The sequence below is a fragment of the Rhinoderma darwinii genome, chromosome 1, assembly GCF_050947455.1.
Source record: "Rhinoderma darwinii isolate aRhiDar2 chromosome 1, aRhiDar2.hap1, whole genome shotgun sequence".
NCBI classification, from domain to species: domain Eukaryota; kingdom Metazoa; phylum Chordata; class Amphibia; order Anura; family Rhinodermatidae; genus Rhinoderma; species Rhinoderma darwinii.
In genome coordinates, this window is record NC_134687.1 from 491785386 (window position 1) to 491929564 (window position 144179).

The window sequence follows — 144179 nt, forward strand, 5'->3', positions numbered from 1 at the left end:
TATGTGTGTTTGTGTATATGTGTGTATATGGGTGTGTGTTTGTGTGTTTATGTGTGTGTGTTTGTGTATATATGGGTGTGTTTGTGTATATGTGTTTGTGTATATGTTTGTGTGTGTGTGTTTGTGTGTATATGTGTGTGTGTTTGTGTATATATGGGTCTGTTTGTGTACATGTGTTTGTGTATATGTGTGTGTTTGTGTATATGTGTGTGTGTTTGTGTATATGTGTGTGTTTGTGTATATGTGTGTGTTTGGGTATGTGTGTTTTTGTTTGTATTTGTGTTTGTGTTTATGTGTTAGTTTGTGTATATGTGTGTGTATATGTGTGTGTGTTTGTCTCTTTATGTGTGTGTGTGTTTGTGTATATCTTGTTGTGTTTGTGTATAACTGTGTATATGTGTTTGTGTATATGTGTGTGTGTGTGTGTGTGTGTGTGTGTTTGTGTATATGTGTGTGTTCATGTGTGTTTTTGTTTGTATATGTGTGAGTTCATGTATATGTGTGTGTGTTTGTCTGTTTATGTGTGTGTGTGTGTGTGTGTATATCTTGTTGTGTTTGTGTATATATGTGTGTGTTTGTGTATGGTTGTTTGTTTGTGTGTGCGTGTATATATGTGTGTAGGTGAGTAGAAGTATTGGTATTGTTCACATTGAGAACTGTTTTTTTATGTTGTTGCAGATTTTGATGTACCGATTGGACTACATCTTCGATTCGTTGGACTACTGCGTAGATCTAAGTTTTTTCAAATTTTAATAAAATGGTTAACGAAATTTTGCTACACGGAAGCGCCCAAAGAAAGGAGATTTTTTGCCGTGACTCGTATAACCATTGAAAAGACCACGTCGAGGAGACTCCAGGCTTGGAGGTATCCACCGTGGGTCGGCTCCTGAGGCTAGCACAGTGTACCGGAAAGTCTTCCAGACGAGCATTTAAGTCAAGTTGTGCTGATGACCCTGCACAACGGAACCAGGTGAGTGGAAAATCCATTCACTATTCAAAGATATTCCAAAGATCCAATACAGTATCACCCGAGAGGAGCGCCTTTTTTTCTTCTTTTTTGTGTACCCTTCTCCAAGCAATAAAAAAGAATTGTCTTTGTGTTTTTTTTTAAACTTTATTAGTGCCTAGATAATGGCAGTTGGCTGATTGACAGCGTCCATTATTAAGGCGGTACTTAGTGTTAGCCGGTGCAGAGGCTAGCACTAACCACCCGTTATTACCCCGGTACCCACCACCACCAGGGGTGCCGGGAAGAGCTTGGTATGATCCAGTGCCCGACCATCTGTTGTGATGGTCGGGTACTGGGGTGGCAGTAGGCTGGTATTATGAGGCTGGGGAGGGCCAAAAACAGTGGACTTTCCCACCCTTGTAATGCTAGGCTGCTGCTGCTGTGTTGTATCGGGCTGGTTATAAAAATGTGGGGGACCCCCACGTCGTTTTTTTTTTAATTTAACAAATTTAACAATAGACGGGTCCCCCACATTTTTAATAACCAGCCATATACAAGGCCGCAGCAGTCTGGCATTACATGGGTGGGAAGGGCCACTGGTTTTGTCCATTCCAAGGCTAATAACACTGTGTTGTATGTGGCTGGTTATGATAAATTGGGTGGAACCCCATGTCTTTTTAAAAAAAATAAAAAAATTGTATAAATAATTTTAAAAAATTACGTGGGGTCCCCCCCACTTTTATAACCAGCCAGATACAACACAGCAGCAGCAGCCTAGCATTACAAGGGTGGGAAGGTCCACTGTTTTTGGCCCTTCCCAGCCTCATAATACCAGCCTGCGGCCGCCCCAGAGCCGACCATCACAACAGATGGTCGGGTACTGGATCGTACCTGGCTCTTCCCGGCACCCCTGGTGGTGGTGGGTACTGGGGTAATAATGGTGGTTAGTGTTAGCCTCTGCACCGGCTAACACTAAGCCTTGCCTTAGTAATGGATGTTGTCACTCAGACAGCGGCCATTACTAAAGTGGTAGTAATAAAATTTGAAAAGAAAAGACAAAGATATAGATAAAATATTTTATTGAAATAAAGCACCCCCAACACAACCCTCATTAACCATTTTATTGTAGAAAAAAAACACTGACTGTTATACCATGTATAGAAGCCTGCCGCGAAGTTGACTTAGATACAGGGCGCCAGCAGACAGTATCATACATGGCCATACAGACATATATACAAACATACATGCAAACATACATACATATATACAAACATACATACATATATACAAGCATGCACATATATACATGCAAATATACATACATGCAAACATACACACATATATACATACATACATGCAAACTATCATACATACATACATGCATACACACACACATGAAAACATACATACATACAAACAAACATGCAAAGATACATGCATACATATATACAAGCATGCACAAATATACATTCAAACATAAATACATGCAAACATAATTACATACATGCACATACATATAAACATACATGCAAACATACATGCAATAATAAATACATGCAAACATACATACATGCACATATATACATACATGCCAACATACATGCAAACGTACATGCACATATATACATGACAACATACATACATACAATACATGCCAACATACATACATGCAAACATACATACATACATGCAAACATACATGCACATATACACATACATACATGACAACATACATACATGACAACATACATACATACATACATGCAAACATACATACATACATACATAAACTCACCTAAGACGTTCCCACAAAGATTTGAACGGTCCCGTCACTTTTCTTCTTACTGCTCCCATTCACAATAACAGAGCGGTGGGCGCAGATGACGTAATCAGAGGCGGTCACGTGGGATGAAGCGTCATCCCTGGAGGCCGGCCTTCTGACGTCATCCTGACGTGCGTGACCGCCACTACAGCCTGTGATTGGCTGCAGCGGCGACATGGATGAAACGTCATCGCTGGAGGCCGCACAGGAGGAAAGTAAGTATGAACGTATTATTATTATTATTTTTTTATTACATTAAAATTGTATTTTCCTCGCGCCGAGCATGGTACTGTCAAGGTTGCTAAAAAGAGTTAGTGCAGCCCATTAACTCTTTCAGCACCCTGGACAGTACCATGCTCGGCGCACGGAAATTACAGGTTCGGTCAGCACTAGTTCGGTCCGAATCAAACTTTTTCGTGAAATTCGGCAAACTAGCCTAACCGAACTTTTCATAAGTTCGCTCATCTCTACACTTGAATGTTCCAGATCATTAAACACTTTTAATATTAGACAAAGATGACCCAACTAAACATAATTAATGTTTTAAAATTATTTTATTTATTGATGGAAAATGCAGATCTACTGTACCTGGCCCTATGTGAAAAAGTAATTGCCCCCTTAGCTACAAAATAAACCAGTTAATCAAATTCAATTGACAATTGGGATCAGTTTTAATAACCAGGAAGCATGAATACTGCCAGACCTGTGGAATCTAAACATCACTTAAATAGAACCTGTCTGGCAATGTGAAGCAGGCTCGAAGGTCTCAAAAAGCAGCCCATTATGCCGCAATGTAAAGAAATACAGATGCCAAACAAAGTCATTGAAATCTTGCAGGCTCTGGGACTCCAGCGAACCACAGTGAGAGCCATTATCTTCAAATGGAAAAAACTTGTAACAGTGGTGAACCTTTACAGGAGTGGCCAGCCCGTCAGTTTGTGACATAAAGCTCAAGTGCAGTTGAATTATGTAGCATGACAATGTTCTGAAGTAAGTTCACCTCAGAATGGCTCAAAAGAAGTAAAATTTAGGTTTTGGAGAAGCCAAGTCAAAGTCCTGACTTGAATCCCATTGAGATGCTGTGGCAATATCTTAAACGGGCAGTTCATGTTCGAAAACCCTCCAATGTAGCTGAATTAAAACAATTCTGCAAAAAGCAGTGGGCCAAAATTCCTCCACAGCTACGAAAAAACTCATCGGAAGTTATTGCCAATGTTTCAATGCAGTTGTTACTGTCAAGTGTGGCACGACCATTTATTAGGTTTAGGGGGGCAATTACTTTTACACATGAGTGATGTAGGTTTTTCACATGGGTGATGTAGGTTTTTAATAAATCTGGATACTCAACAAATGGATTGATCATGTAAAAGCTGTATTTTGTGCTTACTAATGTTGTCTTTATCTTATATTAAAATTAGTTGGATGATCTGAAACATTTAAATGTGACAAATTATCAAAAATAGAAGAAAGGGCAAATACTTTTTCACAGCACTATATTTAGGTAAAATAAAGAAATTAAGTAGGTACACTTTAGGTTATTTCCCACTATATGTCTAACACATAAGATGTAGTGTCAGAAATATACACTTCAGTCTCTCACTTTACATGCAAATTAATATAAGTTGTGTACTCACCTACTAAATACCATATGCTTATTTGCATTCCCATGAATATCAATGACATATAACGGCATTTAAAGGAAAACACTATTTGCTAAAAATAAATAAATCTCAGCCGAGATAATAAAATTCATTTGCAACTAAAAACCTCTCTCAAAACTTGTCCATGATGGCTAATAATTGAACTTCCCAGAAGAAACGTAGGCCTTGATGCAAAATCTGTAATAGGGCCCCCCAACTGTGATAAGTCTTTCATAGTACTACTAGTTTCCTCATAAGGGTCAAGGGAACTTTTTGGGCCTCTTCTGGCATGTAGCACCAAGTACGACTTTTACCTTTGCACCCCCTATAGTTGTGCCCCTGGACATCTGCTTTAAGCACGAGTGGATACAGTATAGCAAACAAATTGTGTAGGTGCTATACAATTTAACACATGACTAATAAATGCATCATTCCTGGAACAACAAAAGAATTACAGACTGATATCCCGTTCACTTTATAGTTGTAGCCTACCATTTTTCTATTTGTAATACTAACACCAATCTACAATTTTCTCCCTAATGTCACTGACAAATCCCTCAAGCATGTCTTCTTGGTTTATTTGAACTTCTGAATTCTCCTGCCAGACTCTTGCTGGCATCCTCTGTCTCAGCTTAATTCTTTATAGTATAAAGTCAGTGATGCAGCTAGAATCTTCTACTTCTAACCAGGTCTTTTCCTGGAAGACTTTGCTCAGAACCATTGTAGGATTAACTATAAATCACTGTATAATCTGTAAGGTCATTATTGTCACTGTCAAAGCAACATATTCCCTTGTCTCTTAATCCTTAAAACCCTGCATATATTCTTCTTTATTCTAAAATTTGCCTTTTCATTTCATTGTTTTGGACCAAAATCACATGGTTGAATAATCCATTGCATGGGATAACTTGGAGGGAGGGGTGTCCCAGTACATGGAAACCCCCCTCTGATCAGAAAACATTGGGGCAGATTTACTTATACTGTCTAGATTTAGACAGTGTGAATTTAGACAAGGCAGTCAGAAAATGCGAAAAATGTATCAAAGCGGTGCACGCTGTATGATAAATTTGGTGCATCTAGCTAGACATGATAGACACTTTTCTCTCCCTTATACCACCTATTAGTTGGCTCAGTTTTTTGCACGCCTCCTTTACTGCTAAACCATGCCCCCTTGTCAAGCGTGTCGAAAAATGTGTCTAAAACATTTTGAAAAATAAATCTGTGCCATTGAGTTAGGTGAAAAAAGAAAGATTTCTGCTGCCACTAAGGGATCTGTTTTCAAACTGATTTATTAGTTTAAGGGGAAATGTATAGATTCCTATGAAGTAAGCTTCCTCTAGTGGCATCTGCAGGCAGATTCTTATCATTCAATTGGATGATTGAGTGAAGAAGACATGGCTAAAACCACTATCATAATTCTGAACATATTTGAATTAAATAAAATTAAAATCTAGGTACACTTTCCTGCTTTAGACCACCACCATTAACCACTTCACTATCTTAGATTATGTAATTATAAACCATATTGTCATAATATTAAATACCAATAAGTATTAAGATATTACGTTTCAACCCAATCTTAGATTACCATGGATAATGAATAACAATATTAATCCCTTACTACTTAGACCACCGGAGATACTAGGCATCTCATAAACCACTCTAGATTACATGAGTTTTTTTCCACTATCCCCTAAAACACCCTATGTAGAAAATGTGTGATATAGTGCATGTAGTAAATTGGCAAAGTGAGTACAATCAGGGTGGAGGATAGAAGAGGGGATTTTTGCTATGTCTGTCTTTTGTACCAAAACTGTAATGTCGGGGTAGGGAAACAGACAAGTGAGCCCTAATCTACTCGCCACTCAGTCCCTGCCTACTTGCAACGACCCGCCCTAGGCGACGGGGAACAACTGGGCGACGGTACCTACACTCAATAGGTGCACGACAGACAAACAGACAAGGGTACAAAGAAGCCAGGGAAATGAGGAAGTTGCCCACGGGAACACCGTGAGCAACAAGCAAGGTGAACGAGCCGAGTCAAACCAGGAGATGAGCGAGGTACAAAAACGCAGAGAAGAAGAGTGGTCAGAAAAGCCAAGGTCAATCACAAGAAGAGGATCAGTAGTTCAAGAAGCTGTAGCTGGGCCAGGAAACCACACGAGAAGAATCACAAGCAAAGGAGGAACAGGAAAGGCAGGTATAAATAGACAGAGGGCGGGAGCTAGCTCCGTCTGGCCAGGCTGTGATAGGCTCTCCCACTCCTAAGCCTGCCATCCTGGGTGGTGGAAGATGTAGTCAGTCTCACAGACATAGAAGCAGGTGCAGACTGATTACCTATGGGCGTCGACACAGAAGTTGTGTCTGGCAGATCCTTTACAGTACCCCCCTTTTATGAGGGGCCACCGGACCCTTTCTAGGTGGACCTGGTTTATTGGGGAAACGAAGGTGGAACCTCCTGAGCAATACCCCAGCATGAACATCCCGGGCAGGTACCCAAGTCCTCTTCTCAGGCCCGTATCCCCTCCAATGGACCAGGTACTGGAGGGAGCCTTGGACCATCCTGCTGTCCACAATCTTGGCCACCTCGAATTCTACCCCCTCAGGGGTGAGAACAGGGACCGGAGGTTTCCTCGAGGGAGCCAAGGACGGGGAGCAGCATTTAAGGAGGGAGGCATGAAACACGTCGTGTACTCGAAAAGACGGGGGCAAGTCGGAAGGAGACAGGGTTAAGGACTTCAATGACCTTGTATGGCCCAATAAACCAGGGAGCAAACTTCTTGGACGGGACTTTAAGGCGCAAATTCTTTGACGATAGCCACACCAGATCCCCGACAACAAACAAGGGGTTAGCAGAACGTCTTCTATCTGCCTGAGTTTTTTGTATGCTCTGGGACTCCTCTAGGTTCTTCTGAACCTGGGCCCAGACTGTGCACAGTTCCCGATGAACGACATCTACCTCGGGATTGTTGGAAATACCAGGTGAAACGGAGGAGAACCGTGGATTAAACCCAAAATTACAGAAAAAGGGGGAGACCCCTGACGAGTTACTGACCCGGTTATTAAGGGAAAATTCGGTGAAGGGAAATGAATGAGACCCAATCATATTGACAGTCAGAGATAAAACACCTTAAATATTGTTCTAGAGACTGATTAGTCCTCTCAGTTTGACCATTAGTTTCAGGATGGAAGGCAGAGCAGAAGGACAGATCAATCTCCAACTTTTTACAGAAGGCTCTCCAAAACAATGAAACAAATTGTACGCCTCTGTCAGAAACAATATTGACAGGGACCCCATGGAGACGCAGGATGTGTTTGACAAACAAGGTAGCTAACGTCTTAGCATTGGGTAGTTTCTTGAGGGGCACAAAGTGGCACATCTTACTGAAGCGGTCTACTACAACCCACACCACCGACTTGCCTTGAGATGGAGGCAAATCAGTGATGAAATCCATGGAGATATGGGTCCAAGGTCTCTGGGGAACGGGCAAAGAACATAGTAAGCCCGCTGGTCGGGACCTGGGAGTCTTGGACCTAGCACAAACTTCACAAGCGGCGACGTAGGCCTTAACGTCTTTGAGCAACCCAGGACACCAATAGTTTCTGGCAATGAGGTGCTTGGTACCCAGGATGCCTGGATGGCCAGATAGGGAAAATCATGACTCTGCACTAAGTACCCTTAGCCGGAATTGCAGGGGAACAAACAGCTTGTTCTCAGGAAGGTTCCCGGGAGCTGAACTTTGATCAGCCGCAATTTCAGAGACTAAATCAGAATCAATAGAGGAAATGAATATACCTGGAGGCAAAACACAAGCAGGATCTTCCTCAGAAGGAGGGCTGGCCATGAAGCTACGCGACAGTGCATCAGCCTTAATATTATTAGACCCAGCCCTATAGGTAACCAAAAAGTTGAATCTGGTAAAAAATAACGCCCATCGAGCTTGTCTCGGGTTTAGCCTCCGGGCAGATTCTAGGAAAACCAGATTCTTGTGGTCGGTAAGGACCGTAACCTGGTGCCTAGCCCCCTCCAGGAAGTGGCTCCACTCTTCAAATGCCCATTTAATGGCTAAGAGTTCGCAGTTGCCAATATCATAGTTACTCTCAGTGGGCGAAAACTTCCTGGAGAAGTAGGCACAGGGGCGGAGATGGGTGAGGGACCTGGTACCCTGGGACAAGACAGCCCCCACTCCCACCTCTGACGCGTCAACCTCCACGATAAATGGCTCCATTTGGTTGGGCTGAACCAGCACTGGGGCCGAGATAAAGCACTTCTTAAGGACCTCAAAAGCCTGGACAGCCTCAGGAGGCCAGTGGAGGAGATCAGCACCTTTGCGAGTGAGATCCGTAAGAGGCTTAGCGATGACCGAGAAGTTAGCAATAAATCTCCTGTAATAATTAGCGAACCCCAGGAAGCACTGTAACACCTTCAGGGAGGCAGGTTGGACCCATTCCGCCACAGCCTGGACCTTGGCGGGGCCCATGCGGAATTCATGAGGAGTGAGGATTTGACCCAAAAATGGTATCTCCTGCACCCCAAACACACATTTTTCGGTCTTAGCAAACAGTTTGTTTTCCCGAAGGGCCTGGAGCACCTTCCTGACATGCTCAATGTGGGAGGACCAGTCCTTGGAAAACACAAGTATGTCATCAAAGTACACTACAAGAAATACCCCCAGGTAGTCTCTTAAAACCTCATTTATGAAATCCTGGAAGACCGCGGGAACATTACACAACCCAAAGGGCATGACGAGGTATTCGAAATGACCTTCGGGCGTGTTAAACGCAGTCTTCCACTCATCCCCCTCTTTGATGCGGATAAGGTTATAAGTCCCCCGTAGATCAAACTTAGAGAACCATTGGGCCCCCTGAACCTGATTGAAGAGATCAGGAATCAAAGGAAGGGAATACTGGTTCCTTACAGTCATGGCCGGCCTTAGCTATGTGCGACACGTGCGGTCGCACAGGGCGCCGGCCGCCATGCTGTAAGGGGGGCGCCAGTGAGTACGAGCAGAAGAGAGGAGAAATGTTCCTCCCTCTGCACTGCTGCGTGAAGTGAGCGCTGATTGGAGGAGCAGCAGCAGGTGCTTCTGTCTGCTCCACCAATCGGCACAGCCTGTACTGCAGTGTCACACACACTCAGCACCTCACGCAGCTCCTTCCTGCTGTGCTGCTGCCCCAGTGAAGACTCCTCCACGGAGCTCCAGAGTCAGGTAAGAAGAGCAGCAGCTTTAGGTTAATCTATGGTTATTTATGTGCTGTGTGAGGGAGGGGGAGAGAGGGGGCTTTATGTGATGTGTAAAAGTATTTTTTTTTTTTTAAAAGATCGATTTTGTGGGGGAGGGGAGACTGGGTTAGAGGTACTTTGAGTGTGTATTTTTTACAGATCGATTTTGAAGGTGAGGGGACATTGCCCTAAATGCTATAGGAGTGTGGGGGGATTCTTTATAAATTTATTTTGTGGGGAGGGGGACTTCTGTATAGTTTATTTTGTGGTGTAGGAGCTTATTATGAATCATGGGGGAGGGGAACTGTATGGGGAGAAAGGATTCTTTAGGGTACGGCCACACGGAGCGGCCCTCACACTGTCGCAATGCGGGCAACAACCGCGCTGGCACTATGTAGGAGCGGCTGTCAAATACCTTGTTCAGGGCTATTCCGGTTACAATCGCGTGCGCACTGCCGCTCCCTTCATTCTCTATTGGGAGCGCCGGAGATAGCCGAGTGCAGTGTTCTTCTTTTTCCGTCGCTCCCATAGAGAATGAATAGGAGGTAAGTTGTTGTAATTTGCAAAATCGTGCAGCCATAAAGGGTATATTAATTCATGGTCGCACGTTAACGCGGGTAAACCGTCCCTTTATCTGCAAAATTGTGCGGCCATGAATTAATATACCCTTTATGCGCGTTACACGGACGTATATCCCGTTTGTCTAAATAAGCCCTTAGAGATAATATTTGTGGGGAGAGCAACTTGATTATGAGGGTAGGAACACACAGGGCGGATACGTAAAACGACACAGTGTATACATCCTGAGAACCGCAGGGAATTTCACCTGAAAAACAGCACCAAATTTTGGTGTCGTTTTTTGGGCGGAAAGACTGCAGAAATAAATTTAAAAAAAAGCTAATACTCCCGGCCGTAGTCCCTCTCTCTCTCTGAGCATAGCCCCGTCTCCTGCGATGACGCTGTAGTCCATGTGACCGCTGCAGCCTTTGATTGGCCTTTGATTGGCTGCAGCTGTCACATGCGATGAATCGTCATCCCTGGAGGCCGGGCTACGCTCAGAACAGAATACGCATCGCTATGACTACGGCCGGGTGTATTACCCTTTTTTTTCTCATTAGAGATTAACGATAAGCAAAGTTTTTATCATTGATCTTCTCCTTTGTTAACACTCACCAAATGTCATTATAATTGGTCAGAAACTAGCGAATCATGATGATAATTGGCTAAACTAAATAGGCATTTAATGGGGGTATATTCAGGCTTAGTGCCTAGGGCAGCGTGAGTTGTAAATACGGCCGTGCTAAAGACGCAGATACTATTGAACACTATAGCAGAGCAGGGAGGTATCTCCCTGCTCTGCGATCTACTAGGCTGGTGGTTCCCAACATGAGGTTCCCATGAGAACCCTCCAGGGGTGCCGCGACACTCCTCTGGACAACTGCCACGGACGTGCTTTCTCTCCTCCTCATAGCGCCAAGTGGATGTGAGGAGGAGATTTTTTTGCAGAACCCCTGTAGATGGCACCCCCCGACTAAATGGACAGAGACGTCAGGGGCTTCTCCTGGAGTGGAATCCCCGGTCAAAGCATCGGCAACGCTGAGGACAGGGATTCCGCTTCAGGAGTTAGTTGCCCCTGATGTCACTGTTCACATATGGACAGAGACATCAAGCGCTCCGTCAAGGAGCGGAATCCCCAGCCACAGGGAGCTACAGTGGCGCTATCTACAGGAAGGGGGTGCCACCTACACGGGGGCTGTGTGGCACTACCTACACGGGGGCTGTGTGGCACTACCTACAAGGGTGTGTGTGGCACTACAAGGGATCTGTGTGGCACTACCTACAAGGGGGCTGTGCGGCAAGGGGGGGGATTTGTGGCACTACTTACTAGGGATGCACAATGCATCGAATCTTCGATACTGTGCATCCCCAAATGGTTCGAGCCACACAGCTAAGTATAGTAATACATGATGAATGAGAGCGGGGCTGCGGCTGTGTAATACAGCCATTGCCCCGCTCCTGAGTCCTGACAAGAGCGCGCCGCGAGGATGATGCGATGCGGCCAGCGCTGCACTAATGAGCGGCGGCACTGAAAACAGAACATGGCGGCCGCACTGCAAAACACCCTCATGTTCTGTCTTCGGTGTCTGCGCCGCCGCTCATTAGTGCAGCGCCAGCCGCATTACCTCATGCTGACCGCGCACGCACTTCTATCAGGAGCGGGGCAATGACTGTATTACACAGCCGCAGCACCGCTCTATAACGGCAGAGATCAGAGAAACCGCTCATCTCCGCCGCTATTCTCCTGAATGCTGCGATCAAAGCTGACTGCAGCATTCAGGGGAAAGTGAGGAGGGGGGATTACCCTTGGATCGCGTCACAGGGAATTCCTGTGACGCGATTGAGGGCCATACCATATATGGGCAGACAGCCCAGGGTCCATTGAAGGACCCCAGGGCCGTCTTACCATATTTCCTGTTGTTAGGGCATACTTAGGTATGTCCTAACAACTGCCTGTGTACTATCAGTACACAGGCTAATGTACTGGCATATATCTGATATATGCCAGTATATTAAAGTTTAAAAATAAAGTAAAAACATAAAGTAATGTTAAATGTAAAAAAATACACATTTTAATGCATATTGTAAAAAAGGTGAATAAGTCTTAATACATAAAATATACACATTCGGTATTGGCGCGGCTGTAATAACCTGCACAACAATTTTTTTGCGTCATTTATGATGTGTACGCTGTAAAAAAAAACTAAAAAAAAACTTTTCCCTTATTAATGTGAGGTGCGAGGTGCGATGAATTTAACCTCCATGTGCCTCAAATTAATAGTAATTAACCCCATCATGTACCTCACACATTAACCCATTATGACTGAGAAACATGATGGGGTTAATTACTATTAATTTGAGGCACATGGAGGTTAAATTCAGCATCACACCTCGGGCCTCACATCAGAAAATGGAAGAACTTTTTTTTATTACTGTTGGCAAAGTATCGTTTTGGTATCGAAATTGCTACACGAAGTATCGGTATTGAAGTCCAAATTCAGGTATCGTGACATCCCTACTACCTACAAAGGGGCTGTGTTGCACGACCTACAGGGGGCTGTGTGGCACGAACTAAAAGAGGGCTGTGTGGCACGACCTACAAGGGGGCTGTGTGGCACGACCTACAAGGGGGCTGTGTGGCACGACCTACAAGGGGGCTGTGTGGCACGACCTACAAGGGGGCTGTGTGGCACTACCTACAATGTGCTGTGTGGTACTATCTACAGGGGGCATCTGTGAGTGGCGGGCTGATGGTCATTTTACTGTGAGTGGGGGCTGATGGTAGTTTTACTGTGAGTGGGGGGCTGATGGTAGTTTTACTGTGAGTGGGGGGCTGATGGTAGTTTTACTGTGAGTGGGGGGCTGATGGTCATTTTACTGTGAGTGGGGGCTGATGGTAGTTTTACTGTGAGTGGGGAGCTGATGGTCATTTTACTGTGAGTGGGGGCTGATGGTAGTTTTACTGTGAGTGGGGGGCTGATGGTAGTTTTACTGTGAGTGGGGGGCTGATGATAGTTTTACTGTGAGTGGGGGGCTGATGGTCATTTTACTGTGAGTGGGGGCTGATGGTAGTTTTACTGTGAGTGGGGGGCTGATGGTAGTTTTACTGTGAGTGGGGGGCTGATGGTCATTTTACTGTGAGTGGGGGCTGATGTTAGTTTTACTGTGAGTGGGGGGCTGATGGTCATTTTACTGTGAGTGGGGGCTGATGGTAGTTTTACTGTGAGTGGGGGGCTGATGGTCATTTTATTGTGAGTGGGGGCTGATGGTAGTTTTACTGTGAGTGGGGGGCTGATGGTAGTTTTACTGTGAGTGGGGGGCTGATGGTAGTTTTACTGTGAGTGGGGGGCTGATGGTCATTTTACTGTGAGTGGGGGCTGATGTTAGTTTTACTGTGAGTGGGGGGCTGATGGTCATTTTACTGTGAGTGGGGGCTGATGTTAGTTTTACTGTGAGTGGGGGGCTGATGGTAGTTTTACTGTGAGTGGGGGGCTGATGGTCATTTTATTGTGAGTGGGGGCTGATGGTAGTTTTACTGTGAGTGGGGGGCTGATGGTAGTTTTACTATGAGTGGGGGCTGATGGTCATTTTACTGTGAGTGGGGGGCTGATGGTAGTTTTACTGTGAGTGGGGGGCTAATTGTCGTTTTACTGTGAGTGGACGGGCTGATGGTCATTTTAGGGTATGTTCACACGGCAGCGTCCATTAGGGCTGAAATTACGGAGCTGTATTCAGGAGAAAACGGCTCCGGAATTTCAGACGTAATGGCATGTGCAGGCGCTTTTCGCTGCGCCCATTGCGGACGTAATTGGAGCTGTTTTTCCATGGAGTCAAGGGAAAACGGCTCCAATTACGTCTCAAGAAGTGACAGGCTTTTCTTTGACGCGGACGTCTCTTTTACGTAAAAAAAATGACCATCGGCACAGAATATCGTAAGACCCATTCAAATGAATGGGCAGATGTTTGCCGACGCTTTTGAGCCGCATTTTCGGACGTAATTCGGGGCTAAAACGCCCGAATTACGTCCGTAAATAGTGTGTGTGAACCCAGCCTTACTGTGTGTGGAGGGGTTGATGGTCATTTTACTGTGAGTCCCCCACAAGTGGTTTCCACCTCTGACCTGAAATTGAAATTAATAGTAGGAAGAAAATAGCTGTGGCGCTCGTTTGGAGCTTTTTTTGCTGCGTCTTTTGCATTCGCTTCAACGGCTTAAAAAAAAACCGCTAAAAAACCCCCATCAAATAACGCTGTCAATTCAAAAGCAGATTTTTTCTGCCTTACAAAAAACGCTCTGTGAACATACCCTAAGAATGTAGTGCTTATTTTTAGCTATTTTCTGTCTTTCTCTAAACAATTTTTGGTAGGGGGCCCTGAGGATTTTTTTTTTTCCAGGGGTGGCTCAAGTCCGAAAAGGTTGGGAAACTCTGTAGCAGGCTACAGCGGCGCCTGCAGCCTATGAGGCGCAGGGACAGGATCCCTGCGCAGTAGGCGTGATGACATCTCTGGATCAAGCCGGCCTACGCAAGGATCCTGTCAGGTGGACGTGGGGGGCAGTATGGCACTGTCTACAAGGGGGAGGTGGGGGGCACTGTGTACAAGAGGGAGGTGGGGCTGTATGACACTAAAAGGGGAAGATAGGGGCTGTATGACACTACAAGGGGCAGATGGGGGCTGTATGGCACTGTCTACAAGGAGGAGGTGGGGGATTATGGCACAATCTACAGGGGGCACTTTCTACTAGGGGGGCTGTGGGGGCATTATACTCTGTGGAGGACATCATACTGTGTAGGGGCACTACAGGGGGCAATATAATGTGTGTGGCACTTAGGGGGCATAACACTGTGTGGGCACAATTAGAGGACAAAATACTGTGTCCTTGAAGGCGTTATAATATATTAAATTATTAAATATTATTATTATACTGTGTGTGGGGCACTAAAGGGGCATTACACTGTGTGGGAGCACTATATAGGGCATTATACTGTGGGGAGGAATTATGCTTTTTTATGGGGCCTTTTTTATAATGGCTTGGGGCGCCGAAATATAATTTCGCACGGGGCGCCATCTACCCTAAGGCCGGCCCTGCTTACAGTGACCTTATTCAAGTTTCGGTAGTCAATGCATGGCCTAAGACCACCATCCTTCTTCCCTACGAAGAAGAAGCCAGCACCTACCGGAGAAGTAGAGGGGCGAATGTAACCCTTGGCCAGGCATTCCTGGATATACTCTCTCATGGCTTCACGTTCGGGACAAGAGAGATTAAATATCCTACCCTTAGGGGGTATTATAAATGCGATCGCAGAATCGCATATTATAGTCCCCTGATGGGACTAGTAAAAAAGTGAAAAAAAAGTTTAAAGGGGTTGTCCGAGATATATTTTTATTTAAAATTGAAACACACAATGCACACATTAAATATTCAATAATATACTTACCTGTGCAATCTTGCTTCTGTTCTCCGTTCTGGCAGCTCTTTTCTTCCGATCACCTGTCTTCTGACGTCACGTTTTCTTCCTCCTCCACTGTCGTGTCGTATCCCGATCACATGGTCTCGCCCCAGCGAGACCTCGGATGGGATACGACACGTCACTGGAGACGTGTCGTTTCTGCGGGTGCCCGCCCGCCCAGCCTATGCATCTTTTCACTGTGAGCGCGCCTATGCGTGTTCACAGTGAAAAAAGTGAAGAGGGACGGCACCTGCGGGAATGTCGGGTCTCCGGCTGTCAGTGACAGTTAGTGGCAAACTGATGCTGGGTCTAACCAGACCCAGCACAGCCCTATTAGTGACAATCGTCACTATGAGAGGGCTGATTTCCCCTGTAACTGGGGCTGCTGTGCAGCTCCAGTTACAGTGGAAAAGATGGTGTAAAAGAAAGAAAAAAAATATATAAAGTTCCCCAAAGGTCTTTTTTGACCTTTGAGGGACAGAACATAGTAATAAAAAAATAGTAAAGTACAAAAAAAAATTAAATAATAAATACACATAAAATACCCACCCCAAAAAAATACTGTTCCCCCCACCAATCATTGTCGGAACGCTAGCGATGACCCAATTACCCTAATATAGACATATAATATATTAAAATTTACGGTAGACAATGGCGATCACAAATAAAAGGTCTATTTTAGGGTAAAACAATGTTATTACCAAAAAAAAAATTGCTGAAACGTAAAAAAGCTTATTTTTTTACTATTATTTTCAAACTTTATGAATGAAAATTCTAAAATGGCAAAAAAGGTGTGTATAAAAACCATAAAAAAAGAAACCTGCATTGTCTACGGAAAAAACGTCGCAAAAATAACATCGTTAGCCCAACAAATAAAAAAAGTTATAGCCATTTAACGAACACGGGCTAAAAATGGCTAAACGGTGCCCCGTCCTGAACTAGATAAGATCTTCTGGGGTCCTGTATCTAAGCCTACATTGTTAGACTTAGATACAGGGTCTAACAAACAGTGTCAAACATGGAGCCTGTATCTAAGCCTAACACAATGTAGGCTTAGATACAGGACTCCAGATGACATTCTTTTTATTCCTGTATAAGGGTATGTTCACACAGCCTATTTACGGACCTAATTCGGGCGTATTAACCCCCGAATTACGTCGGAAATTACGGCTTGAAAGCGTTGCCAAACATCTGCCCATTGAAAGCAATGGGCTGACGTTTGTCTGTTCACACAAGGCGTATATTTACGCGTCGCTGTCAAAAGACGGCGTGTAAATAGACGCCCGCGCCAAAGAAGTGTCATGTCACTTCTTCAGACGTAAATGGAGCCGTTTTCCATGGACTCCATGGAAAACCAGCTAGAGTTACGTCCGTAATGGACGCGGCGTTCAAGCGCCTGCACATGCCGTTACGGCTGAAATGAGTCTATGGGGCAGGGCAGAAAGTCCGTGAATTTTACGCAGCGTGGGTCCGCTGCGTAAAACTCGCGACATGTTCTATATTTCTGCGTTTTTCGAGCATCACGCACCCATTGAAGTCAATAGGTGCGTGAAAATCAGGCGCACCCCATGGAAGCACTTCCGTGGGACGAGCGTGATTCGCGCAACTGGAGTAAAATAATGAATGTAAACAGAAAAGCACCACGTGTAAATCCGCCCTTATGCATCAGTGTGCTTTTCGATTGTCGTGTGTTATTCACGCACTCACAAAGCCAGCCCATTTTTTTCTTCTTTTTTACAACAAATTGCTGTGTAAATCACGCACCAAACACGCGTGTGCTGTTTGTGGTTTTCACGCATGCATTGACTTCAATGTGAGTGTAGGTGCATGATAACGCACCAATAGAGGACATGCAGTATGTTTCACGAAGCGGACTCTCGCTGCGTGAAAAGTCACGCATGTGTCAACGGCCCCATTGAAATAAATGGGTTGCGTGTGTTGTGCGTTTTTTCAAAGTAAAGCACACGGACGTGATTCACGCTTGTGTAAATCGTGCCTAAGGCCCCATTCTCACCAGGGTGAATCTCGCCCGTGTGCTGATCGTGAAAAACACGCACAGCACACGCAACCCATTATTTTAAATTGGGCTGTTTTCACGGAGCGAGAGTCCGCTGCGTGAAACATACTGCATGTCCTCTATTGGTGCGTTATCATGCACCTACACTCACATTAAAGTAGATGCATGCGTGAAAACCATGCACCAAACAAGCGTGTTTGGTGCGTGATTTATGCTGCAATTTGTTGTAACAAAAAAATGGCCTTTCTGAGTGCGTGAATAACGCATGCCACTTGCTAAGCACACTGATGCATAACGCACACAAACTGACCCGATTCATACGCGTTTCTCACGGGCGTCAATCTTACACGCAAGTGTGCATGAGGCATAAGACGGGGCTGGACGAACACTAACCATCACTATGACCCTGGTACCCTCCGCCACCATGGGCACTGGGAATAGCATACCTCGGTAACATAATGGGGGGGGGTAACATTTGCTCACCATCCTTCAAGAATGTCAGCAAGGAGACAAGTCCAGTGAAGGATGTCCAGCAAGGACAGCTCACATGAACTCTTGGAAGGTACGTGCACGCTCATTGCAGCCTGCAATGAGCGTGCATGGGAAAAAAGTTTCATCACAAGGAAAGATCAACAAACCAGAGCTGAACTGCATGTAAACAAGCTGTGCTAAATTCAAAGAAGAAATGTGCTAGGTAGAATTTTTTTTTAACCCCTTCCCTCTTTAGCCACTTTTGACCTTCCTGACCGAGCCTCATTTTTCAAATCTGACATGTGTCACTTTATGTGGTAATAACTCCGGAATGCTTTCACCTATCCAAGCGATTCTGAGATTGTTTTCTCGTGACACATTGGACTTTATGTTACTGGCAAAATTTGCTCGATATGTTCAGTATTTAATTGTGAAAAACACCAAAATTTAGCGAAAAATTGCAAAAATTTGCATTTTTCTCAATTTAAATGGATCTGCTTGTAAGACAGGCAGTTATACCACCCAAAATTGTTGCTAATTAACATCACCCATATGTCTACTTTAGATTGGCATCGTTTTTTGAACATCCTTTTATTTTTCTATGACCTCACAAGGCTTAGAACTTTAGCAGCAATTTCTCACATTTTCAAGAAAATTTCAAAAGGCCATTTTTACAGGGGCCAGTTCAGTTGTGAAGTGGCTTTGAGGGCCTTATATATTAGAAACCCCCAAAAAGTCACCCCATTTTAAAAACTTCACCCCTCAAAGTATTCAAAACAGCATTTAGAAAATGTCTTAACCCTTTACACATGTCACAGGAATTAAAGCAATGTAGAGGTGAATTTTACAAATTTCATATTTTTTTGCAGAAATAAATTTTTAGTACAATTTTTTTTATAACACAGAAGGTTTTACCAGAGAAATGCAACTCAATATTTGTTGCCCAGTTTCTGCAGTTTTAGGAAATATCCCACATGTGGCCGTAGCGTGCTACTGGACTGAAGCACCGGCCTCAGAAGCAAAGGAGCACCTGGTGGATTTTCGGGCCTTATTTTTGTTAGAATAAATTTTAGGCACCATGTCAGGTTTGAAGGGCTCTTGCGGTGCCAAAACAGTCAAAATCCCCCAAAAGTGACCCCATCTGGGAAACTACACACCTCAAGGAAATTATCTAGGGGTACAGTGAGCATTTTGACCGCACAGCTTTTTTACAGAAATTATTAGAAGTAGGCCGTGAAAATTAAAATCAAAATTTCTTCAAAGAAAATGTAGGTTTAGCGATTTTTTTTCTCATTTTCACAAAGACTAAAGGAGAAAAAGCACCGTAAAATTTGTAAAGCAATTTCTCCCGAGTAAAACAATACCCCACATGTGGTAATAAACGGTTGTTTGGAGATACGGCGAGGCTGAGAAGGGAAAGAGCGCTATTTGGCTTTTGGAGCTCAAGTTTAGCAGGAATGGTTTGTGGAGGCCATGTCACATTTACAAAGCCCCTGAGGGGACAAAACAGTGGAAACCCCCCACAGGTGACCCCATTTTGGAAACTACGCCCATTGAGGAAATTATCTAGGGGTATAGTGAGCGTTTTGACCCAACAGGTTTTTTGCATAAATTATTGGAAATAGGCCCTGAAAATGACAATCTAAATTTTTTCAAAGAAAATGTAGGTTTAGCTAATTTTTTCTCATTTCCACAAGGACTGAAGGAGAAAAAGCACCGTAAAATTTGTAAACCAATCTCTCCCGAGTAAAACAATGCCCCACATGTGGTAATAAACGGTTGTTTGGAGACACGGCAGGGCTGAGAAGGGAAAGAGCGCTATTTGGCTTTTGGAGCTCAAGTTTAGCAGGAATGGTTTGCGGAGGCCATGTCACATTTACGAAGTCCCTGAGGAGACAAAACAGTGGAAACCCCCCACAAGTGACCCCATTTTGGAGACTACACCCATTGAGGAAATTATCTAGGGGTATAGTGAGCTCTTTGACCCCACAGGTTTTTTGCAGAAATTATTGGAAGTAGGCCCTGAAAATAAAAATCAACATTTTTTCAAAGAAAATGTAGGTTTAGCTTATTTTTACTCATTTCCACAAGGACTGAAGGAGAAAAAGCACCACAAAATTTGTAAAGCAATTTCTCCCGAGTAAAACAATGCCCCACATGTGGTAATAAACGGCTGTTTGGAGACACGGCTTGGCTTAGAAGGGAAAGAGCGCTATTTGGCTTTTGGAGATCACATTGAGCAGGAATTGTTTGCGGCGGCCATGTCACATTTGCAAAGCCCCTGGGGGGAAAAAACAATGAAAACGCCCAAAAAGTGACACCATTTAGGAAACTACACCTCTTGAGGAATTCATCTAGGGGCGTAGTGAGCTTTTTGACCCCACAGATGTTTCATAGAATTTATTAGAATTGGGCAGTGAAAATAAAAACAATCCTTTTTCTTTAATAAGACGTAGCTTTAGCGCAAATTTTTTCATTTTCGCAACAAATAAAGGAAAAAAAGAACCCAACATTTGTAAAGCAATTTCTACCGAGTACGGCAATACCCCATATGTGGTCATAAACTGCTGTTTGGGCACACGGCAGGGCTCAGAAGGGAAGGACCGCCATTTGGAGTGCAGATGTTTCTGGATTGGTTTCTGGGCGCCTGTGGGCCCAAAACAGTGGAAACCCCCCAGAAGTGACCCCATTTTGGAAACTACACCCCTCAATGCATTTACCTACGGGTGTAGTGAGCATGTTAACCCTGCAGGTGTTTTGTAGAAATTAGTGTGAACTCGATGTTGCAGAGTGAAAATGGGATTTTTTCCACAGATATGTGGACAATATGTGGTGCCCGGCTTGTGCCACCATAACGAGACAGCTCTCTAATTATTATGCTGGGTTTCCTGGTTTTAGAAACACCCTACATGTGGCCCTAATCTCTTGCCTGGACAGTCGACCAGGCTCAGGAGTGAAAGGGTACCATGTAAAATTGAGGCCTAATTTGGCGATTTACAAAGTATTGGTTCACAACTGCAGAGGCTCAGATGTGAAATAATAAAAATAAACCCCTGGGAAGTGACCCCACTATGGAAACTGCACCCCTCAAGGCATTTATTAAGGGGTGTAGAGAGCATTTTCACCCCACAGGTCTTTTCCATTAATAAATGCGCTGTGGATGGTGCAAATTAAAAATTTATATTTTTCCCTAGATATGCCATTCAGTGGCAAATATGTCGTGCCCAGCTTATGCCACTGGAGACACACACCCCAAAAATTGCTAAAAGGGTTCTCCCGGGTATGACGGTGCCATATATGTGGAAGGAAACTGCTGTTTGGGCACGCTGTAGGGTTCAGATGGGAGGAAATGCCATTTGGCTTTTGGAGCGTGGATTTTGCTTGGTAGTAGTTTTGTTTGGAGTCTTACTGGTGTTTCCGTTTATAATGTAGGGCATATGTAAGCCGGGCGGAGTATATAAGGGGCATAGTCAGGTGGTATAATAACGGGGTAAAAAAAAACAATAAAATGATCCATAGATGTGTGTTACGCTGTGAAGCAATCCTTTCCGCACAGGCCGGTGTCGCACTGATAAATGGTGTCATTTCTTATCCCCCTTTTGGTCCACACTCCGCGCCTTTGTAGTTTGGGGAATTTTGCTGGGAAAGTGTTGTCCTGGTATAATACGGGCACCGTCGCTTCCAGCGGATATGTTTGGGCCCTCCCTTTCCCGGTTCCCTAATTTTAGGTCCTTGAAAAATCGCCTCTTCAAACAGAAGAAATGTTCCCCTCGGGCACAACTGCATATTTTTTTATTTCCTGACTTATTGGAGCCATAACTAATTTTATTTTTCATAGACGTAGCGGTATGAGGGCTGGTTTGTTGCGGGACGAGCTGTAGTTATTATTGGTACCATTTTGGGGTACATGTGACTTTTTGATCACCTTTTATCCTATTTTTTGGGATGCCAGGTAAACAAAAAAAACGCAATTCTGGCACAGCTTTTTTCGGTTTTTTTTTATACAGCGTTCACCATGCGTTATAAATTACATGTTAACTTTATTCTGTGGGTCAGTACGATTCCGGCGATACCTAATTTATAGCATTTTTTTATGTTTTACAACTTTTTGCACAATAAAATTACTTTTGTAAAAAGAATGTATTTTTTCTGTCGCCAAGTTGTGAGAACCATAACTTTTTAATTTTTTTGTCGACGGAGGTGTATGAGGGCTTGTTTTTTGCGGGACGAGCTATAGTTTTTATAGGTACCATTTTTGGATACGTGCGACTTTTTGATCACTTTTTATTGTAATATTTGTAGGGCAAAGTGACCAAAAAACAGAAACTCTGGTAACGTTTTTTACGGGTTTTTTTTACGCTGTTCACCGCGTGCAATAAATAATATAATATTTTGATACCTCCGGTCGTTACGGTCGTGGCGATACCAAATACATATGGTTTATTATTATTTTTCAATAATAAAGGACTTGATAAGAGTAAAAGGGGGATTGTGTTTTATTTGATTACTTGAAACTTTTATTGTTTTCAAACTTTTATTTTTTGCACTTTTTTTTACACTATTTTATACTTTTTTTACACTTTTCTTCAAGTCCCACTAGGGGACTTGAAGTTCCAACGGTCAGATTTATTTTTTTCTAATACATTGCACTACCTATGTAGTGCAATGTATTAGATCTGTCAGTCATTCACTGACAGCAAGCCGATTAGGCTTCGCCTCCCGGCGGGGCCTAAATCGGCTTCCGTAATGGCAGAGCAGGAGACCATTGTGTCTCCTGTTGCCATAACAGCAGTCGCCAGTCCCGATTGCCTGTCAGGGCTGGCGATCTGCTAGTAACCGCTTCGATGCAGCAATCGCTTTCGATTGCTGCATCGAAGGGGTTAATGGCAGGGATCGGAGCTAGCTCCGGTTCCTGCCGTTACAGGTGGATGTCAGCTGTACAGTACAGCTGACTTCCACCGCTGATGACGCCGGATCAGCTCCTAACCCGGCGCCATCTTGCCGGCAGCTACGGAAGCCGATCAGGCTCCGCCGCCGGGCGGATCTTGACCGGCTTCGGTGCTAGGCAGACCGGGAGGCCAGTATTAGGCCTCCGGTTGCCATTGCAGCCACCGGAACCCCGGCAATTTCATTACTGGGGTTCCGATGAGCTGCAAACACCTTAAGTGCAGCGATCGCGTTTGAGCGCTGCACTTAAGGGGTTAATGGCGGGGATCGAAGCTAATTTCGGTCCCCGCCGTTACAGCCGGATGTCAGCTGTAAGATACAGCTGAGATCCGGTGATGATGGCACCGGCTCAGCTTCTGAGCCGGTCCCAAACATTTGGCGTACATGTACGGCAAGATGCGGGAAGTCAATGCTTTCCATGACGTACATGTACGGCAAATGTCGGGAAGGGGTTAAAATAATGCTTTATTTAGGTTGTCTGTATAAGGGGTAATGTATGACACAGTTTTTGAAAACATTTTGGTATCTCGGACAACCCCTTTAATAAAGTTAATTTTAAAAAAAATGTGAAAAAAAAAATGAAAAACCCAGCTTTTCCCCTTACAAAATGCTTTACTATTAAAAAAACAAAATAAAGTTAAAAAGTTACACATATTTGGTATCGCCGCGTCCGTAACGACCCCGACTATAAATCTATTACATTATTTAACCCGCACGGTGAACTAAAAATGTAATAAAAAACTATGGAAAAATTGCTGTTTTCTGTGAATACTGACTTTAAAAAAATCTGATAAAACGTGATCAAAAAGTCGCATCTACTCCAAAATGGTACCAATAAAAACTACAAGTCGTCCCGCAAAAAAAAAGCCCTCATACAACCGCATCGGCGAAAAAATAAAAACTTTACGACTCTTCAAATATGGAGACACAAAAACAAATCATTTTGAAAAAAAAACGTTTTTACTGTGTAAAAGTAGTAAAACATACAAAAACTATACAAATTTGGTATCGTTGCAATCGTAACAACCCGCTGAATAAAGTTGTTGTGTTATTTATACCACACGGTAAACGGCGTAGATTTAGGACGCAAAAAAGAGTGGCGAAATTTCAGATTTTTTTCTATTCCCCCCCAAAAAAAAGTTTATAAAAGTTAATCAATAAATAATATGTACCTAAAAATTGTGCTATTAAAAAATACAACTTGTCCCGCAAAAAACAAGACCTTATACAGCTATGTCGACGCAAAAATAAAAAGGTTATAGCTCTTGGAATGCGACGATTGAAAAACGTGAGAGGGTTGTATCTTTACTGGAAATCAGCTGGACATCCGTGTTGATGTATGTATTGCAAGTTACACAGGCTACCTGCATGATTCCCTTTCCAATATATGGAAAACAGATTATCTTTTCTGATTTGTAGAGCATAATAATTCGCTTTACCCAAGCAAATGAATGGACATTCTCAATAGACTTAGAATTTATTTTCAACAGTTTGTGGGTTTAGAGTTCAATCTCTATTCTAATGAGTTAATAACATTGTTGCAACCTATATGACTTGTAACTGTTATAATTATGTCTGGTATATATTTAGTTGTTAACATCTATTCTAAATGGCAGCTTACCATTTTACTGAAACATTTTCCGTCACGTTCATATAGCTTTGTACTCCCTAAAAGATTACAACTGCATGGTGTGTTTGATCAAGCACTACGTGTGAAGTCTATCTTCCCATAAGAAGTACTTATATATTACTTGCCTATATTCCTTGGTTAAGGTAAATTAGCATTTAAGCATTTTAGTGTATTTTCTTTTGGAATCTTTCGTCTTTGTGTGTCGTAGGAAAAGCTGCAGTCTTCATCTGGGGTTGCGAGTGATATGATTAAACTAGTGTTGATGTTCAGTTGACATCACAAGGGCAGTATGAAGGTTAAAAGCAAATGTCTTTGGCACAGCCTGGTCTTCATATTGATAATCTATAATCAGTGGACGTACAACATGTCTGAACCTGCTTAGAGGTTGATGTCCAGGTGTTTCTGTTCTGATGATCAGAACTTCACAGCCAGAGTCTAATCTTCAGACAGTGTGCTGTTAATCTTAAGAGAGCAGCCTTTCCTGTATTCAGTGTCTCTTTTCACACTGTGCTCAGTCAATACAATGAGCTGAACTCGTGAGTGTAATGTTAATGTATACTCGCCATTGTTGATAAAACAACACTTACTTTTTAAAAAAAATACCTTCAAATATGACCGTTTGAAAGCATTATAGCGGAACTAACCCCTCTAAGAAAACATTTGGTCTTGAAGGAATATGTTGCCTAAATAACACTGTGCAGGGACTTCTACCATCCTCACCTTGTGCTTTAGTTGGAGCCATAAGATATAAAATATAAAAAAATCTACCACTTTTTAATGCCTATTTTGCCTTATTAGTCCTGTTTTACTCCTGAGTGCATTTTCTATTAGTGTACAGAATTCTATGGTTAACTAGTGGATTCTGACTACAAACAGTCTTTTCTGTAGTCAGGTTCACTAGAAGGCTCCTCAATACACAGACTGTTCTCTCTTAGTGATTGATCCTGTAGCTGCAACCTCTCTCAGAAGTCACACAGCAGGGGCGTAGCTAAAGGCTCATGGGCCCCGATGCAAAAATTCTTACTGGCCCCCCCCCCGCCCCCGCAAACTTCTCATGGCCGACGGTCCGCAACTTTCAGCTGCATCGCTGGGTCTCCTAAGTGACCCAACAATGCAGCACTAGCAGCCGGGGCGTCACTAAGGCTGGGTTCACACACCCTATTTACGGAAGTAATTCGAGTGTTTTAGCATTGAATTACGTCCGAAAATGCGGCTCAAAAGCGTTGGCAAACATCTGCCCATTCATTTGAATGGGTCTTACGATGTTCTGTGCCGACGGTCATTTTTTTTTACGTGCCGCTGTCAAAAGGCGGCGCGTAAAAAAAACGCCCGCGTCAAAGAAGTGCCCGTCACTTCTTCAGACGTAAATGGAGCCGTTTTCCATGGACTTCTCCTGAAAACAGCACCGTAATTTCAGCCGTAACAGACGCTGCCGTGTGAACATACCCTCAGGGCTTAAAATGGCAGGGAAATAGCCCCAATACATATGTGTCCACCCAAAAAAAAAGTGTGTATAGGAGAAAGCATAGCATATCTATAGCACTACGACCCTATAAACTATGTATAGGATTAGATACAGTGGCTCAGCAGACAGTATCACACATGATAGGATTAGATACAGTGGCTCAGCAGACAGTATCACACATGACAGGATTAGATACAGTGGCTCAGCAGACAGTATCACACATGATAGTATTAGATACACGGCTCAGCAGACAGTATCACACATGATAGGATTAGATACAGTGGCTCAGAAGGCAGTATCACACATGATAGGATTAGATACAGGGCCCAGCTCGCTGACATTGCGTCTCCAGCGCTGGACCCAGGGAAGTTAAGAATAATAATTTTGCTTCTTTGTGTTACTGATTATTTTTGTGTGTGTGTGTTTTTTTTTACAGGTTCGGTTGTTGGACTTCGGATTCGAGGACTTCAATGACGGCGTTTTTTTTATTCTCAATAAAATGGTTAATGAGGGTTGTGTTTTTTTATTTCAATAAAATATTTTTTCTATGTGCTTGTATCTTTTTAAACTTTATTATCACCGCCTTAGTAATGGCCGCCGGCTGATTGACAACCTCCATTACTAAGGCAAGGCTTAATGTTAGCCGGTGCAGAGGCTACACTAACCCCCATTATTACCCCGGTACCCACCGCCACCAGGGGTGCTGGAAAGAGCCGGGTACGAACCAGTACCCGACCATCTGTAGTGACGGGCAGGCACCGGGGTGGCCGCAGGCTGGTAGTATTAGGCTGGGGAAGGCCAAAACCAGTGGCCCTTCCCACTCTTGTAATGCTGCCTGCTGCTGCTGTGTTGTATCTGGCTGGTTATGAAAATTAGGGGGGACCCCACATCGTTCTTTCCAATAATTTTTTTTATTTTTTATTTTTAAATGACGTGGGGTCCCCCCATTTTTCATAACCAGCCAGATACAATAAAGTAGCAGCAGCCTAGCATCACCAGGGTAGGAAGGGCCACTGTTTTTGGCCTTTCCCCTCCTGATAATACCAGCCTGCGGCCACCCCAGAGGCCGACCGTCACTACAGATGGTCAGGTACTGGATCGTACCCGGCTCTTCCCAGCACCCCTGGTGGCGGTGGGTACCGGGGTAATAAAGGGGGTTAGTGTTAGCCTCTGCACCGGCTAACACTAAGCCCCGCCTTAGCAATGGACGCTGTCACTCAGCCGGCGGCCATTACTAAGGCGGTAGTAATATAGTTTAAAAAAAAAACACAAAGACATAGAAAAAATATTTTATTGAAATAAAAAAAAAACCCACACAACCCTCATTAACCATTTTATTGATAATAAAAAAAGCTGTCATCGAAGTAGTCCTGGAATCCGACGTAGTCCAATGGTCGAACCTGTAAGAAAACACACAAAAAATTAGTAACACATGTGTTAGGCTTAGATACAGGGCCCATGTGTGATACTGTCTGTGGGACCCTGTATCTAAGCCTACCACAACGTAGGCTTAGATACAGGGTCCAGCAGACAGTAATCTTATACAGTATAAGATTACTGTGTGCTGGGGCCCTGTATCTAAACCTACAGTGTGGTAGGCTTAGATACAGGGCCCAGCAGACAGGATCACACATGCGCCATGTATCTAAGACTACCATGTGATTGGCTTAGGTACAGGGCCCAGCAGACAGGATCACGCATGGGCCATGTATCTAAGCCTATATTGTGATTGGCTTAGATACAGGGCCCAGCAGACAGGATCACGCATGGGCCATGTATCTAAGCCTACCATGTGATTGGCTTAGATACAGGGCCCAGCAGACAGGATCACACAATCTGTGATCCTGTCTCATGGGCCCCCTAAGCCTGCTACATCGTAGGCTTAGGGGTTGTACAGTCCCTAAACATTGATGGCCTAGCCTCAGGATAGGCCATCAATAGCTGATGTGTCTCTCGGGACCCGCAAATCAGCTGTTTTGAAGGGGCCGCAGCACTCGTACGAGAGCTGCTTCCCCTTCATTTCACTACTCGCTCACACACTGTGAATCGCCGACACGGATTCACAGTGTGACCGGAATGAAGTGACAGGAATGAAGGGGAGCAGCTCTCGCACGAGTGCTGCGGCCCCTTCAAAACAGCTGATTGGCGGGTCCCGGGAGTTGGACCCCGCCAGTCAGGGCTAACCTTACCTTCCTCTTCGGCTGCGGCGGGAGTTCTGTCGTCTCGATGCTGTGCGTGGCGCATAGCGCTGTGTCGTCATGCGCTGCGCACAGCGCCTGACGTCAGGACCTCCGCTGCGATCCGGAACCAGGAAGGTAATAAAGTATGTTACTATAGTAACAGGGGCCCGCGGCCCGAGTTACTATAGTAACTTTTTATTGATCTGGTGCGGGGGGCCGTGGGTCCCCCTGGCTTCGGGGCCCGGTCGCAATTGCGACCTTTGTGACCCCTATAGCTACGCCAGTGTCACACGGCATGATGCAGTGACTCAGAAGATAAATAACAGCAGGGAGGGAGGACTGTGGAGACATTACATCCTAGAGAGTGCGAGAGAATAGGAAGAAGTGGACTGTCTCACTGTAGGAGAGTATGACACATAGTGGGAGGGTGTAGTAGTTTGCTTTAATAAGACAGTGGTTACAAAGCAGAATGGACAGCAGTGTTTGTGTCCCATATTACTGAAAAGGAATACCCACTGGGCTCTAATTTTTCATTTTTCTGAGTAGGTCCGGGTACTTTAAAACTTATCCAAAAATAAAATTTTCTTGTGTAAAACTGGTTCTTTAATAATATATAATTAATTTTTTAATTTTTTTTGTAGAAAACTATATTTTGTGACTTCCGGTGGGCGGGGCATCAAGGTGGCCGCATTTTAGCTGAGCTCCCGCAGGCTGTTAAGAACTCGCCCCGGCGGACGAGAAACCGGAGCTGCACAGCGTGGATTTCGGGCAGGAGCAGAGGAGCCCGGTCTGCTGAGTCGCGGGAGCGACATAAGGGCACTGGAAGTCGGCCCGGAGAGTGGGCACAGAGACGCCGCGCGCGGTGGTGAGGCTGGACCCCGCCATCTTGGAGAGCGGACCACGTGGCATTTCCACTGCAGGCGGGAGATCGCAGAGCACGGGCGGCCCGCGGACCTAAACGCCTGCTTCTTGGCCCATAGCAGGGCTTGGATGTGAGGACGCTGCCGCAGGAGGACACCGAGGAGAGAAAGGAGTCGGTGGGCAAGCCGATCCGGACCGGCACAGATAAGTTAAACGGGGGGGGGGGAGGAGGCACATATCTCCCTATCCCCTTGCTAGTAGACCCTGCTACACAGCGAATACACCCTGCAGGCTGCTGAGGACTTCATAACACCCCACATAACACAGGACTGCTCTATATCCCTGCACCCACTTCCCACTGAGAGGGGACAAAGTCTGCGTGGCAAATCATACCCTGAAACGCTGTATGGATGCCTAATTTACAACTTTCTGCTGACATAGCCACTATCTCACCTACTGCCTAGACATCCTGGGGTGAGACCTGTGAAGAGCGGTGGGAATAACCATAGAAAATCCCTCCTGGGACGTGTGTTTGGTCTTCTGGGGGACCCTCTCCTGCTTTTGATGATCTTCATGCCGCTGTATATGTGAGTTGAGCGGCCCTCCCCCACAGTGCACTTATCCCGTATATAAAAGCTCTCGGCCCGCCTGGCCTTTACCATCTGCTGGATGGACAAGTACTTGCATAAATCTGGGCAGGCTAGAGCCACCCGATCCTCCTCGACGGCGCTTCCTTCCACCGCGACAGCCTCCACGATGCAGTCTACACAGCGGAAAAATGGAAAGGGCTCATCAAAGGGCCTGGCCGTGGCAGCCGCACAATCACACCAGGAGACGCCTTCCGGCGAGTCAGTGTCTGGAGACATAACACAACCAAATCTTTCAGGGCCTCCGAGTCCGTCTTCCCAAGTATCGTTAATGCACATCCAGGCCACTGAAGTGGCACAAGAGGTATCCCGCCTCATCATCCCTATCTTTGACAAAAGATTGGACCTTCTACAATCCTCTATTAACACGGTGCTGGCTCAGGTGACCGCAAATTCCCAGAAGCTGGGGGACTTGGAGACCAGAACCATGTCCTGTGAGACGGAGGTGACTCGTCTGGAGGGTCTAACCACCCATCAAGATGCCCTTATTCACACACTGCAAGAAAAACTAGATGATTTGGAAAATCGAGAAAGGCGCAATAACCTGCGATTCGTTGGTATCCCGGAGGAGGTTACGGCAGAAACACTTGCCAAGTATTTGTCTACTGATCTGCCCAGGGCTCTTGGAGTTCAAACGCCGGAAGATCCCCTGTCCATTGAGCGGGCCCACCGCCTGGGACAGAAGAGAGACCAGGGTGGAGGGGGCAGGCCGAGGGCTGTCATAGCCCGCTACCATAACTGGACAGTTAAAGAAAGGATCCTCAGGGCGTACAGACAGGCCCCAGAGCTTCGGGTTCAAGGCCACAAAATCCTAATGTTTCAGGACTTTTCCATTCAAGTGTCCCAGAAGCGCAAAGCTTTCACACCAATCTGTAAACATCTCCATGACCACAATATCCGTTTTCAGCTGCTATATCCGGCAAAATTACGTGTGGTGGAGAATGGTCGGGCCCGGCTGTACGACTCCCCGGAGGAAGCTGCCAGAAGATATCCTCCAGTGGTGGCGGACTGATATATATTCATTATACTGTGGTGGAGTCTGTTCACTTTCTGGCCTATTGGCTTCTTGTTGGTTAAATGGGTCGTGAGATCCTTGGTTTGCTCTATGGAAGCTATCTGTGTTTTTTCGCCTGTAGATGGGGGAGGGTTTATAGTACCCACCTTACTCAATGTAATGTATTTACTGGTATGATGATGTTATTTTGTTTTTTTTTGGTTAGGTTTTCATGCTTGCCGCCTCTCTCTTGTAGGGTATGTTCACACGGCCAAATTTCAGACGTATACGAGGCGTATTATGCCTCGTTTTACGTCTGAAAATAGGGCTGCAATACGTCGGCAAACATCTGCCCATTCATTTGAATGGGTTTGCCGACGTACTGTGCAGACGACCTGTAATTTACGCGTCGTCGTTTGACAGCTGTCAAACGACGACGCGTAAATTTACTGCCTCGGCAAAGAAGTGCAGGGCACTTCTTTGCCACGTAATTTGAGCCGTTCTTCATTGAAATCAATGAAGCACGGCTCAAGGTTTACGAGCGTCTCAGACGCCTCGTAAATTACGAGGAGGAGCTTTTACGTGTGAAACGAGGCAGCTGTTAACAGTCTGTCTTTTCACACGTAACTGCCTCTCAGCGTGTGAACATACCCGTAGGTTACCTGTAGCCTCTTGTGACCGGAAACGGTCCCCCCGTTCTTGTATGCTGACTACACTTCGCGCTCGCTGGGATGGGAAGTGGCGTCGTAATAGCGTTTGGATCATATTGACAGAAGTCATACGTCTAGACACAGGATGAGTACCCTAATAAGCACATCACATGAGTCCCATACACCCCCCACCCTGCACATAGTGTCATGGAATGTGGCAGGTCTGAATACCCCTGAAAAACGGCGCAAAGTGCTCGCACATATAAAGCGCCAACGCGCAGATATCATCTGTTTGCAGGAAACTCACTGGAGAACGGACCACTATGTTCCTATCCGGGCATCCTGGTTAGATGCGCCAGTGGTCTCCACGTACTCCACCAAGACACGTGGGGTCGCTGTATATTTCAGGAAAGGCCTGCCATACTCCATCCAAGATAGGTATTCTGACCCCGATGGCCGTTTTGTGTACATCCGACTTATTGTAGCTGACAAATCGTACTCTCTTCTTAACATTTACGCCCCCAACCTGACGACTGACGGTTTTTATCCTAAACTACTGGAATTCTTGTTGCAAAGGGAATGCTCGGACCTGATTGTGGCTGGAGACTATAATTTAGCTTCTTACCCTCCCCTCGATAGATCGGGTGGAGACCATGCTGACTCCCCTCCCAGTTCGCAGATGGCCTTCTTCATGGAACATCTCTCCTTATGTGACCCCTGGAGACTCCATAATCCACAAGTGAGAGATTATACTTTTTACTCTGCAGTACACGACTCTTTTTCCAGAATCGATTATATAATGCTCACTACAGGCTTGTTTTCAAGAGTGACACGGACGGATATCCGACCCATCGCCATATCAGATCACGCCCTTGTATCCCTAACCTTAGAGGGGCTGCCCCCTATGCCCCGGACGAATCTGTGGAGATTCCCATCATACCTTTATGAGTCAGAGGACTTCAGAAGCTATCTAAAAACACACTGGAATAACTATATCCATGATCACATCCAGCAGCTAGATGATGTAGCCTTGATATGGTTGGCCTCTAAAGCAGTGATGAGGGGGCATATAATAAGTTATGTAAACTTAAAACGTAAGAAAACACAGACACAACTTCTCGATTTACAATCTAATCTCCTTAGAGCACAATCCATACACGCGGGCAACCCCACCCCTGACTCTAAAAAATAATTCTTAGATGCGCAGGGCCTACTGAACACTTTCTTACAGGGGCACGCAATGTGGCAGGTGAAGACCTCCCAAAACAAATTTTACAGGTGGGGCAACAGGGTAGGATCCCTATTGGCATATCTCACGCGACCCCCACGCAACACGGGACGTGTGCTTTTGGCAAGGGATACACGCTCAGGGGCACTACACTCTGAAACTGAGAAAATTGAAGCAATATTTGCGGAGTACTATGAAGACCTCTACAGGGCAGCTCCCACTGATATGTCAAAAGTGAAGGCCTTTTTGGAAACTCTTTCCATGCCTAGGGTCTCTGAGGAACAAAACACGCTTTTAGAGGCGGACATCTCGGAAGAGGAAGTCCGCCTAGCTATCTCCTCTTCACACAACCACAAATCCCCAGGGCCAGACGGTTTTCCGATTGAGTACTACAAGATGCTATCCCCAGACATAGTCCCACATCTAACTCGCTTACTCAACGACATTTACCGCAACAACCTGGTAGTAGACTCGTTTTTTGACTCTCGAACCATAATTATCCCTAAACCAAATAAGGACCCAGTCTTAACCCAGTCCTACAGACCTATCTCCCTGCTCAATCAGGACTATAAACTCCTGTCTAGAATTTTAGCTAATCGTATACAGACATTCCTTCCCGCAATCGCCCACCCTTCCCAGATGGGGTTCGTCTCTGGCAGATACTCCTCTAAAAGCATCCGGGCGGTGATTGCTGCGACAGTGCGGGCACAGGAGGCTGACCAACTTCCGACCATGCTACTCAGTCTAGATGCTGAAAAAGCTTTTGATAAGGTCTCTTGGCCCTTTTTAAACGAAACGCTGCGGGGTAGGAATTTTGGTCAGACCTTTCTGACGTACCTGCACGCCTTACAGACGCAGGCCACTACAAACCTATTTATTAACGGACACCTTTCTCAAACGATAGATTTATTCCGGGGCACAAAACAGGGTTGTCCCCTCTCCCCTATCCTATTCAACATGTCATTAGACCCCCTATTATACCACATTTCCATGTCATCCACGTTCAGGGGTGTACATCTGGGGAGATACGAATTGAAGATGACGGCATATGCGGATGATCTTCTTCTTGTGCTCAAGGACCCCAGACAAACTTTGTCCCGGGCCCTGGAGGAACTACAAACGCTGGGGAAACTTTCCGGCTACACCCTGAACGTGGATAAAAGTGAAGCCCTAATTCTAAAAGGCCCTTGCACGCCCCTATGGTCATCGCAGTTCTCCCTGAAATGGTGCATTTCTTCGATAAAATACCTGGGAGTTGAGATCACTAGAGCGCCTTCTACCCTTTATAACTGCAATATTTCTAAATATCTTGTAGCCTTAGAATCCACATTGAAATCTTGGCAACACTTCTCTCTCTCATTCATGGGCAGGGCAAATTTACTGAAAATGGTGGAATTCCCTAAACTTCTTTATCTTTTTCAATCCCTGCCTGTGTATTTGAGACCGAAGGATGAAAAGCTTATAAATAAACTCTACAGGGAATTTATCTGGGCGGGGGGCCGGCCGAGAATCCCGTTTCATGTTTTACAACAACACAGGTCTAACGGCGGTCTGAACTTCCCCAACATTAGGACTTATAATCTGGCGGCGTTGGCCAGGGTGATATCGGACTGGGCACAAGGCACCTCATACTACACTACCCCTCAGGTGGATCAGTCTTTTACCCCGGGGATATCCCTTATAAACCTTCTACATCTCCCATATGACATGTTGCCTACTGACTCTAGAGTCAACCCACTCATAATTACAATTTGGAGGACCTGGCATAAGATCCGCCACATGCTACACCTAAACACCCAATTCTCACCAGCACTGACCCTGGTCAGGAACCTGCGGTTTCAGCAGGGTACCTGACACCGTATTTTTACCTCTTGGCACGATAATGGTATTAATTCCTTGGGGGCCCTCTTGCATCCCACGCTCCATACAATGCTCTCCCTGCAGGACTTACAAATTAAATACCCACACATCTCTCTCCCCTTTTTTAACTATATACAGGCCCAGAGTTATGCGCAGGTGGTGCTGGGTCACATTTCACCTGAGGAATGGACTTCCCCTTTTAAATCACTGATACTAGAGCCAGGAACACATCTTGCGAGAATATCTAGATTGTACAAATTTCTCCATCCCTCCATAGAATATAGTACCCCTGACTCAGGCCTAGCGAAATGGGAGGCGGACGATGCGACTTTAACCCCTACAGTTATACTACAGGCCACAATCTTTGCGCACAAATTCTTGCCCTCAGCAAGATATGTGGAAATGTGGCTCAAGGTGGCCCATCGAGCATATATTACACCCCAAAGGGGCCACAGGATGGGACTGTATGAGACCTCGGACTGTTTTAAATGTGGTGAGACGGAGGCAAACTTGTACCACTGCCTATGGGCGTGCCCTCGTATCCGGGAGTTCTGGGAGAGGGTTGGAGACTTTGCAAAGACCAACATGACGGGGCAGTTTGCTTTGACCTCCCAATGGGCAATACTGGGGTATGTGGAAACAGGCACACAGGATCATACCCGACACGAACTTCGCATCCTACATTTATTGGCAGCAGCAGGCAGGAAGGCAATACTGCAAGTGTGGAACCACACCCAGGCCCCACAACTTCAGGTTTTCCTGGAAAAATTATCCTTCATGATGAAGATGGATTGGGTGGAGGCTTCACACCAGAAGGAAAAAAGGGTTAAGACTTTCTTTCAGATCTGGGAGGGCTTTATTTCTCTACTATCCCAACGAGTAAAAGATAAAATACATACCTGCTTCCAACCCACTACATGGTATCAGAGGAGGAGGCTGGCTGGGGATATTATGCAATAGGACTTCCATACATGCCTGAGATAGGGTGTAGAAGGGGGGAGTGTAGACAGCGAGGGACAGGAAATGGATGCAACAGACTTCTAAAAGGAGGACTGGGGGGGATGACACGTGGTAAACAGGAGAGGCGGCGGGCAATGAAGGTTTTATTTTCTGATAGTATGTTGGTTTTTATGTTTGGTTATGTGTCCGAGCAGTATGGCCCACGGTTGTGTGGCCGAGAAGGGGGCTAAAGTGCACGATTGTTCCCTCGCTGAGACGAGATAAGCACAATGGAGACGTGGTAATGACATGTATAAACTCTCGTTCTGTATAAAGGCACAGAGAATGTATTTACTTATCTGCCTGACTTGCAAGTCAGTATATGCTTTTCAAGTGCACTAAGTCGCCTGAGATTACTTTATGTTGTTATTGTGTTGTTTATACGGAAAATTAATAAAAACAAATTTAAAAAAAAACAAACTATATTTTGTTTGTAAAGGACATGGCTTGTTTGTTAGTACCATCTACTTACTTTATATGAAAGAACATTCTGTTGATTTTTAAAAACAGGGGGATCCCACTTTTAGTCTGTAACCTGGGATCCTCAGTGTTTTTCCAGAATGAGACCATGTACTTAATAAAATGCTTGCTCAGATGATTTAATGGAGATTGGTCAGTGCCATAGAAATCAACTGTGTTTTATGAAAAAGCTTTGCATCATATATTTGGCTCTACAGAAATCATAGACCAGCACCATTGTTTTAGGCCACAGCAGCTTTGTTCTAGAAAACATATGAAGCAATTAATGTTATCTTCTGATCTCTCAATGACATGTTAAAAGATAATATAAAGTTAATATCCTCCATTGAACACCAAATAAGTAAAAAATATGTGCTGATTAATTTCTTTATGTACATTTATAGAGGTTGCATTTCTATTTTTCTGAGACAAAGCTGTGAATCCCCTGATTGGACCTAAAATAAAAAACAATTCTGTCTGCCTGTAGCCACCAGTAGAGGGAGCTTAGGGGTTTACTGTATACTGAGTTATTATGGAGTTCAATATATAAACAGTAGGCGGTAAGCTCCTTAGTTCCATTTAGTGAGACAGATTGGTTTGTTCTAATTTCTATTAAGAAATTAATCAGCACATAACTTTGGACCTAAGGATGATATGGTACTAAAAGAAAGTGGACGTCTTATTTAAGAACTAAGACATCTAAACTGGTGTATTGAAACCATCTATGCAGAAGTTACATGCTATTTATCTGATAAAGCTAGATTTATGTCTTAATTATGATAAAATATAAGGTATATTTGTAAATATACCTAAAGGCTGGTATATGTCTTTACATTGTCGTTCCGTGATTCTTTAAAACTTGTCATGCAGTAGTGCTTTAAAGTTTGTGCACCCTTCAGAATTTTCTTTATTTCTGCTTACATTTTAATTAAAACGACATAATTTTTTCATACAAGTCCTAAAAGTAGATAAAGAGTACCAAATCAAACAAATGAGTAAAAAATATTAGACTTGGTTATATGTTTATTGAGGAAAATGATCCAATATCACATATCTGTGAGTGGCAAAATTCTGTGAACCTTTAGGATTTGCAGATCACTTGAAGGTGAAATTAGAGTCAGCTGTTTTTAATCAATGTGTGAGTGGGCGACCTGTTCTATTTAAAAAAAACAGGGATAGATGAAATTCTTATCTTCACAACACATGCTTGTGGAATTGTATCATGGCACGAACAATAGAGATTTCTGAGGACCTCATCAGGCTGGAAAAGGTTACAAAACCATCTCTAAAGAGTTTGGATTCGAGCAATCGACAGTCAGACAGATTGTGCACAAATGGAGGAAATTCAAGCCCATTATAGCCCTTCCCAAGAGTGGTGGACCAACAAAGATCACGCCAAGAGCAAGGCGTATAATAGCCACAAGGTCACAAAGGAACCCATGGTAACCTCTAAGCGACTAAAGGCCTTTCTTACATTAGCTAATGTTAAAGAGAACCTTTCGCCTCCCCTAACATGTGCAGCTGAGTGCAGCTTGTAATAAGGAGGGCTGCACAAACCCTGGGGCAATTAGCATTTTTTATCTACTTCCCTCTGTTTTTTTTAGATATCGGTGCCGTTATATTTGGCACCCGATATTTAAATAACCCCCTGAACTGTCAACGGGGCATGTACTGGCAAGGGGCCATGTTACTATGGCTGTGACACAGTCCAATCAAATATGAACAGTGCCACAGCAAGAGCAAGGAGAGAGAGTGTGCGCGTGCGCACGCTCTCTCACTCTTCAGCTTTGAAGATCAGTCTTTTCACCCGAGGGGGCAAGGGGGCGTGTCGCACGCTCTCACTCTCACTCTTCAGCTTTCAAGATTAGTCTTCTGCCGAACTGGCAAGGGGACATATCACTGCTACGGATAGTGTAAGAACTGGGGAGAGGAGAGCGCGCATGCGCATTCTCATCTCTTCAGCTCTTGTGAGAGATCAGTCTTGTACTTTGTCTGCCGAACTGGCAAGGGGGCGTGTCAGTGCTACGGACAGTGTAAGAGCTGGGGAGCGCTTACACTGTCCGTAGCAGAGACACGCCCCCTTGCCAGTTTGGTAGACAATACAAGACTGATGAGCTGAAGAGATGAGACCGCGCTCTCCTCTCCACAGCTCTTACACTGTCCATAGCAGTGACACGCCCCCTTGCCAGTTTGGCAGAAGACACTCTCTCTCCTTGCTCTTGCTGTGGCACTGTGCATATCTGATTGGACAGTGTCACAGCCATAGTAACACGCCCCACTTGCCAGTACACACCCCGTTGACAGTTCAGGGGGTTAAATATCAAATATAACGGCACCGATATTTAAATAACGGAGGGAGGTAGAATTTTTTTTAAAAGTGCCCCAGGGTTTGTGCATCCCTCCCCATTACATGCTGCACTCCGCTGCACATGTATGGGGAGGTGAAAGGTTCTCTTTAATGTTCATGAGTCCACCATCAGGAGGACACTGAACAACAATGGTGTGCATGGCAGGATTACAAGGAGAAAGCCACTGCTCTCCAAAAAGAACATTGCCGGCCATCTGCAGTTTTCTAAAGATCACCTGGACAAGCCAATAGGCTATTGGAACAATGTTTTGTGGACGGTGAGAGAAAAATAAAGCTTTTTCGTTTAAATGAGAAGCGTTATGTTTGGAGATAGGATAACACTGCATTCCAGCATAAAAACCTCATACCATCTGTGAAACACGGTGGTGGCAGTATCATGTTTTAGGCCTGTATTGCTGCATCTGGGCCAGGACGGCTTGCCATCATTGATGGAACAATGAATTCTGAATTATACCAGAAAATTCTAATGGAAAATGTCAGGACATCTGTCCATTAACTGAATCTCAAGAGAACATCGGTCATACTGCAAAACAACAACAACCCTGAGCACACAAGTCGTTCTATCAAAGAATGGAAGAATAAAGTTACAATTTTGGAATGGCCAAGTCAAAGTCCTGACCTTTATCCAATAGAAATGTTGTGGAAGGACCTGAAGCGAGCAGTTCATGGGATGAAACCCACCAACATAATATAGTTGAAGCTGTTTTGTATGGGGGGAATGGGCTAAAATTCCTCTAAGCCGATGTGCAGAACTAGTCAACAATTACCGGAAAAGTTATTGCTGCACAAGGGGGTCACACCAGATACTAAAAGCAAAGGGTTACATGCTTTTGCCACTCACAGATATAGAATAGTGAATCAATGTCCTCAATAAATAAATGAACACGTCTAATATTTTCTCTCATTTTTTTAATTTGGTTCTCTTTAGATATTTTTAGGACTTTTGTGAAAATATGATGTAGTTTTAGGTCAAATTTATGCAGAAATATAAAAAATGCTGAAGGATTCACAAACTTTCAAGCACCACTTTATATGACCCCCATCTCTTTTCCACAGGATAAATTATATATCTGTTAATTCATATTTCATGCTATATTTCCAGGTTCTTTTGCGGATCTTCACTATATTAGTATGATATATTTTATCTTAAATATTATTTTTTCCACAAAGAATATAAAATTACTGCCATTAAGATCTAATATTATATGATCAAAGATTGCCACCTTTATCAATCATACGCAATGCACACTGATATATATATTTTATTGTAAAGTAAATGCACAAACAACTTAAGGAAAATTGTAGATATTTGTAAGTATTATTTACTTTACATTAGACCTCATACAATGCAAAAAGTTTATTTAGGTAAAGCATGGAGAATATCACAAATGTATGATATCAGTAACATCTGACATTTCGGTCAAATCCTCTACTCTTCTCTAAATAATAGAATTGATTAAAAAATCAGTGCTGCAAATTAGTGACATCCGTCGCAATGGGAAAGGCAGCTTTGGACCGAAATGTCACATCTTACTAGAGTATTGCTTAAAAAATACTATTAACGAACAAGACTTGAGTGCCAAGTATCTCTATTATATAATCTGGAGTAGGATCATTATCAGGTACCTACACAAGAGAGTGCCATGTATTTCTTGTAATACAAATGTAAGGTAAATATAAGAAGCAAATACAGTGACTAAACTTTGCAATACTGCCAATTATTACTTCTGTTTTTTATTTGTATGGAAGTGTAACATATAAAGATATACAAATAACTTTTAAATGGACATACAACTTGGACATACAACTTGTGCTAATCTAAGGCTATGTCCACAAAGGGCGGATACGCTGCGTAAAAGCACACAGTGTATTTGCCCTGGGCGCCACAGGGAATTCCGGCCGAAAAACTGTACCAAATTGTGGTGCAGTTTTTCGGCCATAATGTCTGTCGCGGAAAACTGCACGTAAAAAAAAAGGTTTTATACTTACATGGAGATGAGGCCCTCTGCCATCCTGCAGGCCGGCCTTCTGGGATGATGTTTCATCTCATATGACCGCTGCAGTCTGTGATTGGCTGCAGTGGTCACATGGGATGAAAAGTCATCCCAGGAGGCCAGCCTGTACGAAGAAACACATACAGAATTCTGGGAAAGTATAAGATTTTTCTTTTTTCTGAGTTGCGATTTTTGCAGCAGAATCGCAATTGAATTCAATGGGGAAAACCTGCAACAAAAAAGTAGCAATTACGCAACTACAATTGACATGCTGCGGATTAAAAAACTGCACCACAGGTCAACTTCTGGGTGTTTTTTTCCGCTCATCAATTACGCATTTTGTGAATGAGATTTGTTCAAATCTCATCCCCTTTGCTACAACTGTATTTTGCTGTGGATTTTCGCAACAAAATCCAATGCGGAAAATCTGCAGTATTTACGCTTTGTTTGAACTTACCCTAATAGTATACCTGATATCTAGCAACTTTGCAATTTACTTTCTTCAAAAATGCTTCTGTTTTATCTTTGCAAAGTCTGTATGAAGTTACTGCCACTAGGGGTCTTCCTTCTTGTAATCTGCTATCCAACCCCTGTGGGGGTGTCTCTCAGCTAAAACTTCCTTTACTCATAGCCTGCCTGACTGCACACAGCCAGAGTCAGGGACATCGCTGCTGGGACATCTGTAAGTTCTCTTCTTAGTACTGCTCTCTTCTTAGTACTGCTCTCTCATGTAATCCTTGCAGTAGCTGCTTGTGCCTCTCTGTCTGAGTTGTCATAGATATTTGTTAAATTGGAACGAAATGACGCTGTTTTGACATGATTGTTTTGACATTTTTGACTGTTTTGACATTTTTAGCGTGATGTGAGACCCCATCATTAGCGCTTACATGCAGGCTATTAGTTATTATTTAGAGATACTTGCAGCAAACATTAGACAGCATGGAGCAAAGTGCAAAGTGAAATGCAGAGACATCATAGGTGTAAAGGATCTGCCAGGCACAGCTTCGGGGTTAACGCCAATAGATAATCAGTCTGCACCGGCTTCTATGTCTGTAAGACTGACTCCATCTTCCACCACTCAGGGTGGCAGGCTTAGGAGTGGGAGAACCTATCACAGCCTGGCCAGACGGAACTAGCTCCCGCCCTCTGTCTATTTATACCTGCCTTTCCTGTTCCTCCTTTGCTTGTGATTCTTCTCGTTTGCTTTCCTGGCCCTGCTGCAGCTCTTGTACTATTGTCCTTGCTTCATATTGACCCCGGCTTGCTGACTACTCTCCTGCTCTGCGTTTGGTACCTCGTACACTCCTGGTTTGACTCGGCTTGTTTACTACTCTTCTGCTCTGCGTTTGGCACCTCGTACTCTCCTGGTTTGACTCGGCTTGTTCACTTCTCTTGTTGCTCACGGTGTTGCCGTGGGCAACTGCCCTTTCTCCCCCTAGCTCTGTGTACCCTTGTCTGTTTGTCTGTCTTGCACTTATTGAGCGTAGGGACCGTCGCCCAGTTGTACCCCGTCGCCTAGGGCGGGTCGTTGCAAGTAGGCTGGGACTGAGTGGCGGGTAGATTAGGGCTCACTTGTCTGTCTCCCCACCCCCGTCATTACATAATCACAAGCCCATACCTAGTCCACCCTGGTCCCTGACACCACTATGGACCCCCTTGAGACCCTGGCTCAGCAAATGCAGGGTCTCTCCCTACAAGTCCAGGCCCTGGCTCTGAGGGTCAACCAGCCTGATGCTACCATGGTAGTCCCCCTCACCTCACCTCTTGAACCCCACCTCAAGTTCCCCGACCGGTTCTCAGGGGACCGGAAGACTTTTCTCTCCTTTCGGGAGAGTTGTAGGCTTTATTTTCGTTTGAAGCCCCACTCCTCAGGTTCTGAGAGCCAGCGGGTGGGTATAATTATGTCCCGGCTCCAGGAAGGGCCCCAAGAATGGGCCTTGGCTCCTTGGCTCCTGATGCCCCTGAACTTTCCTCCGTTGATCTATTCTTTTCTGCTCTCGGACTCATCTATGACGAGACTGACAAGACTGCTTTTGCCGAGAGTCAGCTGGTGACCTTACGTCAGGGTAAGAGACCTGTTGAGGAGGAGTATTGCTCTGACTTTAGGAAGTGGTGCGTAGCTTCTCGGTGGAATGACCCTGCCTTAAGGTGCCAGTTTAGGTTGGGTCTGTTGAACGCCCTGAAAGACCTGCTAGTTAGTTATCCCTCTTCTGACTCCCTAGACCAGGTTATGGCTTTAGCGGTACGACTTGACCGACGTCTCAGGGAACGACGACTTGAACGTCTTCATATTTTCTCCTCTGACTCCCCCGTGATGCCTCCCGAGGTTCCGTTGCTTCGTTCCTCCCCGGAAGACTCGGAGGTACCTATGCAACTCGGGGCCTCCGTGTCCCCCCAACAACGTAGAGATTTCCGCAGGAATAATGGTCTCTGCTTCTACTGTGGGGATGTCAAGCATCAAGTTAACAACTGTCCTAAGCATAAGAATGCAGCTGGAGAACTTCCGCGCCTAAGTGATCATCGGGGAGGTCACTTGGGCGCACAGGTATTTCCCGTAAATATGAAACGTAATAAAATCTTGCTTCCCTTTCAGGTCTCTTTTGGTGGTAGGTCTGCTACCGGCAGTGCCTTCGTGGATTCAGGGTCTTCTGCTAATATCATGTATGTGGAATTTGCTATGTCTCTAGCTATGCCTTTGATTGATTTGCCTAAACCTGTCCCGGTAGTGGGTATCGACTCCACTCCTCTTGCTAATGGTTATTTTACACAGCATACCCCTGTTTTTGAACTCCTTGTTGGCTCCATGCATTTGGAGCAGTGCTCTGTACTGTTAATGCAGGGATTATCGTCCGATTTGGTTTTAGGCCTTCCCTGGTTGCAGTTGCATAATCCCACGTTTTACTGGAATTCTGGGGACCTTACCCAGTGGGGTAATGAATGTTTGACGTCATGTTTTTCTGTTAATTCTATTTTTCCCCCTGAGGTGGTGAACATGCTACCTGAGTTTGTTCAGGACTTCGCCGATGTTTTCTCTAAGGAGGCCTCCGAAGTGTTACCTCCTCATAGAGAATATGATTGCGCAATCAATTTGGTACCAGGAGCTAAGCTCCCTAAGGGTAGGATATTTAATCTCTCTTGTCCCGAATGTGAAGCCATGAGAGAGTATATCCAGGAATGTCTGGCCAAGGGTTACATTCGCCCCTCTACTTCTCCTGTAGGTGCTGGCTTCTTCTTCGTAGGGAAGAAGGATGGTGGTCTTAGGCCATGCATTGACTACCGAAGTTGAATAAGGTCACTGTAAGGAACCAGTATCCCCTTCCTCTTATTCCTGATCTCTTTAATCAGGTTCAGGGGGCCCAATGGTACTCTAAGTTTGATCTACGGGGGGCGTATAACCTTATCCGCATCAAAGAGGGGGATGAGTGGAAGACTGCGTTTAACACGCCCGAAGGTCATTTTGAATACCTCTTCATGCCCTTTGGGTTATGTAATGCTCCCGCGGTCTTCCAGAATTTCATAAATGAGATTTTAAGAGACTACCTGGGGGTATTTCTTGTAGTGTACTTTGATGACATACTTGTGTTTTCCAAGGACTGGTCCTCCCACATTGAGCATGTCAGGAAGGTGCTCCAGGTCCTTCGAGAAAACAAACTGTTTGCGAAGACCGAAAAATGTGTGTTTGGGGTAAAGGAGATACCATTTTTGGGCCAAATCCTCACTCCTCATGAATTCCGCATGTACCCTGCCAAGGTCCAGGCTGTGGCGGAATGGGTCCAACCTGCCTCCCTGAAGGCGTTACAGTGCTTCCTGGGGTTCGCTAATTATTACAGGAAGTTTATTGCTAACTTCTCGGTCATCGCTAAGCCTCTTACGGATCTCACTCGCAAAGGTGCTGATCTCCTCCACTGGCCTCCTGAGGCTGTCCAGGCTTTTGAGGTCCTTAAGAAGTGCTTTATCTCGGCCCCAGTGCTGGTTCAGCCCAACCAAATGGAGCCATTTATCGTGGAGGTTGACGCGTCCGAGGTGGGAGTGGGGGCTGTCTTGTCCCAGGGTACCAGGTCCCTCACCCATCTCCGTCCTTGTGCCTACTTCTCCAGGAAGTTTTCACCCACTGAGAGTAACTATGATATTGGCAACCGCGAACTCTTAGCCATTAAATGGGCATTTGAAGAGTGGCGCCACTTCCTGGAGGGGGCTAGGCACCAGGTAACGGTCCTTACCGACCACAAGAATCTGGTTTTCCTAGAATCTGCCCGGAGGCTAAACCCGAGACAAGCTCGTTGGGCGTTATTTTTTTACCAGATTCAACTTTGTGGTTACCTATAGGGCTGGGTCTAAAAATGTTAAGGCTGATGCACTGTCACGTAGCTTCATGGCCAGCCCTCCTTCGGAGGAAGATCCTGCTTGTATTTTGCCTCCAGGTATAATCATTTCCGCTATTGATTCTGATTTAGTCTCTGAAATTGCGGCTGATCAAGGTTCAGCTCCCGGGAGCCTTCCTGAGAACAAGCTGTTTGTTCCCCTGCAATTCCGGCTAAGGGTACTTAGGGAAAATCATGACTCTGCACTATCTGGCCATCCAGGCATCCTGGGTACCAAGCACCTCATTGCCAGAAACTATTGGTGGCCTGGGTTGCCTAAAGACGTTAAGGCCTACGTCGCCGCTTGTGAAGTTTGTGCTAGGTCCAAGACTCCAAGGTCCCGACCAGCGGGCTTACTATGTTCTTTGCCCATTCCCCAGAGACCTTGGACCCATATCTCCATGGATTTTATCACCGATTTGCCTCCATCTCAAGGCAAGTCGGTGGTGTCGGTTGTAGTAGACCGCTTCAGTAAGATGTGCCATTTTGTGCCCCTCAAGAAACTACCCAATGCTAAGACGTTAGCTACCTTGTTTGTCAAACACATCCTGCGTCTCCATGGGGTCCCTGTCAATATTGTTTCTGATAGAGGGGTAGAATTTGTGTCATTGTTTTGGAGAGCCTTCTGTAAAAAGTTGGAGATTGATCTGTCCTTCTCCTCTGCCTTCCATCCTGAAACTAATGGCCAAACTGAGAGGACTAATCAGTCTCTAGAACAATATTTAAGGTGTTTTATCTCTGACTGTCAATATGATTGGGTCTCATTCATTCCCCTCGCCGAATTTTCCCTTAATAACCGGGTCAGTAATTCGTCAGGGGTCTCCCCCTTTTTCTGTAATTTTGGGTTTAATCCACGGTTCTCTTCCGTTTCACCTGGTAGTTCCAACAATCCCGAGATAGAGGTCATTCATCGAGAACTGTGCACAGTCTGGGCTCAGATTCAGCAGAACCTAGAGGCGTCCCAGAGCATACAAAAAACTCAGGCAGATAGAAAACGTTCTGCTAACACCTTGTTTATGGTCGGGGATCTGGTGTGGCTATCGTCTAAAAATTTGCGCCTTAAGGTCCCGTCCAAGAAGTTTGCTCCCCGGTTTATAGGGCCGTACAAGGTCATTGAAGTCCTCAATCCTGTCTCCTTCCGACTGGAGTTGTCCCCATCTTTTCGAGTACACGACGTGTTTCATGCCTCCCTCCTTAAACGCTGCTCCCCATCCTTGGCTCCCTCGGGGAAACCTCCGGTCCCTGTTCTCACCCCTGAGGGGGCAGAATTCGAGGTGGCCAAGATTGTGGACAGCAGGATGGTCCAAGGCTCCCTCCAGTACCTGGTCCATTGGAGAGGATACGGGCCTGAGGAGAGGACTTGGGTACCCGCTCGGGATGTTCACGCTGGGATATTGTTCAAGAGGTTTCACCTTCGTTTCCCCAGTAAACCAGGTCATCTTAGAAAGGGTCCGGTGGCCCCTCATAAAAGGGGGGGTACTGTAAAGGATCTGCCAGGCACAGCTTCGGGGTTAACGCCCATAGATAATGAGTCTGAACCTGCTTCTATGTCTGTGAGACTGACTCTATCTTCCACCACTCAGGGTGGCAGGCTTAGGAGTGGGAGAACCTATCACAGCCTGGCCAGACGGAGCTTGCTCCCGCCCTCTGTCTATTTATACCTGCCTTTCCTGTTCCTCCTTTGCTTGTGATTCTTCTCGTTTGGTTTCCTGGCCCTGCTGCAGCTCTTGTACTATTGTCCTTGCTTCATATTGACCCCGGCTTGCTGACTACTCTCCTGCTCTGCGTTTGGTACCTCGTACACTCCTGGTTTGACTCGGCTTGTTTACTACTCTTCTGCTCTGCGTTTGGCACCTCGTACTCTCCTGGTTTGACTCGGCTTGTTCACTTCTCTTGTTGCTCACGGTGTTGCCGTGGGTAACTGCCCTTTCTCCCCCTAGCTCTGTGTACCCTTGTCTGTTTGTCTGTCTTGCACTTATTGAGCGTAGGGACCTTCGCCCAGTTGTACCCCGTCGCCTAGGGCGGGTCGTTGCAAGTAGGCAGGGACTGAGTGGCGGGTAGATTAGGGCTCACTTGTCTGTCTCCCCACCCCCGTCATTACAATAGGCAATAGAGAAATGCTGATAAAGCAGATTATAAAAACGATACACTGGAGAGAAAGAGGAAAGCTTGCTAGAAACAGATAATAGCTATAACAAAGCAGACAGAGAGACACAAGCAGCTTCTGCAAGGATTACATTAAAGAACAGTACTAAGAAGAGAACTTACAAATCTATATTCCTGTAAGGCCAAGAACCATCTTGTGACCCTCCTATTTTTCTCTTTGTTTTCACACATCCACTTAAGGGGGGCATGATCTGTGATTAATTCAAAGTGACGACCAAGAAGGTAATAGCGGAGTGCCTCCAGTGCCCATTTAATAGCAAGGCACTCTTTCTCAACTATAGCATATTTTTTCTCATGGTCGTTCAGCTTCCTACTCAGATATAGTATGTGATGTTCTTCCCCATTTCGTACCTGTGACAGTACAGCCCCCAGACCCATATCAGATGCATCCGTTTGTAGAATAAATTCCCTTTTAAAATCTGGGGTAATCAATACCGGCTGAGCACACAAACATTTTTTAAGAGCCTGAAACGATTGTTCAGCCTCTGGTGTCCACTTGACACTTACGGAGTCTTTCCCTTTAGTCAGGTATTTCAAAGGGGCTGCCAGTGAAGCAAAGTTTGGTATAAATCTTATATAGTAGCCTATGATCCCCAGGAAAGCACGAACTTGCTTTTTGTTTACAGGGTGAGGCCAGCCTTGGATGGCTTCAATTTTATTTACTTGGGGCTTCACCAAACCACGGCCAATTTTATACCCCAGATACTTGGCTTCCTCCAATCCAATTATACATTTTTTTGGATTGGCAGTAAATCCCGCCTCGGCAAGGGAATCAACAACTGCCTGTACTCTAGGTAAATGGGATTCCCAATCTGGACTTTGGATGATGATGTCATCATCAAGGTATGCTGCTGCATACCGCATGTGGGGTCTTAAAATGTTATCCATAATTCTCTGAAAAGTTGCTGGTGCCCCATGTAAACCAAAGGGCAGGACAACATAATGAAACAACCCATCAGGCGTGGCAAAAGCTGTTTTTTCCTTAGCGTCTTCAGAAAGAGGTATTTGCCAGTACCCTTTAGTTAAGTCTAGGGTTGTTATATATCGTGCACTTCCTAGTCTATCAATGAGTTCGTCAACCCGCGGCATCTGGTAAGCATCAAATTTAGAAATATCATTGAGTTTACGGAAGCCATTGCAAAACCTCCAACTGCCATCTGGTTTTGGAATGAGGACTATTGGGCTAGACCATTGACTGTGGGATTCCTCAATTACTCCAAGGTCCAACATTTTTCTTACCTCCTCTGTAATAACCACTCTCCTTGCCTCTGGTATTCTGTAAGGTCTCAACTTAACCTTTTTACCTGGTTCAGTAATGATGTCATGTTTAATTAGACTGGTGCGACCTGGGATCTTAGAAAAAAAATTCTTATTTCTAATTAGGAAATTTGCACCTCTACCTTTTGGGTATTTGCCAGGGTTGTCCGGTACGGTTACCTCTGGTAGCAATGGCTTCTTCGAGCCTATATGCTCAGGTTGAGACAAAGTTCCTGCAGCAAGAGAGTGTCTGTCTTTCCATGGTTTTATTAAATTTATATGGTACACTTGCTCAGGCTTCCTTTTCCCTGGCTGACGAATTTTGTAATTCACCTCGTTTAATTTTTCCATTACCTCAAAGGGACCTTGCCACTTAGCCAGAAATTTACTTTCAATGGTTGGTATAAGAACAAGTACCCTGTCACCTGGTGCAAAAGAACGTACTCTGGCACTGCGGTTATAAACCCTTTGTTGTGCCACCTGAGCCTGGGCCATATGTTCTTTAACAATGGGCATTACTGCTGAGATTCGATCTTGCATTTCTGAAATGTGTTCAATGACACTTCTATAGGGTGTAGCCTCTCCTTCCCAGGATTCTTTTGCTATATCTAAAAGGCCCCTGGGATGATGACCATATAGCAATTAAAATGGAGCATACCCTGTGGATGACTGTGGGACCTCACGTACTGCAAACATGAGATAAGGAAGAAGAAAATCCCAGTTTTTCCCATCTTTATCCACAACTGTCTTTAACATCGCCTTTAGCGTTTTATTAAATCTTTCTGCTAATCCATCAGTCTGTGGGTGGTAGACCGATGTACACAGTTGTGTGACCTTAAACAATTTACACAACTCCTTCATTACTCGTGAAATAAAAGGGGAACCCTGGTCTGTAAGGATTTCCTTTGGTATTCCCACTCGACTGAACGCCTGCACCAACTCTTTAGCTATGGTCTTGGATGACGTATTACGCAATGGTATAACTTCAGGATAACGAGTAGCATAATCCATAATAACTAAAATATGCTGGTGGCCTTGTGACGATTTTATAATAGGCCCTACCAGGTCCATTGCTATTCGCTCAAATGGAACCTCAATAATTGGTAGAGGCACCAAGGGACTACGATAGTGTGGTCTGGGAGCAGAAATCTGACATTCCGGGCAGGAATCACAATAATTTTTCACATCTTTGTGAACCCCAGGCCAAAAAAATCTTTGTAGGATTCTCTCAGTGGTTTTTTCAACTCCCAAATGTCCCCCCATAATGTGGCCATGAGCAAGATCTAGCACCGTTGTTCTAAATGCTTTAGGGACCACTAATTGTTCCAAAAGATCTTCTCCCTTTTTTACCACCTGATACAACAGGTCACTTTTTATAGCTATGTAGGGAAAATAAAGTCTAGTATCTGGCTCCACCAGTTCCTCATCAATAACCTTGACATTTTCCCTGGCTCTCATTAGGGTAGGATCTTTTAACTGCTCAGCACCAAACAGATCTTTTCTCACTTCCAGATCAGGCATATTGTCAGTCAGGGGGTCTCCTCTCTCTGAATTGCTCTGACTCTCTGTAGGGACAGTATCACTATGGTCAGCGTCCTCAGAGTCTCCAGCCATGACAGAAAATGGAAAAGTGTGTGCGTCTACCGCAGCCACTCCCGCAGGCATATATACTTCTGTACTAGCGTTACCCCTAACATTTTTGTCCTCATATACAGGCAGTGCAATAGTAATTCTATTTTCCCACAACTTCCAGAAATGTGGGAAATCTCGCCCCAAAATGACATCATGCATTAACAATGGTACTAAACCCACCGTGAACTTTACTGCACCAAACTGGGTGTTTATGTCCACCATAGCAGTGTGATAATCACGGGCATCCCCATGTATTATCCTGCCATTTTCTGGGGTTTCCCAAATCAGACTTTACCAAAGTCACCAAACCTGAATCTAATAATGCATTTACATCTTTACCTTCCACAGAAATAGTGCACATTTGTTTCTCACCAGCTACATTAGGCAATGCAGTACATGCTGGCCGAGCATACAAAGACAAACTATGGTTTATATATGCAGCATCACATTGCATAGGTTCATCATTCATTGGGCAATTAGCAATCGCATGACCTGGCATATGACATCTAAAGCATCTTATTAAGTCTTTACGGAGTCTCTTATAAGCCACAGACCTCCCTGGCACAGTTTGCCAGTCTCTAGACCCTTCAGTCTCTCCAGAAGTAGGCACAATTCTATCTGATCTGCCAGCCCCCTTTTCCCTTAGAACAGTCTTACCAGGTAATCCTGTAGTTCTCCGCTGTGGGGCTAGGGTGCGCTGTGGCAGATTCATCAGTTCCTCGGCTGCTGTGTACCTCTCCACCATCTCTACTAGCTGGTCAGCATTTTTGGGATCCCCATGGCTTACCCACTTGCGTAAGGCAACAGGCAGGGACCTTAAGTATTGATCCATTACCACCCGTTCCACTATCTGTGGACCTGTCAGGATCTCCGGCTGCAACCACTTCTTGGTAAGGTGGATGAGGTCGTGCATTTGAGAGCGAGGAGGTTTGTCCATTTGGTAGGCCCAGTTGTGCACACGCTGTGCGCGGACGGAAACTGTAAATCCCAGTCTGGTTAAAATTTCCTTTTTCAGCTTGTCATAGTTTATGGCATCCTGGTTATCCAAGTCAAAGTATGCCTTCTGCGGTTCCCCTGAAAGGAACGGTGCCACAAGTCCTGCCCACTGTTCCTTTGGCCAACCCTCTCGTTCAGCGGTTCTTTCAAAGGTTGTTAAGTAGGCTTCCACGTCATCTGCTGCCGTCATCTTTTGCAAAAAATGGCTAGCTCTTATTGCTGTAGAACTGGCACCTGCTGCACCTGGAACCCTTTCAACCACACTTGTTAGTTGCTGCACAACACCTTTTAAAGCATCCCGGTCTTTTCTTTGTTCGGCTTGTGTAGCCTCCAGTTGGGCAGTCAGTCTGCGGTTTGTTTCATCCAGAGCCATCTGCTGCACCTTGGTAGCCTCCTGTTGTGCTCTGGTAGCCTCCTGTTGTGTTGCCACAGCATGCAGTATTGCTTTAAGCATCTCCTCCATCTTCTAAGGTGCAGAGAATCAGTATTTGGAAAATTTTTATATATAAGGGAATCTGGCCCTTTAAGGTGTTTGTTTGTTTTTTTCTACAGTGCCTAAAGCTTCCTCCACCAATTGTAAGGGAATTAGGTAGCGGGACAGTTGTCTCCTGTAGTAGACGGGCACTCGGTATCAAACACGCCAGTAAATTTCAGTCCACACAGCAAAGATGTGGTACTACTGGCCTCAGACAGTTTTATTTACAGGTTTGTACATGAAATTTAAAAGAAAACAAACAAAAGAAAACTCTATGCCTGTCCGGCACTAACTATACAGTAGGTATCCTAACTAACACAGTGCAGGCCTAATGCCTGGCACCATAAACCATGCAGACATACAACCTGTTATGAACGCAGTCGGTAACTGCAGCCTTTTTAAAGGGCTATCACACCTGACCCCTGATTAATAGCTAGACAGCCCAAAACCAGGACTGTGTGGATGGAGTGGGGACCCACCTATCTCTCCCCACTCCAACAACCAGACCCTTTTCCAGGTTTTAGATAAACCTATTGCAGAGGGAGAACCACATTCTCTGCTGAATTTATTCCCTGGTTGTTTTCAGATAGCAGAAGACAGAAATCTTGGGGAAATATAGACCCCATCCACAACCTCTCCACATGGTCTGTCACAATATCTATCTATCTATCTATCTATCTATCTATCTATCTATCTATCTATCTATCTATCTATCTATCTATCTATCTATCTATCTATCTATCTATATATATATATACCAGTAGAAAGACAGCAGCACTCTGTTTCCAAGTAAAGAAATCCAGTAGTAAAGGGTGCCAGCTGATAGTCTCGATCCGAAGACCATACAGATATCCCAGAAGTAAATTAAGCAGCACTCCGATAATCAAGGTGAAAAAAATGTGGTTTATTGTGCCAACATGGCAAGTGCAACGTTTCCGTCCCACCTTGGGACCTTTTTCAAGCATGCACAATAAACCACATTTTTTTCACCTTGATTATCGGAGTGCTGCTGTATTTACTTCTGGGATATATATATATATATATATATATATATATATATATATAGATAGATATATATATATATATATATATATATATATATATATATAGCTCTATATATATATATATATATATATATATATATATATATATATATATATATATATATGTAAAACTATATATCATGAGAGCCAGCTTATTGGTCTATTATCATGCGCCTTCCCGATGGAGCTGCAAGGCATGTGTGGAATATATACCTGGAATTGTACTGGCATATTTTCTTATCAGTGAAACGCCCACCTCGATGGAGAAAACAGAAAAAAGCGGGGCAGCTGAACCAGTGGGAATAATAGGTAAATAAATATATCCTGAATGCACTAAAATGCGGGTGGAACGTCATAACATCATTGGGGACTGAGTAGCATGAAGATTTTGAACATATTAATGAAAACACAGGTACGCTTTAAGACTTTTTAGTTTTTTTAAATCACAACCAATAAAATGTGCGCTTTGGTTATTCTGTACAGTATTTTACTTATTAGAGCATACATTTGTACTCCAATCATTTTGAAGTCTTTGGTCATCGGGTCACTCAAACTGTATTCAAATTTACTCAGACAGTCTCTCCTCCTCCTCTAAGTGGCTTCCTATGAAATGTCGCCTAGTATGCATATGCCCGACATAGGAAATTTATATTGTGAACCCCACTGGGGAAAGGGACTGTTGGGATTATAGCCTGTGTACAGCACTACATAATGTTTTGACGTTTTAAGAAAGAAATGCAAATAAATAAATATAACCTCTTGGGTTTTCATTTATTCCAATGGAGGACATGGCCTTAGCAAATAAAGGTATTAAAGGTAAAAAAATATAGCATTTTTATATTAAACCTGATTATAGGCACAGCTTTACAATCTATTTTAGATAACTGAACATATTTTTTAGTATTTTAATTTGACTCATAGAATGCAATTAGTTTACGCAAGTGTAAAGACGGGGTCGGGAGACAGACAGGTGAGCCCTAATCTACCCGCCACTCAGTCCCTGCCTACTTGCAACGGCCCGTCCTAGGCGACGGCGTACAACTGGGCGACGGGCCCTACTCTCACTATGTGCACGATAGACAAACAGACAAGGGTACATAGAAGCTAAGGGAAATGGGGCAGATGCCCACGGCAACACCATGAGCCGCAAGAGTAGTGAACGAGCCGAGTCAAACTAGGAGTGTACGAGGTACCAAACGCAGAGCAGGAGAGTAGTCAGTAAAGCCAGGGTCAATATGAAGCAGAGGACAAATAGTACAAGCAGCAGCAGCAGAGCCAGGAAACAAGCAGAATCACAGGCAAAGGAGAAGCAGGATATGAAGGTATAAATAGACAGAGGGCGGGAGCTAGCTCCGTCTGGCCTGGCTGTGATAGGCTCTCCCACTCCTAAGCCTCCCAGCCTGAGTGGTAGAAGAAGGAGTCACTCTATCAGACTTAGGAGCAGGTGCAGACTGACTAAACAAGGGCGTCGACACAGAAGCTGTGTCTGGCAGATCCTTTACAGCAAGATGAAAATTTCACAACTATGGCAACTTTGATATAATAAACCTATTATTTAGTAAAGACGCCAGTCTTAAAAAACTACTTGTTGGAGTAAGATGCAACACATTTATTAAGAGGTGTACGAACTCCTCTTAATAAATGTGTTGCATCATTTGGCTGACCGTGCGCCACCATTGGAGTACTGAACGCGACATCCATTCTTCTCCCATCGGACAGAAAATTTAAAAAAATGTATGCTCACTTGACCACTCCTCTTCCATTCTCCCCACTGGGTCCCCTAAGGCTCCCTCAACATGACGCTGCTCAAACAAGGTCCTGTTTTTTGGACATGGAGAAGAGGGGGTAGCCTGATCGGGAAGTACAGGGCCCGACACGGGCATCTGCATTGCTATGACCCGCAGAATGAAATCTAGATTTCCGCTATAATTTATAAATTCTAATAAGCTTTTCCGGCTGCCCTCTTTTGATAAACCACATGCCCTCTTCTCCAAAAGTGGCGAGAGCAGTGTACAATGCCCAAAAGTCAAAATTTTCAATGCAAATTGCAACTTTTGGCCTTTTTGCAACTTGGCATAGGTAAGGTTGATAAATTCCCTAATGAGTCTATATTCTTAAGATTTTTTTTTTGTTCATGGCTTGTATGATCAAAACTTATCTGGGAAGGCTGTGGCATTTAACACCTCCCGACATATGATGTATACTTACGTCATAGCCGGGTAAGGTGAGTATGGAGCGGGCTCACTGGATGAGCCCGCTCCATATAACGCGCGTGTCGACTGTATAATACAGCCAACACTTTACTATAGCGGGATCCAGCTTGTTTAACCCCCGAGATGGTACGGTCAAAAGCGATCACGGCATCTAGAAAGAGTGGGGCAGCCCCCTCTGACAGCCCATCGGCGCTCCCATGACGCAATTGTCGGGTGCCAATGGTTGTCATGGCATCCTGGGGGCTAATGAAGGCCCCATGTACTCATATAAAGCCCAACCTCCGGCAGGGCTTAATTTGAGACAGAATCATGATATACTGTGATACATTAGTGTTGCAGTATATCGTGCAAGCGATCCAACAATCGTTGGTTCAAGTCCCCTAAGGGGACCAATAAAAGAGTAAAATAACGTTTTTTTTATGTACAAAAAAAATATAAAAAGTTCAAAAAATAAACCCTTTTCCCATTTTCCCCCTAAAGCTTTGAAAAAAAAGAAAATAATAAACATAAATGGTATTGCCGGGTCCGTAAAAGTCTGAATTATTACAATTTAACATTATTTAACCCGCACAGTGAACACAGTAAAAAATAATAATTAAATGCCAGAATTGCAGTTTTTTGGTCACCTCATCTCCCACAAAAAATGGAATAAGAAGAATTTTAAAAAATAACATGCACTCCAAAATAGGATCATTAAAAACTACAACTCAGTCAACAGAAAACTAAAAAGTTATGGCTCTCAGACAGTTTTTTTTATTGTATAAGTAGTAAAACATAAAAAAAACCTATATACATTTGGAATCACAGTAATCGTATTGACTTACAGAATAAAATTAACATGTTGTTTTTACCACACGGTAAACGCCGTAAAAATGAAACCCAAAAAACTATGGAGGAATCGCTCCAGTTTTTTTTCCCAGTTTCATAGTACATTGTACGGTACAATATAAATGGTGCCATGAAAAACGACAACGCATCCCTCAAAAATCAAGCCCTCATATGACTTTATCAACAAAAAAATAAAAAAAGTTATAGCTTTTGGAAGGTGAGGAGAAAAGCCAAAAAATGGCTGCAGAGCGAAGGGATTAAAGGCTATGTAAACCTTTGATGGGCATTTAAAAATAAATAAATAAACAGGTCAGTCAGTTTGTTTGGTGTAACTTTTTAATTAGTCTTTATTAAAAATTAGTTTTACTTTTCTAGATACAGCTGCTCTGTATTCTCTATACGGAGCAGCTGTATCGTTCGCTAAATCCTGTTCCTGTCAGGTCCGCGGGACTGTCTATGACACACAGGATCCACCTGTAATCTATCAAATCTAAGTTCATAACTTTAATGTGATAGATTACAGGTGGATCCTGCTGACACCGAACACTGAAACCGTCAGGTCCGCGGGACTGATGGATTCAGGTCATAGCGAAAAATACAGCTGCTCTGTATAGAGAATACAGAGCAGCTATATCTCAACAAGTAAACATTTTTTTTTAATAAAGACTAATTATAAAGTTACACCAAATACACTGACGGACCTGTTTATTTAAAAATAAAAAATAAATAAAAAAGCCCATTAACCCTTAGCCGCAACACTCAGTAACTATAGGTTACTTCCCGCACGAGGACGTAAAGTTACTGAGTTGTTCCCGGTGCACACTGATGGTGACAGTGTGCACCGGAACCGGGAGCTCAGCTGACACTCCACTCTGGCTGGCCAGTGGTCCTTTGTCGCTGATTTCAGCAATTAACCCCTTGAATGCGGTGATCGGTTGTGATCGCTACATTTTAGGGGTTTCTAGCACATCGGCAGACCCCGCTCTGAAATTGCGGGGTTTGCCGATGGTTAACATTGGCCTCCGTGTCTGCCATGGACAGAAGCCTATCAGGACCAGCCTCTGACTGTTCCGGATAGGCTTCCTGTCAGGCTTCCTGTGTCATTTCTGATGCACACTATTGGAGACAGCCTCTGACTGATCCTCATAGGTTTGCTGTCAGAGTGACTGTGACGTCACACTGACAGTTGGAATACATTACACTACTAAGTAGTGTAATGTATTCTAACAGCGATCAGTGCTGCAGGTAAAAATAAAAAGTGTAAAAGGTAAAAAAAAAGTTAATAAAAATGTTTTATAAAAGTGTAAAAATAAAAGTTTTATTTTCCTATAATAAGTCTTTTATTATAGGAAAAAAATGAAAACGTTAAAAAAGTACACATATTTGGTATCACCGTGTTCGTAACGACCCAAACTATAAAACTATAATGTTATTTTTCCCGCAGAAAAAATAAATGGAAAACTATGCCAGCATCGCTATATTTTGGTCACCACCCCTCCCAAGATATAGAATAAAAAGTGATCAAAAAGTCGCTTTTACCCCAAAATAGTACCAATAAAAACTAACACCCATCCCGCAAAAAACAAGCCATTACACAGCTTTTTTGGACTGAAAATAAAAAGTTATGGCTATCAGAATATGGTCACACAAAAAAGAAATAATTTTATAAAAATTTGATTTTATTGTGCAAACGCTGCAAAACATAAAAAACTTTATACATATGGTATTGCCGTAATTGTACCAACTTGCAGAATAATGTAAAATGTAATTTATTGCGCAGTTTTTTTGGTCACATTAGCTATAAATTTTTTTTTTATAAAAAGTGATCAAGAAGTTGTATGCACCATAAAATGGTAACAATAAAAACTAAAGCTCGTCCCGCCAAAAATAAGCCCTCACACCGCTCAATCGACCAAATAGAAGAAAAGTTATGCCTCTCAGAATGTGATTATAAAAAACTATATTTTTTTTAACGAATAGTCTTTTCTTTGTAAAAGTAGTAAAATATACAAAAAAACTATATAAATTTGGTATCACCGCAATTGTATTGTGACGCGGAATAAAATTTAGTTGGTCGTTTTTTACCGCACGGTGAAAGACGTAAAACCAAACCTCAAAAACTATGGAGGAATTACAGTTTTTCCCAATTTTCCATTTCCCAGTATATTATATGGTACTTTAAAGGGTCTCAATAGAAACTACAACTCCTCCCGCAAAAAATAAGTCCTCACGCCACTCTATTGCCGGATTTTTTTTAACGCCTAAAGGGTTAAAATACTTTCTGAATGCTTTTCTGAATACATTGAAAGGTGCAGTTTTCAAAATGGGGTGATTTATGGGGACTTTCTAATATATAAGGCCCTCAAAGCCACTTCACAACTGAACTGGTCTCTGAAAAAGTAGCCTTTTGAAATTTTCTTGAAAATGTGAGAAATTGCTGCTAAAGTTCTAAGCCTTGTAACGTCCTTGAAAAATAAAAGGACGTGAAAAAAAACAATGCAAACATAAAGTAGACCTATGGGAAATGTTAATTAGTAACTATTTTGCGTGGTATTACTATCTGTTTTACAAGTAGATACATTTAAATTTAGAAAAATGCTAATTTTTGCACATTTTCTCTAAACTTTGAAGTTTTTCACAAATAAATATTGAATTTATCGACCACATTTTTTCACTAACATAAAGTACAATAAGTCACGAGAAAACAATCTCAGAATCGCTTGGGTAAGACCAAAACAGGCTGTGTCCTAAAGTGGTTAAAGGTGTACATAGCATTTAAGCGTCCTACACATAAACTGTAAAAGAGTATTATTTAAAAAATATATATATTTTGAAATAACATACATGAGTTTTTTTGGGTCTCCCCAACATTCTGTATACAAATAACAAAGCTACAATACTTTATTTATAATGCACCTTCCCACCTCCCTTTCCTACCATTTCCTGGGTCTGCCATTCTTTCACCCACAATCTTTCAGGAAAAATTCAATATCTTTCAGTACATATATAGTTCTTTAATATCTATTTCTGATAACAATTTATTTATCATTCCCCTCCATTTTTTCCCCACTCTCTTTCTCTCTAGTTTCCCCTTTTATCCAAAGCTCTCCATTCTAAAAAAAAAAAAAAAAAAAAAGAGCATTTATGTGATGTTGTTTATCACTCTACAGCATAAAGCAGAAATACAATTGAATGGGTTTCTGCATTATACGTTTCAGAGTTTAATTGTTAGAGCGTAGATAATTTACACATAATAATGTTGATGTCTATGTTCAGTTGTAGTGAGCTCTGGTATTGTTCCCTTCTGTAATATTTACACTGTTTTATAAAGCTGAAATGTGTGTGCAGTTTTATGATAGAGCTGGAGTGCTACAATCACCCAGAGTAATGAAAATCCTGTCTCCAATGCCTGGAATATGACTCAGGTGCTTGCGGTGGTTTCTGAGTTGTGTTTCCAATACCCTGCAGAAATATTAGCCTAATAAATTCCACTGTGTGTACTTAAAGACAGCCAATTATTAACCCTACAGATTATTAATAAATCACTAACAGAAAACCCAGAACAAACATCATTTTCACTTATGCCTTGTAGAATAAATTTGTAAAGATGCTAATAGCAAAAGGCGATTTGTAGCTCTTTCATATAAGCATTTTGCGATCTGCAGATTTATTTTACAGCTGGGTTCGATCTAAAAAAATATTGATATTTCTATTTGTTAGAATGGATACCAATGGAATAACAACAGGTTTACATGACCATGCAACTGCCATAAGGTCTGGTAGCAGTGAAAAAATGCAAAAGAATACATTTAAAAGTCTTTTCATTTTTTCTGTCTGTTCAAGCGATAATTGAAAGAAATAAAGGTCACAAGCATAAATGAGATTTATCATAACTTGCAAACATATAAGTGGAGTAGTTGCCCATAGCAACCAATTAGGTTAGAGCTCCCATTTTTCAAAGGCTGTTTTTAAATAAATGAAGCAATCTGATTGGTTGCTTTAGGCAACTACTCCACTTGTCCTTTGCACCAGTTTTGATAAATCTCCCCACTGGGGCACTTTTACTAATATTGTCTTAAATTCAGACAGTTTAGTATAAGACTAGATGCGCCAAATTTATCACAGTGGCTCAGGCTGGATGATAAATGTGGCACACCTTTAGACACGTCTGTCTAACTTTATACCACCTCTTAATACTGTATTCCAACTTTTTTTGTGCCAACATTTTGACGCAATTTGGCACATCTTATGCCAAGACCCTTTTCCACTTAGCTACACTCCCTGGTCGAGCTAGTCACAAACATTTGTTCTTTTTTACGCATTTCATTGATAAATTTGTCTAAAATCATTTGCGCTACAAAAAAGGTGCAACTTGAGCCTGAATTTGGGTGCAACATTAATTGTAAATGTCATTAAAGTAACTCGGGAACAATTTCTGGGGGCTTTAGGACTATTTAACATCACACATTGTTACCTCTCAAAAAAAGCATCTTTTAGAGTAGGTCACCCCTGTTTCAGACCAGCTTTTTCTGTGAAAGGTTTTACAATGTTATATGCATACTGACCCTCTTCTTTGAGAACACCCCCATCTACCCTACCATTTTTCACTGCAATATTGAGTGGTCGTTTCAAAGAGGTTTTATTGTACTATCACATATATATATATATATATATATATATATATATATATATATATACCGCGTTCCAAATTAACAGGTTTTTTCTTAGAAGTAAAAAACTCAAAATGCACTATTTCATATTATTATGCACAACAGAGATCAAAACATTTTAAAGGTTGTAAAGGGAACTAAAATGGTCATTTGTTGAAATTGCAGCATCAGGAGGTCATATCAGAAATCAATAGCTCTTTCAATCAAAAAAAAACCGGAACAGGCCAAGTTACATACCCTTCTTTGATATCACCTTCACAATTCTTGCATCCATTGAATTTGTGAGTATTTGGACAGTTTCTGCTTGAATATCTTTGCAGGATGTCAGAATAGCCTCCCAGAGCTTCTGTTTTGATGTGAACTGCCTCCCACCCTCATAGATATTTTGCTTGAGGATGCTCCAAAAGTTCTCAATAGGGTTGAGGTCAGGGGAGCATGGGGGCCACACCATGAGTTTCTCTCCTTTTATGCCCATAGCAGCCAATGACAGAGAGGTATTCTTTGCAGAATGAGATGGTGCATTGTCATGCATGAAGATAATTTTGCTACGGAAGGCACGGTTCTTCTTTTTGTACCACGGAAGAAAGTGGTCAGTCATAAACTCTATGTACTTTGCAGAGGTCATTTTCACACCATCAGGGACCCTAAAGGGTACCAGCTCTCTCCCCATGATTCCAGCCCAAAACATGACTCCGCCACCTCCTTGCTGACGTCACAGTCGTGTTGGGACATGGTGACCATTCACCAACCATCCACTACTCCATCCATCTGGACCATCCAGGGTTGCACGGCACTCATTATTAAACAACACGGTTTGAAAATTAGTCTTCATGTATTTCTGAGCCCACTGCAACCGTTTATGCTTGTGAGCATTGTTTAGGGGTGGCCAAATAATAGCTTTATGCACACTTGCAAACCTCTGTAGAATCCTACACCTTGAGGTTCGCGAGACTCCAGAGGCACCAGCGGCTTCAAATACTTGTTTGCTGCTTTGCAATGGCATTTTAGCAGCTGCTCTCCTAATCCTATTAATATGTCTGTCAGAAGCCTTCCTCATTATGCCTTTATCTGAACGAACACGTCTGTGCTCTGAATCAGCCACAAGTCTTTTCACAGTACGATGATCACGCTTAAAGGGGTTGTCCGAGATTTTTTTTTTAAGTACAGTTAGAAATACATTACACATATAAAAAATTGCATAATATACTTAACTGTGCAATCTTGCTTCTGTTCTCCGCTCTGGCTGCTTCTTCCTTCTGGTCACTTGAGCTCTGACGTCACCTTTTCAGCCGCCTCCACTGTCGTGTCGTATCCCAATCACATGGTCTCGCACCAGCGAGACCTCGGATGGTACACGACACGTCACTTGTCACGTGGTGTAGATCGGCTTCTTCTGCTTCACATGCAGTAACGCGCATGCGCTGTCATTGCTGTTCTCGCAGTCCCTGCTGTTCTCGAGATAACAGCAGGGGCCGCGCATGCGCGTTACAACAGAACAAGCCGATACACACCACGTCACAAGTGACGTGTCGTGTACCCGGCAAGAATTCAAGATCAACAAAGCAGCAGAGCCGGAGCAGAGAGAGACGTCAACAATCAAGTTCCCGACGGCAGGATCTGGAAACGGGGCCACTTTGGAAAACGTAAGTATATTACAAATGTATTTATTTTTTTAACTTAAATGATTTAATGGTGTTATTAAAAATATTCTGTTATCTCGGACAACCCCTTTAATTTTTCTTGAAATATCCCATTTTTTCATACCTTGTCCAAGGTATTGCACTATTTCACGCTTTTCGGCAGCAGAGAGATCCTTTTTCTTTCCCATATTGCTTGAAACCTGTGGCCTGCTTAATAATGTGGAACGTCCTTCTTAAAGGAACAGTGTCATCACAATTTTTTTTTTAATATGTTAAAGATGTTAGTGCTTTATTAAAAACGTTTGGATTAATTTGTGTGTTTGTGTGTTACTTTTTCTTATTTTTACACTTTTACTTCCCTATGGGGGCTGCCATTTTTTTTTCCATTTCTGTATGTGTCGATTAACGACACATACAGACATGGAATACGGCAGCCACAGTCCCATAGGGACTGCGAACGGGTCCCGTCCCAGCCACTTCTGTGTACACCGTCTGTGTGGGAACTGCGCATGCGCCGCTCCCACACAGTCCAATTTGAAATGTGCGCCGTCCGGCGCCATTTTCCTGTGGACCGGAAGTCGCGGCCGGACAGTAAGATTACTACTTCTGGCCGCGGCTTCCGGACTTGTGCACTTGGACCAGCGGCAGCAGACGGAGCGGACGGGCCGGAGGGAGCCGCGGCGGCAGGAGCAGGTAAGAGATTTCTATGTATGTTCGTGTTTGTGTGTGTTTACTACTGTATGTAAACCTACTACACTGTGTGTTAGCTCAAAAAATGGCGACACACAGTGTAGGAGGTTAGACCGTTCAATCCCCTCGTTTATCCCGGCACTAGCCAGGATAAAGGAGGGGGGGATTCTCAGAGCTCACTAGAGCGAGTGCTTTTTTCCCAATTTTGCAGAAAAAAGCAATGTGGTTGCTTTACCACATGCAATGCTGCAATTTTGGGAATAGCTCCATCTAGTGACCAGTGCTGGGAAATATTATAAATTAGAATCTAATTTATAATATTTCCTGACTCGTGAAAAAAAATAAAAAAAATTTGAACAATGTTTAATCATCTACACACTAAATGTTTAATTAAAAAAAAAAAAAACATGTTTTGCTGGCAACACATTCCCTTTAAGTAGTTTTCCTTTGATTAGGCACACCTGGCAAACTAATTATCACAGGTGTCTGAGATTGATTACAATGATCCAAAGAGCCCTAAGACACAAAACCATGCATGAGTTTAATTGAAAAACTAATAATTAAATGTTTATGACACTTAAATCCAATGTGCATAATAATTTGGAACACTGTGTATATACACATAGAAGTTAAGTAAAGGGTTTCGGAGGCCTCTAGAAACCTTTGCTAAGGGCTGGGCGAGATTTTTCATTAGGCAGAAGCGATCCACACTTATGTTTTGTGCTGTGAAAAGTGCCCAGAGTCCTCAGGTCCTGAGCTGCATTATTATAGTTGGAGTTGGTGCAGTATTCTACATTTAGTAAATGCTTATAGGAAAAAACCTTGTTGTATTTCTAGAAAAAGTTTTGGTATTCATGAAGTGCTGGCCGAGTCTCTGTTACATATACATTGTAATGTAATGTTTGAATGAGAAGGGCTAGATTGTAGAGAGGGTACACAGGACATGTGCTCCAAGGTCTCTACCACTTTTGAGACTTAGGAGGCATCCATCACCTGCCCTACCTGCCCAGGCTGGTTCTTTCCATTTGTTTTTTATAATAACAACTGGGTCAGCATAACTAATTGTTCATCAATTGCAAGGAATCCTTCGGTATCTTGCCACATCATTCATCTTCTTGGCCACAGGTTTATTCTATCTTGTGACCTACTAGGGATCCTTTTTCCCAAGCAGGCGGCAATTCCCTTATTTGAAGCATATAAGCACAATCTTATACTGAGTTTGACAAAGTATTCTTTTGTATTCATTTGAACAAGTGGAAACTTGTTGTCGAGCGAGGGACAGCATTTAGGCCGAGTTGACATTAACGCCTGGGAAAGTAGAGATATGGAGAACAAAAACAAAAACAAACAAACAAAACAAACATATCTTCTAAAACAAAACCGTAGTATAGAGGATGTGAAAAAAGTATATTTCAGAGCAACTACTAAACATCCATGACAGCCGGTCAGAACAGTGCCAATGTGCAAATAAAAAATAAATAAATAAAAAGGTTTAACCCCTTAACGAGTAAACCTGTTTTGGACTTAATGACCAAACCAAATTTTTTAATCCTCACATTCCAAGCCATAATTTATTTTGTTTATATTGCGGCATGGCGATTGAGTCTCTTTCTTCTTGCAAACACCTTAGATGCTTTGGTCGCTATTGACTGCGGCATCTATGGGGTAATACTGCAGATATTAAAGTCACCATGCTCCTACCACTGATCTCGTCAGTACAGTGGCAACACCAGAGATCCAAGTTCCAGACGGGGCGGTGATCCTATGACCCCCCATTCTCGATATAGGTGCGGGTTCAAGTGATGGGACCCATATCTATCAGACATTTATGGCAAATCCTAAGGATATGTCATAATTATGTGAGATGGGAATAGCCCTTTAATAGGTTATAGAATGAGATTGATTTATAGAGATTGGTTATAGAGTGATTTAAGTGAGCAATAGAGAAATATTGTCAATGAGCTATAAAATGTCATAATGGAAACAGTATTTGTCTGCAGGTAATGACGGATAATCAAGTATTTGTAAAAGTATTTTTTGGGTAATAGGTAACTTGCTTGTAATTAGGCAAATGAGAGCAGGTGATCGTCCTTGATAAGCTCTTCTTCTTATTAATTATTATACAATTATCATCGTATATTAATACTGTATCAACCCAATCTTTTACTTGAGCATTGGGAATGAGTAGCTTTAGGCCAAATGCATACGATACGTATTATGTGTGGATTTGTCATGCCATGGACTTGTGAGAGCTGGTCCGCATCTCCTCCCCAGGAGACGCCAATGCTCACTTCCGCTCCACTCTACTGTGTCCCGTAGGGTGCGCGCACACGCTCGCGCGCGGCCTCAAATGGCCAGTGCGCACACATATTTAACATCACTAATTAGCCCATGATCACCCTGGACTTAAGTAGTGCTCTGCCCTTTTGTTCATTGCCTGAGCGTTGTTCGTATTCCTCTGTTAGTCTTGCAAATGGTCCCTTAGTCTTATCCTGTTCCCGTTGTTCCCGTGCCCTGCTATCTGTATCCTGTATCCCATGTTGTAGTTGTTCCTGTGCCCGCTTTACACCGTGTTCCAAATTATTATGCACATTGGATTTAAGTGTCATAAACATTTAATTATTAGTATTTCAATTAAACTCATGGATGGTATTTTGTCTTAGGGCTTTTTGGATCATTGTAATCAATCTCAGACACCTGTGATAATTAGTTTGCCAGGTGTGCCCAATCAAAGGAAAACTACTTAAGAAGGACGTTCCACATTATTAAGCTGGCCACAGGTTTCAAGCAACATCCGAAAGAAAAAGGATCTCTCTGCTGCCGAAAAGCGTGAAATAGTGCCATACCTTGGACAAGGTATGAAAACATTGGATATTTCAAGAAAACTTAAGCGTGATCATCGTACTGTGAAAATATTTGTGACTGATTCAGAGCACAGACGTGTTCGTTCAGATAAAGGCATAATGAGGAAGGTTTCTGCCAGACAAATTAATAGGATTAGGAGAGCAGCTGCTAAAATGCCATTGCAAAGCAGCAAACAGGTATTTGAAGCCGCTGGTGCCTCTGGACGCCCGCAAACCTCAAGGTGTGGGATCCAGAGATTTGCAAATGTGCATAAAGCTATTATTCGGCCACCTCTAAACAATGCTCACAAGCAGAAACGCTTGCAGTGGGCTCAGAAATACATGAAGACTAATTTTCAAACCGTGTTGTTTACTGATGAGTGCCGTGCAACCTTGGATCGTCCAGATGTATAGAGTAGTGCATGGTTGGTGAATGGCCACCATGTCCCAACAAGGCTGTGACGTCAGCAAGGAGGTGGCAGAGTCATGTTTTTGGCTGGAATCATGGGGAGAGAGCTGGTAGGCCCCTTTAGGGTCCCTGACGGTGTGAAAATGATCTCTGCAAAGTACGTAGAGTTAATGACTGACCACTTTCTTCCGTGGTACAAAAACAAGAACCGTGCCTTCCGTAGCAAAATTATCTTCATGCATGACAATGCACCATCTCATGCTGCAAAGAATACCTCTGTGTCATTGGCTATGGGCATAAAAGGAGAGAAACTTATGGTGTGGCCCCCACGTTCCCCTGACCTCAACCCTATTGAGAACCTTTGGAGCATCGTCAAGCAAAATATATATGAGGGTGGGAGGCAGTTCACATCAAAACAGAAGCTCTGGGAGGCTATTCTGACATCCTGCAAAGATACTCAAGCAGAAACTGTGCAAATACTCACAAATTCAATGTTGTAAAGGTGATATCAAAGAAGGGGTCCTATGTTAACATGTAACTTGGCCTGTTAAGTGTTTTTTTATTGAAAGAGCTTTTGATTTCTCTAAATATGACCTCCTGATGCTGCAAATTCAACAAATTACCATTTTGGTTCTCTTTACAACCTTTAAAATGTTTTGATCTCTGTTGTGCATAATAATTTGAAACAGTTTGAGTTTTTTTACTTCTAAAAAAAATCTGTTATCATTAGGAGATTTGTTCAATAAAATTTGCATTATACTCCAACGGTTGATGGCTTGAAGATTATACTGACTGTCATTTGCATCGACTATTTTGGAAAATCAGCGAAAAATAACATTTGCATAATGATTTGGAACGCGGTGTAGTGTTGGAGTCGAGTTCTGCCATCTGCCACGTCTTCTGTGTTACACCACGTCTGGTGTCATCTGTCTCGTCTGCATCAGCTGCTGTCAAGATCCCATCTATGTCTAGCCGTTGCTACTGTCTGGATTATCACAGGTACCCTTGTGCTTGGACTATATATATTAACTTGGTACACTGTAGTTTGCCGAGCTGTCATCCCGCTATGGCGGTGCGGCCCAGTGGGTCCACACACCCACAGATCGTGACAGCAAGTAAATGAGATTATAAAAAAAACACACCAAAATCCACATCATAAAACCGCACCTATTTACGGATAAGGGTATGTTCACACGCTGAGCCAAAAACGTCTTAAAATACGGAGCTGTTTTCAAGGGAAAACAGCACCTGATTTTCAGACGTTTTTTGAGCAAGGGTATGTGCACACACACTAATTACGGACGTAATTCGGGCGTTTTTCCCCCGAATTACGTCCGAAAATAGCGCCTCAATAGCGCTGACAAACATCTGCCCATTGAAAGCAATGGGCAGACGTTTGTCTGTTCACACGAGGCGTAATTTACGCACCGCTGTCAAATGACGGCGCGTAAATAGAGGCCCGCGTCAAAGAAGTGACCTGTCACTTCTTTGGCCGTAATTGGAGCCGTTATTCATTGACTCCAATGAATAGCAGCGCCAATTACGTCCGTAATGGACGCGGCGTTCAAACGCCTGCACATGCTGTTACGGCTGAAATTACGGGGATGTTTTTGGGCTGAAACATCCCCGTAATTTCAGCCGTTACGGACGCCCTCGTGTGAAAATACCCCAACTCACATTTTTCGCTCCGTTTTCGCGCCGTTTTTTCGGCCGTTTTTGGAGCTGTTTTCAATAGAGTCTATGAGAAAACGGCTCCAAAAACGTCCCAAGAAGTGTCCTGCACTTCTTTTGACGAGGCTGTAAGTTTACACGTCGTCTTTTGACAGCTGTCAAACGACGACGCGTAAATTACAGGTCGTCTGCACAGTACGTTGGCAAACCCATTCAAATGAATGGGCAGATGTTTGCCGACGTATTGGAGCCGTATTTTCAGGCGTAAATCGAGGCATAATACGCCTAGTTTACGCCTGAAAATAGGTCGTGTGAACCCAGCCTAAAAATTTAAAAACCGCACCTAAAGGGTATGTTCACACGATGAGAGGCATTTACGTGTGAAAAGACAGACTGTTAACAGCTGCCTCGTTTCACACGTAAATGCTCCTCCTCGCATTTTGCGAGCCGTCTGAGACGCTAGTAAATCTTGAGCTGTGCTTCATTGAGTTCAATGAAGAACAGCTCAAATTACGTGGCAAAGAAGTGTCCTGCACTTCTTTGCCGAGGCAGTCCATTTACGCGTCGTCGTTTGACAGCTGTCAAACGACGACGCGTAAATTACAGGTCATCTGCACAATACGTCGGCAAACCCATTCAAATGAATGGGCAGATGTTTGCCGACGTATTGTAGCCCAATTTTCAGGCGTAAACAGAGGCATAATACGCCTCGTTTACGCCTGAAAATAGGTCGTGTGAACCCAGCCAAAAACGCATAAAAAACACACTATTAAGGCCGGATTCACATGAGCGTGTATGTTTTGCGCAGGCAAAAAACACTGCGTTTTGCGCGCACAAAAGGTCCGTGTGTCATCAGCATATGGTGCGCGGCTGCGTAATTTTCGCGCAGCCGGCATCATGATGACACTCTGTTTTTATGTTTACAAACAGAAAAGCACGTGGTGCTTTACTGTTTTCATTCATAGTTTTTACTAATGTAGCGCGAATCATGCGCGGCACCCGGAAGTGCTTCCGTGTGCCGAGCGCGATTTTCACGCACCCATTGACTTCAATGGGTGCGTGCAGCGCGAAACACGGGCAAATATAGAACATGTTATTAGTTTCACGCAGCGCACATACGCTGCGTGAAATTCACTGACAGTCTGAACGACTCCATTCACTAACATAGGTCCGTGCGACGCACGTGAAAATTACGCGCGTAGCACGGACATATATCACGTTCGTGTGAATAAGCCCTTTGGCCAAATGCACACAATTACGTGCGGATTTGCCGTTCCTATTTTCATGCGGCTAATCCGCAGCGTAATACAGTACCAGCAAGTAAATGAGATTTCAAGTAATCTCATCTACACGCTGCAGAATTTTTCCGCACATAAATTCATCTGCGATGCATATTTTAAAATCCACAGCATGTCAATGTACTTTGCGTTTCTGCTTGCGGATTGTATCTGACAAGATTATTTAAAAAAAACACACCGAAATCCACAGCATAAAACTGTACCTATTTCCATATAAAAATTAAAGAAACGCACCTAAAAACGCATAAAAAACTGCACTAATAGACAGAATGCACACAATGCGTATTACGTGCAGATTTGCCGTGTGTATTTTCATGCGGCTAATCCACAGCGTAATACAGTATATACCTGCGTTTACCTGCGGTTTTGATGCAGATTTTCTGCACCAAATTCCACAACATGTGCATAGTTCGTCACTGGGGGAAGGGTTAGTTTGGCTATGAGCGTGTAGGTTTTTAAGTTTTTCTAATACATTTTTTTGCACTTTACTCTATTTTGTTTGTTATTTTGCGGGCTAATTTTAATTAGAGAACTGCATATGAAAGCCTTGTGGGCATTTCAAAGAGTGAAGGCATTACTGTTAAAATTCCTTGTGTCATTCGAAGTGTCATTAATGTTAAAATATTCAGCTAGGTGTCAGGTTATTTCTTTCTAAATATCAGGATGTGCTAACAAGTATGCTTTTGCCCTCCATATTGTCGTATAGCAGTTCCATAAACTTTCACTTTTGGGAATTGCTCAAATAGTGATTCCTTGACACTCAGTACGTACTGTATATACAACACCAGAACCAAGCTCAGTACATAAATACAGCAGTATAACCAAGCTCAGTACATTAATAAAGCACCAGCACAAATACAGTTCAGTACAGAGATCACTTGCAAATTTAGTGCAAACCCTGCTGTATAGGTTTGTACGGCATAAAACTACAGCTCCCAGCATGGCCCAAACAATGGTAAGGATCCTGGGAGTTGCTGTTTCACAAAAAAATAATCATACCACCCATCATCTTGCTGCAGATCATACATTGACTACAGTACTCATTAGAGGCCGAATAACATTGGGTGACTCACAGGTGATGTATTCTCAGATTCTAATCGTTCTTTCTCTCTTTTCTTCTCCATTCAGTCCAGTCCTTTATGATGACTTCTCCCAGCCATGGCCCATTTCTGCAGACTGCCACACAAATGTCTTTAGCTTCTCACTTTTTAAACATTGCCGCACCTATAAACGAAGATAAAATTCTCATGGTGCCTCACACGACATCCCTAAATATAATAGTTCCATACACTGCACCTCTAATTATAATAGTGACAAACACTGTGTCTGTAAAGGATCTGCCAGACACAGCTTCTGTGTCGACGCCCGTGGTTAATCAGTCTGCATCTGCTCCTAGGTCTAATAGAGTGAATCGATCTGCTACCTCTCAGGCTGGTAGGCTCAGGAGTGGGAGAACCTATCACAGCCTGGCCAGACGGTTCTAGCTCCCGCCCTCTGCCTATTTATACCTTCATTTCCTGCTTGTCTTTGCCTGTGATTCTTTCCTGTTTCCTGGCTCTGCTGCTCTTTCTATTATTATTGACCTTGCTTCATTTTGACCCTTGCTTTACTGACTACTCTCCTGCTCTGCGTTTGGTACCTCGTACACTCCTGGTTTGACTCGGCTCGTTCACTACTCCTGTTGCTCACGGTGTTGCCGTGGGCAACTGCCCCATTTCCCTTAGCTGTGTACCCTTGTCTGTTTGTCTGTCGTACACATATTAAGGGTAGGGACCGTCGCCCAGTTGTACGCCGTCGCCTAGGATGGACCGTGCAAGTAGGCAGGGACTGAGTGGCGGGTAGATTAGGGCTCACCTGTCTGTCTCCCTACCCCGTCATTACAGTGTCCTTGATTTTAATAGCACCATACACTGCCCCCCACACACAGTGCCCCTGTAGATAGTGCCCCCTGTAGATAGTGCCCCCATAGAGCCCCCTGTATATATTGCCCCCCATAGAGCCCCCTGTAGACAGTGCCCCACATAGAGCCCCCTAAAGACAGTGCCCCACATAGAACCCTCTTTAGGCACTGCCCCACATACATAGTTCCCCTTATAGAGCCTCCCATAGATACTTCCCATAGATATAGTCGCCTGTAGATAGTTCCCCCCATAGAGCCCCTTAAAGATAGTGACTCCCTGGAGATAGTGCCCTACATAGATCCTACTGTAGATAGTGGCCTCCATAGATCCCCTTGTAGTGAGTGGCCCCTCTAGATAGTGCCCCACATAGAGCCCCTTGTAGATAGTGCCCCACAAATAGCTTTCCTGTAGATAGTGCACCACATATAGCCCCCTTTAGATAGAGCCCCCATCTGTAGATAGAACCCCCTCTGCAGATAGAGCAACTCACACTTTTAACTGAAAAAAACCCAACGTTACATATTCACCTGAACTTGTTCCCGCGCCGTCCTCTAGCAATGCAGGCCTGCTCTATTCTAAGTAGGTCTACTGGGACTGAATGATGCAAGCGGTGCGATGACGTCATTAAATGGCGCTGAATGTCAGGGCAAAGCACATACTTGTCGTGCCATACAGCGTTTTTTAATCTTGCAAGTGGCGCGATGTGACCGCTGCAGCCTGTGATAGGCTGCAGTGGCGGTCACATGTGCTGTAACGTCATCCCAGGAGGCCGGCCCTCTGTCATCCAGGCCGGCCTCCTGGGATGAAGTTTCATCCCATGTGACCGCCGCTACAGCCTGTGATTGGCTGCAGCGGTCACATGGGATGCATCATCATCCCAGGAGGCAGAACTGGACGAAGAGACACAGACTTCTGGGTAAGTATGTTTTTTTTTCTTTTTCCGTAGTTGCGATTTTTGCGGCGTAATCGCTGCGAATACGCTGCAAAAGTCGCAACACTAGGCTTTCTGTTGCAGAATTTGCATCCCTATTGAATTCAATGGGGAAAACCAGGAACGGAAAATAAATTAAAACGCTGCATAAATTGACATGCTCCGTATTTAAATTCCGCACCGCAGGTCAATATATTAACGCTCACGCTGCGGTTTTTTTCAGCAGCGTGGGCATAATTTTTTCTAAATCTCATCCACTTTGCTGCTACTGTAAATGCTGCGGAATTTCCGCACAGAATTCCATTGCGAAAATTCCTCAGCGTTTTTTCTATGTGGGAACTCGGCCTTATGGGGAAGGACTGCAGATTCTCTGCTGTCTGTGCTGCCCAATGTGGAACCAGGAGAAAGAGACAGGGAACAGCAGTGGCCATCTTTAAAGCACTCCCACGTTCAAAGCAGTCTGAATGTGAATATATCTTGCGTTTCCACTTGCAGATTGTATCTGACAAGATTATAAAAAAAACACACCAAAATCCACATCATAAAACCGCACCTATTTACGGATAAAAATTAAAAAACCGCACCTCAAAACGCATAAAAAACACACTATTAAGGCCGGATTCACACGAGCGTGTATGTTTTGCGCAGGCAAAAAACACTGCGTTTTGCGCGCACAAAAGGTCCGTGTGTCATCAGCATATGGTGCGCGGCTGCGTGATTTTCGCAAAGCCGGGATCATGATGACACTCTGTTTTTATGTTTACAAACAGAAAAGCACGTGGTGCTTTACTGTTTTCATTCATAGTTTTTACTAATGTAGCGCGAATCATGCGCGGCACCCAGAAGTGCTTCCGTGTGCCGAGAGTGATTTGTACGCACCCATTGACTTCAATGGGTGCGTACAGCGCGAAACACGGGCAAATATAGGACATGTCATTAGTTTCACGCAGCGCACATACGCTGCGTGAAATTCACTGACAGTCTGAACGACCCCATTCACTAACATAGGTCCGTGCGACGCGCGTGAAAATTACGCGCGTAGGACGGACATATATCACGTTCATGTAAATAAGCCCTTTGGCCAAATGCACACAATTACGTGCGGATTTGCCGTTCCTATTTTCATGCGGCTAATCCGCAGCGTAATAAAGTACCAGTGTAATGACAGGGATAGGGAAACAGACAAGTGAGCCCTAACTACCCGCCACTCAGTCCCTGCCTACTTTCAACGACCCGCCTTAGGCGACGGGGTACAACTGGGCGACGGTCCCTACACTCAGTAAGTGCACAACAGACAACCAGACAAGGAAGCACAGAACAAAGGGAAACGGGGCAGTTGCCCACGGCAACACCGTGAGCAACAAGAGTAGTAAACGAGCCGAGTCAAACCAGGAGAGTACGAGGTGCCAAACGCAGAGCAGGAGGGTAGTGAACAAGCCGAGTCAAACCAGGAGTGTACGAGGTACCAAACGCAGAGCAGAAGAGTAGTCAGTAAGCCAGGGTCAATACGTAGCAGGGACAAGTAGTTCAAGAAGCTGCAGCAGGGCCAGGAAACCAACAGAGAAGTATCACAAGCAAGGAGGAACAGGAAAGGCAGGTATAAATAGACAGAGGGCGGGAGCTAGCTCCGTCTGGCCAGGCTGTGATAGGCTCTCCCACTCCTAAGCCTGCCATCCTGAGTGGTGGAAGATGGAGTCAGTCTCACAGACATAGAAGCAGGTGCAGACTGATTACCTATGGGCGTGGATACAGAAGCTGTGCCTGGCAGATCCTTAACAACCAGCAAGTAAGGCTTTATTCAGACGAACGTGATAAACGTCCGTGCAACGCGCGTGATTTGCACGCGCGTTGCACGGACCTATATGTGTCTATGGGGCCGTGCAGACATGTCCGTGGTTTTTGCTCAGCGTGAGTCTGCTGAAAAAAAGTCACGACATGTCCGTTCTTTGGGCGTTTTGCACGCATCACGCACCCATTGAAGTCAATGGGTGCGTGAAAACCACGCATGCCGCACGGAAGCACTTCCGTGCGAACTGCATGATTCGCGCAAGAGCTGTCAAAAGGATGAATGGAAACAGAAAAGCACCACGTGCTTTTCTGTTTCCAAGCATCCAAACGGAGTGTCTTTGCGAGGAGCGAACCCCGACAACCGAAGCTAACTTCACCGGGTTCGGCCAAACTCGTTTTGGCCGAACAGGGCAAAAAAATTTCCGGTCCGCGAAATCGGGAGACATTCACTGTGCATGGTGATGAAAGAGTTAAACTGTTTCAGCACCATGGACAGTGACTTGCGATCCCAAAATACATGAACCTGTAAAAAAACCCGAAGTTCTAACTTACCGATTACTCCTGTCTCCTTCCTGCAGTCCGACCTCCCGAGATGACACTTCAGTTCAAGTGACAGCTCCAGCCAATCACAGGCCAAGCACAGGCTGCAGCCAATCACAGGCTGCAGCGGTCACTTGGACTGCCGCGTCAACCAGGGAGGTGGGGCCCGATGTCAAGAGAGGCGCGTCACCAAGGACGCGTCACCAAGGACGCGTCACCAAGGCAAACGGCCGGGAAGTTCTCGGTAAGTAGGAACTTTATCTTTTTTTTTTACAGGTTTTTCGCTGTTGTGTTCGGCATTCACTGTCGAAGGTGATTAAAGATTTAGCTCTTTCAGCACCTTGGACAGTGACGGGCGTCGACAAGCCTCATCTCTATGATGCCGGCTGCACGAAAATCACGCAGCCGCGCATCATACACGGATGACACACGGAGCTGGCAAGTGATTTTTGCTCGCGCAAAACGCCGCGTTTTTGCGTCCGCAAAAACGCCACGTTCGTGTGAATCCAGCCTAAATGAGATTTCAAGTTATCTCATCTACACGCTGTAGAATTTTTCCGCACGTAAATTGATCTGCGATGCGTATTTTAAAATCCGCAGCATGTCAATGTAGCTTGCGTTTCCGCTTGCGGATTGTATCTGACAAGATTATTTTAAAAAAAAACACCGAAATCCACAGCATAAAACTGCACCTATTTCCATATAAAAATTAAAAAAAACGCACCTAAAAACGCATTAAAAAAACGCACGATTAGACCGAATATACACAATGAGTATTACGTGCAGATTTGCCGCGTGTATTTTCATGCGGCTAATCCGCAGCGTAATACAGTCCCAGCAAGTAAATGAGATTTCAAGTAATCTCATCTACACGCTGCAGAATTACGTGCAGATTTGCCGTGTGGATTTTCATGCGGCTAATCCGCAGCGTAATACAGTATATACCTGCGTTTACCTGCGGCTTTGATGCACATTTTCTGCACCAAATTCCACAACATGTGCATAGTTCGTGTTACGTCCATGGCCGTGGATCGCCGTTCTAACTCACCCCCTGACGATCCCGGCCATGGACACCTCTCTGCTCGGCGTCCTCCTCCCTCTGGCAGACGCCTGCACTGTCTTCCGGGTCCTCGCGCCGTTCCCCGCAGGGCGCGCGCGCCCGCGCGTGCACGGCCTTAAAGGGCCAGTACGCATCCAGCTGCCAGTAATCCGCTATTAGCCCAAATGGCTGCTGGACTATAAAAATTAGCTCTGCCCACTGGTTCCTTGCCTGAGCGTTGTTGTATACCCTAGTCTGTCTTGCTAAAGGTCCCCCAGTGTTTTCCAGTTCCCAGTGTTGCCCGTTCCTGCTGCCTGTACCCTGTATCCCGTACTATCGTTACCTGCTGTAAAAGCCAAGTCATGTCTTCCGCCGCATCCGCGGCGTCACCTGCTGTGAAAGCCAAGTCGTGCCTTCCCGCTGCATCCGCGGCGTCACCTGCTGTGAAAGCCAAGTCGTGCCTTCCCGCTGCATCCGCGGCGTCACCTGCTGTGAAAGCCAAGTCGTTATCCTGCCACTGTCTACTATTGCGTCAGGTACCCGTTTTGAACTATAGACATTGCTTTGTACCTAGTTGGCCAGCTGCTACCCCGCTACGCGGTTCGGCCCAGTGGGTCCACACCCCGCGCCGCGACAGTACGCTCAGGCCATGGACCCCGCTGGCCAAGTCAAGAGTCTGTCATCCTCCCAAGCCTTGCAGGCAGACCTGCAGGATCTGCAAGCGCGACAGGATCAACTCATTGTGGCAGTAGACTCCATGGCGCAGCATCTTGGTGCACTAGTTTCTTCCGTCATCGCTCCTAGTGAGACTCCTCCGATCAACCCTCCTGGCAGCTCCAGTTCGGACTCTCGGTTCTCGCTGCCATTTCCACCACGGTTTCATGGAGATGCAAGTTCGTGCAGGGGGTTCCTGAACCAATGCCAAATCCATTTCACTCTGCACGCCCAAGCATTTCCTTCGGACGGAGCCAGGATCGCCTTTATTGTATCCCTACTCGCCAGCAAGGCCCTGGCATGGGCGAACCCAATCTGGGAACGACAGGGACCCGTGACCAGAGACTTCCTGGGGTTTGTGCGGTTGTTCCGTTCCGTATTTGAGGAGCCTGGACGAGCCTCATCGGCTGCTACTGCTATTTTTAACCTGCGTCAGGAGGACGTCTCCGTGGGCGAATACACCATCCAGTTCCGGACTCTGGCAGGAGAATTGTCTTGGAATAATGAGGCCTTGGTAGCATCCTTCTGGCATGGCCTATCGCCTGAGATCAAAGACGAACTGGCTGCTCGAGATCTCCCAGCTGCCCTGGATGATCTGATTCAGCTGGCTAGCCGCGTGGACATAAGGCTCAGAGAGAGATCCCAAGAGATTCTTCAGGAGAGACAGCTTTCTAGACTGGCGCCCAACTTCCAGCAACCCCTCTTGCCCTGTTCTTCTGCTGCGTCCGAGGTCCCGATGCAGGTGGATCGGCTTAAACTGTCTGATCAGGAGAAACAGCGCAGGCCTCGCTGGCCATGTCGTGCGTCTGTGTCCCCAGAGGCCTAAGAAACCCCAATGTCTGGGATTGGTTGGAGAGACAACCCTGGGCGCTACTGCATTTGATAGAGAATTCTCGTCCAAGCTGTTCATTCCTGTAACCATTGTCGCTGGCGGGAGACCTCATCCAGTCTCTGCCTACCTGGACTCTGGCTCCGCAGCCAATTTCATCTGTCAAGACCTTGTGGATCTCCTTCAGTTGCCCACTGTTTTGCTGGAGAGACCATTGATCGTTGCCTCGGTAGATGGACTGCCTTTGCCTGACCCAGTATTGTCTGTGACCAAGCCGTTGAGACTCCAGGTGGGAGCTCTTCATTCCGAGCTGATCTCTCTGTATGTCCTGTCCAAGGCCGTCAACCCCGTGCTGCTGGGCTTGCCTTGGCTCCGTCTTCACGCCCCAGTCCTGAATTGGAACTCTGGAGAGGTTCTTCAGTGGGGTCCCAAGTGTCTAGACCGCTGTCTGGGTCATGTCCTTCCATCCCAGCCTTCTTCGCCTCAGTCATTGTCTGGGCTACCTCCTTGTTACTCTCAGTTCGCTGATGTCTTCGACAAAAAGGAGGCAGAGATATTGCCACCACATCGAGAATACGACTGTCCTATCGACTCTATTCCTGACTCTTCTCCTCCTCGCGGTAGAGTATACCCTCTTTCCTTGCCAGAGACCCAGTCTATGTCGGCCTACATTAAAGAGAATCTAGAGAGGGGCTTCATACGAAAGTCTTCATCCCCGGCCGGAGCCGGGTTTTTCTTTGTCAAAAAGAAGGATGGATCCCTTCGACCCTGTATTGACTACCGGGGTCTCAATCAGATCACGGTGAAGAACAGGTACCCCTTGCCGTTGATTTCTGAGCTCTTTGATCGTATATGGGGGGGCAAACATTTTTTCCAAGCTAGACCTGCGGGGGGCCTACAATCTAATCCGGATCCGTCAGGGAGACGAGTGGAAGACTGCCTTTAACACACGTGATGGACACTACGAATATTTGGTCATGCCCTTCGGCCTGTGTAACGCTCCCGCAGTATTTCAAGAATTTGTGAATGACATATTTCGTGACCTGCTCTATGTCTGTGTTGTGGTGTACCTCGATGATATCTTGATTTTTTCCCCAGATCTTGTGACTCATCAGGGCCATGTCCGCCATGTGTTGCTTAGATTAAGAGAGAATCATCTCTACGCCAAGTTGGAGAAGTGTGTGTTCCAAGAAAAGTCTCTTCCCTTCCTGGGCTACATTATCTCTGATCAGGGTCTCAAGATGGATCCTGATAAGGTCAAGGCTGTCCTGGAGTGGCCACGTCCCCAAGGCTTAAGGGCCATACAACGCTTCCTAGGATTCGCCAACTTCTACAGACTATTCATCCCCAACTTCTCTTCTCTGACAGCTCCCATCTCCACCCTTACTAAAAGGGTATGAATGCCAAAGTATGGACTCCAGAGGTGGAGATTGCATTTGAAACCTTAAAGAAAGCCTTCACGTCTGCCTCCATTCTGCACCATCGTGATGTGTCTCTGCAGTTTTCGTTAAAGGTGGACGCCTCCTCTATTGGTGCCGGGGCTCTATTGTACCAGAGGGGTTCGAAAGGCAAGACGGTGGTATGTGGTTACTACTCCAAGCTGTTTTCTTCTGCAGAGCGCAACTACTTGATTGGGGACCGGGAGTTACTGGCCATCAAGATGGCTCTGCACGAATGGAGACACCTACTGGAAGGCGCATCTCATCCTATCCTGGTCTTCACGGACCACAAGAACTTGACCTATCTACAGACGGCTCAACGACTGAATCCTCGTCAAGCCAGATGGTCATTGTTTTTTGCACGGTTCCAGTTCGAACTCCACTACCGACCTGCCGACAAGAATGTGAGGGCCGATGCCGTGTCTAGGTCTTTTTAAACAGAGGACACTGTGGAGCCCCCAAAGAATATTATCGATCCCTCCTGCATCTACCCTGTCAACCCTCTGCAGGTTAGAGGCATTCCCCCAGGAAAAACTTTCGTACGGCTGGCAGACAGAGGAAGAATCCTTCGCTGGGGTCACTGTTCCAAGCTGGCAGGACATGCGGGTGCCCGTAAGACCCGAGACCTGATTGCCCGTCAGTTCTGGTGGCCCACGCTGCCCAAAGACGTCATAGACTTTGTCTCCTCCTGTACGGTGTGTGCAGCCAACAAGGGTTCCCACTCCAGACCAGCCGGTCTGCTCCAACCACTGCCGGTGCCCGAGGCCCCCTGGCGGCATATTGCTATGGATTTTGTTACGGATCTGCCTCCCTCTGCAGGATGCAGTGTGATCTGGGTGGTGGTGGATCATTTTTCAAAGATGGCTCATTTTGTTCCCCTGACTGGCCTGCCTTCTGCCGCTCGACTGGCTGACCTCTTCATGCAACACATCTTCCGTCTGCATGGATTACCTCTGCATATTGTCTCGGATCGAGGGGTCCAGTTCACCTCTAAGTTCTGGAGAGCACTCTGTGGCCTACTCGGGGTAAAGTTGGACTTCTCCTCAGCTTATCACCCTCAGTCCAATGGGCAAGTTGAGAGGATTAATCAAATTATGGAGAACTACCTACGGCACTTTGTTTCCAGAAGACATGATGACTGGGTGCAGCTGCTTCCGTGGGCAGAGTTCTCTTATAATAACCATACCAGTGAGTCCACCACTTCCAGTCCGTTCTTTATAGTCTATGGCCAACATCCTCGAATACCCCTGCCCGGCTCTACTATGTCTCAGGTGCCTGCAGCCGATTCTACCTTCAGGAACTTTTTGCAAATATGGCAGCAGACACGGTCTTCTATTCTGCTGTCGGTCGACCGCATGAAGAAAAAGGCAGACACTAGAAGACGAGAACCTCCCCAGTTTCTTCCAGGTACAAAGGTCTGGCTGTCTTCCAGGAATATCCGGCTGAAGGTGCCATCTTGCAAGTTTGCCCCCAGGTTCCTTGGACCCTTCGAGATTCTGCTGCAGATCAATCCTGTGTCGTACAAGCTTCGACTGCCTCCTACCCTCAAGATCCCTAATTCCTTCCACGTCTCCTTGCTAAAACCCGTGGTTCTAAACCGCTACTCCAGGACTCCTAGTTCCGCAGTGGCTCCTGGCAGTTCATCCGGAACTTTTGAAGTGAGGGAGATCCTGGCCACCAAGAAAGTAGGAGGCAGGACATTTTACTTGGTGGATTGGAGGGGATTTGGTCCAGAGGAGAGGTCTTGGGAGCCAGAGGAGAATATCGATGCCCCGGTCCTCGTGAAGAAATTTCTTTCCCGCTCTGGTCCCAAGAGGAGGGGGCGTAAGAGGAGGGATACTGTTACATCCATGGCTGGGGATCGCCGTTCTAACTCACCCCCTGACGATCCCGGCCATGGACACCTCTCTGCTCGGCGTCCTCCTCCCTCTGGCAGACGCCGGCACTGTCTTCCGGGTCCTCGCGCCGTTCCCCGCAGGGCGCGCGCGCCCGCGCGTGCACGGCCTTAAAGGGCCAGTACGCGTCCAGCTGCCAGTAATCAGCTATTAGCCCAAATGGCTGCTGGACTATAAAAATGAGCTCTGCCCACTGGTTCCTTGCCTAAGCGTTGTTGTATACCCTAGTCTGTCTTGCTAAAGGTCTCCCAGTGTTTTCTAGTTCCCAGTGTTGCCCATTCCTGCTGCCTGTACCCTGTATCCCGTACTATCGTTACCTGCTGTAAAAGCCAAGTCGTGTCTTCCGCCGCATCCGCGGCGTCACTTGCTGTGAAAGCCAAGTCGTGCCTTCCCGCTGCGTCACCTGCTGTAAAAGCCAAGTCGTGTCTTCCGCCGCATCCGCGGCGTCACCTGCTGTGAAAGCCAAGTCGTGCCTTCCCGCTGCATCCGCGGCGTCACCTGCTGTGAAAGCCAAGTCGTGATCCTGCCACTGTCTACTATTGCGTCCGGTACCCGTTTTGAACTATAGACATTGTTTTGTACCTAGTTGGCCAGCTGCTACCCCGCTACGCGGTTCGGCCCAGTGGGTCCACACCCCGCGCTGCGACAGTTCGTCACTGGGGGAAGGGTTAGTTTGGCTATGAGCGTGTAGGTTTTTACGTTTTTCTAATACATTTTTTTGCACTTTACTCTATTTTGTTTGTTATTTTGCGGGCTAATTTTAATAAGAGAACTGCATATGAAAGCCTTGTGGGCATTTCAAAGAGTGAAGGCATTACTGTTAAAATTCCTTGTGTCATTCGTTGTGTCATTAATGTTAAAATATTCAGCTAGGTGTCAGGTTATTTCTTTCTAAATATCAGGATGTGCTAACAAGTATGCTTTTGCCCTCCATATTGTCGTATAGCAGTTCCATAAACGTTCACTTTTGGGAATTGCTCAAATAGTGATTCCTTGACACTCAGTACATACTGTATATACAACACCAGAACCAAGCTCAGTACATAAATACAGCACTATAACCAAGCTCAGTACATTAATAAAGCACCAGCACAAATACAGTTCAGTACAGAGATCATTTGCAAATTTAGTGCAAACCCTGCTGTATAGGTTTGTACGGCATTAAAACTACAGCTCCCAGCATGGCCCAAACAATGGTAAGGATCCTGGGAGTTGCTGTTTCACAAAAAAATAATCATACCACCCATCATCTTGCTGCAGATCATACATTGACTACAGTACTCATTAGAGGCCGAATAACATTGGGTGACTCACAGGTGATGTATTCTCAGATTCTAATCGTTCTTTCTCTCTTTTCTTCTCCATCCAGTCCAGTCCTTTATGATGACTTCTCCCTGCCATGGCCCATTTCTGCAGATTGCCGCGCAAATGTCTTCAGCTTCTCACTTTTCAAACATTTCCACACCTATAAACGAAGATAAAATTCTCATGGTGCCTCACACAACATCCCTAAATATAATAGTGCCATACACTGCACCTCTAATTATAACAGTGACAAACACTGTGTCTGTAAAGGATCTGCCAGACACAGCTTCTGTGTCGACGCCCGTGGTTAATCAGTCTGCACCTGCTCCTAGGTCTGATAGAGTGACTCGATCTGCTACCACTCAGGCTGGTAGGCTCAGGAGTGGGAGAACCTATCACAGCCTGGCCAGATGGTTCTAGCTCCCGCCCTCGGTCTATTTATACCTTCATTTCCTGCTGGTCTTTGCCTGTGATTCTTTCCTGTTTCCTGGCTCTGCTGCTCCTGCTATTATTATTGACCTTGCTTCATTTTGACCCTGGCTTTACTGACTACGCTCCTGCTCTGCGTTTGGTACCTCGTACACTCCTGGTTTGACTCGGCTCGTTCACTACTCCTGTTGCTCACGGTGTTGCCGTGGGCAACTGCCCCATTTCCCATATTAAGCGTAGGGACCGTCGCCCAGTTGTACGCCGTCGCCTAGGATGGGCCGTGCAAGTAGGCAGGGACTGAGCGGCGGGTAGATTAGAGCTCACCTGTCTGTCTCCCTACCCCGTCATTACAGTGTCCTTGATTTTAATAGCACCATATACTGCCCCCCACACACACAGTGCCCCTGTAGATAGTGCCCCCTGTAGATAGTGCCCCCATAGAGCCCCCTGTATATATTGCCCCCCATAGAGCCCCCTGTAGGCAGTGCCCCACATAGAGCCCCCTAAAGACAGTGCCCCACATAGAACCCTCTTTAGGCACTGCCCCACATACATAGTTCCCGTGCCATTCAGCGTTTTTCAATCTTGCAAGCGGCGCGATGTGACCGCTGCAGCCTGTGATAGGCTGCAGCGGCGGTCACATGTGATGTAACGTCATCCCAGGAGGCCGGCCCTCTGTCATCCAGGCCCGGCCTCCTGGGATGAAAATTCACCCCATGTGACCGCTGCTACAGCGGTCACATGGGATGCAACATCATCCCAGGAGGCTGGACTGGACGAAGAGACACAGACTTCTGGGTAAGTATGTTTTTTTTTCTTTTTCCGTAGTTGCGATTTTTGCGGCGTAATCGCTGCGAATACGCTGCAAAAGTTGCAACACTTGGCTTTCTGTTGCAGAATTTGCATCCCCATTAAATTCAATGGGGAAAAGCAGCAACGGAAAATAAATTAAGGCGCTGCATAAATTGACATGCTCCGGATTTAAATTCCGCACCGCAGGTCAATATATTAACGCTCACGCTGCGGTTTTTTTCAGCAGCGTGGGCATAAATTTTTCTAAATCTCATCCGCTTTGCTGCTACGTTAAATGCTGCGGAATTTCCGCACAGAATTCCATTGCGAAAATTCCTCAGCGTTTTTTCTATGTGGGAACTCGGCTTTATGGGGAAGGACTGCAGATTCTCTGCTGTCTGTGCTGCCCAATGTGGAACCAGGAGAAATAGACAGGGAACAGCAGTGGCCATCTTTAAAGCACTCCCACGTTCAAAGCAGTCTGTAAGGCGCTTAGGACCTGATTTTATGTTTCTTCTGTGGATCATCCCTCCATGCTCATTCGTCTCAGGGACAGGTAGAGACTAGATTTAGCTGTCTGGGCAGGTTTTTTTTGTTGGTTTAGCTGCTAAAGATAGGAGATAGAGCAGCGAGCACTCTTAAACTGCAGCAATATTAGTTGCCCTCTAGACAAGCACCCTTTATACATTTTATTTAATTTGGACAGTGTTAAATATTTTCAATGTAGAATCTAAGGTTTAAATCAATGATCTTCGCTTACTTCCTCTACTCTCTATCTTACAATATTGTAATTCATCTGCAAGATCTTTCTCCCATTGTTCCATGCAAGTTAATTTTTTTTATCTCAGGTTTATTTATTTTATGAGACCACTCTAAAAAAAAAAAAAATCTCGATTTAATAATAGTTGTATTGTAAATATTTAAGGTCAATAAATCCTTTCATGACAACAAAAAAAATTGCCACTTGGGGTAACTATACTGCATAGTATGATTACAGATACGCTTTAATTGTTTACTATGACCTAAATACTGCCGTCTGAATAAGGCCATAATGGGGACACTTGGAGAGTTGTACAGTATTTATCACAATTTTTTCACACATTTTTACAAATAATATACAAATACATGTTCAACTGGGAAAATCTCCCACAAATATTTAGAAAAAAATACTATATTGTTGCAGAGTAAAAAAAAAAAAGCAATAATTGCTGCAATAACCAGTGGTAAAAATGATAAAACAAAAAAAAAAAAAGGTCTGGTTCGGTTAAGCATAAAACGTAAATGTTTAATGTATGCAATATTTGTTGTCCAGCAAAAATGAACGTTTCTGTCTTTGTAGGACATTATTGCCTTGCATACTATATTTTGTTTTCGATACGTCAGGAAACAACACATTTTCCACAGTTAATTTCCTATGGTTATGCGAATCTGGGATGTCACAAACGTCAACTATGTAAAGTAAATGCATACAAATATCATTTGGAGACTGCATTCCATCTTGCTGGGATTTCAATGATATAGCATTGTATTATGCTCCATCTGCAGCGGAACACACTATTCATCATTCTGATAGAATGGAGCAAGCCAAGCTGTTAAAGTCTGTGTTTCCAGAGGTATGAAATCTCCAAAAGCAAAACATCTGAGTCTGTTCTGGTGCCACAATCTATGTTCTGCTGCAGACTTTCTACATTTAGAAAACAGCCAACAGGGTTGCTCCATGCTGATGCACTTGATACATTTCTGCATCCCGTTCATTTGTGATGTCTGAACTAAGTGGCAAAACTAAGCCTTTAGGGAATTTGGGACTTTCAAGCTCTTTCAGGCTTCTGAAAGCCGACATGATATTTTATCATCTGCATCAATGCTGCTGGGGACGTTCAATCGACCTTCTGTACTATCTTTGATATCAATGACCCTTGGGGCTTTAGCATACTTTGCTATTTGAAAATACTTTGTATTACAGCTCTTCGTTGTGTATATCAGGGCAATATCATGAGTGCAGTTTGATGGGTTTTGTATCAAGATCTTCAATATGACAAGATACAACCTGACATATGGGCTTTTTTTAGTGGTCTTTGTAAAAGGTCAGACAGGGTATGAGAGGAGAGCAACATTTAAATGGACAATGTATAATAATTATTTTCACTCCACTCTTTTACAAGTATTCATTTAAACAAATTTGCACTTAAAGTTTCATTTTTCTGTATAGTTTAAGCTTGAGCGTAATCTTTGAATGTTTTTGGGCAAAAATGCTGTAGCCATATGTTATAGTCCACAGTGAATTATGACTGTGATAGGCAGACAGCATTCATTTTTTGAAGTTTTTATAGTATTTTGGGATCAGTTGCATTTTTAACAAAATGCAGCATGCTTTAGGTACGTTCTTTTCTGCCGTTTTCTCTATTAACTTTTCTGGAGACCTTCAAAAGCAATAGGAAAATGCCTGTACAAAATGACAGTAAATAAAAAAACACCACCAAAAATGCAACTATAGATGCCACAAAAAAACCCTGCTTGAAACAGAAAAAAAGCAAACACAGAAAAAAAATCGTGTATGAAGGCTGAAATCGCACATGCAGTTTTTTTTATGCAGTTTTTAGTCAAGTTTTTGAACAAAAGCCAGAAGTGGAGCAAATTGCAGAAAACATATAAAGGAAGGATTTATACATCTCCTCTTTTTTGTATCTAGTCCTGTGTATGGCTCAAAACAACTGCATTTAAAACTGCATGTGTGATTTGTTCTCGGCTTTGAATGATGCCTTGTTATAAGAAGGGTTTCTAGACAATCACAGGATGTCCTGCTGCTGCCCCCCCTAGCGATCAGCTGGAATCTGTGGAAGAGCCTGGAAGTGTTTCATTTCCTTGCAGCGCCACCACAGCTGAAATGGCGCATTACATAGTTCTAATTGAAATCAATAGGCTGTCCGTGTAATTCGCTGATGTGCCAGGTCCTTCAGAGTGAGAGACGCTCTTTGTAGTTGATATCTGAACCCAGCTAATAGATTAGGGTCCTGAACAGGGAACCTTCGTCTAGTCACTCACAAATGTATTAATAGTGTAATTGAACATGAGTTTTCTAAATAAATAACCCAAGTGAAAAAATAATAAGTTGATATTGATTACATAACATTCAAGAACATTGCACCATTGTATAATCTCCAGTATGGGGGTATAATTAATATATACTTGCATGCTTATATATAGGATAGGACCAACCCTTATTATTATAATATATAGTGAACTTATTATACAGTTTGCATAAAGCTCTTATAATAAGGTATCAGTTTTTGATCAATTTTCTGTATGCAATGCCTGAATAGCAAACACTATTAAAACTCTGCAGATATTGTTGGCTATGATAGAAAGTACGGACCCCATGCAGAAACACATCATGCACAGCAGCACAATGATTGCTTACAGTATAATCCATATGTTTTATTCCTGGCTGAAAGGAAATATCTCCCCAAAGCATTTAATCAATGTGAAATTCTTGCTACCTTACATATTTGGCATGCAAATCTACTTTCTAAGCTGCAGAGAACAAACTTTCTACTCTGTGATTGAACTCTTATGGCATTGCCAAAATCCTAGTGAAGCGATGGAATAGAAAATGGAGATTGGAGGAATACAGCTATGGGTCGTTTTAATTGAACATAATATGTATAATGTTCTAGGACAATGGAAAGGCACACTGTGTGTAAAATAAATACAGTTTTTTTCCCTGTAGCAAAACCCAAGAAAGTCACTTTATGTGAATGAGGGGTAATTAATCAGTTATACACCTATCTGATTTTTAGGTGTTTTTAGCTCAAACAGAGCCCATATAAATGGAGAAAGAATAGAGTTAATAATTTTACATTTGTCAGAATTCATCTGGGACAAAAATGCATTGGCTATTTATGCAGTAATCCAGACAATTGTGCTAATAGGGGTGCATGAAGACCAGGTCAGTACTCTATGTCATTACCATTGGGAAACCCCTATTGCCATCGTCCCTTCAAAGAAAATTGGTGTAGGTGCAGGTAAGGCATTGAATTATCAATATTTATGCGAGAATTTTTCGACTGCTTTGTCTGACCACCATGCCAAGCATCTTTGGACTGGCTGAAAACATTACTTTGAAAACGACAGATCTTGGTGCAGCAAATTTTTGGGGAACCCTTCACCAGATTCCCAGGAACACTTGCTTCATAATTTTTTTTTAAAGAAATATAGACAACATGGCTAATTTTTTCCCCACATTGAAGCCAATGGAGACTGTTGTGAAAAACCAATGCAATTATACAGTTTTATTCATACATTGCTCATACATTGCTCACTTCCTATGCATGTTTTCAGTACATGTTGACTCATGTGTCTAGTAAACTAATAGTTTAGCTTCCATCCCTAGTTATATGGTATTTCATCTTTTACCCCTGGTCCAGTGGTTAAATGGACACTCACAATTGGTCATATGAGATTATACAATGGCCATTTCAGATGATCGAGTGGCAACCCCTGGTGTCTCAGTGGATATTAATTGCCTACAGGATCCAGCATTGAGTTTTCTCTTCCTGCACTTACCTATGCAGTCCATGAGAAATATTTTTTTTGTGGCATATTGAAACAAACAATTTTACTATATCAATGGAATAGTCTTTGGGTTTTATATAGTTTAAAATTCACATATCATTATTATTCATTATTACAATTTTATTTAAAAAAAATAAGCTACACTTGTAGCTACTCTCCAAGTGCATTATGTTATGTCACAACACATATTGCTAGGTGCAATTATTGAACAAAGCATTTTTTAACCACTAGTTAGAACGTTTCATATCGGCTGTAGCAGGGGGAACTGCTCTGTTGAGTTTGTACAATTTGTTTTCCTCATTGAGAAGCCTTCATGCATCAGTCCTATACAAACCACTTTCTTCTGGGCACACAAGGGGTTTATAGTTCCTAGAAGAGTAACGCCTAGCAGGTGTCAGAACAAACTGATGGAGTGTGCAGAGCTTGCTGCCATCTAAAATATCCATATCATTAGAGCAGGTCTTAAGGAAATCCATCACTCATCACTGCGGCATTGCTTCACAGACTGCCTGTCCTTGTCACACATCTGTGACCACAGAACAGCAGGTGCTACACCACTTTGACGGTGGGAAATCCTTACTAAACAGGGAATGACTCTTTGTTACTGAAACTCAAATCTTTGATCTCAAAAATAAGTGAGCTCTACTCCCATTAAATGATTGATAATTTATTATTAGTAAAATAACATTTTACATCTGCTATAAATCTATCTATCTATCTGTCTATCTGTCTGTCTGTCTATTGTCACGATCTGTGAGTATGTGGACCCACTGGGCCATACCGCCGTAACGGTATAGCAGCTGGCCAAACAGGGTACAAAGTCAATGTCTAATGTTCGGCTAAAGGTACCTGTGGCAATTCAGACAGTAACGATGGTTTAGGCTCGGATGGAACTCTGGCAGCAAGCAGACAACAGGTGCGGGAGAAACACAGCGGGTGTAGTAGGCGACACAACACGACTCCAACTCAGTATGGCACAGGAAACATGTTACAGGAACGGGAACACTGGAACTGGAAAAAACTCAAGGAACCATTTGTAAGACAGACACAGGTAGATACAAACACGCTCAGGCAATGCAAGAAGGGGCAGAGCCCTTCTTATAGTCCAGGGTGATCTGGGCGCAATCAGCTCAGTCTCACACATGTGTGCGCTCTGGCTCCTTAAGGCTGGACTGAGCTTGCGAGCGCACCCTGGTGGTCACTGCGGAACAGGACGGCCGCATGTGCAGTCATCCCTGGAGAGAAGGGCGTCGACAGGATGGGAGGAGTTTGTGGTCAGCGACCACGAACGTTACATCTATCTATCTATCTATCTATCTATCTATCTATCTATCTATCTATCTATCTATCTATCTATCTATCTATCTATCTATCTCTAAATTTAAACAGATGTTTAAGGGCTTAAAATTGTATATGTGTTACCAAACAAAGCACTAACCCACTGTGTATACCGTCTCCCAACAAAGACAATCATAGCTGACTTGGAGATTGAGCTCTTCTCAATCCAGAGTTCACTGTATAGGCAACTTTGTATATTCCTTTTAAGAATATACAGTGTCCTTGGCACAAATTAGTCCAGTTGCCCTACCTCAGCTTCTAGTTCTATAGAGGGGAGAGTATCTGGAGTAATAGGGCGAGAAAAAGGCTTTCATAGTTACATAACTTTCCGTGGTCGCAACGGTACCACTACGCCTTGATTTCTGTAGTTTCCAAATTAGAAGTAAGTATATACCAGCTGGAGAATCAGTGATGCTGAGACCAAGTTCTCAGTAGGAAAGATTCTAATTTATTATCATAAACAGCGTATATTTATAGGACACAGAACAAAGAGCATAACTCAGAGCGTAATCAGCAAAAAGAAAATCACTCCCTCTGACATTGCATGCCATTCCGAACTGTTACTTGTATAAACTGTTTTACTGCCAAAGACAAATAACTGAGTATTCTGCGGAGCATCTGCAGATCATTACAAGGCAAACTAAAAAAACAAAAATTAATATCACACTGTGCAGTGTATACTGACACAAAATACAAAACATGGAATTTTGAAATTATTCCTTCACAAATCCCACATTTTATGATAAATTAGGTCACTGAATTACCCATAAATGGAACTTTGGCTACTTCTGTAAGCCCTGCCTTTGCTGAAGGAAGTAGCCAAAGTAGCCATAGATCAGTGACCTAATATCTCACAACAATCTATCATTATAGGGTAGAGGTCGTCTACAAAAAGCATAACAATTAAAACATGTTAGTATCACAAACAAAATCATTAAACATATAAGTGGTTGAAACAGGTAACTTATTATTTTTGAGGCCGTGGGTGAGAACCCTGTAAAGATGTCATACCAATGATGTGTAGTGACCTCCTGAAGTTGCGATGCCAAGTGTGTTAAATGGCCTCCAGTAATAGTGGCTGCCATTTTCACCGTTTGTAAAGTCACATTGTGTGCTGTCATCATTTTCCTCACCTGGTCAGACTCTTGTAATATTTCCTTAAGTTTATTCAAGGGCAAAATAAGATTTTGGTAGGGTAAAGGTTCTTGTACTCATACTGTACTAATAGTTTCTTCTAGATTATGAAGAAACACAATGGTTTGGTTGTTCCACTGTATGTGTGTAATATTATACATGCATCCTGAAAAGGCACCGGTTTTAAAGGGTGTTAGAGTTTCTGGTTTGTTAGTTATTATACATATATGTTGTGTACTGATTTCGACATAAACATGTAGGTATTCACTAGGTATTATTGTGAATGCACATATATTGTCTACGTGTTCCATTAAACAGGGTTCATACATAGCAGATTGTTGGTTACATACATACACTTGGTCTGTTAGCTGACATAAGTCTATGTTATGTGTCTTGTTGGTGTAAATATGGGTGGCCATAAATATTTGTATGGTCCCATTCAATAACATGGGACTTGGTATGGAGTGATTCAGACACACCTGCGTTAGTTCAGCAAATTTCAATGCTGAAGTGACTTTCAACTGTGCGATCGTTTGTCTATAGGTGAAATCACAACAAGTCATATTAACATGCATGGTATAAGTTAAATTAACTACTCCTTGGTCTATTTGGACATAGACAACTCCTTGTCTGTCTCTTCTCCCAATGCACCAGGGGCAATCCAATCTTGAACGCGTTATATTGAAGACATTGTACCTGTAAGTAAATAAGCGATTTCATGATTTTAGAGTTCTTCCGTGTCCTTCTCCTCAGGATGTAGAACCTTTTTACAGTGGCTGGTGGGAGTCCAGTTGGGTCTTCTTTCAAGTTTCACCGAGGTATTTGTGGTTAGCAACACCTGGAATGGACCATCGTATCTGGGGTCAAGACTTTTCCTCACGTGTCTCTTTATCACAACCCACTCTCTAGGCTGAAGCTTATGAGAGCCTTCACAATTGTCTGGATCTGGAATGGAAGAGAAAACTGGAGAATGTATTTTAGTGAGGTGCCCATGTAAAGCTTGTACATAATCCGTTAACCTACCATACTGCATTTGGAGCAACTGTGGAAAATAACATCCCAACCTAATAAAACTTCATAGAGACTCAACCCTGTCCTTTTGTTGGGTGTATATCTCACCGAAAAGAGGGCTAATGGTAAACACTCGGTCTATGGTTTCCACCATTGCCTTTTGGATTTTTAATTTTAGAGTCCCATTTAACCTCTGGACCTTCCTACTACTTTGTGGATGGTCTGGTGTATGGAATGCTTGATCTATTCCTAAAGCTGTCATGATCAGAGTCATTACTTCTCCTGTAAAGTGAGAGCCTCTGTCACTCTCAATTACCTCGGGTACTCCGTACCGGCATACCACTTCAGCCATTATTTTCTTGGCAGTGGATATTGCAGTCGCTTTGGCCACTGGGAAAGCTTCTGGCCAACCTGAAAACAAATCAATGCACACAAGTACGTATTCATAAATTCCCACCTTTGGTAAATGGATGTAATCGACCTGTAATCTCTGAAAAGGATACAAAATTCTTGGGGTATGTTTCTGTGGTACTTTTACAGTTCTTCCTACATTATTGTGAGCGCATATCATACATCCCTGGGTGTATTTTGAGGCCATCAAGCTGAAACCAGGAGTGAACCAATGCCTATTTACCATGTCACTCATGGCTGTTTTTGACTGATGTGTCTTGCCGTGAGTTCCCTAGGCCATCATAGGATGTAACATTCTGGGTAGGCAGAGCCTGTCTTTCAAAGTCCATAACCCATCTCCTCTTTGGATGGCACCTTTTTCCTGCCATGTCCGCTGTTCCTCTGGGCTGGCTTGTTTCTGTAGAACTTGTAACAGTTTAGGGTTAACAAAGTCACACACGTCCTCCGGGTGTAGTACTGTCATTGTGGCAGCAAGGGGGGCAGATGTTTTTGCTGCTCTATCTGCTAAGTCATTACCCTTGGTTTCCATGCTGTTCACCTTAGTGTGTGCTTTTAGTTTTATAATGGCTACCTGAGTAGGTTCTATTAGGGCTTCCATTAAGACTTTTACCAGGTCTGAGTTTTTGATAGGTGTGCCTGCTGACGTGAGGAATGCTCTAGCTTTCCATATAGGGCCATAATCATGAGCAATCCCAAAAGCATACCTTGAGTCCGTATATATGTTATCTGTCTTATCTTTTGCTAACCTACAGGCTTCTGTGATAGCTTTCAACTCGGCTTCCTGTGCTGACATGTGTGATGGTAGTGACTCGGCATTGTGTACTACTTGTGTATCTACTACTGCAAATCCTGTATGGAAATTAGCATCCTCAAAGTACCTTGAACCATCCACAAAGAGAATAAAGTCAGGGTTATGTAATGCTGAATCCTTGACATGTGAGAAGCCCACAGTCTCTTGGGCCATAAGGGCCATGCAATATGATCTTCTATGGAAGAAAGAAATTTATACCAAATACCTGTATCTTCTCCCCCTTGCTCCAAAGGCAGTAAGGTAGCTGGATTCAGGGTGGTACATCTCTGGATGGTGACCTGCTCAGGAAGAAGCAAAGCACATTGTAATCTCAGATGTCGAGCAGTAGACAGGTGTTTCGGCTGAGCCTGTGTGAATACTGCTGAAATATCATGGGGGGCATAAACAGTCACAGGGTGATTGAGTACAAGATCTGCTGCCTTGTCCAGGACTGCCTGCACTGCTACTATTGCCCTGACACAAGATGGGGCCCCTCTGGCTACCGGGTCGAGTCTAACAGAGTAGTAGGCAACAGGACAGTGTTGTTGACCATGTAACTGAGTAAGGACAGCGCTGGCATGTCCTTTTAATTCAGTGCAATAAAGCCTGAAGGGTTTGGCATAATCTGGAGTTCCTAAAGCGTGGGCTGTTTGTATGGCTATTTTAAGAGAATAAAAATTGTCCAGTGCCTTTCCTGTGAGAGAAAAAGGTTCAGCTTTAAGACAATTATAAAGTGGCTGCATAAGAGCCGAAGCATTGCGGACCCAGGGTCGACAATATGATACTATCCCTAAAAAGGTACGTAGGGCACTAAAAAAAGTTTGTGGTGGAGGTATTCTTGAAACTACTTGCACCCTTTCAGATGTTAGGTGTCTAATCCCTTGTGACACACAGTGGTACAAAAATATCATCGTGACTGTAAAGGATCTGCCAGGCACAACTTCTGTGTATACACCCATAGGTAATCAGTCTGCACCTGAGTCTTTGTCTCTGAGACTGACTCCAGCTTCCACCACTCAGGATGGCACGCTTAGGAGTGGGAGAGCCTATCGCAGCCTGGCCAGACGGAGCTAGCTCCCGCCCTCTGTCTATTTATACCTGCCTTTCCTGTTCCTCCTTTGCTTGTGATTCTTCTCGTGTGGTTTCCTGGCCCAGCTACAGCTTCTGAATATTTGATCCTGCTCCATACTGACCCTGGCTTTCTGACTACTCTCCTGCTCTGCGTTTGGTACCTCGTGCACTCCTGGTTTGACTCGGCTCGTTCACCACTCTTGTTGCTCACGGTGTTGCCGTGGGTAACTGCCCCATTTCCCTTTGCTTTGTGTTCCCTTGTCTGTTTGTCTCTTGCACTTACTGAGCATAGGGACCGCCGCCCAGTTGTACCCCGTCGCCTAGGGCGGGTCGTTGCATGTAGGCAGGGACAGAGTGGCGGGTAGATTAGGGCTCACTTGTCCGTTTCCCTACCCCCGTCATTACAGTGACACAACAAAACTAAAATTTTGCTTGTGAACCTTGCAGCCTTTTGTTGCCAAAAACTGCAGTAATGACAGGGATGTTTGGATACACTGATCCTGGCCGGGGCAACACAATAAAAGATCATCTACATATTGAAGAAGGACCACATCGGAGTCAGGATCCCAATCTTCAATAACTAGGCCCATTGCATCCGTATTCATGCTGGGGGAATTCTGGGCGCCTTGTGGGAGCACCTTCCATGCGCACTGTTTGCCGAAATGAGTGAAGGCAAACATGTACCAGCAGTCAGGATGTAATGGCACAGAAAAAAAAGCATTTGCCAAATCAATTACAGTAATATGTGTGGCATTGTGAGGAATTTGGGCCAACAAGGTATGGGGATTTGGCACAATCGGGGTATTAAATACAGTAGCAGTATTGACAGCTCTAAGATCATGTACTATACAATATTTGGCTGGTTCCCCCTTATCCGTCTTCTTTTTGACTGGGTACAATGGGGTATTACATGGGGACACTATTTCAGTGAGGATTCCTGTCTGCAGAAAATCCTGAACACTAGCAGAAATGGCTTCTGACTGAGCCATGCTCAAAGGATATTGTTTCTTCTGTGGGAGTGGGTGGCCAGGTTTGAGACTTAGTCACTGGTGGGACTGGAAGAACTCCTACATCCGTAGGACCTGCTGCCCAATGGCTGACTGGTATCACGCTAAGGAGTGTCTCCACTTCTGATGGGGACAGACATAACACTTGAGACGATGGCCGTTCATCCCAAGGGTTAAGTTCACGAGGCAATAAGACATAATTCTTCCTCTCCCCAGTGTCCTGTCCGCTGCACTGTCCGATCTTCTAGATACTCTATACTGGCCCTGAGCCTCTGTAACAAATCTGCTCCTAATAAATTTACAGGGGTAGTTTCACTAGTGACGATGCGAGTGACTACAGATTTGTGAGGACCAAACGAGAGGACAACTGGCTTTGTGAGGGGGTTCTGGACTACTTTCCCCTCTACTCCCACACGTGGTTGTGTTTCACCAGAGATAAATGAGTGGGTATTTGACTGGCACTTGCTACTGTTGTGGCTACACCAGTATCAATGAGAAAAGGAATTGGCCTCTGCCCTTCTATGGATAGAGAAACTTAATGGGCAGGATTGAAGCTATTGTGCCAGCTCCTGGATTGCCAATTTCTCATGATTGATACCCATAATCCTCATTCGGGCGATGCCTGCCCGAGTGCTGCATAGGAGGTTGTTCTTGAGCTCCTTCCTGTGACTGAGCTTGTGGCTGCCAATTGAAGTCTTTAGGTCTCCTTGGGGCTTTACAATTTCTGGAAATATGTCCAGGCTTATCACAATTGTAACAAATTATCTGTTTTCGGGGTCCCCTGCCCTGTCCCCCTTGATTCCGATTCTGGGGGTAGTAGGGAGCCACTCCCGCTACAGGATTTTTCTCTCTCTGTGGTTTCTAATTTTGTTCTACCCCTTGCACCGCTTTCATAAGGTCTCGAGGGTCTAGGCTCCTCCATTCAGGGCGTGCTACTCCTACAGCTTCTTGTATGGGTTTCTTTAACACTTCCATAAAAGATAAATCCCTTTTTCTCTTTCACTTCCTCATACCTTTCTCTGTTCCCGTCATCATCCCCATCTCTTACCATCATAACATTCATAATATAACTTTCCTCCACATTCGATTTCCCTAGCCCCTCCTCTCTGTACTGCCTTGGACACTTTTTCCCAGGCATTCTCTTGCTCCATGAACTTTTATCTTTTAACCATTCTCTATGAGTTCTACATACCTCACCCCATTCATCAGGGTCTCCTCAGGTTTTTGACTGCATCTCTCCCTTCGCTTTGTTTTACTATATCCACCGGAGAAACTCCGGGTTTCTTCTTCTGGGGTGTCAGTGTCACTAAATTCCCCATCTTGGTCACGCTACGTGTCCCAGCATCACTCTGTCTACTGGAGGATGGCAGACTCATAGCTACAGTCACCCACAACTTTTCCCAGCATCACCTTGTCTACTGGAAAGGGACTGATAGCTACAGTCACCCAAACACATACTTTTCCCAGCATCACTCTGTCTACTGGGAAGGTGCTGATAGATACTCACTTACTATCTATTTTCTACAGTCACCCACACACTACTCTGGCCAGAGCTTTAAAATGCGGATCGGGGTCTCTGACACTCACCCACACCCAGACCAATACAATATAGTAACAAAACTCCAAAAAATACAATCAAAAACAAGAATCCTAGCATGAGTGAGGCATGATCAAAAACTCATTCTTTACCTAAAACACATTCACACAACCGTTACAGAAATAAGGCACTTTTCCTGAGGCAACAAGGATTCATGGACCGGCAAGCATTTAAGTCCCTCTTACCCTATGTCTCCCACTCATCCCCGAACTCACAGTGTAGGACAGAGAAGGTGCACAGCAAAGTTGTAAGAATAAAGGCTTCTTACCTTATGCTGCAGCAATGGTCTGCACGTTCCTGGCTAGTCACTGCAGGGTGTTTAGTGAGTCAGGGGAGCACCAAGTTGTAGCTGCCGGTCCCTATTCGGGCGCTAATTTCTGTGGTTGCAAAGGTACTACTACTCCTTGATTTCTGTAGGCTCCAAATTAGAAGTAGGTATATACCAGCTGGAGAATCAGTGATGCTGAGACCAAGTTCTCAATAGGAAAGATTCTCATTTATTATCATATACAGCTTATATTTATAGGACACAGAACAAAAAGCATAACTCAGAGCGTAATCAGCAAAGGGAGAATCCCTCCCTCTGACCTTGCGTGCCATCCCAAACTGTTACTTATATAAACTGTTTTACTGCCAAAGAGAAATAACTGAGTATTCTGCAGATTATTACAAGGCAAACTAAAAAAACAAAAATGAATATCACACTGTGCAGTGTATACTGACACAAAATACAAAACATGGAATTTTGAAATGATTCCTTCACAAACCAAACTACCTTGGAACAAGACACTAATTCTACTGTAAAATATTGAATTGTGTAAGGACATGGCTTACAGCACTAACAAAGGAATGTACCCCTGTTTACAGACTTAAAGCAAGGAGGGCTCATCTTACGTCTAATGGTTTCACACATAAGTAAGAGAACTATATTGGGAAAAATGGACTCCTAAAGTGTACTCTTAATGGCAATGCGCCAGGTATTTCGTTTTAGTTTCATTAATTAGATTTACGTTTATAGATGATATAATTAACACAAATCTCACGGGACAGGTTTAATGGCTAGGTGATACCAACAAAGTGTCAACCAGCTCCACAAGTTTAGAAAAAGAGTACAGGAATAGAGACTCCAAAAACATAATTTAATAGACACTGAGAAAAAGGAGTCAAACACTATAAGGGTGACTTGTAAAATCTTTTGGTGGCCATAATTGAGACACACCATTCCTGTATAGACAGTACAGCAGGGTGGGTGCACTTTATGGTAGCTTCAATGAATGGGAGTTAATTGACAGAGAAATGTTTAGACTACTACAGTCTCCAGGAAGTGAGTCCTGCGACTCCCCCCAGAGACCAGGAAATGACAAGGGATATGCATGCAGAGCCTTATCTGTGTGTATAATATATAGTGTTAAGGCCTTTGTACACAAGCAGATAATCGGGGCACGGAGCTATTATCAGCCTATATCAGCAGGTGTAAAAGGGCCCTTACTATCCTGCCTTTTGTAGGTTTTCCATTTATACAATAGAGTGGTCATTAACTTGCCTACCCTCTAATGATAATTAGATTATACTCCTCTTCCCATGCTATATACAGCAAAGATGACAAGTGAGCTGCAAAGAACATGAAATATCAGCTTATTGTGTCTGCTCTAGAGGACAGGGTAAAAACTGGAAAATGTCAAGTTTTTTTTTTGCTATATGTGGATAGTCACATTAAAAAGAAAACAAAACAAAACATGTTTGAAAAATATATTTTTAACCCCTAGCACCATCAGTAACTATATGTCGTCATGGGAGTATACTTCCCGCATGAGGACGTATAGTTACTGAGTTGTTCCCGGTGCACACTGTCAGCGACAGTGTGCACCGGGAACTGGGAGGTCAGCTGTCTCCAACAGCTGACACTCCACTCTTGCCGGCCAGCGGTCCTTTGCCACTGATTTAGGCAATTAACCCCTTAAATGCGGTGATCTGTTTGCGATCACCGCATTTTAGGGGTTTCTAGAGCATCGGCAGACCCCGCTCCGAAATCCTGGGGTTTTCCGATGGTTAACATGGCAAACGGAGGCCAGTGTTAATGTAGTGTAATGTATTCTAGCAGTGATCAGTGCTGTAGGTCAAAAAAGAAAGTGTAAAAACGAAAAAAAAAGTTATTAAAAATGTTTTAGAAAAATTTAAAAATAAATGGTTTCTTTGTCTTTTATTATAGGTAAAAAATGAAAAAGTTAAAAATGTACACGTATTTGGTATCATCGCATTCGTAACGACCCACACTATAAAACTATAATGGTAGGTATTGGTTCATAATGCACTAGACCAGAAGAGGAGCACGAATAGGGTCCCAACCCAATCGTATTTGAAGAAGTATACGGCACACAAAATGTAGGTTTTAAATTCTTTCGATTTATTGTATTCGATGCCAGCGGCTTAGTGCATGCAACATTTCGGTCAGGAGACCTTCGTCAGGCACTATTGGTGTATAGAATAATACACGTAAGTATATTAGCATCATATAAATACGTAAACAATAAGTGTAACATATACCATGACATAAAAGAGTAATAAAATATAAAGACATTAAATTAAATAATGAAAGTAAAACATGAAATTAAAATTAAAACAAGAACAGGGTCTTAGGCAAAACACATACAGGGTTCCTGCATTGTAAAGATTTACATAATATACATATCATTTAGTAAAATACATAGATATGAGTATGTGCATGTAGACGGATGACATCCTAATCCTGGGCACAATATCCAAATACAGGGCAAAATGTATGGTATAGGGAAGACTATCCCATGGAGATCCGATAAAAAATCAGCACAATTTAATAATCCGGAATATCTCTCTTAGGATACCATGCTGCGTGTATTCAAAAAGAAGGAAACATATACAGAAGCACAACAAAATACAGTCAGTAACAGGACCAGGGATAAACCAAAAAGTATACCATTTGTGCACACGTACCACCCCTGTGCATATAAGGTCCACCATATCATCAGAAAACATTGGCCCCTTCTTAAAGGGAATGTGTTGCCAGAAAAACATGTTTTTTTTTTAAAAATTAAACATTTAGTGTGTGGGTGATTAAACATTGTTCAATTTTTTTTTATTTTTTTGCACGAGTCCATGTAATATTATAAATTATTTCTAATTTATAATACTACCCATTTTTGGTCACTAGATGGAGCTGTTCCCAAAATTGCAGCATTGCAACATTGGGTTAAAAGCCCTCGCTCTAGTGAGCTCTCAGCATCCCCCCTTCCTTTATCCTGGCTAGTGCCGGGATAAACGAGGGGTTTGAAAGGTTTAACCTCCTACACTGTGTGTCGCCATTTTTTGAGGTAACCCACAGTGTAGTAGGTTTACATACAGTAGTAAACACACACAAACACTAACATACATTGAAATCTCTTACCTGCTCCTGCCGCCGCGGCTCCCTCCGGCCCGTCCGCTCCCTTTGCTGCCGCTGTTCCATGTGCACAAGTCCGGAAGCCGCGACCGGAAGTAGTAATATTACTGTCCGGCCGCGACTTCCGGTCCACAGGAAAATGGCGCCGGACGGCGCCAATTTCGAATAGGACTGTGTGGGAGCGGCGCATGCGCAGTTCCCACACAGACGCCGTACACGGCAGTCAATGGGACGGGAGCCGTTCGCAGTCCCTATGGGACTGTGGCTGCCGTGTTCCATGTCTGTGTGTGTCGTTAATCGACACACACAGAAATGGAACAAAAAATGGCAGCCCCCATAGGGAAGAAAAAGTGTAAAAAATAAGAAACAGTAAAACACAAACACACAAATGAAAATAAACGTTTTTATTAAAGCACTAACATCTTTAACATATAAAAAAATTATTTGTGATGACACTGTTCCTTTAAAGAAGCATACCCTAAGGTTACAGAATTCCAAACTCCGTTTCTCCCATGTTCCAAAAGACCCCAGAACCTTAGAGACAAGTTGGTAAAAGCAGATGTAGGCTCAGCCAAGAGACCCCCAAGACCAACCTTTCTTAACACCACCAAGAAAGGGACCTTCCCGTGCCGATCTTGCTTACAGTGCTCCCATGTAATAAAGGGTGACACATTACAACATCCTCAAACTGGCGAACGTATACCAGTAAATGAATACTTTAGGCTGGGTTCACACAACCTATTTTCAGATGTAAACGAGGCGTATTATGCCTCGTTTTACGTCTGAAAATACGGCTCCAATACGTCGGCAAACATCTGCCCATTCATTTGAATGGGTTCGCCGACGTACTGTGCCGACGACCTGTCATTGACTGCCTGTAAAATGACTGCCTCGTCAAAGAAGTGCAGGACACTTCTTTGAAACGTAATTTGAGCGATTTTTCATTGAAGTCAATGAAGAACAGCTCAAGATTACGGGCGTCAAAGACGCCTCGCATAATGCGAGGAGGATCTTTTACGTCTGAAACGACGCAGCTGTTTTCTCCTGAAAACAGTCTGTCTTTTCAGACATAAAACGAGGCTTGCGTGTGCCCATACCCTTACATGCAATACCAACTATGTCGTATACATGATAAAATGCCCATGTAGACTAGCGTACGTTGGGGAAACAACACAGCGCATACGGGATAGAATCGGACAACATAAGAGTAACATACGGTGTAACAAAACCTTACTACCAATCCCAGCACATTTTCTGTCAAGAACATGCAACATCTCACAGTTGCAATTCCAGGTAATAGAACATGAACCAGCCCCCAGGAGAGGTGGGGATAGAATTAAGACATTAAAATGCAGGGAAGCCTACTGGCTGCATAGATTACAAATATTGGAGCCCCGAGATTTGAATAGGGAATATGAAGTCAGCAGTTTCATGTAATTATAGAACAACATTGAGAAGTGCATAATAATGATCATAAGTATGATATTTATGGACACTAATGCCTCTTTTTGTTCCACACCAGACACACTGATCTATTACATGGCATTTAGCCAACCTCCATCCGACAAATCCAGACCACGGTATCCTTGTGAATATTGAGTTTTGCATATTATGTAATATGGTGATATACATTGGATATTTAGTCATATCGATACTGATAGAACAACGCTACATTTCATCATACAAGATTATGACAAAAGTTACATCCTTACACATAGAGGCGATACTTTTTTTCCCCACAATATCCCTTCTCCCTGTGTTACTTTGCAAGTCAGAACAACTCGTCCCTGTTTTGATAGATCAAATATAAATACAATGACTACCCCTCTGCTACTGAAACATGAGATACTATCAGGACTCTAAGCAACACGATGTCCTACTCTACAGGACTGTGACAATATCACCCCTAATCCAAACCAATATGTTCCTAGTCCTATTTACTAACCCGTCTTCCCTGTAGACATAGTGTTAAAACTAGCACGGTCAGCTACCAGCCAGACTTACGACGCTGTGGATTTCCTCCAGTCAGACACGCCCCCGTGAGTCACGTCATACCACTACACAAACTCAATAATCAGCCAGACTTACGAAACAGAGGATTCCCCTCAGTAAGACACGCCCCCGAGAGTAGGTGAGGTGAGTTTAAAGCGCCGGCCAGTCATCCTCCTGCTGCTGCCGGGGAGCTGAGTCACGTCATACGACACACCCCCAGCTCCTCTCCGGCCACACATTAGAACGCCCTCTGTGTGACGTTGGCAGCACAACGCACACTGAGGACCGCACACTGTCCATCCCACATCCACAATATTTAAACTGCAGACGTGAACACTGCAGTTAGCGCCAAAACAAGCGGTAAGCCGCCATATTGATGATAGCGCATAGCAACTGGATACACCAGCAACCAGTGGGATTAAGGTAAGACTACAGTGTCTTGTACGTACTGCAGTTCTCTCACCGTGCCACGTCTGGGAACTATTACAAAGCAGCATACACGTTGTCTAATGCATGACCAGCTCATTAAACCAAGGGAAAACAAGGGACACTTGTCTAACTTATCTATATTACATTGACAGCACACAAGCAGCCTTCAGTATACAAGTGCATAGGACATTACATCTCAAACAGGCATAATGAGTTCTCCATGTAGTTATACATTCTCTGCCTTATTGACTTTATGCCATCTTCTATATGTGATACAGCTATTATACCTGAGTAACAGCCATTGTACAATGTTTTCTCTGTTACAATGTTTTCTTTCCTTATATACTGGGACCAGATATATAAAGCATCAACAAAACCTTTCAGCAATATATGTTTCCTTCTTTTTGAATACACGCAGCATGGTATCTTAAGAGAGATATTCCGGATAATTAAGTTGCGCCGATTTTTTTTATAGGATCTCCATGGGATAGTCTTCCCTATACCATACATTTTGCCCTGTATTTGGATATTGTGCCCAGGATTAAGATGTCACCCATCTACATGCACATACTCATATCTATGTATTTTACTAAATGATATGTATATTATGTAAATCTTTACAATGCAGGAACCCTGTATGTGTTTTGCCAAAGACCCTGTTCTTGTTTTAATTTTAATTTCATGTTTTACTTTCATTATTTAATTTAATGTCTTTATATTTTATTTCTCTTTTATGTCATGGTATATGTTACACTTATTGTTTACGTATTTATATGATGCTAATATACTTACGTGTATTATTCTATACACCAATAGTGCCTGACGAAGGTCTCCTGACCGAAACATTGCACGCACTAAGCTGCTGGCATCGAATACAATAAATCGAAAGAATTTAAAACCTACATTTTGTGTGCCGTATTCTTCTTCAAATATAAAACTATAATGTTATTTTTCCTGCATGGTTAACACTGCAAAAAAAATAAATGAAATACTATGCCAGCATTGCTATTTTTTGGTCATCACCCCTAACAAGATATAGAATAAAAAGTGATCAAAAAGCCACATGTACCCCAAAATAGTACTAATAAAAACGAACACCTGTCCCACAAAAAACAATCCCCTTAGACAGCTTTTTTTACTGAAAAATAAAAAAGTTATAGCTCTCAGAATATGGTGACACAAAAAATAAATGATTTTATAAAAATGTGATTTTATTGTGCAAACGCTGCAAAACATTAAAAAAACCTATATACATATGGTATTGTCGTAATCGTACCAACTTGCAAAATAAAATAAAATGCTGCTCACGGTGAACGCTGTGAGGCTGGGTTCACACGACCTATTTTCAGTCGTATACGAGGCGTTTTTTGCCTCGTTTTACGTCTGAAAATACGTCTCAAATACGTTGTCAAACATCTGCCCATTACTTTCTATGGGTATAACGCTGTATTGTTCCCACGACGCGTAATTTTACGCGTCGTACGGCAATTACGACGCGTAAAATTACGCCTCGTAAAAAGAAGTGCAGGACACTTCTTGGACGTTTTTGGAGCTGTTTTCTCATAGACTCCAATGAAAACAGCTCCAAAAACGGCCGTAAAAAACGCCGCGAAAATGGCGCGAAAACGCCGCGAAAAATGCGAGTTGCTCAAAAAACGTCTGAAAATCAGGGGCTGTTTTCCCTTGAAAATAGCTCTATATTTTCAGACGTTTTTGGTCATTACGTGTGCACATACCCTAAGAAATAAAGAATTTAAAATGCCCAAATCACTGCATTTTGGTCACCTTAGCTCTAACAAAAATGTAATAAAAAGTGATCAAGAAGTTGTATGTACCATAAAATGGTACCAATAAAAGCTACAGCTCGTTCTGTCAAAAATAAGCCCTCACACCGCTCAATCAACCAAAAAATAAAAAAGTTATGGCTCTCGGAATGTGATGATACAGCACAATTTATTTTTTTAACAAATAGTATTTTCTTTGTAAAAAAAGTATAAATATATAAAAAATATATATATTTGTTATCACTGTAATTGTATTGAGATGTAGAATAAAATTAAGTTGTCGTTTTTACCGCACGGTGAAAGACGTAAAAACAAAACCCTGAAAACAATGGAGGAATCAGTTTTTTACAATTTCAGCCAGGAAATTTTTTTTTTTCAGTTTCCCAGTACAGTTTCCCAGTACTGAATGGTACTTTAAATGGTGTCAATAGAAACGACATCTCCTCCCACAAAAAATAAGCCCTCACACCGCTCTATTGACGGAAAAATTCAAAAGTTATGGCTTTTGGAAGGCGGGGAGTAAAAACGAAAATGGAAAAGCAAAAAAGGATGAGTCCTGAAAGGGTTAATTAATTTCTAATAAAAAAAACACATTAATGACCACATATGGGGTATTGCCGTAATCGGGAAAAATAGCTTTTCAAATGTTGGTGTGCGTTTTCTCTTTAACCCCTTCCCGCTCCTGGACGTACTATTAGGTCATGGCAGCTGTATCGTTCGCGCTCCATGACCTAATAGTACGTCTCGGGAGTAACGGCCGTTTCGGCCGTCCTCCCGACACATACAGGAGCTGTGACAGCTGCTGTCTTGTTCAGCAGCTGTCACAGCTCCTACAGCGGGGACCGATCGCTGTGTCCCCGCTGATTAACCCCTTAAAAGCCGCGTTCTATAGAGATCGCAGCTTTTTAGGGGTTAAGCTGCCATCGCCGGCCTGCTACGCGACAGCGGCCGGCGATGGTGACTATGGCAACCGGACACCAAACAATGGCGTCCGGCTATGCCATAGACGGAAGCCTAGTGGGTCCTGACAAAGTCTGGACCCACTATGCTTGCTGTCAGTGAGTAGCTGACAGTTCTAATACACTGCACTACGCATGTAGTGCAGTGTATTAGAATAGCAATCAGGGCCTCCTGCCCTCAAGTCCCCTAGTGGGACAAAGTACTAAAGTAAAAAAAAAGTTAAAAAAAGATGTGTAAAAATAAGAAAATAAAAGATTTAAAAGTAATAAAAGTAAAAATCCCCCTGTTTCCCTTATCAGTCATTTATTATTAATAAAAATATATAAACAAACAAATAAACTATACATAATTGGTATCGCCGCGTCCGTAACGGCCTGAACTACAAAATGATTTCGTTATTTATCCCGCACGGTTAACGCCGTAAAAGAAAATAATAATAAACTGTACCACAATCACAATTGTTTGGTCACTTCACCTCCCAAAAAATGGAATAAAAAGAGATCAAAAAGTCGCATGTACCGAAAAATGGTACTGATCGAAACTACAGTTCGTTACGCAAAAAATAAGTCCTCGCACGGCTTTATTGATTGAAAAATAAAAAAGTTCTGGCTCTCAGAATAAGGTAACACAAAAAGTGAATGATTTGTTACAAAACGTATTTTATTGTGCAAACGCCATAAGACATAAAAAAAAAACTATAAACATCTGGTATCGACGTAATCGTATCGCCCCGCAGAATAAAGTGAATATGTCATTTATAGCGCACGGTGAATGCTGTAAAAAAAAAAAAGAATAAAAAAACAATAGTAGAATTGCTGTTTTTTAGTCACCACGCCACCTAAAAATAGAATAAAAACTGATCAAAAAGCCGCATGCACCTCAAGAAAACTACAATGGATTCCTCAAGGGGTCTAGTTTCCAAATTGGGGTCACTTTTGGGGGGTTCCCAATGTTTTGGCACCACAAGGCCTCTTCAAACCGGACATGGTGCATAATAAAAAAGAGGCCTCAAAATCCACTAGGTGCTCCTTTGCTTCTGAGGCCGGTGCTTCAGTCCATTACCGCACTAGGACCACATGTGGGATATTTCTCAAAACTGCAGAATCTGGGCAATACGTATTAAGTTACGTTTCTCTGATAAATCCTTTTGTGTTATAAAAAAAATGGTATAAAGTGGATTTTCTGACAAAAAAAAAATATGTAAATTTCACCTCTACTTTGCTATAAATTTCTGTGAAACACCTAAAGGGTTCATAAACTTTCTAAATGCTGTTGTGAATACTTTGAGGGGTCTAGTTTCTAAAATGGGGTGTTTGATAGGGGTTTCTAATATATGGGCCCCTCAAAGCAACTTCAGAACTGAACTGTAACCTAAAAAAATAAATGAATGAGGCAATACTTCGCTTCTTACATTATACTGATAATGAGCCGTGCCCACCCCGAGATGACCCCAGTTTTGACCGTTTGTATAAACGGAGACCCCTATTAGACCGTTCCAGTGCCCAGTTTTCCCAAGCATACACCCCCGAGAAGTGTATTTCTATTGATGAGTCCCTGGTACATTTTAAAGGGAGGGTTCAATTCCGCGAGTACCTGCCGGGTAAGAGGGCAAGGTATGGCGTGAAGATGTATAAGCTGCGAGAGTGCATCAGGGTATACCTAGAGGTTTAGGATATATGAAGGAAAGGCCACCCCCAAACCAGACTGCATCCTGGACTACAATAGGTACATGGGAGGGATGTACTTGTAAGATCAAATCCTGAAGCCCTACAGCGCCATGCGGTGTGGTATAAGAAGCTGGCCGTGCACATCATACAGATGGCTTTGTACAATGCGTACGTGCTACATCGATGTACAGGCCAGAGGGGAACTTTCCTGTAATTTCAAGAGGTGATTATCAAGAACCTAATCTTTAGGGACCAAGAAGGGGGGGCACCCAGTACTTCTGGAAGCGAGGCCACACGCATCGTACCAGGGCGGCAACACTTTCCAGGAGAAGTTCCCCAAACTGGCAAGAAGGGAAAAAGTCAAAAGAGGTGCAAAGTCTGCTATAAGAGGGCGATAAGGGATGACACAATATATCAATGTGACACGTGTCCCGAATAACCAGAGCTCTGTATGAAAGAGTGTTTTAAAATTGATCATACATCCCTTGGTTTATAATTTACCCCAATTTTACTTACCCTGATGCACTCCGCACAGCTTATCCCCCCTCATCTTTCCCCTCTGAGCCCTGCTGTGCGCCCAGGCAGCTGATAACAGCCACATGGAGGGTATTGCCATACCTGGGAGAACACACATTACAGTTTATGGGGTGTAGGTCTCCGGTCAAAATGCTCACTACACCTCTAGATGAATGCCTTACGGGTGTAGTTTTTAAAACGGGGTCACTTCTTGCGGGTTTCAACTGTACTGGTACCTCAGGGGCTTCTGCATACATGACTTCGCACTAGAAAATCCCCAGTAGGCCAAATGGTGGTCCTTTCCTTCTGAGCCCTCCCATGGGCCCAAACGGCAGTTTATCACAACAAATGGGGTATTGCGGCACTCAGAACAAATTGCGCAACAGAATGGGGTATTTTGTTTCTTGTGAAAATAAGAAATTTTCAGCCAAAACTACATATTATTTGAAAAAAATAATTTTGTTTTCATTCCCAGCCCAATTCAAATAAGTTCTGTGAAAAAACTATGGGGTCAAAATGGTCACAACACCCATAAATGAATTCCTTGAGGGGTGTAGTTTCCAAAATGGGGTCATTTGTGGTTGGTTTCTATTGCTTTGATACCTCTGGGGCTCTGCAAATGCGACATGGCACCCGAAAACCAATCCAGCAAAATCTGGATTCCAAAGAACACACAGCGCTCCTTTCCTTCTGAGCCCTCCCATGGGCCCAAACGGCAGTTTATCACAACAAATGGGGTATTGCCGCACTCAGGACAAATTGGGCAACAAAATTGAGTATTTTATTTCTTGTGAAAATCAGCATTTTTGAGCTAAAATGACATATTATTGGAAAAAATATATATTTTTAAATTCCCAGCCCAATTCAAATAAGTTCTGTGAAGAAACTATGGGGTCTAAATGGTCACATTACCCATAAATGAATTCCTTGAGGGGTGTAGTTTCCAAAATAGGGTCACTTCTGGTGGGTTTCCATTGCTTTGATACCTCTGGGGTTCTGCAAATGCGACATGGCACCCGAAAACCAAACCAGCAAAATCTGTACTCCAAAGACCACACAGCGCTCCTTCCCTTCTGAGGCCTCCCATGGGCCCAAACGGCAGTTTATTGCCACAAATGGGGTATTGCTGCACTCAGGAGAAATTGGGCAACACAATTGAGTATTTTGTTCCCTGTGAAAATAAGAAATTTTGATAAAAAATTACATCTTATTGGAAAAAAATGTCATTTTTTTAATGTCACAGCCCAATTGAAATAGGTGCTGTGAAAAAACTGTGTGGTCAAAATGCTAACAACAACCATAAATGAATTCCTTGAGGGGTGTAGTTTCCAAAATGGGGTCACTATTGGGGCATTCCTACTGTTTTGGCACCTCAACACCTCTTCAAACCTGGCATGCTGCCTAAAATATATTCTAATAAAAAAGAGGACTCAAAATGCACTAGGTGCTTCTTTGCTTCTAGGGCTTGTGTTTTAGTCCACGAGCGCAGTAGGGCCACATGTGGGACATTTCTAAAAACTGCAGAATCTGGACAATACATATTTAGTAGTGTTTCTCTGGTAAAACCTTCTGTGTTACAGAAAAAAAAATGAATAAAATTGAAATTCAGCAAGAAAAATGAAATTTGCAAATTTCATCTCCACTTTGCTTTAATTCCTGTGAAATGCCTGAAGGGTTAAAAAAAACTTTCTAAATGCTGTTTTGAATACTTTGAGGGGTCTAGTTTTTAAAATGGGGTGTTTTATCAGGGTTTCTAATACATAGGCCCCACAAAGCCACTTCAGAACTCAAGAGGTACCTTAAAAAAAAGGCTTTTGAAATTTTCTTCAAAATATGAGAAATTGCTGTTTATGTTCTAAGCCTTGTAACGTCCAAGAAAAATAAAAGAATGTTCAAAAAACGATGCCAATCTAAAGTAGACATATGGGAAATGTGAACTAGTAACTATTTTGGGTGGTATAACCGTCTGTTTTACAAGCAGATGCATTAAAATTCTGAAAAATGAAATTTTTTCAAAATTTTCTCTAAATGTTGCCATTTTTCACCAATAAACACTGAATATATCGACCAAATTTTACCACGAACATGAAGCCCAATGTGTCACAAGAAAACAATCTCAGAATCGCTTGGATAGGTTTAAGCATTCCGACGTTATTAGCACATAAAGTGAAATATGTCAGATTTGAAAAATGGGCTCTGAGCCTTAAGGCCAAAACTAGGCTGCGTCCTTAAGGGGTTAATCACTTGTGAAAATTAAAAAATGAAACATTTTGATATTAAATGTTTTTAAAATGTGATTAAAATGTTGATATTAATTTTCACGGCCTAGTTCCACTAAATTCTAAAAAAAACTGTGGTGTCAAAATGCTAACTATACCCCTAGAAAGAATTCCTTGAAGGGTGTAGTTTCCAAAATGGGGTCACTTATTTTGTGCTCCAAAATCCAAAAGGCGCTCCTTCCCTTCTGAGCACTGCTGTGGGTCCAAATATCAGTTTATAACCACATATGGGATATTGCCGTAATCGGGAGAAATTGCTTTACATATATTGGGGTGCTTTTTCTTCTTTATTCCTTGTAAAAATGAAAAAAATTCTATGTTTTAGCAGAAAAAAAGTAGATTTTCATCTTCACAGACTAATTCCACTAAATTCTGAAAAAAAAAAAACGGTGTAGTCAAAATGCTAACTATACCCATAGAAAAACGCCTTGAGGGGTGTAGTTTCCAAAATGGGGTCACTTTTGGGGGGTTTTGACTGTTTAGTCACCACAACACCTCTTCAAACCTGACATGGTGCCTAAAATATATTCCTAAGAAAAGGAGGCCCCAAAATCCACTAGGTGCTCCTTTGCTTCTGAGGCCGGTGCTTCAGTCTATTACCACACTGGGGCCACATGTGGGATATTTCTAAAAACTGCAGGCTCTGGGCAATAAATATTAAGTTGCATTTCTCTGGTAAAACCTTCTAAAAAATGTATTACAATTTATTATATGGGGTGATTTATGGGGAATTTCTAATATATAAGGCCCTCAAAGCCACCTCACAACTGAACTGGTCCCTAAAAATATAGCCTTTTGAAATTGCTGCTAAAGTTCTAAGCCTTGTAACGTCCTAAAAAAATAAAAGGATGTGAAAAACACAATGTAAACATAAAGTAGGCATATGGGAAATGTTAACTAGTAACTTGTGTGGTATTACTATCTGTTTTACAAGTAGATACATTTAAATTTAGAAAAATGCTAATTTTTGCACATTTTCTCTAAAATTTGATGTTTTTCACAAATAAATCTTGAAGTTATCGACCAAATTTTTTCACTAACATAAAGTACAATATGTCACAAGAAAAAAAATCTCAGAATCGCTTGGATAGGTTAAAGCATTCCAAAATTATTAGCACATAAAGAGACATGTCAGATTTGAAAAAATCATCTGTGTCCACAAGGCCAAAACATGATGCGTCCTAAAGGGGTTAATAAAAGTATAAATAATATGACATTATCCGATGATACATTCCCTTTGAAGAATATCTGTCATCAGGATCCCCAAATAGCATTAAAACTAGTGAGTGCAATGCAATAGAAATAGTATAGTACATAAAATATCACATCCTCCTTAATAACTGGTCAAAGGGTATCACTTGACTAACTTATTGACACTTTTCTTGGACAGCCGTAGGTGAGCTGGTCAGGTGATTTCAGTCAGCGTGTGCTTTCTGTCAAACCTAATAAGAACAACTGAAGAAGCCCTAATATACTGAAGTCTGGTGATAGATCTTCAGTAATTATTGGTTATACAGCAGTCTATATATGATGCTTCCCCATAAACACAATTGTGTAAGAATGACTTTGTTGACTTTATAAAAAAAATAATATATAAAATATAAATATATATATATATATATATATATATATATATATAAAAACTCCCATCAATACTAAATATAGGATAAAATAACGCATGATGTATAAAATACGTATAAAACTCATAAATATCAGTAAATATGAAAGCAGATTTTGCAGCTTCCTGTAGCAAATGAATATAATATAAAATATTCACCAACCAGAGATCCTGCTGTACTAAAAATAGAACATAGGGAGAGAACCTCCAGCTCACCTGACACACTCCAGTGTGTCGCAGATGGCGCCCGGATCCTCGTGTCGGCACACGGATAACAACAAGTAGAAGGAAGGGAGGTAGGATCCAGCGCTGAGTAGCGTTAAAATGGAAATTTTCCAAGTTTAATTGATTGGATTAAAAGGAAAGTCCAGTAGTATTGGTCCTAGGTGTGTATGAAGTGGAGGGGTAGTATCCTCTAGGCCTAAGCGTTTCGGACGACTGCCGCGTCCTTAAACTTGGCTGTGGTAGGTTTCAAATAAGCGTGCTGTCAGATTTATACTTCCTTAGTAGGACAGCTGATTTTTGGTGCTGATTGCGTGTCATGTCATGACTACTTTTGGAACGCAAGCACCGGAAGTAAGTGTCAGGTAACCGTGACTCGGTGATGTTTGATTTCCTTTTTTTATTTTTTTATATATATTAAACAGGATTACTTCAACATTTTACTTTATATTTCATTGATAAACTTCTATGTGATGTAAGGATCATATCAAAATTGCTTGTTTATAAGCTTATTGTATTTATTGCGTTCCAGGGCTCGCCTTGGAGCATGAAGCGGGAGACAGCAGCCAGGCCGGCCGTATCTCTGCATCGATCCAGCTAGAACGAAGACGAAACTAAGGCGCCTTCCGCTGCTGGTAAGTACTTATGTCAAAAATTAATATTGTATCAATAGTGATAATGAGATGTTGAGTATTAACGTTGGTTTAAAAGGGAAAAATCAAAGGAGTTGTTGCGTATTAACGTTAGTTTAAAAAGGAAAATCAAATGAGTTGTACTACTATTGGTAGATATAATTAGTCCAAGAAATTACTTTAGTCTTTCTGACTTTCGGGTTTGTTGTGTACAGCTATTGTACCATATATGTCATGTATTGTTTTAAATTGTCATTCATTTACTATGATTTATATTATTATGACATATATGATAATCAATGGTTTGGTCATATAGGCAGGGCGCTTATGGTATTGGCGAGGATAAATTGTGGGAAAGTGTGGAATGGACCGCAACTTTGGCTAGTGAGGTGGGGAAAGGTACTTGTATTAAAAACAAAAACAAACAAGGGCTGCGTGATGTGAGGGTTGCTATGTACATAGCAATTAGCAAATATTATGCATGTACATATTGGGAATGTTGTAACATATAAACGGGATTATATGTATACCTTGGGGTATACCTTGAGGAAACTTGGCACATAGTAACCTGGTATACTTGTTGCACTGTTTCAGTGTTGCACTGGGCTTGGTTTTTCCTAATGATAGGCTTTTGCTCTTTACCTAGGGGTGAATGCCTTTATCCTAGGGCTCGATGTTCAGCTAAGTGGATGTTTTAAACTATTTTCTAATAACATAAATCTTTTTTGTATAAGGACTCATCCACCCAATCTGGCGACAGGATGATTTGAGGTCTAAGAAGAAGCAATAATCTCGTTTTTAACTACTGACAATAATACAACTACAGGACTCATCCAGAAAATGTTCTGTGGATGTCAATGTAAATACGTAAAATACATTTCATATGTCAACAAGCATTGTAACAAAGTTAATCAATGAAATTAACCAATTGGTATTGTATTATCTTTAGAGCGGAGCAAGTCTCTAAGAAATTTGCAGAATATATAGCTATACAGAAATCAAACTTGCAGCTTGGTATGCTGAACATTGCAGATGAACCAACTATGTGAATAACATTTTTTGGATGATCAAGCAATGGATGTGAAATTTTGTTTTTCAAGCCACGGCCTTCTTGAGTAAAAAAGTAAACCGCTATTTAAGATATTTCTCTTTCAAGATCTGCCAAGATGTAGCTGTTAGTTTATTAGTCCTCACTAATATCCCCAAATGTTGTACTTTTATTTTTATGTTTTGTCTTAAACCATTAAGGTTGTGTTCACATCTGCATTGAAGATTCTGATATTCTGAGATTATGACTCCATGATGGAAACCTGACGGAGCCCATTCAAATCAATGGGTTCCATGGTGCGCCATTGGTGTCTGACATGCGACAGATCCGTCACTGACATTATTTTCGTTGTTTTGCTCCTGTGATAGAGTATAACAATGGAAATATGGAACGTAGATATGAACGGAGCCCTAAGTAAAAAGAATACTAACACAGGAAAAAATAATAATTACTGCCTAGTTTGCCTACCTGGTAAACACATCTGATACAATTGGTAGATGACAGTCCTAATATGTTCAGCGTACTATTTATCAGCTGGCCCATACCACCTTCCCTAATCTGGTTCGCTTGTCTGTTACACAGTTGCTGGCGTCTAACATTGCAAGTCCTTTTAAAGCCTTATTTCAGAGTTCATCTGTTGTTTCATAACCTTTCATATAATAAACTTAATTTCCTTTCAGATATACCTGCTTGCAATGCTGCATTATTTGAGGTCATTATTTTACAGGCAGCTGCCATTGGACCAATGTAGTGCTCCAACACTTTACTGTCATGAACAGGTTTTTTTCCTTTCAGAATCTGTTGAATAACTATTGAAAATGGCAGCAAAAATGGCTGCTGCGACAAAATAGAAAATTGTAATATCTCTTCAGTAAAACCTGCTATTACCAAACTGGTCTAACTTATGATCTACTAATACATAAACAATTTTACATTTTGTGTGGAAATCCTCTTTTAAGTTTAGGTGATGGCATATTAGCAGGTGTTAAAAATATAATGGATTCTTTAATTGTAATCGTTTTTTATCAAATAAATATAAATTACTGTTCAAAAGTTTAGGGTCACTTAGAAATGTCCTTATTTTTGAAAGAAAAGCACAGTTTTTTTCAATGAAGATAACATTAATCAGAACTACACTCTATACATTGTTAATGTGCTAAATGACTATTCTAGCTGCAAACGTCTGGTTTTTAATGCAATATCTACATAGGTGTATAGAGGCCCATTTCCAGCAACCATCACTCCAGTGTTCTAATGGTACATTGTGTTTGCTAACTGTGTTAGAAGGCTAATGGATGATTAGAAAACACTTGAAAACCCTTGTGCAATTATGTTAGCACCGCTGTAAAGAGTTTTGCTGTTTAGAGGAGCTATAAAACTGACCTTTCTTTGAGCTAGTTGAGAATCTGGAGCATTACATTTGTGGGTTCGATTAAACTCTCAACATGGCTAGAAAAAGAGAGCTTTCATGTGAAACTCGACAGTCTATTCTTGTTCTTAGAAATGAAGGCTATTCCATGCGAGAAATTGCCAAGAAACTGAAGATTTCCTACAACGGTGTGTACTACTCCCTTCAGACGTGTCACGACACCGGGTATGTGGACCCACTAGGCCGCTCCGCCGTAGCGGGGAGGCAGCTGACCAGGTCACTGTCTAAGCAGAAGTAAATGGTAGACAGTATGCTTGGGTACCTGAAATAGTCCGGGCGGTGGCTGTGGCTTCAGCACGGATGGAGGCAGGTGCGGCAAGTGGTGCCAGACGTGGCGGGCAGTATCCGATGACACTTGACGTGGCAGATGGCACTTGACGTGGCAGAAGACACTTGAACGTGGGTAGGCACAGGAACAACACGGAATACAGGAACGGTAACAGGGCACAGGTAACAGCTGGAACGGGAGACACTAAGGAACCATTTGCGAGACAGACTGGGAAAGACTAACAACGCTCAGGCAAGGATTAGAAGGCCAGGGGCCTTCTTATAGACCAGGAAATCGTGGCAGTTGATGGTGATGACGATTTCCTAATTGCGCGCGCTGGCCCTTTAAGGCCGGGCACGAGCGTGCGCGCGCACCCTACGGGATCCAGCCGAACGGAGCGGAAGTGAGCACTGGCATCTCCTAGGAGGGAGACGGAGGCCAGCGCTCACAGATCCATGGCTGCGGGCGTCGGGAGGTGAGTAAACCCGACGGCCCGCGGCCACGGGCGCTACAGTATCCCCCCTCTTACGCCCCCTCTTCTTGGGGCCAGAGTGAGAGAGGAACTTTTTAATAAGAGCAGGAGCACTGAGGTTCTCTTCTGGCTCCCAGGACCTCTCCTCAGGACCAAACCCTCTCCAGTCCACCAAATAGAAAGTCCTTCCTCCTACTCTCTTGCGGTCCAGGATCTCCTTTACCTCAAATACATCAGAAGGACCGCTGGGAGCAACTGTGGGACTAGAGGTCTTGCTGTAGCGGTTCAGGACCACTGGTTTCAGGAGGGACACATGAAAGGAGTTAGGGATTCTGAGGGTAGGAGGCAGCCACAGCTTATAGGAAACAGGGTTAATTTGTTGCAGGACCTCGAAAGGACCAAGGAACCTGGGAGCGAACTTGTATGAGGGCACCCTCAAGCGAATGTTCCGAGAGGACAGACAGACTTTAGTCCCAGGAAGATACTGAGGCGGCTCTCTTCTCCTAGTATCTGCCTTTCGCTTCATGCGTTCGACCGCCAGCAAAATAGAGGACCGGGTCTGTTGCCAGATTTGCAGGAAGTCCCCATATGTAGAGTCAGCAGCGGGTACCTGAGATGAAGTCGACACAGGTAGAGGGACTCTGGGATGTTGACTGTACACGATGTGAAACGGAGTGGAAGTGGTGGACTCACTTGTATGGTTGTTGTATGAAAACTCCGCCCATGGAAGAAGCTGTACCAAGTTATCGTGCTGTGAAGAGATGAAGTGGCAGAGGTAATTTTCCATGATCTGGTTGATCCTCTCAACTTGCCCATTGGACTGGGGGTGATAGGCAGAGGAAAAGTCCAAACTCACATCCAGGAGTTTACAGAGGGCTCTCCAGAACTTGGAGGTAAACTGAACCCCCCAGTCGGACACAATTTGAAGAGGCAAGCCATGCAAGCGGAAGATGTGCAGAATGAAGAGACTTGCCAGTCGAGGAGCAGAGGGTAGGCTGGTCAGCGGGATAAAATGTGCCATCTTAGAGAACCGGTCCACCACCACCCAGATGGTGTTGCATCCTGCTGAGAGAGGAAGGTCCGTGACGAAGTCCATAGCAATGTGCTGCCAGGGGGCACTGGGTACAGGCAGGGGTTGAAGCAGGCCGGCAGGCTTGCTGTGAGTCACTTTGTTGGAGGCACACACCATGCAAGCAGAGACAAAGTCCAGAACATCCTTAGGTAGCGTGGGCCACCAGAAATGACGAGCGACCAGGTCTTGGGTTTTACGGACACCGGCGTGCCCAGCCAGTTTAGAACAGTGTCCCCAGCGGAGAATTATTTTTCGGTCTGCCAACCGAACAAAATTTCTCCCCGGAGGGATATCTCTAAGCTGCAGAGAATTAGCGGTGACAACGCAGGATGGGTCTATGATCGTCTGAAGGGACTCCACCGTGTCTTCCGTCTCAAATGATCTGGACAGGGCATCGGCCCTCACATTCTTGTTAGCGGGACGGTAGTGGAGCAGAAATTGGAAACGGGTGAAGAACAGTGACCACCTGGCTTGACGGGAATTCAGTCGTTGAGCAGACTGAAGGTAAGTAAGATTCTTGTGGTCGGTGAAGATCAGGATGGGGTGAGCAGCGCCCTCCAGAAGATGTCTCCACTCCTCCAGGGCCAATTTGATAGCCAGTAGCTCCCGATCTCCAATGGAATAATTGCGCTCAGCAGAGGAAAACAGTCTTGAGTAGTAGCCATATACTACTGCCTTTCCTTTGGAGCTCCTCTGGAACAGAAGTGCGCCTGCACCAACAGAGGAAGCGTCCACTTCCAGTGAGAACTGCCGAGATACGTCAGGGTGATGGAGGATTGAAGCTGAGGTGAAGGCTTTCTTGAGGCTAATGAATGCGGACTCTGCCTCTGGAGTCCACACCTTGGCGTTCACACCCTTCTTGGTAAGGGTAGAGATGGGGGCCGTCAGAGAAGAAAAGTTCGGAATAAGCTGCCGGTAGAAATTGGCGAAACCCAGGAACCGCTGTATGGCCCTTAGGCCTTGAGGACGTGGCCATTCCAGGACAGACTTTAGCTTCTCAGGGTCCATCTTAAGGCCTTGATCCAAGATGACATAGCCCAGGAAGGGCAAAGACCTCTTTTCAAAGGAGCATTTCTCTAACTTGGCATACAAGCGATTCTCTCTTAGTCGCAGAAGAACTTGACGAACATGCCTCCGATGGGTCATCAGATCTGGGGAGAAAATTAGAATATCATCGAGATAAACTACAACGCACATATAGAGGAGATCTCGGAAGATGTCGTTAACGAACTCCTGAAATACTGCGGGAGCGTTACACAGTCCGAAGGGCATCACTAGGTATTCGTAGTGCCCATCGCGGGTGTTAAATGCCGTCTTCCATTCATCACCCCGGCGATTCCAGATTAGATTATAGGCCCCCCGCAGATCTAGCTTGGAAAAAATTTTGGCTCCTCGTATGCGATCAAACAGCTCGGAAATGAGTGGCAACGGGTATTTGTTATTGACCGTGATCTGATTGAGACCACGGTAATCAATACAGGGTCGGAGAGATCCATCTCTCTTTTTAACGAAGAAGAATCCTGCCCCGGCCGGGGAGGAAGATTTTCGAATAAAACCCCTCTCCAAGTTCTCCTTGATATAGGCTGACATCGATAAAGTCTCTGGCAAGGAGAGAGGATATACTCGTCCACGGGGAAGAGAAGCATTGGGAACTAGTTCAATGGGACAGTCGTAATTCCGATGTGGAGGCAACGTCTCAGCCTCTCGTTTGCAGAAGACATCCGCAAAACTGGCATACTGAGAAGGTAGATCGGAGACTGACTGAGGCAGAGGAGGCACAACAGGACGGACTTGTGACAGGCAATGGCTATGGCATCTGGAACCCCATTGAAGAACTTCTCCAGAACTCCAGTCGAGTGTCGGGGCATGTAGACGGAGCCATGGCAGACCCAGCAGGATAGGATAGATAGCCTTGGGTAGTACCAGGAAGAAGATCTGTTCCGAGTGAAGAGCTCCGACCCGTAGTGTCACCGGCTCAGTGATGAGCATGATCGGATCAGGCAACGGTAGACCATTCACAGAAGCAACTGCCAGGGGTCTCTCCAGACGGACTGTGGGTAGTTGAAACCGGTCCACTAGATCCTGGTGGATAAAATTAGCAGCCGCTCCAGAGTCAAGATAGGCGGAGGAAGGATGTGATGCCTGTCCGGTGACGATGGCCACAGGTATCGACAATTTGGAAGAGGTTTTAACGTTTGGAGACGTTCCACCTAGAGTTGCCTCTCCAATCAACCCTAGGTACTGGAGTTTCCCGGTTTCTGTCGGCATTGGCGCACAAAATGACCCTTGAGGCCACAATACATACAAAGTCCAGAGGAGCGTCTGCGCTGCTTCTCCTGTTCAGAATACCGGACTCTGTCTACCTGCATGGGTTCCTCAGGTAGCGCACTAGGAGTGGACAATAGTGGTCTCTGGGCAGAGGGTGCTGGTCTGTGGGCCCGGCTCTCCTGACGAACCTCTTGAGAGTGCTCCCGGATTCTCATATCAACCCGGGTGGCTAACAGGATAAGGGCATCCAAGGTAGAAGGAAGGTCGTGGGCTGCCAGTTCGTCCTTGATGTGAGAGGACAGTCCCTGCCAGAAGGTCGCCACCAGTGCCTCATTGTTCCATGCCAGCTCGGCTGCTAGGGTACGGAAGGAGATAGCATACTCCCCTACTGTGGAGCCCTCTTGCTTGAGGGTCAGCAGAGTGGCTGCGGCAGAGGATGTTCGACCCGGCTCCTCGAACACGGCACGAAAGGACTGCAGGAACAAGGCTAAGTCTGCGGATACAGGTCATTGTTGCTCCAAGATTGGGTTCGCCCATGCGAGGGCCTTGCCAGCGAGGAGGGAGATAATAAATGCCACTTTGGCCTCCTCGGAGGGGAAGAGATGAGGCCGTAGCCTAAAATGCACCGTGCATTGATTGAGAAATCCTCTACATGCTCTGGGGTCACCGTCGTAGCGAGGAGGAAGAGGCAGAGGAACTGAGGATCCGGAACAAACAGGGGGAGCAACAGGCAGTGGCACGGCAACAGCTTCAGGGGGAAGAACCGGGGGTGGAACAGCGAGTAGATCCAGGCGGACCAGGATAGAATTCACTGCCTCAAGGAGTTGAATCTGACTTGTGCGTAGGTCATGCATCTCTGTCTGAATCTTCTGTACTGGGGTCTTGGGCTGGCCAGCGGGTTCCATGGCCTGAGCGTACTGTCACGACACCGGGTATGTGGACCCACTAGGCCGCTCCGCCGTAGCGGGGAGGCAGCTGACCAGGTCACAGTCTAAGCAGAAGTAAATGGTAGACAGTATGCTTGGGTACCTGACATAGTCCGGGCGGTGGCTGTGGCTTCAGCACGGATGGAGGCAGGTGCGGCAAGTGGCGCCAGATGTGGCGGGCAGTATCCGATGACACTTGACATGGCAGATGGCACTTGACGTGGCAGAAGACACTTGACGTGGCAGATGGCACTTGACGTGGCAGATGGCACTTGACGTGGCAGATGGCACTTGAACGCGGGTAGGCACAGGAACAGCACGGAATACAGGAACGGTAACAGGGCACGGGTAACAGCTGGAACGGGAGACACTAAGGAACCATTTGCGAGACAGACTGGGAAAGACTAACAACGCTCAGGCAAGGATTAGAAGGCCAGGGGCCTTCTTATAGACCAGGAAATCGTGGCAGTTGATGGTGATGACGATTTCCTAATTGCGCGCGCTGGCTCTTTAAGGCCGGGCGCGAGCGTGCGCGCGCACCCTACGGGATCCAGCCGAACGGAGCAGAAGTGAGCGCTGGCATCTCCTTGGAGGGAGACGGAGGCCAGCGCTCACAGATCCATGGCTGTGGGCGTCGGGAGGTGAGTAAACCCAATGGCCCGCGGCCATGGGCGCTACAGTATCCCCCCTCTTACGCCCCCTCTTCTTGGGGCCAGAGTGAGAGAGCTGACACTGTAAGATTTTTATGACGTAATATTACTTTTTGTACTTGGAACGTTCCCTCTGCTCCTCCCCCTCATTATGAGCTGGTGTTTTTGATTAGGGTAATTATAATATTACCTTATGTTTTTTGCATTATTTTTCATATATTATGAGATGTTGTTTCTTAAACACATGTACTGGACACACATATTGGTATGTATTTACTTGTGTATAACTATATGTTGTATATTATTGTATTTTTTACATATATACTATTAATTGCACTGTTGATTTGTATATACTTTGTATCCCTATTTATATGTGGCACTATGCACTGTTGTAATTAGCTTGAGAAAGGTTCAGGTGTGAACCGAAACGTCGCTCATTCTTTCCACCTGGTGGTGAATAAACCAACATCTCCCCAACACTGAAGTCCTGGTGCCGTTACTCGCTCTTCATTTCTACTATATATATATATATATATATATATATATATATATATTATATATATATATATATATATATATATAAATAATGAGAAAAAGAGTAAAGCAGCACAGCAACAGCAGTGGGTACAGGCCTCCTGGGTTGAGTCTAGGAACCCTTGATAATGAAATCCCAAAAAATGAAGAGGCAGCACTCCAAGGAAATTGGTGAAATAAAGTGGTGTGTTTATTCACCCCAGGCAGGCAGGCTTTTTGCAACTCAAACCCCAAACTTTTGAACGGTAGTGTATATATGTATATATATATATATATATATATATATATATATATATATATATATATATTATATAAAATTGTGCATCAGTGTGATTGGTGACACTAAATACATTTTATTCAAAATAATTTTACATTTTTGAGATACAGCTGCTTTGTATCCTGTATACAGAGCAGCTGTATCGTTCGCTTAGACCTGAATCTGTCAGGTCCGCAGGACTGGCGGGCAGAGGCGTAGCTAGGTTCTCCAGCACCCGGGGTAAAGATTCAGATTGGCGTCTCCCCCAAATGTCTTTCCCGACATATCCTTCCCTCTCGACATGTTTGCTTTCTCTACCAATCAATGAGGTGTAATTTTTTTCATGTAATTAGAGCATAAAACTATTTCTTCATTTTACAAGCTATATAGTTCTATAAGGTAGTTTAACCCGTTAGTGACGCCAATATGCATTTTAACGGTTGGCCACTAATGGGCTTTATTCTGATGCATATGCCTTTTTACGGCACTGCATCAGGATAAAGTAAACAGAGCAGGGAGCCGTCAAATCTCCCTGCTCTCAGCTGCTAGAGGCAGCTGAGGGCTGGGGCGTCCCTGCTCTGCCGTGTGAGATCGATAGAAGCATCGATCTCACCCGTTTAACCCCTCAGATGCGGTGCACAATAGCGTGCACGGCATCTGAGTGGTTTTGGAGAGAGGGAGGGAGCTCCCTTTCTCTCCCACCAACACCCGGCGATACGATCACCGAGTGTCTGTGTCTCCAATGGCAGCCGGGGGCCTAATAAAGGCAGTAATACACTGCAATACAAAAGTATTGCAGTGTATTATAATAGCGATCGGAGAATCGCATATTAAAGTCCCCTAGTGGGACTAGTAAAAAAGTAAAAAAAAAGTTTAATAAAGTTAATTTAAAAAAAATGTGAAAAAAAATGAAAATCCCACCTTTTCCCCTTACAAAATGCTTTACTATTAAAAAAACAAAATAAAGTAAAAAAAAAGTTACACATATTTGGTATTGCCGCGTCCGTAACGACCCCGACTATAAATCTATTACATTATTTAACCGCTGTTTTCTGTGAATCCTGACTTAAAAAAAGTCGCATCTACTCCAAAATTGTACTAATAAAAACTACAAAAAAAAAAGCCCTCATACAACCGCATCGGCAAAAAAATAAAAACGTTACGGCTCTTCAAATATGGAGACACAAAAACAAATAATTTTGAAAAAAAAGCGTTTTTACTGTGTAAAAGTAGTAAAACATATAAAAACAATACAAATTTGGTATAGTTGCTATCGTAACAACCCACTGAATAAATTTATTGTTTTATTTATATCACACGGTAAACGGCGTTGATTTAAGACGCGGAAAAGAGTGGCGAAATTTCAGCCTTTTTTCTATTCCCCCCAAAACAAAAGTTAATAAAAGTTAATCAATAAATAATATGTCCCCCAAAATGGTGCTATTAAAAAATGCAACTTGCCCCTCAAAAAACAAGGCCTTATATAGCTATGTCGATGCAAAAATAAAAAGGTTATAGCTCTTGGAATGCGACGATGGAAAAACTTAAAAAATGGCTTGGTCATTAAGGTTTAAAATAGGCTGGTCATTAAGGGGTTAACATAACAATAAGTTAATAAAATAAATGAAAGATGCCACACACAGCCCCCTTGTAGGTAGCGAAACACACAGCTCCCATGTAGATTGTGCCACACAGCCTCCCTTGTAGATAGTGCCACACAGAGCGCCCTGTAGAAAGCACCACAAATGGCCCTCCTGTAGATAGCACCACACACAGCCCCCTGTAGATAGCGCCACACACAGCCTCCCCACAGTTAGTGCCACACACAGCCCTTGTAGATAGCTCCACACGCAGCCCCCCCTGTAGATAGCGCCACACACAGCCTCCTGTAGATAGTGCCACACAGAGCCCCCTGTAGAATGCACCACAAACTGCTCCCCTGTAGATAGTGCCACACACAGCCCTCCTATATATAGTGCCACACCCACCCCTTGTAGATAGCTCCACACGCAGCCCCCTGTAGATAGCGCCACACACAGCCCCCTTGTAGATAGCTCCACACAGCCCCCTTTAAATAGTGCCACACACTGCCCCCTCTAGTAGATAGTGCCACACCCAGCCCCCTTGTAGATATTGCGCACAGTCCTCCCTTGTACTTAGTGCCACACGCCCCCCCTTGTACTTAGTGCTACACTGCCCCCCTCGTACTTAGAGCCACACAACCCCCCTCCCCTTTGTACTTAGTGCCACACAACCCTCCATTGTACTAAGTACCACACAACACCCATCCCCTTGTACTTAGGCTACATAACCCCCCTCCCCCTTGTACTTAGTGTCACTGAACCCCCCTCCCCCTTGTAATTAGTGCCACTGAACGCCCTTCCCCCTTGTAATTAGTGCCACACTGCCACCAGAGCGTAGAGCGGTAGCGGTAGCCTACCGCTACCACTCTCCGCTCTGCCTGACGTGACTCACTGTTAGGAGGAGGCAGGAGGTCTTGCAGCGACGTTTTGACTGGGGTAGGTGCCAGCCCTGGAGTGGATCAGTCCAGTCACCTGACCTGAGTCACCTGACCTCATGTCACTGATGTGAGGTCAGGTGACTGGAGTCATCCACACCCCGGCCAACGCCGACCTCAGTCAGAACGCCGCTGCAAGACCTCCTGCCTCCTCCTAACGCTGATCGCTGCTGCAGCCACCCGGCATACAGGCAATCATCTGTTTTGATACTGCTGCTCTGCGGCACCCCCCCTTCCCCTTCAGAGTTGCGCCCGGATGAAACATGCCCCGCCTGCCATCCCTAGCTTCGCCCCTGCTGGCAGGTCCAGTGAAAGCAGATCCAGGGTGTCTCTGACACGCTGGATCCACCTGTAGTCGACCACATCGATAACTTTTGGTAGGTACTAACCACTTTATACCCGGAACACACCACAAGACCTGCCGTTTTATAGATGCTCTGAACCAATCGTCTAGTCATCACAATTTTCTCCTTGTCAAAGTCGCTCAGATCCTTATGCTTGCCCATTTTTCCTGCTTCCAACACATTAAAGTGGTTGTCCGGGTTGTGAAATTTTGAGGTAAAAACTGGATATGAGATAAATAAGCAAAAAAAAAACGTACTTACCTATGCATTCCCTCGGTGATCAAACGCTGACGCTTCAGCGGCACTCTGGGTTATTGTTTACATGCACATAGCATATGACCGCTGCAGCCATTCAGAGGGCTCAGGGAACTCAGCGGTCATGTGTTGTATTTCAAGCATCATGCCAGAAATATAATTTGTCACCGGTGAGCCCTCTGATTGGCTGCAGATGTCACATGCTACATGCACGTAAGCAATTACCTGGAGTGTGCTGGAGCGTCCGCGCTGGATCGCAGGGAAAAGGTTAGGTAAGTACTGCTAATTTTGCTGCTTTATCTAATTTCCAGCCATTGCCCTCAAATTTTCACTACCCGGATAACCCCTTTAAGCAATCCTGAAAATCGACAATAGATTCAGTACTTCTGGATGGAAAATAGATACGTTTTACAACTACAATGCCACATAGAGGGTTTATAGAATGATATAATGAGTCCAATAAGATCTGTAAATTATAAAATAAGTTTTTAAATCTATAGTATGTCTTGTTGTAATGTCAGCTTACAATTGTAAGTTTAATCAATTTCTTCTAAATCACATTTCTATTTACAATATGGAATTGAAAAAGGTGAGAAAACATGAAACCATTTGTATTATCACACATTGAGCATTAGTTTGTTAGTATTGAAGTCATTTTATGTCTGCTTTTTATGCATTAATACCATTTCAATTTAATATTTCCAGCCTCTTGTTACGAAACTACAGTAATACAAAGAGATTATAGTACAAAAAATACTGACATGCCTTATAATAATAATGTTTACAAGTTTATTTTTAATGCTTTTCTTCAAAACACATTTATAACCAGCCAGATCAATACCCAGAGTGGCTTCATTTTATTACACTAAGGGCTGGGAGCACGAAATTGGTGGCGAGTCGGTCTTGAAACATACAACATTATGAAGTGCTGTCCTGTAAGTACCCATAGGGATAAGCATTAAAGCTAAAGTCAGGGAAAAACAAAACAACATTATTTGTGTATAAGTAGGTCAAATGATGCAGAACATTCAATAAAAACAAAAGCAAATAAGTCTGGGTGATATTTAAAAAAACATATAAAAACATATAAACAAATAGAAATCCATATAATGTGTTACCCTCATTCACAGTAAATTTTGTCTCATTTATGGTCACGATCTGTGGGTATGTGGACCCCCTAGGCCGCACCGCCATATCGGAGTAGTAGCTGGCCAATCAACAGTGTACCAAGTCTATACAAAGTCCAAACACGAGGTTACATGTAATAGCCCAGACAATTGCCGAGGCTTAGGCACAGATGGTACTTTGATGGCAGGTGATGCAAAACGTGGCAGGAGGTACCAGGCGTGGCAGATAACACCAGACTTGGTGCACGACAGCAGGCGTAGCATACAGCAAAACACGACTCCAACACTAGAGAGGGCACAGGAACAAATACAGCATGGGATACGGGATACAGTTAGCAGGTCACGGGAACACTGGGAACAGGATACGACTAAGGGACCATTTGCAAGATTAACATAGGAATACAAACAACGCTCAGGCAAGGAGTGAAAGAGCAGAGCACCTTTTATAGTCCATAGTGATTAGGGCTAATTAGTAACATTTTTCATGTGCGCGCGCTGGCCCTTTAAGGCCGGGCACAAGCGCGCGCGTGTGCACCCTAGAGGCCGCAGCAAAGCGGCGTGGAAGTGAATGCTGGCATCTCCTAGGAAGGAGATGGCGGGCGGCACTCAGGACTCTGCGGTCGCGGCCGTCGGGGGGTGAGTAGGAATGACGGGCCGCGGACGTTACAGTATCCCCTCTTCTTGGAACCAGAGCGAGAGAGGAATTTCTTAATGAGGGTAGAGGCATTAGGGTGCTCTTCCGGCTCCCAGGACCTCTCCTCTGGACCAAAACCTCTCCAATCCACTAAATAAAAAGTTCTTCCTCCTGCTTTCTTGCAGTCCAGGATCTCCTTTACTTCAAACACATTGGAAGAACCGATGGGAGCAATTGCAGGACTAGGAGTCTCACTGCAGCAGTTAAAGGATCTCAAAAGGACCGAGGAACCTGAGAGCAAATTTGTATGAAGGAACCTTCAGGCGAATATTTCTTTGCACGCGCGCACCCTAGACGCCACAGCAGAGCGGAGGTGAGTGCTGGCATCTCCTAGGAAGGAGATGCCAGCCTTCACTTGGGAGTCTGCGGTCGCGGCCGTCGGGGGGGGGGTGAGTAGGAACGCCGTGCCGCGTACGTTAACTTGTTAAAAACAGCTCCTGATCTTCAGACCTTCAAGGGAAAACAGCTCCTGATTTTCAGAAGTTTTTTAAGCCACTCACGATTTTCGCGGCGTTTTTCATTGCATTTTTTACGTCCGTTACGTCCAAAAACTTCCCAAGAAGTAACCTGCACTTCTTTTTTGCGACCGTTTTTTTCCGCGGCCATTTTTCAAAACGACCGTGTAAAAAAACGACCCATCGGAACAGAACGTCCTTTTTCCCATTGCAATCAATGGGCAGATGTTTGGAGGCGTTCTGCTTCCGATTTTTCTGCAGTTTTTTTGCCGTTTGCGGCCCGAAAATAGGCCGAAAATAGGCCGTGTGAACATACCCTCACTGTTATTTATAATTGCAGTAAGGGTATTCAAGTTTCAACTGGATTATATAAAGAGGTCGAGGATTGTGAACTAAAATACACAGGTTCCAGGGTCGGAATGGCCCAACAGAGTACTTCAAATGGCCAAGACTCAAATACAATAAATTCCCCGAAGGTCCAGCAGATTTGATTTGATGCTGACTTTGCAGCCAATCATTTACCACTAGGGTCTATTTCTTATGTGTTGATTCACAAATAACCTATCACAAATAACCTATTTCACATTATTGATGTTTTGTCCTGTGTGTAGAATGAGAACAACAAGGTTTACTCTGCAATTAAAAGTGTCCTTGCACATAATCTGTATAGATGGAGGTTGGACACTCAAAATAATTTCATCTGGTGGCCCAAGAAACCCTAGGCTGACACTGAAAGGGCACCATGGCGAAGTCAGGAATATTTTTTTTTCTCCACTTTTCATCTATAGCTGCTGCAACTAAAGTTATGCCCATTCTTCCCACATTTTTAGATAACAAACATTCAACTGAGTTGCATATACATGTTGTTAGGTAACCAGCAAATAACTGAAAAAGGAACTATATATATACACTACCGTTCAAAAGTTTAGGGTCACTTAGAAATTTCCTTATTTTGCAAGAAAAGCACAGTTTTTTTCAATGAAGATAACATTAAATTAATCAGAAATACACTCTATACATTGGTAATGTGGTAAATTACTATTCTAACTGCAAACGTCTGGTTTTTAATGCAATATCTACATAGGTGTATAGAGGCCCATTTCCAGCAACCATCACTCCAGTGTTCTAATGGTACATTGTGTTTGCTAACTGTGTTAGAAGGCTAATGGATGACTAGAAAACACTTGAAAAACCTTGTGCAATTATGTTAGCATCGCTGTAAACAGTTTTGCTGTTTAGAGGAGCTATAAAACTGACCTTCCTTTGAGCTAGTTGAGAATCTGGAGCATTACATTTGTGGGTTCCATTAAACTCTCAAAATGGCTAGAAAAAAGAGAGCTTTCATGTGAAACTCAACAGTCTGTTCTTGTTCTTAGAAATGAAGGCTATTCCATGCGAGAAATTGCCAAGAAACTGAAGATTTCCTACAACGGTGTGTACTATTCCCTTCAGAGGACAGCACAAACAGGCTCTAACCAGAGTAGAAAGAGAAGTGGGAGGCCCCGCTGCACAACAAGACAAGTACATTAGAGTCTCTAGTTTGAGAAATAGACACCTCACAGGTCCTCAACTGGCAGCTTCATTAAATAGTAACCACAAATCGCCAGTGTCAACATCTACAGTGAAGAGGCGACTCCGGGATGCTGGCCTTCAGGGCAGAGTGGCAAAGAAAAAGCCATATCTGAGACTGGCTAATAAAAGGAAAAGATTACTATGGGCAAAAGCACACAGACTGTAACGTCCATGGCCGCGAACCGTCGGGTTTACTCACCCCCCGGACGCCCGCAGCCATGGATCCGTGAGCGCTGGTCCCTGTCTCCTTCCTAGGAGACGTCAGCGCTCACTTCCGCTCCGTCCTGCTGTGTCCCGTAGGGTGCGCGCGCTCGCGCACGGCCTTAAAGGGCCAGCGCACACACAAATTATTCGTCATCATCATCAACTGCCCTAATATCCTGGTCTATAAGAAGGCCCCAGGCCTTCTGATCCTTGCCTGAGCGTTGTTAGTCTATCCCAGTCTGTCTCGCAAATGGTCCCTTAGTGTTTCCCGTTCCAGCGGTTACCCGTGCCCTGTTACCCGTTCCTGTATTCCGTATTGTTCTAGTTCCTGTGCCTACCTGCGTTGGAGTAGTGTCTTCTGCCACGTCCAGTGTCGTCTGCCACGTCCAGTGTAATTTGCCACGTCCAGTGTCTTCTGCCACGTCCAGTGTCTTCTGCCACGTCTGATACTGCCCGCCACGTCTGGCGCGACCTGCTGCACCAGCCTCCATCCGTGCTGAAGCCACAGCCACCGTCCGGACTATTTCAGGTACCCAAGCGTTACTGTCTGCCATTGACTTTCGTATAGACTGTGACCTGGTCAGCTGCCTCCCCGCTACGGCGGAGCGGCCTAGTGGGTGCACATACCCTGTGTCCGTGACAGTCATACCCTGTGTCCGTGACACATACCCTGTGTCCGTGACACAGACATTGGAAGATTGGAAAAAAGTGTTATGGACAGACGAATCGAAGTTTGAGGTGTTTGGATCACACAGAAGAACATTTGTGAGACGCAGAACAACTGAAAAGATGCTGGAAGAGTGCCTGACACCATCTGTCAAGCATGGTGGAGGTAATGTGATGGTCTAGGGTTGCTTTGGTGCTGGTAAAGTGGGAGATTTGTACAAGGTAAAAGGGATTTTGAATAAGGAAGGCTATCACTCCGTTTTGCAACGCCATAACCTGTGGACAGCGCTTGATTGGAGCCAATTTCATCCTACAACAGGACAATGACCCAAAGCACACCTCCAAATTATGCAAGAACTATTTGGGGAAGAAGCAGGCAGCTGGTATTCGATCTGTAATGGAGTGGCCAGCGCAGTCACCAGATCTCAACCCCATAGAGCTGTTGTGGGAGCAGCTTGACCGTATGGTACGCAAGAAGTGGCCATCAAGCCAATCCAACTTGTGGGAGGGGCTTCTGGAAGCATGGGGTAAAATTTCTCCCGATTACCTCAGCAAATTAACAGCTAGAATGCCAAAGGTCTGCAATGCTGTAATTGCTGCAAATGGAGCATTCTTTGATGAAAGCAAAGTTTGAAGGAGAAAATTATTATTTCAAATAAAAATCATTATTTCTAACCTTTTCAATGTCTTGACTATATTTTCTAGTCATTTTGCAACTCACTTGATAAATATAAGTGTGAGTTTTCATGGAAAACACAAAATTGTCTGGGTGACCCCAAACTTTTGAACGGTAGTATATATATATATATATATATATATATATATATATATATATATATATATATATATATATATATATAAATAATGAGAAAAAGAGTAAAGCAGCACAGCAACAGCAGTGGGTACAGGCCTCCTAGGTTGAGGCTAGGAACCCTTGATAATGAAATCCAAAAAAATGAAGAGGCAGCACTCCAAGGAAATTGGTGAAATAAAGTGGTGTGTTTATTCACCCCAGGCAGGCAGGCCTGCCTGGGGTGAATAAACACACCACTTTTTTTCACCGATTTCCTTGGAGTGCTGCCTCTTCATTTTTTTGGATTTTATGTATATATATATATATATATATATATATATATATATATATATCAGACAAAAAAATGGCGACCGCGCACTGCAAACACTAATGTAACCTAAACCGCTAAATATAAATAAATATGCATTACTGCTAAATCTACTTACAAATAGGGAGGTTCTTAGTGCACATTTTGATCAAAAAGTGTTTGCCCACCTGCCACGACAAGGCGTCCTCCATAGGTGGGGACCTACTCTGCACATACACCCAGAACTGGGACTAAGCCTACATACATATATCTGGGGATGGTAGGAAGCAGCATTAAACTAATTAAAATCACCCAGGGCAGAATGGGAGGAGTGCAAGAACAAAAATGGAGGCAGTCACTAACCCCACATATATATATATATATATATATAATTTAAAATCACTGAACAGGCCGATACTTACTTATAAAGGCAAAAATGCAAAGCAAGGTAGGAGCAGCATCTATGGCTTGAGAATGCTTCCATTGAGGAAGTGAAACATTGCATTTGCTGGTTGAATAAACTTCACATTTTTTGCTTTGAGTGCTGCTTCCATGCTCTATTTGTCTATACTTATGAAGGCAGGTACACACACAACCTCCAACAGGACGCAGACAGACCAAATGCTACATAGAGGGAGATAGCTCAGGTGCAATATATACTAATGAACAGACACCAACACACCTCATTCATGAGGGGGGTGGCTGCTTATCATTAATACTACACACAGATAAAGTTTTTACAAGTGTGCCAGTCACATGGTACATGTAGTGCACCTTGCTGGAATACAGCCTATTGATTATGCCCATACTATTAGACCAGGCGGGCTGCCCAGCACCATCAAAATGCACCACACAATAAACTGACACACTGTTTCTCCCCCAGCACTACAAGGCCCAGTTGCGTCCTGAAAAAATATCCATGATAGACAATGAATGGCAATGAAAAACATGTTAGTTATTAGTGGATATTTTGGAGACCCTACACTATTATCACAAACAAATAACTGAAAAAGAACCATTGTTAGGTAACCAGGGCTTAAAAATAACATTCAAATGATGGCTTGTCTACGGGTCAGTTCACACAGAGTTTTTTGGCACTGATTTTGACTCGGAAACCGTGTCGGAATCAGCACCAAAAAATTTCTAAAATCCCCCCCCCCCCCAAAAAAAAAAAAAAAAAAATGAAGAGGCAGCACTCCAAGGAAATTGGTGAAAAAAAGTGGTGTGTTTATTCACCCCAGGCAGGCAACGTTTCGATCCGTGTCTATGGGATCTTTGTCTTGAGCAAGGTTCTGTGTTGAACCGAAACGTCGCTGCTCACTTGAGGTGAATAAATCCACCCTTTTTTCATCAATCTTGAAGTCCTGGTGCCGTTACTTGATCCTATGATTTCTATATACTTCTAGCTGGGGAAGTGATTCAACCTCTAGGCAAGGTGCACATGGCCTAATTTATAGCATTTTGGAGTGCTGTGTTCATTCGTATTTGGACCATTAATATCTATATATATATATATATATATATATATATATATATATATATATATATAATAAGAATATACAGTTTTTTACTAAATATAGTATGCAAAGTTTCTATATTAATCTTCCACAATCCGCTGACCCATGGCCTCTTAAATTAGGGATATAAAAACGTTAGTAATTAATTATTCAACACACACTGATAAGATGCAAATAGCAGAGGCTCAGGAGGTCTATAATAGCTCAGAAACTCCATACCAATGGAAAGAAGTTGATGAAGAAGACATGATTATACACAACTTACAGGTTATCTTGTAATTAGTATCTACAACAGCGGGTAATTGTAATATACATGTTGAGGACGTGACCTGTAAAGAAAGATGGATGTAGAATTACACATTCTGTTTTCAAGCTTAACATAAAAATGAAATCACATTATGCAAGTACAATAATTATAGAAATACCCAGAAGCATTTCTCCATCTGACCTGTTCTCTGACACACCTATGGCTTCTGAACTGCTGCAAACTCAGCAGAAAGCTGCTCAGGAAAATCTTTACAGTACTTAAAATGTTATTTCCTCACGTTATCACAATCACTGTTTTAAAGGGAATGTGTTGCCAGCAAAACATGTTTTTTATTTTTAAATTAAACATTTAGTGTGTAGGTGATTAAACATTGTTCAAATTTTTTATTTTTTTTCACGAGTCAGGAAATATTATAAATTAGATTCTAATTTATAATATTTCCCATTGCTGGTCACTAGATGGAGCTATTCCCAAAATTGCTTTTTGCTGCAAAATTGGGAAAAAAGCACTCGCTCTAGTGAGCTCTGAGAATCCCCCCCTCCTTTATCCTGGCTAGTGCCGGGATAAACGAGGGGATTGAACGGTCTAACCTCCTACACTGTGTGTCGCCATTTTTTGAGCTAACACACAGTGTATTAGGTTTACATACAGTAGTAAACACACACAAACACGAACATACATAGAAATCTCTTACCTGCTCCTGCCGCCGCGGCTCCCTCCGGCCCGTCCGCTCCGTCTGCTGCCGCTGGTCCAAGTGCACAAGTCCGGAAGCCGCGACCGGAAGTAGTAATCTTACTGTCCGGCCGCGACTTCCGGTCCACAGGAAAATGGCGCCGGACAGCGCGCATTTCAAATTGGACTGTGCGGGAGCGGCGCATGCGCAGTTCCCACACAGACGGCGTACACAGAAGTGGATGGGACGGGCCCCGTTCGCAGTCCCTATGGGACTGTGGCTGCCGTATTCCATATCTGTATGTGTCGTTAATCGACACATACAGAAATGGAAAAAAAAATGGCAGCCCCCATAGGGAAGAAAAAGTGAAAAAATAGAAAAAAGTAACATACAAACACACAAATAAATAAAAACGTTTTTAATAAAACACTAACATTAAACTGACATGAAAATTTTTTGGGTGGTGACACTGTTCCTTTAAGCATAGTAAAAATTAAACAGAGTGAGATTAACATACATACAGTTTATTGTATATACACTGTTCTTTATATAAAGTACATTTATGTATTATTCTTTATGTGTTGTATCTATATAATAATTTGCTGCATCTTTTTATGTCGTTTAATAAATGGTTCCAGTTTTAAATAACTAAGTCTTAGGCTGGATTCACACGAGCATGTTCGGTCCGTAAAGGACGGAACGTATTTCGGCCGCAAGTCCAAGACCGAACACACTGCAGGGAGTGGGGCTCCTAGCATCATAGTTATGTACGACGCTAGGAGGCCCTGCCTCGCTGCGGGGCAACTGTCCCGTACTCTAATCATGTTTTCAGTACGGGACAGTAGTTCCACGGAGAGGCAGGGACTCCTAGCGTCGTACATAACTATGATAAGTGGCGTAACTACAGCTATAGCAGCCGTAGCGGCTGCTACGGGGCCCGCAGCATGAGGCCACCCCTCCCATGGCCGGAGGCTCCGCTAGCAGCCGCTATGGCTGCTACAGCGCGACGCCACTGAAGGGGTTGTTCCTACAAAAGACATGCATCCCCTATCCACAGGATAGGGGATACATGTGGGATCGCTGGGACGCCCAGCGATAAGGAGAACAGGGGACCGAAAGTCCCCCGAAGTTCTCCATGACAGACCTCGGACTTCCGGGGTCTATCTGCAGCTCCATAGAAATGAATTGTGCACTGGTCGCGCTTGTGCAGGCGCCGGAAGTCCGATGTTTGTCATGGAGATCTTCGGGGGACTTTCAGTCCCCCATTCTCCTTATCGCTGCCAGCGATCACACATGTATCCCCTATCCTGTGGATAGGGGATACATCTCATTTGTAGGACAAACTATAGGCCGTTTTTTTGGGGGGGGGCTATATGGTGTTATCTACAGGGGGGCTGTATGGCGTTATCTACAGGGGAGTTTGTATGGCGTTATCTACTGGGGGGGCTGTATGGCGTTATCTACAGGACGGGGGTGTCTGTATGGTGTTATCTACAGGGGGGTCTGTATGGCGTTATCTACAGGGGGGTCTGTATGGCATTATCTACAGGGGCGGTCTGTATGGCATTATCTACAGGGAGATCTGTATGGCGTGATCTACAGGGGGGGGTCTGTATGGCGTTATCTACAGGGGGGTCTGTATGGCGTTATCTACAGGGGGACTCTGTATGGCGTTATCTACAGGGGGGACTCTGTATGGTGTTATCTACAGGGGGGTCTGTATGGCGTTATCTACAGGGGGGTCTGTATGGCGTTATCTATGAGGGGCTGTATGGCGTTATCTACAGAGGGCTGTATGGCGTTATCTACAGGGGGGATTTGGGGCTGTAAGACGCTAGCGCCTTACAGCCCCCTGTAGATATCTACAGGGGGGCTGTATGGCGTTATCTACAGGGGGATTTGGGGCTGTAAGACGTTATCTACAGGGGGCTGTAAGGCGCTATCTACAGGGGGCTGTAAGGCGTTATCTACAGGGGGCTGTATATGGTGCTATCTATAGGGGGGCGCTGTGTGGTGGAATCTATAGGGAGGCACTATCTACAAGGGGGGGCTGTGTGATACCCAGTGGAGGGGAGGCCCCAGTCAAAAGTTTGCTATGGTGCCCAGTCTTTCCTACACCGTGTTCCAAATTATTATGCACATTGGATTTAAGTGTCATAAATATTTAATTATTAGTTTTTCAATTAAACTTATGGATGGTATTGTGTCTTAGGGCTCTTTGGATCATTGTAATCAATCTCAGACACCTGTGATAATTAGTTTTACAGGTGTGCCCAATCAAAGGAAAACTACTTAAGAAGGACGTTCCACATTAGTAAGCAGGCCACAGGTTTCAAGCAATATGGGAAAGAAAAAGGATCTCTCTGCTGCCGAAAAGCGTGAAATAGTGCAATACCTTGGACAAGGTATGAAAACATTGGATATTTCAAGAAAACGTAAGCGTGATCATCGTACTGTGAAAAGATTTGTGGCTGATTCAGAGCACAGACGGGTTTGTTCAGATAAAGGCATAATGAGGAAGGTTTCTGCCAGACAAATGAATAGGATTAGGAGAGCAGCTGCTAAAATGCCATTGCAAAGCAGCAAACAGGTATTTGAAGCCGCTGGTGCCTCTGGAGTCCCGCGAACCACAAGGTGTAGGATCCTCCAGAGGTTTGCAAGTGTTCATAAAGCTATTATTCGGCCACCCCTAAACAATTCTCACAAGCAGAAACGGTTGCAGTGGGCTCAGAAATACATGAAGACTAATTTTCAAACCGTGTTGTTTACTGATGAGTGCCGTGCAACCCTGGATGGTCCAGATGGATGGAGTAGTGGATGGTTGGTGAATGCCCACCATGTCCCAACAAGGCTGCGACATCATCAAGGAGGTGGCGGAGTCATGTTTTGGGCTGGAATCATGGGGAGAGAGCTGGTAGGCCCCTTTAGGGTCCCTGACGGTGTGAAAATGACCTCTGCAAAGTACGCAGAGTTTATGACTGACCACTTTCTTCCGTGGTACAAAAAGAAGAACCGTGCCTTCCGTAGCAAAACTATCTTCATGCATGACAATGCACCATCTCATGCTGCAAAGAATACCTCTGTGTCATTGGCTATGGGCATAAAAGGAGAGAAACTCATGTGTGGCCCCCATGTTCCCCTGACCTCAACCCTATTGAGAACCTTTGGAGCATCCTCAAGCAAAATATCTATGAGGGTGGGAGGCAGTTCACATCAAAACAGGAGCTCTGGGAGGCTATTCTGACATCCTGCAAAGATATTCAAGCAGAAACTGTCCAAATACTCACAAGTTCAATGGATGCAAGAATTGTAAAGGTGATATCAAAGAAGGGGTCCTATGTTAACATGTAACTTGGCCTGTTAAGTTTTTTTTTATTTAAAGAGCTTTTGATTTCTGTAAATATGACCTCCTGATGCTGCAAATTCAACAAATTACCATTTTAGTTCTCTTTACAACCTTTAAAATTTTTTGATCTCTGTTGTGCATAATAATGTGAAACAGTGCATTTTGAGTTTTCTACTTCTAAAAAAAAATCTGTTATCATTAGGAGATTTGTTCAATAAAATTTGCATTATACCCCAACGGTTGATGGCTTGAAGATCATACTGACTGTCATTTGCATCGACTATTTAGGAAAATCAGCGAAAAATAACATTTGCATAATAATTTGGAACGCGGTGTAGTTATGCCCCTGACTATGATGCTAGGAGCCCGGCTCCCTGCAGTGTGTTCGGTCCGGGACTTGCAGCCGAAATACGTTCCGTCCTTTACAGACCGAACATTCTCGTGTGAATCCAGCCTTATTCATTAAATTTTTTTTTTCTTTATCAAAGATTTTTATTTGAAAATATACAAAACATAACAGCATACACATGGTTTCATAAATTTGCAAAATTGACACGCAGTGCAATATAACCACATCAATATCGCATAAAATACACAAAGACATAGAAACAACAGTAGGAGGTAACCTCCTAATCATTAAGCAAACTAAATAAGAATGCAATGAGAATAACAATACCATAAGTGCAGCAAAGATAGTGCATTATTTAGGGAAGCCAGTCCCCACAGTTGGATAAAAATTATCGCATATAAGTGCACATTATACATCAGACTAACACAGACACAAGACAACAAGGGGAAACACATACAGACCTAGCACGCAAAAGGTAGACTTATATAGGTGTTCAAAAGAGGCCATCCAGCCAGAGAGGTAGATCATTACCACCCCGGAATCCAGACCACACTGCCCAAGTGCGGACAAAGAGCTCAGCTTTACCCTGATCAGCAGACATCAACTCCTCCATCCTCATAATTCCGTTCACCTCCGTCACCCATTCCTTCAAGGAAGGTACAGTGCTGGACTTCCAATGACGAGGAATCACTGTTCTTGCTGCGGTCAAAAAATGTCGAAAGACACTCCTTTTGAGGTGTGGGAGTGATCCAGGAACCATGGAAAGTAAGCCAATGGAGGCCGAAGTCTGAACCTCAGTATGAAAAAGTTTGTTACCAAGATCAAAACATTTTTCCCAAAAGGGACGAAGCTTGGGACAATCCCACCAAATGTGCAGCATGGTTCCAGGAGCCTCCCCACACCTCCAGCACTCATCAGATACATCAGGGAATATCCTATGCAGCAAAGAAGGACAGCGGTACCATCTGGTGAGAATCTTATAATTTTTTTCCTGGGCGAAGCACGAGGTCGGTATCTTATGCGCCAGGAAGAAAGATGTGCCCTACTCCTCAGCAGAGTGTCGAGTCTCCAATTCCTCATCCCATGCGGTAGTGAATGTCAGCTGAGAGTAATCGTATTTGGGTAGAAGGATCCCGTGTAAATAGGACAACACATGAGAGGGGGCAGTAGTCAACAACAAATAGTGCTCAAGAGGAGTCTTATCCTGCAGCAATACACAACGGTCGCCCATGGAAGAAAGATAGGAGCGCAACTGAAAATATGACCACCATACCGGACGTCCCCCCGGGCAGGCCTCAGAGACAACAGACTGTGACAAGATTGTACCCTCAGGTGAAAGAGTCTTAGCCAAGAAACCACCGTCCTGTCTCTCCCAACAGAGGAATGTGTCCACACCCACCGCCGGAGGGAAGGAAGGATCATCAAAAAGAGGAGTTAGAGGACCTGGACGGTGAACAATGTCCATCGTAGCAATGATCCGCTCCCAGACTACAAGAAACTGACGTGTGAGGGAAGGCAGAGATGATGAAGGTCGCTGAAGAGCAGACAACCAAGGCAGAGACGACAGTGCTAGGGGAGACATAGCCTTCTCAATGCGCACCCATTGCTTACCCGCACCTGAGCGGAACCAGTCTACCAAATGCATGAGGACCGCAGCTTGGTGGTAGCGTTTAAAATCCGGTAATCCTGCCCCCCCCTCCACTTTCGGCCGACTAAGGACAGCAAAACGAACACGAGGCTTAGAGGAGCCCCAAACAAATTTAGTTATGGCCCTATGCAATGTTTGGAAGAAGCCCGTTGGAATTATGATAGGGACGGTTTGGAATATGTATAGGAATTTGGGCAGAATGTCCATTTTAACCGCGTTAATGCGCCCAAACCACGATATGCGGTTCCCACCATATGACATTAAATCCTTCAAGGTGCGCTGCAGAATGGGTGTGTAATTCAAAGCGAACAAATCCGACTGTTGTGTGGGAATATGCACCCCCAGATATTTTAGAGATTTAGATTGCCATTTGAACGGGAAAGCACGAGCAAGATGGGTGGCTAGAGCATTATCGAGAGATATATTCAATGCCTCCGATTTAGAATAGTTGACTTTAAAATTACTCAAATGACCAAATCGCTCAAATTCCCCGGTCAAAGATGGCAAGGAAACCATGGGAGTCGTAATGTACACAAGGAGATCATCGGCATACAATGCTAGTTTGTGATGTTTCGCGCCAACACAGACGCCATTAACATTAGGGTTGTTCCGCAGTGCCACGGCCAGGTTTTCCATGACCAAAACATAGAGTCAAGGTGAGAGTGGGCACCCCTGTCTCGTGCCATTAGTAATAGACAAAGAGTCAGATAACAAACCATTAACTCGAACCCTGGCTGTAGGCCCATGATATAATGCCATAATCCTATCCACCATAGTGGTGCCAAGGCCAACCTGTGTCAGGACACTGCGGAGAAACACCCAATGTACCCTGTCAAAAGCTTTTTCAGCATCGACCGAGAGTAAACACATCGGTATCTTATGGGATTGGCAGTATGATGTTAAAAGGAGGGTCTTGTTAGTGTTGTTCCTGTGCTTCCCTACCACGCACAAACCCCACCTGGTCATCTGTGACCAGATCGTGTAAGAAAGGCGAGAGTCGAGAGGCCAGCAACTTCACAAAAATCTTAACGTCTACATTTATCAATGATATTGGTCGGAAATTTGCGCACGACGTCGGATCCTTGCCCGGTTTTGGTAAAAGGGTAATATGAGCATCAAGGGACTGAGGTGCAAAGGGACACGAGGAAGACACAGAATTAAAAACTTTCATCAAGAACGGAGCCAATTGATCCTTAAATGTCATGTAGAATTTATTATTAAACCCATCGGGTCCCGGACTTTTGCCCAAGGGGGAGTCTCCAATAGCGCGCTCCACTTCCGTTTCCAAAAAATCTTCCTCAAGTCCCAAGGCCTCCCCGTCCCCCAATGACGGCAACGCAGTGTCGTGCACATACCGGTCTATTTTATCCCGCAACGCATCCGCCTGCATATCCTGAAAATGGCCTTTAAGATTATATAATGACGAGTAATACTGTCTGAAGCAATCAGTGATGCCCACCGGATCATGAACCTCACCGCCCGAGGGAGAAGTAATTTTAGGGATATACGACGCCTGGGTGCGAGGATGTAGAATCCGTGCCAGAGACCTGCCACATTTGTCTGCGAATTCGTACGAATGTTTTCGCATCCGGTCCCTGAATCGAGCGTGTGACTGGTCTATCAGAGAACGCAAGGATTCTCCCGCTGTAGTAAGTTCCGCAAATATCTGTGAGGAAAGCACACGCTTATGACGGGATTCAAGGTCCCGTATCTGAGCAAGGAGCCGCGAAATGGCTACCCCTTTTTCCCGCTTCAAATGAGCCCCATGTTGGATCAGGACTCCCCTTACTACACACTTTAGCGCCTCCCACTGTAATGGTAATGGGGTGGTGTCATGTGTATGTACCTCAAAAAAAACGGTTAGCGAGTCCTTAAGGGCTGACACACACACTGAATCATGCAATAAATTATCGTTAAGTTTCCAAGATTGGAAATTGGGTACCGAACTAGGAAATGTGAGTGTCAGAAATACAGGGGCATGATCCGACCAAACCATAGGGCCCACCTCCGAGGTAGGATGCCAGGTAAGCAAATGGTGGCTAATAAGAAAGGCGTCCAGCCTACTGTACATATTGTGTAGCGGGGAGAAGTAAGTATATTCTCTTACCTGAGGATGTAGAATCCTCCACACGTCAATCAATTGCATGGAATGCATCACAGTTTTCAAGGTTCCCAAGTGGGACTTCGGCACTGCAGACGTGCCCGAGGAGGTGTCAAGCCTGGAATCGAACGTCAGGTTAAAATCACCGCCCACAATCAAAACTCCCTCCATGAACTCCTCCAATTTCCGCAAATACCCGCAGCACACTCGCGCCTGATCCTGATTGGGGAGATACACATTAGCCAAGGTGAACAGCTTATTCCGAATGGACAGTTTAAGAAACACATACCGACCACCCGGGTCAACCAGGACGTCTACCAGTTTATGAGAGAGTGACTTGTGAATACATATACTAGCGCCCTTGGACTTGGATTCTGGGTTGGCACTGTGGAACCAGACTGGATAATAACGATTTGTAAACTGTGGAGTGTGGCCCACCTGAAAATGAGTCTCCTGTAAAAACAGGATATTTACACGCTCTTTGTGCATGTTGTACAATATCTGCGAGCGTTTTTCCGGGACATTAAGCCCTCTAGCATTAAAGGTACAGACTTTCAACTGTGCCATCTCCAACGCACGTAGGTCTAGTAAGTCAAGAAATGTGCTACAACAATGAAGAGAAGGACAAGACAGACAAGGAAGGGAGACACAACAACAAGGACAAACAAGCGGGTGAAACAAGCACCCACTCCTTGATCTAATCAAGGAGAAACAATCCAATATACACCGGATATAACCAGTGAGACCCTAAGAGGAGAAGTGTCAGGACAAGGTCTAGCCAGCGCCCCGCACCCCCCAACCCAGCAATTTTTATATAGCAAATAACGATATAACAGAAAAGAAAGGAAAACCAAGGCACTTAGTGTGATACCCAAAAAGAATTAAATAAGAATATACATTGTCAGTAGGGCCCTAAAGAAACCCCAGCAGAGAACACCCCTGAATACATTCATTGTCAGCAAAAATGTACACACAGGTTAGCAATAATGAAAAATAATAAAAATAAACATTCACGATTGTGGCGTATTAACAGCAATCAACCGACACCATTAGCCACCAGGTCTCCAACAGCAATCACCTAAAACATAATGCAGACCCACACAGCAATGACCACATGAAACTCGGAATATAATTGCCTCAGCTGATGAACACAATAACCATTGTAATTAGGCTCCGACAGCAGGCTGCAATTAGAAGACATTAAAAGGGCATCACATCGGCTCCGCATGACGACCATCATGACGCCTCATAGGAGAAGCAGGAGAACGACCTCGCCTGCGTGATCGTGGACGCGGCGGCGGGATGGGAACATAAGGCCAATCAGGGAGAGAGACTCTAGGCAAACGGAGAGCAGCGCAGAAATCCGGAATATCCCCCGGGTCACGAACACTCAGCAGTGCCCCGTCCCTGCGAACCTGCAACTGAAAGGGGTGACCACAGGAATAGGAAATCTCATGTTCTCTCAAGACATCCAGCAAAGGACGTAGCACTCCTGAGATAAATTGGTAGTAAGAGATTGTATCTCTGATTTATACGTCGTCTCCAGACGGTTTACATAACGTTCCATGTCCTGTTTAGTGGGCAATGCTGATAACTGTCGTCTCAGGCCCTGTAAATCATCCCCTAGGACAGCAGAACCACCTAGATGAGAGGAGGGATGAACAGCCATATCTCTGGGAGAGGTAGAAGGCGACATTGCAGGCCCCAGCACATGAGGGGAGGATAAGGGAGAAACCCGACTGCCATGACAGGCACCACGTGGCGAGCAGTCCCGCGCAGGCAGCGCCATCTCAGCCCAAGAAGAGCACGGCTCAATCCCATCCAGCAGGGAGGGAAACTGCCGCCTTATTCATTACATAATGAAAAGTTTCTAATATAGATTGGGGGAAATTTAGCAATTCAGCGAGTGTCAGAGCTATCAACATGAAGCATGCCTTGTTAATGGCATAAAAATAAAAATGACGCCAGGTCGGACCTGAATTTATGTTATGCTATTTTTGCTAGATATAACAATGGGGAAAAATGTCAATAAATGAGTCGTGCTCGGCCCTGCCCAATTTCAGGAGATAGTCCTATGTGGGAAAAAGTGGTGCAGATGTTTGGACTGGTATACTCCAGGATACTGGTGCTTTCATTTCTCACAGTTTTTAAGATTTTCGCTTGCTATAATGGAAAGGAAACAGCTCATAAGGAGGGTGAGCAGCACATTATCAGGACAGGATTTCTACTAAGGCCCCATGCACACGAACGTGCTTTTGCGGCCGCAATTCCCCCGAAAATCCACGGGAGAATTGCGGCCCCATTCATTCCTATGGGGCCATGCACACGACCGTGGCTTCCACGGTCCGTGCATGGCCCAGGAGCCTGGACAGGCTCATAGAAAATAATGGACGCGGCCATATACACGGCCTGCGATTTTCCAGGCGGCTTGTTGGTGACACTCCGCGGTCAGCCGTCCTGAAAATCAAGGCCGTGCACATGGCTACGGTCGTGTGCATGAGGCCTTAATTTAAAAAATATATTTATTTTTCTTTGACAGAACTATGAGGCATTGATTAACACAGCTTCATTAAACAATAGTGTGTGTTTTTTTTTTTACGTAATACCAGTAATCCCCTCTTTTTTTACATTCTACTGTAATAAATTTTTTTAAGATATCATAAATTGCCCTTGAGGCAGACATCAATAGTTTCAAAAGTTAACCTCAAAAAGTAATGCCCCAATTGTTAACAAAGCAACCCAGTAGTCAAATAACAAAGTTAGGCCTCATGCACACGACCGTTTCCATAATCACTGCCTGCGGGTACAGCCGGCCGCGGACAGCCACCCGCATTTTTGGCCCGTGCTCCCATACAAAGTATGGGTTGTGCAACTACAGGCAGAACCCTGGAGAGTTTAGTATGTTGCATAGCACGGTTGCTGCACCTGCTGACGTGGTGGGGATCAAAGATTTGACCTAAAATTGAATGCTTCAATGGACAGTATGCCAGATGAATCAGTCGCTGCTGCAGGAGTAAAAAAAAAAATGAGTACATTAGGTCTTTTAATGATATGAAGATCTTTATGAAAGTTATGTGTTTCAAAATCACACCAACCCCTTTGTCAGGCTTAAAGCTCCCGTGGCAATGTCAGATTCATCTGACATCTTGTAGTTCTTTGAAACACAAAACCATGCAGTTGAATCCAAAAACGTTATTCGCAAATGGAACAGATTTGTATTGAATGTTGAGCTCCGTCAGGATTCAGGGTCAATTGGACCAGACAAGGCTGGTAGGTGTACACAGAATTAGCAGCCAGGTTGGGCACCATTGAGGTGCTGGTGTCTTACATTTTTTTTTTACTGATCAAATGCTGGTTTGAAAGTGATTATAATGCTGTATACAGGTGTAAGGGTATGTGCACACGTAGTGACCAAAAACGTCTGAAAATACAGAGCTGTTTTCAAGGGAAAACAGCCCCTGCTTTTTAGACGTTTTTTGAGCAACTTGCGTTTTTCGCTGCATTTTTCGCGGCGTTTTCGCAGCGTTTTTTAAGTCAGTTTTTGGAGCTGTTTTCATTGGAGTCTATGAGAAAACAGCTCCAAAAACGTCCAAAGAAGTGTCCTGCACTTCTTTTGACGAGGCTGTATTTTTACGCGTCGTCGTTTGACAGCTGTCAAACGACGAAACGTAAATGACAGGTCGTCTGCACAGTACGTCGGCAAACCCATTCAAATGAATGGGCAGATGTTTGCCGACGTATTGTAGCCTTATTTTCAGACGTAAAACGAGGCATAATACGCCTCGTTTACGTCTGAAAATAGGTCGTGTGAACCCAGCCTTATACGTAGTCACCGTACATACATATTATTCAAGATGACATGAGCAACATGCATAATCACTTAAGCAACAATTGGACAGAATCCAATAGTCTAGGTGTTCTGGTGAGGTATTAGGGAGGCAAGTTTCTAAACTTGTCTGAAGAAACAAGTTTCATAGATAAAGGTTTGGATTTCCTGGCAGTTGCCATACACACAAGAAATGTTCATATGTAAATAAAGGTGCAATATAAGGCTGGGTTCACACGAGCATGTTACGTCCGTAATGGACAGAACGTATTTCGGCCGCAAGTCCCGGACCGAACACACAGCAGGGAGTCGGGCTCCTAGCATCATAGTTATGTACAATGCTAGGAGTCCCTGCCTCTCCGTGGAACTATTGTCCTGTACTGAAAACATGATTACAGTATGGGACAGTTGTCCTTCAGCGAGGCAGGGACTCCTAGCATCGTACATAACTATGATGCTAGGAGCCCGGCTCCCTGCAGTGTGTTCGGTCCGGGACTTGCGGCAGAAATACGTCCGTCCATTACGGACGTAACATGCTTGTGTGAACCCAGCCTAAATATGACTGCTGCAGCTGACGCTGGGCCATCAGTGTTCGCTTTCCGTTGATGGGTTTTGGCAGAGCTTTCTGTCAGAGGAACCCATCAACGGAATCAATGGTAATGCAAACGAAAGCTATGGTTTCCGTTTGCTTTTCCGTTGATGGGTTTATCTGACGGAAAACTCAACGGAACCCATCTACGGAAAGCGAATGCTTATGTGAACAGGCCCTAAATCCTTGAAGCATATTAGGTAACTGGTTTAACAATAGCATTGTTATCCTGAAAGTAGTGATGTTAAAGTAGGGCATGGGAATTTTGGAATCTCCTAAAATTGTTCTTAACCTGTCAGTCCGTCATTAACTGCTTGACAAGGTGTCATAAAGATCATTTATTTAATTTCATTCAAATTTGTCTGACTCCACTTCTTTACCTCCTAGTCACCCCAACGTGCAGGAGGGATCTTTTATTAAGGAATCAGTCATCTGCATTTCAATTTTATTACATTTACAGTATGCCTACACCGTGTACTCCAGTGTAATGAACCTGGATCTGAGAGGCCCAGAGAAAATGAAACTTTACCAGAGCACACATTTCAGCTATCGCACCCACTTTTGCTGTGAATTATTTAGGGTCTTGGCACTCTGTTGGCCCCAGGTCTTCAGTGCATATTAGTTGTCTAGTAATTAAAGAAATAAATAAAGCAGGGTGGAGAAAAGGTAAGGAAGCAAGTGGTTGCCAGTAATAACAGGAAGCCTCATAGTCAAATAACTAGGTAAAAATTGCACAAACAGTTACATTAACAAAGAATGAAGCAAAAAATTAAGCCTGTCTACCTCAGTCTGAGTTAGACAGAAGCCAAACGCAGTACATAGGGTGCACAAATTAAAACAAGGTAAAAAGAGAACCTGCAGTGTTGGGTAAACATAGTAGTAATCTAGTCAATGTACATACAGCATCGTCAATCCAGATTAAATACAAGTAGTAGCAAAGAACTAAAAAAATCAAGGTAAATAGCTAGATACATGGTAACATTCCCTATAAGATTAGGTTTACATCACATACAGGAGAACTGTTCTCCTTTACATTTTTTTTTTAGAGCAAAAGGTGTATCGGATTGTGGCACAATGGAGAGGGCAAACTTTCCCTAAGGAAATATTATAGCTATAGTGTGGGCAGAAGGGGTAGCTGTACCCAGACTTAGGAGTCTGAGTGGACTCAAAAGATCACTGGGATATTTGGGGAAACCTGTTACCCCTCTGGATCCGATCTTTTTTTTTTATCTAAAAGAAACGTACAAGAGAGTGGATCTCCCAAATGTGTTGTAAGCCTAGCCTTACTGACATCTCCCTCAATGGCGACCGCGGCATTCAAGCAGTTATATAGAGGAAGGAACCCCCTTTGTTAC